The following is a 144,179-nucleotide window of genomic DNA, read 5'->3' as shown; positions in this document are numbered from 1 at the left end:
TCTTTTGAGCGTCGGCGTCTAGTCGGCGCTATGGAAAATGGCGTCGCTGTGCAGTTGCGCCAACGTTGCGTCGACCAGCAGCCATAGAGTTGACTAGAGTACCGCATGGCCGAAAAAGGTACCGTATGGCCGCAAAATTATTTATGGAGCGGCGTTAATAATAGCGTAAGCGCCAACCGCCATAGGGTACCCTTTGCCGTGGAACGTCACATATCGTTACTATTAAATAGTAACGATATAACGATATTCGGGAAATGAATTAGACATTCACTAGATATGAAATTTTCATATTTATTTATTTCTTTATTTCAAGGCGAGGTAACAAAATGTAAATTGGATACATGTCTGCCGTCCTAGTCTAAAAGGCAGTTTTTCGACAAAAGCTAGTTTCGAGATAATCGCAAAAAACCAACCCAAACATCTTTCTTGAATTTCTACGAAACGGTAAAACTTTTTCCATTTTTTCTTTTTGTATGTGGTAGGTATACATTATGTACTTATTTTAGGTATTTATAGTATGTTTCTAAACAGCTCAGTTTTTTTTTATTTTATAAAAAACACTTTAAATTAGTATTAAGCTTAAAAATGAGTAGGTCGTACTAGTCAAGAAGGCGGTAAACATGCGTTATGCGGCGTTCTAACTTAGTTCCGAAGTAGAAACTAGGTAAAAACGCCGTATATGTCACATGCTGTCTTTTTGCTTAGTACCAATGAATAATTTGCACTTGAGATCCTAAGTTAAAAGACCCTATAGCAGCTATTCGGCCTTTTTGGTTAGTATACTAGGAAAAATTATGAATTTGAACAGATTTTCGACTAGCGTGCTAGTGTAAAAAAACGTATACCAACAAAAACACCGAATATACGGTTTTATAGATTAGTATTTATGGAAGAAATGGGAATAAAAAACAGTCACGTAGTTTAATTGTTTATTTATATACGAACAAAAAACGCCATACTAGTAGGCCATTATTAAAAAAACGAGATCCAGCAATTACTTTTTGGATTATAATCTCAATTAACATACAAAATTAACATATAAATTGGGTTATTCCCACTAGTTACGATCAAGCTGTTACCAGTGGTAACTAATGGGAGTAGTTACCATTACAATCTTGTTAGGGTTCAATAAAGCCTCTATATTTATAGTATTCTACTTATACTGTTTTTATTACTATTGAACTGTAACAAAATGTTGGTGGTAACTACTAGGAATAAAATCCAACCTTTTACCAGTGGTAACTACTGGGAAACAAATCTCATTAGTTACCACTGGTAACAACTTGATGGTAATCAGTGGGAAAAACCCGATCTATGTGTTAATTTTGTATGGTAATTAAGATTATAATCCAAAAAGTAATCGCTGGATCTTGTTTTTTTAATAATAGCCTGTTAGTATAGTGTTTTGTGTTCATATGTATAATAAACAAACATTTAAACTGTACTGTAAAAAATTATTGGTGGTTGGTAACAACTAAGAAAAAATCCCACCTTTTATCAGTGGTAACTACTGGAAAAAGAAGTTCCCAGTAGTTACCACAAAACGGAGTTGGTGGTAGCTACTGGGAAGAAAAGTGGGATATAAATTCCCAGTAGTTACCACTGGTAACAACTTGGCGGTAGATACCTAACTAGTGGGAATAGCCCCATAATATGTAACAAATTTTTAGTGTACGGCCTTTCTGATTTTATTTGTATAATAGACTAGATTTACTCGACTCTACTAATGACATTACATATACTTCTAATGAGCATGAGCAACGAAACTTAACAGAGTCCGCAGTAACCTCAGCCGAATTTTTACTTCCCATAAAAACGGAGATTCGTACTCATTTTAAAACAACGTGTTGGATTGTACTAAATTGCACATACAATGACATGAGGTATATCTATGCCAGTACCTAATTAGTTTATATTCCAACAAAACTAATGAAATGGAGGAAAAATAAGTTTTGTATGAAAAACTTATTTTCGCTGTATTTTTTTCCATGGTATCTGAAGCTACACATTAATTACAGGAATAGATATACCTTATCCTTTACTGAGTACAAAGTTTTAGAGCAATCTAGCTAATCGTTTTAAAATGAGAGCGTAACTACAGTTGTATGGAGAACCCAGCTTGCTGCTGACTTAAATCTTAGCAAACATTTATGTTTGTAGGTGACCAGTTTTTGCATACACGTAACTCAAAAAATACATAATGTTTTACCGAATTCGTGGCATCTCTAATATTTATTTTAGTTTGTTATCAATAGGCATGGAATTTCATCGCACGGTAATACGTTAGCGAATTATGTAGTCTACATTAGCAATAAAATTAATACGAATGTATTAATTCCTGCACATACTCTGTCATTTATTTAATTCTAAAACGCCTTTCAGCGGTTGTAATGAAAAATTAGATTCACAATAAAATTATTATTTTATTAGATTACAAACTCATAGCTTTGACTATTTTAACATACAACTATTATCTAATACACAAACATACCAACCTATTTTAAGATACATATTGTTTTTTTATAAAACGTAATAGATAGTACTGTAATATATAAATACTATGATAAATAAAACATAATATAATTTGCAGTGATTAATTTACGATATTTCTTATCGAAATCTATTGGTGCGATATCAACTAGATAAAACCTACTTAAGTATTTCATTTAAGTAAAATATAATATTATATATATATATATATATATATATAATATTTTACTTAAATGAAATACTAATTCTTAGTTGGTTTTCGGATGGACCCAGGTTCCATACAAAGATGCCCATGGTCCTTTGTCCTGGTTATCTAAATACTTAGGCGGAAAATGTTATACTGCCCGTAAGAATTCTCATTAAATTTCCCTTTAAAACATTTTTCAATAAGATTTAAACTCTTCATAATGTCAAATACCTACTTGGCTTATAAGGAATTAAACCCGATACGATTAGCTGTAATATCAATTTGATTTTATTTAAATAAAAGCAGTCAAACCGTCCAATGAATAAATAAAACTTAAACAACGTTTGCTGTAGAAAAGTACGTATGAACAATTTTACCATCACAAACTACGCTAGAAAGACGTATTTGCTGTCGAGCGGAAGTATTTGCGAGGCATTTTTAAAGTATATACCTTGATAAAAATGATAATACTCGAAGGTACTAATTGTAAACACTACATATTATTGATAACATATGATGGTAATGCAATAATAAAGTATTTTTTTAACCTTGGCGTTCGGTCAATATTTCGCGCGCAAAAAGCCACCTCCGCTCTCTTTCCGGCAGCCACAAGCCTGCGCTTGCGGCTGACGGCTTTTACTTAGCGTAAAGGTGTCTTTCGGCGCGCGGGGAGCATGACGAAGGTTGGAGCATATACTGCGTTATAGACTAGTTAGACGCACTTTCAACCATTTTAAAAGTTTGTTTGCGTTTAATACGACGTCCATACAAAATAAGAAGAACGTATAATAGTTATACGTTTCTAAAGACTATTATGGTGACGTAAAAAAGTTAAATGATACTAGGCTAAAATGGCGTATGAGACATTTAAACAAAAAAAAATATTATACGATTTTTTAGACTAGTATCAGATCTAAAATTTTGCTAAAGATCCTAATCTTAAAGTGCGTATAGCGTCTTTTACGTATTTTTAGCCTAGTTTTTGGCTTATACGTTATTTTAGGCTAGATATGGTGGATAAGATTTTACGCAAACCAGAGCGTAAAAAAACGTATAGCTGCATATACGTTGTTTTAGCCTGGCTTTGTCAAATAGTCGCTTTTTAGACTAGGAACGAACGAAAATTAGTGCAAATACGGTCTTTTTGCGATATTTTTCTCGAAAACTAAGCCACTTATCGGAAAACGGGCCAAAGTGGTCGATGCGTCTCGATCTCTACATTACGAATATCACAAAAAGTCAATTTTGGCAAAATGTCGAAAAACTGCCTTTTAGCTTAGGGCGGCAGATGTGTCTTAAGGCCTGTGCACACCGGCTTGCGTGTGCGTGACGTGCACGTGTGCGTGCGCCAAAATATTGGAGCCGCACACGCAGACGTCACGCAAGCGGTGTGACGTCTCTCATAAGGATCTGTATACTACAACGCTACACGCGTACGTGCGCAACAATTAATTTATGAATCTTAAAATTAAGATGAGATCATGTACTTAACTAGGTATGTGATAATTTTATTACACTGTTTCTAAATCTATTACAACTTAAATGAAAAATATCTACATCATTACAAATCTTATATCTAGATTTAATTTATATCTAGTGAATGTCTAATTCATCTCCCGAATCGCGCCGCTAGCTAAAGTGCAAGTGCAGTGGGTTAGGACTGTTAGGAGTCTAAGTGAGTTTTAAAGAATATAATTATCTAAAAAATCTTAGCATTTTTTTATTTAAACTATCCGTTAGCCTAAGAAACTAAACCTTAAAGCTTACTGCCATGATAAACACGTTCACTGATGGTCAGTAGTAATACCATTACTTTGAGAAGCCAAATTATTGGATTTAGTTACACTATTATAATTCCCAAATCGTCCAGTCACTGTCTCACAACGCAATTACCGCTAGCTCCCTAAAAAACTAGCCAAAGGCATTGACCTATTATAGCCTGAACCGAAATGCTTCATAAACTATAAGACTCGTGTTAGATACGCTGTTTTTATCGTAGATCTGAGAGGTTTATTAGCCTGTGGTACCGGTTTGGATGTTATTGTGGCTTAGGCATTTAATTTAGTTACTTTTAAGTTTTGTAGTTTGAGTGCGAAGGCAATTCGGATTATCAAACGATTAGTTTCGCTGAGTAGAGAGCAAACATTTTTCTTCTTAGCTATTTTCATACAATGCGGTATTTGACTTTTGTAGCTCGCTTTACTACTTTACGTATTTATTTTTGTGCTTTTTAAAATGCAATTACGAGGACTTATTTACTACGGCAGTGAACCTGCCTGCGAAACTGACTGTCAATAAAAAAACCCACAACACACGTTAATTTTAGCTAAATGTGGAACTTTCTTAGTCGATTTCGGTAAGAGTCCTATATGATAAGACGAGAGTGGAAACCTTTTTAGCTATGTCTAATATTTGACTTAATATTAGTTTAAACGTTTCTTGAAAAAAGTTTCTTATATTCTATTAATTATTTTACACACACACGCGCACACAAGCGAAACTCTCACACCTTATCACCCCCTATTCTCACACATTAATTTTTAAGTTATCTAGATTTAATTTGATTCCAAATCTTTTTGTTGAGTCCCAAGATACAAGCTCAGCCTAGTTTGGAGCTTACCGGACACCTCTTGTGCATGTGCTGTATTCTTAATTATTATCAATAAATTTATTCTTATTCTTCTTATTCTTAATTAAATTTCCAGACGATGGCTTCTCCCTCTTCGCCTTCCACGGCAAGCTGAACGAGGAGATGGAGGGTCTGGAAGGCGGCCACTGGTCCAGAGACATCACCAAGGCCAAGGACGGGAGGTGGACGTTCAGGGACCGAGAGGCGCAGCTGAAGCTCGGAGACAAGATATACTTCTGGACGTATGTCATCAAGAACGGACTGGGGTACAGGCAGGATAATGGGGAGTGGACTGTCACAGGTGGGGTTTCTACTAAAACTGTTGTTTAGTCTGTAATATAAACACCACGAATCCTACGATGTATGTACAGTCAGCTGCAGAAAGGACGTCCACTGCTGGACATAGAAAGAGTGCCACAATGACCGGTCTTGCGCCACCCGCATCCTGCGTACTCCCGCGACCTTTACCAGGTCATCAGTCTACCTTATGGGGAGTCTACCTTATGGGGAGTCTACCCACGCTGCATCCTCCGGCATACACCCCCCCCCCACCCCCCTGCATAGAAATTTGTTTACAGGAAGTCACCTCTCTTTGCAAATTGCAGCAGCGGACTGTACATCTTTTTAAAAAATATACTGAGCTTCATATGCACCGATTAATATAAATTTGCCAAAACGGGCCTCTAAAATGCAATACAATATGATTTCCAAATCGAGCTGTCTTTCACGCATTTCTAAATCCCTGGAACTCAAAAGACTCCATCTAGCTTTAAGGATGACTTACGTTAGACAGGGCCGTGTCCGTGTAGCTTTCGGCGCATCGTTTTCTATGGAAGCATCACGTGATCGCCTGTCATGTCACAGAAAAGTAAGCCCCGGAAGCTCCGGCCCGGACACGGTCCGGTCTTACGAGAGTCATCCTTTAAACGGTATAACTATAATTACCTATGTATCTAATAGTCAGACGAGGAGCCTTCAAGGGTCTGTTCTAGTAAAATCGGAAATTGGGTTGGTTATTCGCGTGCTACGACTAATGACATTTGTTTTTAGTTGGGTATAAGTTTTATTGGAAAGTTTTTGTGCCGGAAATCAAGCATTCAATGCTCGATTATACAAACCACAAGTAAAATTGGACACAGTTTTTGTAGTTACCACTATTTATAACAGTGATCAAGTTATTTTATTTTTATTTCCACGAATAACGACGATTTGAACATATTGAAAACAATTCGAACTTATTTTAACTTCACTCGCCTGTGGATCTCATATTCTAATGGTACAGTCGACGTCAAAGATATGTTGACATTTTTCACCTTATTACAAAGGCATAAGGTGAAAAAGTGTAAACATAAATCTTTGACGTCGACTGTACCTAGGTACTTACCTAAGTATATAGGTATTGATGCGACCGGGTTAAATAATACGTTGCAAATTATAACAAACCAAAACAGATCTTTAAAGTTTAAATGTTAACGAACGAAATATACGTAGGTTACATTTTGGAAAAATAAGATAAAAAAAATAGATTTCACTTTTACACAAGTAATGAAATATATGTGTAGTTATTAAGTTCTCCTTTACCACTTGTGTATTGTCACTAATTACATTTATATTTACCCCATTTTCAGAATTCGTCTATGAAAACGGCACCAAAGCCGACCCGGGCAACAACCCCAACTACCAACCAGACAAACCACTACCAACCCCAACCTCCACCCCTACCCAGCCCACCCAGCCTCCTCCCACTTGTAAACCTACCCCTACGGTAGTGTTGGGGAAGACCGTGTGTCAGGGAGAGCTTATCTTTAGTGAAGAGTTTGATAAAAGTGCCGTGAAGGATTTGGCACTTTGGGACGGGGAGAACAAGTTTCCTGATGAGCCGGTAAGTTTTTTTTAGACTCTTAGTGCCACTTGCACCATTCGACTAACCCGGGGTTAACCGGTTAAATCTAAAGTTACCATAGTTACCAGTACAATTAGACACTTGGTTAACGGTTTAACCGGTTAACCCCCGTTTAGTGGGATGGTGCAAATGGCGCTTAGTAAACTTACAAGTTTTAACGTGACAGTTCAGGATGTGTTCCTGGTATTTTTGTTTAGCGGAGAAAGAGGGGAAGGAACCTGCCCACTAAACCTACACCGGCATTTTCCACAATGTGCCGTAGGCGTCCTGGGATCGCGAACATTTTACCACCACTAAACTATACTGAAACACACCCAACTTGTCAGAAGAAAATAGCGCGAAATTCAAATTTTATATACGAAGTCAGCTCTTATTCGCACCGATTAAATTTGCCGTCTTTTTCTACTGACAAGGTCGTTGTGCCGAGTATATAATCACTGGATTTTTTCAGGATTACCCATTCAACGTGTACATGACGCGAGGAACGATGGAGCTGGAGAATGGACAGCTGGTCATCAGCCCTAAGCTGTTAGACACTATGTATCATGACGGCTTCGTTCAAGAGTCCTTGGATTTGAGCGATATGTAAGTACAATACATAATAGCTATAGACCTCTAGACCCATGCATTTTTGACGTGATAACGTCTAATAAATCGATGAACACCGGTAGCATGCACGAAAGTGTCACGTTGTGGACAAATCTCCATGGTAACGTTACGTAATGTAATGGTAATGTTTTCTTACGACGTTATTACGCAAAATTATCGTCCGTAAACCAACTTTACAGACAACCATATATATATTTTTTGCAAAGAAAACTTTATTGAAAAAAAAAACACGTGTCTATTTCCACACATTACTTATTTATGTTTCCATTGGCGTTTTCTGTCAACGATTCATCTTGGCTAGCCCCCCTGTAAAAATTCGCTCTCGTTTGGTCAATTATCTTAGAATTATGAAGAATAAAACTACTTACATTTATCCATTTATCCACCTATTGTGTTTCGGACGCGACATTTTTTTTAAACTTGGACTTGTACAAATCGCAGTTTTTAGGGTTCCGTAACTCAAAAGGAAAAAACGGAACCCTTATAGGATCACTAGTGCTTCTGTCTGTCTGTTACAAATATTCTAAGAGACAATTGTTACACAGATGCACGGGCACCATAGACACCGCACAGTGCAAGCGTGTAGCGAACGGAGCGGACATTCTATCCCCTGTCACTACGGGGAAGATCACCACCAAACACAAGTTCAACTTCAAGTTCGGCAGAGTGGAGGTGATGGCCAAGATGCCCGCTGGGAGCTGGTTGATACCTGGTTGGTATTATCCTAATAGTGTGATAGTTATTGTTAAGGTCCTCACCAGTCCTCACCAAAAGAGTGCTGATCATGATAAGTAAGTGCTGAAGATCGTGAGAATGAAGGAAAATATCCATGTTATTTACGATACATGTGCAAAATTCACAACGAGTGGCAAATTTAATTAAATCTATACGAGGTGCGAATTACCTATTCGCACGTGTATCGTACTACGTTTAACAGTACATACGGATAAGGCCCTTTAAATTTTCGAAGTATTTACGTAATGTGCTTATTATAGCACAGGGTGTCGTAATGGAGCACCATGGATTGTAAATCGTAAATAACTATTACAATGGCAAGCGTTACGTGTTTCGTAGTGCAATTTTTTAACACCCCCTCCACACAGTGCTTTTTACCTTTTTATTCGTTTTTACTACTAGACAATTATCTAATATTATTACCTTATTTTTTTAGAAATCAATCTAGAGCCCCGTGAAAATTTCTACGGTTACCGCCGTTACGAATCCGGCCTAATCAGGGTAGCTTTCGTAAAAGGCAACGCAGAGTTCGCGAAGAAACTGTACGGAGGTCCGGTACTGTCCGACACTGATCCGTTCCGGTCGCAACTGATGAAGCAGAAGATTGGCATCGAGAACTGGTGCAGTGGATTCCATAATTATACCATGATTTGGAAACCAGGTGAGTCTCTTGACATATTTTAGTTAGATTTTCTTTATACATAAACTGTACGGAGGTCCGGTATCCGACACAGATCCATTCCGGTCGCAGCTGATGAAGCAGAAGATTGGCATCGAGAACTGGAGCAGTGGGTTCCATAATTACACCATGATTTGGAAACCAGGTGAGACTCTTGACATATTTTTGCTAGATTTTCTTTATACATAAACTGTACGGAGGTCCGGTATTGTCCGACACGGATCCGTTCCGGTCGCTGCTGATGAAGCAGAAGATTGGCATCGAGAACTGGAGCAGCGGGTTCCATAATTACACCATGATTTGGAAACCAGGTGAGTCTCTTGACATATTTTCCTTAGATTCTATTTGTTCCTAAACTGTATGGATGTGGATGGATTTTCCAGAAGATTGGCTTGGATTGAAACTGGACCAGAGGGCCTACCGCGAGCCACGTCCGACGTGTTGTCTCTCTGTCGGACTTGTAAATTCGTGCGTAAGTGTGACAGGGAGGCAACACTGGGTGGTTCACGGTAGGCCCTCGGTTGTGTGTGTGACCCGCAACACAAGCCTTATTTAGCTAATTATCTATATTTTTTTTGCAGACGGCATGGTGATGCTGGTGGACGGCGAGGAATACGGGAACATCGAGCCCGGCGAGGGATTCTACACAGCCGCGCGACAAGCCGCCGTGCCACACGCCGGCAACTGGCTCAGGGGGAGCAGTGTGATGGCTCCTTTAGATCAACTGGTAATTATGTCTAGAAATGTTATTATCTAACAGTCCATCTAAATTGCCCCTACAATATGGCAACGGCAGTTTTAATGTCACGTTTTTATAATTAATTTGATTGACGCTTTCATACTTGATAGCTCGCCAAGGCGGTTCACTAATTAGCTTTCTATATAGGAGGTATATAGAAGACTGGTCATTGTGGCACTCTTTGGGGTAGACCTATGTCCAGCAGTGGACGTCCTCTGGCTGATATGATGATGATGATGATGATGATGATGATGATGATAGGAGGTATGTTAAAGCCTAAAGAAGAATCCTAGTACTACTTATAAATCTTATCTATCAAAATGTTTAGTAATAGAAAAGTATTATACCGATAGTTCAATGTGTGAATAGGTATTCGAATAGCAGAATTGATAGGTATTTCAAACCATTAGGTTCGGGCATCACGATATTTTTTACGAAACTTATAGTTAAAATAATTAGACAAGCATAATGTTCATGCTACCTTCCATAGTTAAAGGTTGACTCACGCTAGACCGGGCCACGGCCGGGCTGGAGGTTCCGGCTTCGTTTTCTATGGAATCACGTGATCACCGATCAGCCGTCATACGAGTCCCGATGCAAATTATTTCGTCTAGTTCCACGCAACAATTTTGTTTATTTTAATTTATTTTACACATGAACATAAAATGACCCAGTAATGGGAACCATAATAGCAATGTTTAATGTAGTTTATTTTGATCGTATAATAAAATTGCATAAGACTTATTGCTGAAAAAAAGGACTTTTCAAAAAAGTTGTCCAAATCATATTGTCATCTCCTACAGCACTGCTGCATGCATGGGCTCGAAACAAAATTGTCAGTACATTGGCAGAGCCCGATTGCTTTCCCTAGTAATAGCCCTTTTCATTCACATATGTTGTAATCCTACCCGTCAATAAAAAAATAAAAAAAACATAATTTTTTCCTTTCAGTACAAACGGTATTTCTTGTGTTTGGATTTAGTTATTGCAGAGTATTATCATATAAAATTAAATTACATTAGTATAAGCATTAAATATTAGTAATTTTTAAACAAAAACATTATTTTTGAACAAACGCAAGAACCTCAAAAAATGGTCTCACTAGACGAAAACATATGCATCGGGGCTCGTAGAAAATGACATGTCGGACGCCTCGATACGGGCCGGCCCGATCTAGCGTGAGTCATCCTTACATATTAATTCGTCGTAAACAAATTCAAAACCGTATCCTCAATGTCTCATTGATAATTTCAGTTCTACATCTCCCTGGGCCTACGAGTGGGTGGTGTCCACGATTTTGCGGACACCGCGGACAAACCGTGGAAGAACAAGAATAACAAGGCTGTCCTCAAATTCTGGGAAGCCAAGGACACCTGGTTCCCGTCCTGGCATGACGCTAATCTGAAGATCGAGTCTGTTAAAGTTTACGCTTTATAAGAAAAACTAGAATTTTATAAACTTAATGTAAAGTGTAAACCCCTCTCCGGCCAACTACCTTACTACTACAGGCTATCGGATCGGATTATACCGGGTGTGGCCTGTAACACGAGCAAAGAATTAAAACATAGATTGTACTCCTCAAACGGTGACACTTTTTTTCATCAACTTTTAAAAATTATGAAGTATTTAGACTCCCTATTTTTCATACTAAATAAATATTATCTTCAATGGACACCATCGCCACGCCATATCATTGTGATTGACGTTGCTTGTCACGCATTAAACATAACAAAATTCGCAATACATTGCGCGTTAGAATAAACTCTAAAGTGTATTAGAAATCAAACCGAAGTTATTTTTTAAAAGTCGCTGAACAAATGTTGGTCAGTATGAGGAGTACAGCCTACTGTTTAATTTTTTGCTCATATTACAGGCCACACCCGGTATAAGGGAATACAAACTTGATTCTTTTAAAACTTAAACGTAATCGGATGGTATTTTTGACCGCGGGAAGTTGATGGGTTAATCTGAGTGCTGTGGACATATACAAATATTTGAAATTGGAATATCCTTAGTTCACCTAATTTTTACATGATTCTCAAATACTAGAGAGCTTAAAAACCGGAGTCGCCTTTTCTGTAAATTTCTGTACAAAACAGTCTACCGATTTTTGCAGGGGAGGGGCACGTCAAATGTATGACTATTTGTACGTAACGTACAAATAGAAGTGTCACGCCGTGTCAGATAAACGTCAGTAACGGTTAGTCCATACAATAAGCAGCCATTGGGCAAGGTTTTCGGCGGAGGAGTACTAATAAGCTCTTTAAGGCGACACCGATTGTTAAATTACCTATGCTCAAATAGGTCACTTGCTGATGGCCGTTGCTTAAAATACCGTTATTTTTTACTGTGATATAGATCTACCCAATTTGAATAATATGTATGCTGTAGTGGATGAGAAAATTGTACTATAATTAATTTAGCTGATTACTTGTGGCATTAAACCATGAGAATAAGGTACCTATTCTTGAATAGTTTCAAGCTAGGTTAAGTACCTATTTACTGGATTATGTATACCTATGTTAGCCGACATGACTGTAAGAATGAGTACAAGACTTCTTTATGAAATACTCCCTTTTTATAAGTACCTAAGCTAAGAGAATGTTCTGAAAGTGAGTAGGTTTATATACATGCCAATAAAAATACAAAATGAAACAACTGCATTTTATTTATGTACAACATTGTCATGTAGTATTCATTTTTGAATTAAACAATGAAAGACCTAACTATATTTTTATATCTTTCATTATTTACACGTCTTATGAAGACTACTAGCGACATCTACCGCAAGAGTAGGTACCGTCTAGATTTTCTACAGTACTAATATTTCAAATTGCTCGTCAAAGTAATAATATCACTTTATAACAAGTAGAACCTTTCTGCCCCATCAAAGTCACTCATAACAGCCGAAACGGCCATTGAAAAAACCACTTTAAATTTGGACTTCTTTGTCAGATAAATATTCAATTGAATTAGTTTTCCAACGGCTGTTTTACATGGCCAGATAGTTCAAGAGACAATTTTTGTTAAGCTGCTTTTACTACTATAATTTATATTTTTTTATTTACATTCTTCTATAAAGCATAAACCCGCACATAGTCCACTTGGAGTGCGCTGGTATCGTCGTACCACGTGGAGTACCACTGGTCTCGGCTGTTCCAGAAATTCAGCATAGCCTGGAAGTTTACAAAATAATTCATCATTTTGCCTTCGCTGAGATGATAAAGATAGTTTGAGATGAGATGGAGTTATTCATTTTCGTCATTTTGATCCGTCTAATTAGGTATGTAAAGAAGGAGATTTTTCATTTTCATATTTACTATACGAACCACTACAACAAAACTAATGCGCGATGTAAGTACAAAGCTAGCGCCATCTACCAATGGTGTATGGCATATCACGATTTGACATTGGAATCTGCTGCGGCGAGCGGTGACATGAAAATCCAACGTCGCCCCAATGTCCTTAAGAGTGTTGTGATAAGTATGTGGAAAAGACAGAGAGAGCGTAATAGAGAGTACTCTCTTCAGGCGGGTGTTGTGCCTGAGGACCAAAGTCCCATCGGACAATCGAAACTCCGCAAGCGTGATGTAAAACGTGCTAGCGCCATCTGTTACAACCTAGTAGCACTACGTTGTCAGTGACAGAGAAGACGCCACAGGTACATTATTCAGCTCTGGCCGCGTAGCCAAGATGTCGATCGCTTACGCTCCGTAGCGATCGAAACGCAACTGACACTGTCGCACCAATATGGAAGAGTGATAGAGAGACATAATGCTTTTCGTTGTCGAAGCGATAGCGATTGTAACCTTGGCTAGGCCGGCAGGGTATAAATCGCGTTAGGACGTTTCAAATGGTTCATACCTTGCTGGAAAGATTCTTCCACGGTTTATTTTCGCTGTCTGGGAACTCTCGTATTCCGCCCACGTTCAGACCGAGGGATATGTAGAACTATAAAAAATACAGTAAGTTTAAAGAGGCTTAACGAGGTTTAACGGAAGAACTTTAGGAAAATGAAGAAGCAAAGACTTGTCTTCATAAATTTAAAACAGACATGATACTAAAGAAAGCTGAAAAGGGATTTAATCAAGAGCAGATACCCGTCCACCCCTTCCCAGAAAAAATCCTTTAAATGGCTTAGTCGTTTATCGAATAGCCCCAAAGATTACCTTTCTCCTTCAATTGTTTACCCGTCCATTTGACTTAGCTCTAGGAAGAAAGAGGTTTCTCTTTCAGAGATACCGCTATAATAAAAGGGGGTCCTAATCCTAATCCAAAAAATGATGACACCCGTGCTCTCTCGCGACTCGCCTATTCGACTATGTTTACGAAGAGAAAGTTTAAAATGGCATAAGCGTTATAATTTATAATCCATATCCCTTCAAGAGGTTAGCGCTTAGGAACGGGTATTCAGCTTACCCGTATTATGAAGCGCTTAAAAAATCTAATGAAAGGGTTTTAGTAAGCAACTGCTTTGGTAAGCAAAGCCTTACGACCCCTTCCAAAACCCTCGAAGGGGATACCGGACCGGTCTCTGATCAAGAGTTTTCAGGCATTGCGGCAAATCATTTATTGATATAGTTCTGTGATTACATGAGTGTCCCCGCCAAGTCCCCCACTTTATATTTCCGTAATTACTTGACTTACCAGTTTATCGAAAGGAGCCATGACGGAACCTTTCAGCCAACTGGACGCAGCGGTAACGTTATTATCCTTCGCACTCTGGTAGAAGTTGGGCTCGACTGACCCGTACTCCTCTCCGTCCACGTAGAGAGATATGCCGGCTAAAAATATAATAACAGCTGAGAGAAAAAAAAGACTACTGACAGTTAATAAATTTGATGATTTAAGGACTTAGAGCATTTAATAACTGGAGTCACCTTTACCCCTCTGCATAATTGTACAAACTTTTGTATGGACTGACATGGCTATTTGTACGTTACGTACAAATCATGTAGAAATGGCAATACATTTGACGTCCCCTCCCACGCAAAAATCGGCAGACTACTTCGTAAAGAAAATGACAGCAATGACATCTCCAGTTAAGTTACTAAATGCTCTTAGTTTAAGGATGCCGGAAAGGTGGGCCGAAATGGTTACTGAGTGGGACCCACGGAACAACATAGACGTTGCAGGCCGGGGTTCAGGCAGACTGAAAAGGAGATGGCGGGACGATTTGGACGCATTTTACCCCAAATGGTGGGAAAATGCGGATGACAGGATAGGGTGGAGAAAACGAGGGGAGGCCTTTGGCCAGCAGTTGAACACAAAAGTAGGCTAATAAAAAAAAAGGATGGTTTCGATATAAGGATATGTTTAAAAGTGCATTTAAATTTTAGAAATTAAAATGGTCTAATTTTGTATCATTGCGTATTTGTACTTACTTGGTTCCCATAATAATGTGTAGTTATGGAAAGCTGAATTCCAATTGTCGAACCCAATTTTTTCCTTCAAATGCATTGATCTGAAAAATAATTGAGGTATATATGCATTATCAATGAACTTTGTTAAGGCGCCTAGTGACACCTACTTTAAGAGTACTAGAATCTCTTAATGGCAGCGGCACAGGGTGCGTAGCCAACGTGCCAATCGTTTACGCTGCGTAGCGAACGAAACACAACTGTCTCTGTTGCACTAATATAGAAGAGCTAAAAGAGAGATGACTACGCTACGCCACGGAGCGCAAAAGATTGGCACGTTGGCTAGGTACCCAGATATCTAAAACTCCTTGCGATAAATTGTGACAATCCGCCACAAAACATATGCTTGAACTATCCAATGAGCCCCTAAAATACTACTTTAGCTGTGCGTTTTGGTATTCATTAGTGTAAGGTTCTAAGGTCTAGGGTTCAATTTTGTTGACCGTACCTGTAAGGTTCCGTATCGCACATGATAGGTCCTCCATACAGCTGCTTAGAATACTGCTTGTTGCCCCTCAGACACGCGACGCGAAGAACACCCGAGGCATACTTCCATATGCCATATTCTTTGTCACGAGGTTCCAGCTGGATTTCTAGAAATTAGAAAAAAAGAGATGGTTGGATGATGAAAATATTTACTAGGCCAAAATTTGATGGGGAAATGGGAGGTCTAATAATTCGTATCGGTTTTTAATTCACGCGCACTCACTTGTTCAGTCAGCAGCAGAAGTTGCGCCTGAGGTGTTCAAAATTACCTTGACACGCTCTTACTCTCTTAAAAATAAAGTCGCGTCAAGATCATTTTGAACCCCTGGCCCGCGTAGCAACTTTTGCTGCTGACTGTTCGTTGTAGGCCATCTTATGGCCTAAAACTTAAACTTTACATAATTTTACATTCACATTTTGCGCTAATGAAATTATACTGCTTCGGTGTTTCCAGTAGAGGATCACAGGTTACAGTTCCTGCACAATCTCTATAGGGACCTAGTAGACCTTCTTCTTCGTCGGTATCACTCTTGACAGAGTGGTCGTGGTCATCACTTCAGGTGTTGGAGGCAAGCTTCACAACACGTCGCCACTCATCTCTGATAGCCGCCTTCCTCGTGCATTCATGTAGTGATGATGAGCCATTTACTGCCGCTAGTAGACCATTTAGTAGACCTAGAGACCTACAAGTTCTTACCTGGATACAACCAGTCCCCCAGAGGCATTTTGGCGCTGACTTCGACCCTGCCATATTTGAAGTTGAACTTGTTCTTGGTGGTGATCTTGGCTGTGATGATGGGCGGCAGGATTTGAGGTCCAGAGGCTATTTGCTCACATAGCGACGTGCCGAGCGGGCCTGTACATCTGAAATTAAACAATTTATTATAAAAGCTTAAAAATTTCGAAAGAGGGTTTTCTCAATTCGTCGGAAATTGTGTTTAGATATTTCCCCATTGTTATGTGAGTGTATTCCTCGATTTCTCGAAGACCGCTGATCAGATTTGGAAAAATTAGTTTTGTTTGAAATTAGAATTTGAGATTCCATTGTTATCAGATCATTATAGATAGATGACCCTATAACAATAGTAGTCGTGGTAGGTTAGATGGTCGAAATTAATGATAAATTGATTTATTTTTATTTTTATTTTTATTCCTTCCTCCAAGTTTCCTTCATCCGATGATGAAGGAATCTTGGAAAGTCTTTAAAAAATATATTATGATGTGGATTTGTACTGTACCTAACTCACGCATTTACTCCAAAAAAGTACCATTTCTTCCAATAGAACTGCTGATGAGGACCATGAAATATTTTTGTGAAGTAATTTTTTAGGTATGAATTTATGGTCAATCATAAAGGGCATATTGAGGGTGATATCTTTTTTATTAACACTAACTTAAATCAGCTTTTACGGGCCTTTGTCTGTTGGCAGTTTTATCTCCATCTTACCTAGTCGACAGGTCCAAAGACTGCCTCACGAAGTCGTCTCCATATTTGGTCTCCAGAAGTAAAGGTTGGATGATCAGCCGCCCATCTTGAACTCGGAGGTTGCGGTCGCTCAAATACACGTTGAATGGATAATCCTGTGAATAAGAATATATGGATAATCCTCTGAATAAGAAAAAACTAATGATTAGCCATTTTAAGGATGATTCACGTTAGAGCGAGCCGACCGGGCCGTGTCCGGGCCGGAGCTTCCGGCGCTTACTTTTCTATGACAGATGACAGGTGACCACGTGATGCTTTCCATAGAAAACGAAGCTCCGGAAGCTCCGGCCCGGACACGGCCCGGTCTAACGTGAGTCATCCTTTATTGGCAACGAAAAGAAGTTAAGATACTAACATCTTAAACTATTTTTATTAACCTTTATTTATGGTGTGTTTTCCCTCATTCCCTCATTGCGTGCACTGTTTTGGAGAAAGCGCCGAAAATAAGCCAGATTAAGTATACTGAGTCATAAGAACTTTAGTAGCTAGAACATGACATTTTAAGTCCAAATAAGACGCTGGATGCGGGTCGCTTCCAACCGGTACGAATGGAGGTCCAAGTGGGACGCCTATGTTCAGCAGTGGACGTCTTATGGCTGAGATGATGATGATGATAATGCATAAAAGCATTCATGGTTTACTCACTGGTTCTTGGGGGAACTTGATTTCCGGTGTCCAAATATTGCCCTTCGCGATCCCAGTGTTAAAGTTGTCCTCGAACAACAGCTGCCCCTTACAGACATAGCCAGGCATCGAGACTTCCGTGGTAGATATGGCGCAGGGGAAGCCGGTTGGTATGTATTCTTGCTCGTTGTTGACCGGGTTACCCGCTTCGTCCACGTATCCTGGATGGGAAGAGGAAAGCTTTTCAAAAACCATAGGGGATTGGGAACATTGTCCTATAAATGTTTATGTCGTGTGCTATAGTGTATAAGAAACGTCAATTTTGGTAGTTGGTTAAAAATGGACACCCGCTCTGGCGGCACCCCTCACAAATTCTCGGAGTATCTATTTGTAATCTTGAAAGGCCTTTGGCGCCTTTGGCTAACTCTAAGACTAGCATACAGTTAAAAATACACAGTAAATGAAATACAGTTAAAAAGCTAGATTAAAAAACCAGACAACCTTTCGATATCAGGGAACTATAAGGACTTGCAACATTGAACAATAAAGGACTTACAGATATAGACAGATACATTTTTATTCGTAAACACAAACGAAAGAAAACACAAAAGTTCCTTCCACTAACCTGTGACAGTCCACTCCCCATTATCCTGCCTATACCCCAGTCCGTTCTTGACCACATACGTCCAGAAGTATATCTTGTCCCCGATCTTCAGCTGCGCCTCTCGGTCCCTGAACGTCCATCTTCCGTTGATGGCTTTGGTGATGTCTCTGGACCATTGCCCTCCTTCGAGACCGTTCATTTCCACGTTCAGGTTGCCGTGGAAGGCGAAGAGAGAGAAGCCATCATCTAGAGGACAAATGAAATAAAAACAAATAAATATTACACCACAGAATACATAATAGTACTACCGTACAGAAACGACACTTCCTACAAAACCGAAGTTTGACAGTTATTCAGGGTCGAATCATACTAAGTATCCCATTTTAATGTAGGGCACTATCCTTTTCGGCTATTTAGGGTTCAAAATTCAAGTGATTATCTTATCTGTGGTCATGCACGAAAGAGGACGTTAAGTGGTGCCAACCCTAATAATTGCTCGGAGCTATGCTGAACCGAACGGAGCCGAGTTTACCCGAAGTCAAGAGTGTCTCTCCACTGATTATATACAGTAATCTCTAGTAAAGTACTTACCTAAGTCATTTATTGTATTCTGCCTGAAATGTATCTATATTTAAGGGTAACATTCCATTTCCAACGACAGCTGCACTACTGTCAATTTTACTATGGAAATTGACAATGACAGACGACGACGCGTTCAGTACCAGTAGTGCAGCTGCGGTTAGAAATGGAATGTTACCATAATAGTGTAAAAATTGTAGGCGCAAAGAGTTGATCAATCACCAAGAGATCACCCAGAAAATTTGAATTTCGCGCTTTGTTCTTCTGATAAAATGGGTTTGCAAACTTTTCTACAACTATAAGTTTTATTGCATAACTGGCTGTTTTATTCAACTACAGCTACTATAATAAATACTGACAATGGCTTGCCAAATTACATTAATAATAATTTAGATGTGAAGTTTGTGCCATTGCTAGTTAATTTTAATAGCTATTGAGCGGATTTTTTTATAAATCTTGAATACTGCTAACAGATTAATTGTTATCACATAATAAAACTATTCAACATATATCATTATGTTTATATACCAAGAAGTCGTGAATTAAATAATTTTATTGATGTAACAGAAAAAATATAAGTAAGGTGACCTCGTGAATACTATTGACGTCATACCCTACTTAGCACACCTATTGACCATCAGCGGGTACCGCAAGTTAACTGTTCAAACAATTGTCAAGTAATTTTTCCTGTTTTAAATAGTCTTTAAGAAATTGCCCATGCGTCATATCTCATACCATATCCCAAAATTGGCCACTGAAATTTAAACCTATAGTGTAGGGAATAGAGTTGATTTTTAATTGTATGAAGATTTAACGAAACAAAAGAAATGCAACTTTGTTCCAATTGAATGTGCTTTAAATTTCATCGAATTGAAGAAGTACTATAGGTAAGACCTTCGGCCTTAGGTGGATATTATTTTTGAACTATAGTAAATATTATATTGAACGATTCAATGATTTAGGTACAGCACTTCGTTGACCGTGTGCTGTCAAGATTATTTTCAAGCAACGAAGTAAAATGTATTACTTAAATTACATATTTAAATAAAAGAAGCCTATGATGAGACATGTCGGCTCCGTGGCCTCCGTTGGGCCTCTACATTATAGAGTTTATATAGAATGCCTAAGAAATAAATAAAAAGCATAAACTTACCAGGGACAGACACCCTCAACCCTTTAGGATAAATTGCCTCCAATTTAGCAGGAGGCACTTCATAACACACCACTACACTCACACAAGCACACAAATACAATATATACATTGTATTTATATTACAATCACTATTACAATCAAGTATTATGTCTAATTCCGCGAGAATATCACTTAAAGGTCATATTTATTAGAATAAAATAAATGTATAGGTTAATAAAAATGAACACTCGGAACTGATCAGAAATGGACCTTAAGTCGTTGGAATATGGTTAACGTATTATCAATTTACGATGGTACTATGAATGATGACCATACGCATCTACAGCTAATTACAAACTGACCACAAGCTAGACATAGTTCTTTGTAAACTATTCGTCATCAGCATAGCATTTTATACCTTATAGTGTAAAATTTAAAGTCTTATTTCCTTTGGCAGGTTCTGTCTTTGTATTGTACCGGATCTTCCCAAATGAGTGGCTATGTTAATAAAGATGGTTCACTTTTGGCAAAAAACTTGTTTTTCTGATGATTGGATTGAGTTGCCTTGATTACTATAAATATACGTACATAATAAATATGAGCCATATTTGAGATATGCTTAATTAAATACTTTAGCTCAACTGCAAAACTACTTTTTAGGGTTCCGCAGCCAAATGGCAAAAAACGGAACCCTTATGGATTCGTCATGTCTGTCTGTCTGTCCGTCCGTATGTCACAGCCACTTTTTTCCGAAACTATAAGAACTATGCTGTTGAAACTTGGTAAGTAGATGTATTCTGTGAACCGCATTTTGGAGGTCCGCAGGTGGAGGAGGTTGGAGGAGGAGGAGAGAGGAGGAGGGAGGAAGAAATTTTGGGGGTTCCCCATACTTAGAGCTGAAACTGAAAATTTTTTTTTCATCAAACCCATACGTGTTTGGTATCTATGGAAGGTCTTCATAAATGATATTAAGGTTTCTAATATAATTTTTTTCTAAACTGTATAGTTTGCGCGAGAGACACGTCCAAAGTGGTAAAATGTGTGTGATGTGTGCATATCAATATTACTTTTCTTTTGTATCTTTTTACTGAGGTGTGCCAATAAAGAGTATTCTATCTATCTATTCTATCTATGTGTGCCCCCCCTCCCCCCCACTTCTAAAATAAGAGAAAGATAAAACTGAATAAAATATATGATGTACATTACCATCCAAACTTCCACCGAAAATTGGTTTGAACGAGATCTAGTAAGTAGTTTTTTAGGGTTCCGTACCCAAAGGGTAAAACGGGACCCTATTACTAAGACTTCGCTGTCCGTCCGCCCGTCCGTCCGTCCATCCGTCCGTCTGTCACCAGGCTGTATCTCACGAACCGTGATAGCTAGACAGTTGAAATTTTCACAGATGATGTATTTCTGTTGCCGCTATAACAACAAATACTAAAAACAGAATAAAATAAAGACTTAAATGGGGCTCCCATACAACAAACGTGATTTTTGACCAAAGTTAAGCAACGTCGGGAGGGGTCAGTACTTGGATGGGTGACCGTTTTTTTTTTGCTTTTTTTTGTTTTTTTTTTTGCTTTATGGTACGGAACCCTTCGTGCGCGAGTCAGACTCGCACTTGCCCGGTTTTTTTTATTTTTAATACGTCATAAATCGTAAACCGCAATTTTATTATGTAAATTATGTTACTTGCTGCTACGGAACCCTTCATGGGCGAGTTTGCACTTGCCCGCTTTTTTTTCTTTTCGACGATGATCCCTCAGCACAGCTACCACTATACCTCGTTTTTATTAGCATTAGAAAAAAGGTAAACAATCTTGATGTGTCTTTTAATTGAAAAACACATTTTAAAAATAAGTTACGGCAAATATGTAACAATTACGGATCTAATACGATCATTTATATTCTTCTGCTTTCATAAGTAATAGTTTTTGGTTTTTAAAAAGCGATTTTCAATTAAAAGACATGTCAAGATCGCTTACCCTCTTGCAAGTTCTTTCTAATGCTAAAAAAAAAGAACTATAGTTGGTGTTTGACATAATTTACGTTAGCGTCTACATGACAGATTGACCTATATAATTTTATGTGGGTAAATTTTGTACAATTTGTAATAAAGATCATGCTTTTGTACAAATTATTTCATTGTGCGTCCTAGATTGACCAATCCAACTATAATATTAGTATCTTTGGGATATAAAAACAGATTTTAGATAGATTTAGGCAGTAAACTTACCTAACTTTGATCATTTCTCAGATCATTTTTCATCCAAATTAATATTTAGTGCACCTTCTTGATTAACAAATATTCTGTGAACTTCGCGCGGCAGTTTTATGAGAACTAGTTTCTATTTATTAGTTTTGTTAACCAATTCTATATGTTTGAGATTCGCGGAATACCGAATTAAGTATTTACAAGAGCAAAATCAATAGTCAATAGATTTTTGTCTGTATTGTTTTTTCATTACATTACATTCATCCTCATCGAACTCCACTTAATCAGAGAACATCTGTTTTTTTTAACCGACTTCCAAATCTCAAAGAAGGAGGTTATCAATTCGGTTGTATGTTTTTTTTTTTTTTTTTTTATGTTTGTTACTCCATATCTCCGTCATTACTAGATCGATTTTGAAAATTCTTTTTTTGATTGAATGTATATGCATACAGATTGGTCCCGTTTTTGTCAAAACCCAGTTCTGATGATGGGATCCATGAGGAATCGAGGGAACCCCTCAAATCTTAAAGGCATACATATAGGATTTTTGGGTTTTTATCAACAAATCAAGCATATACACCCAAAAAAGTGACATTTGATGAAGTGGAACTGCTGATGATGATCAGAACGGAACTCTTTAACGACGCATAGTTCACGGTTGGCGATTTGTCCTCTTCGTTATGTTTGTTAAGCAAGTTAAGTTTTTAAGCCACATTTTTGTCAAGCTCGAGTTCTGATGATGGGATCCATGAGGAATCAAGGGAACTCCTCAAATCTTAAAGGCATGCGTATAGAGATTTTTGTATTTACATCAGAAAATCAAGCATTTTCATTAAAAACTGTTGCATTTGATGAAGTGGAACTGCTGATGATGATCAGAACAGAACTCTTCAACGACGCATAGTTCACGGTTGGCGATTTGTCCTCGTCGTTATGTTTGTTAAGCAAGTTAAGTTTTTAAGCCACATTTTTGTCAAGCTCGAGTTCTGATGATGGGATCCATGAGGAATCAAGGGAACCCCTCAAATCTTAAAGGCATGCGTATAGAGATTTTTGTATTTACATAAAAAAATCAAGCATTTTCATTAAAAACTGTTGCATTTGATGAAGTGGAACTGCTGATGATGATCAGAACAGAACTCTTAAACGACGCATAGTTCACGTTTGGCGATTTTTCCTTTTCGTTATGTTCGTTAAGCAAGTTAAGTTTTTAAGCCACATTTTTGTCAAGCTCGAGTTCTGATGATGGGATCCATAAGGAATCGAAGGAACTCCTCAAATATTAAAGGCATACGTATATTTTTTTTTGTATCTTCATCATAAAATCAAGCATTTACATTAAAAACTGTCGCATTTGATGAAGTGGAACTGCTGATGATGACCAGAACAGAACTCTTCAATGACGCATGGTACACGTTTGGTGATTACGAATTTCGATTTTGACTTGGACTGGGACCCGGACTCGGACTCATACCCGGATCTGGTTCGGACCCGGACTCGGATCCGGATTCGGACCCGGACTCGGAACCGGACTCGGACCCGGACTCGGATCCGGACTCGGACCCGGTCTCGGACCCGGACACGGACCCGGACTCGGACCCGGACTCGGACCCGGACTCGGACCTGGACCTTGACCCAGAAAACCACTATGATACCTTAACTAAATAAACAACTATGATTACCTATCATAAAATTAATGTAGGTATAAAGTACGATGATGCCAATCTTACTAGCCCCTCCCGCTTAAACCCCCGTACACCGCACGGCATGCGCCATTAAGTGGGTTAGGTTAGGTTTGAACTGCGGTCCTCACAGAACCGAACAAGGATTAGGTTAGGTTAGAACTGCGAGCCTTACAGAAACGGAATGCTACTTGAAAAGTGGGTTTGATTAGGTTCGAACTGCGATCCGCACAGAACCGAGATATCAGTATCTGCACGTTATCCCACCGCTGTCACCATGTAGTAAAACACGCGAGCTAGTTCAACACTGATTTATTATCTATGAATGTAGGTAGATACAGTATTTTACAAGTACCCTTAACTAATTAATATACTACAAGGAGTGGGTTAGGTTAGGCCAGAACTACGACCCCCATGGCTCCTCTTCACGATGGGCCAACGCCGGCCACTCCAAGGGACGCATTTATGCGTTAGAGGGAGCAAGTGATATTGCTAACTCATTCTACCGCATGGCTGCGTCCCTTGGAGTGGCCGGCGTTGGCCCATCCTGTAGAGGAGCCATTATACAGAAGCGAAATGCTAGTAGAAAAGTGGGTGGTTTTACCTCCTTTTCTACATAGTGTACCATCTACAATAACCTTTCATCGGCCCCCATGGAAGTCGGTTTTTTTTCTTAAAAATTATTATCTATAAGGTAGTAATATTTTTATCATAATTTCAGGAATTTACACATTACAGAGATTATAAATATTAAAGCTTATTTATTTTGTTATAATTATACATCTTGCTATAAGATCGTTCGCACTTAGTTAGTTTGTACTAAGTACTATGAGTTGGTAAAATTAGTTTGTACCTATGTAAATAATCGAAAATACCATGACTCGGCATGCATGCATTTGGACCTAAACGTGTGTTAATGGTTTAATATTCAACTGTCCTAAATACGAATTAACATTATTGGTTAGCTGTGGAGTTAGTGGTTTATTAAAATAATTATTAAGTTAATTTTCCTGTTGACTAATCTTATTAAGAATTACGGCAGCAACAGTTATGTATGAGTTTGATGGTAAGACTATAAATACACCTGTTGGTACCTATTCTCATAATAATACTCGTCATAATACTCATAATTCTGAAATCGTTAACTTTCCAGAATTTCCGTAAGGTTATCCTGTAGGTAGTTAAGGTTAGGTTAGGTTTCTTAATTTTATGACAATCCTGAAAAGTTACGCGTTTCTGAGAAAAACTAAATTATGACTAACGATAATGCGGACAAACAATACATTATGACTTAAAACTTTATGGGAAACAAAAGAGACCCGATATTTTTATAGGGAACTCATATCTAAAGGGGATAAAATAGCCATACAGCGGGGAAATACGGCCAGCTTTCTAGGCACTTTGCACATTAACGGCGATCTAGGCAAAATTTTTCTATCTGTAGGTTTTTGAGTTTTATTATGTTTGTATATTTTTCTTTGTTTTTATGAAAAGGTAGTGAAATTTATTATTCATGTGAGGTATAAAAGTAATAATTCTACGAAGTGGCAGACAGAGAATAGTGAATAAACTCTGCTAGTATCAACATGGCGGTGCCCGCGCTCGGTTGTGCGCTTGCGCTGGTATTCCTGTTCTGCGTCGGTAAGGCCGATGACACCTACAGTGTCCCTGAAGTAACCATACAAGCGTTCAAGCCTAAGGGATTCCGGGCTTCTATACCAGGTACGCTAGAAATATTATAGATATGAAAATTATGTGAAACTCAGTTTATAGTAAACTAAACTTATCTCACATGGGAAAAATAATTAGAGTAATCTAGATTCTGCCTGCAACTTTGTCTGCGTGGTAGGTATGATTAACAAAATCTAGGTACCTACTCTATTTCCTTCTCTAGGTCTCAAACTATATCCCTACTTTCATCTAAATCGGTTCAGCGGTTACTGCGTGAAGAGGTAACAGACAGACAGTTAGTTTCGCATTAGGAAAGTAGGGATTGACAGGGATTGATGATATCAGTTTGAAAATACATACACGGTGGCTAAAAAATAACAGGTTTCCCGATGCTTGGGAGGTTTAGGGATTATACTGAGCAACTTTTACTATGGGACCAACCCCAAAATCGCGAAAAAAATTTACCCTCCCATAGAAAATGGACCAGCCAAAATATATGAAACTGCCAAATTTTTTTTTGCAGATAATTCTAAAAACAATAAATAGTACAGCAGGCGGACTTAATGCCGCTATATGCATTATCTACCAATCAACCATAGGGTAAAATAGACAAGCGCCAAGGTGGGTGCAGTGAGAAATAAACAGAAAGAACGTAAATTTTGAGCGAATTGAAATAATTATCTACATTTTAAATACTATATAGTTATTCTGGTTCTTCTCCTTATATTGAAATTAGTTTAATCCCAGTTAAATTTTAATTAGTAATGTAATTTCCTTAAACAACAAACACAGGTTATCTCTAACCAATTAACTCAGTGCTTCAAATTGCAATAACATAATTAAATTCATAAAGTTTAAACCGGTTTCCTCCTAACCGGACAACATAAAAAACACGCTTCTTAAATAATGTGTAGGGAATCCCTACTGTGTTTATTGATTCTTGGAAGTCTTGGAGCAGCAAAAACGTTCGAGTATTGAGAATCGGGTTTATATTGGGTCGCATAATAATTGATTGTCCTAATGTAATGTTACGCATAAAATTTCGCATGTGTTGAAACTAATAAGTTGGCATTTCTGAAAAATTATAAAACAAACCTAACCTAACCTACCCTATTCTATGCAACCTATGCAAAATATTTAAGATAAAAAAAAACATACAACCCAATTGATAACCTCCTTCTTTGAGATTTGGAAGTCGGTTAAAAATACTCCTTGTTTCAGCTGGAGAAAAATTATGAGAAAAGAATTTTATGCGTAACAACTAGAGTTAGACCGTAAAAAGTCTGCAGCGATTTTGATAGCCCGTGGGCTCTGCACTGCGTGCAGTGCAAGTGTCATTTCAAACGTCAAACTTCTATGAAATTATGACTTATAAATAACACTTACACTGCGTGGGCTATCAAATCCGCTGCAGATTTTTATTGGTGTGACTATAACATTACATAAGAACAATCAATTTATTATGCGACGAGATCGGCACCTTTGAGAATCACATAATACAAGATTATGATACAGTCCATAATTAGGTACGAGTAAATTTAACTGTGGGAACCGGGAAGTACCTGGAACTAAAATCCCCCGCAAATGTTATAGCGACTGATAACCTCAAACGTCCTTGACATTGAACTTGTCGCTCGCGCGCGAGAAACAGTGATATAATTAAGGAAATATATGTTATAAATGGCCTTGTTTAAATATTTATGTTACTTATATTATGTAATAATTACTTTATATAAAGTCTGGTTACCTTAAAATGGGGTGAGTAGGGACAAAATACATTCAAACCTCGATAAAAAATATTTTTACATGTCGCTGGCCCAATATTACAGGGTTCTATGTTACATTTTCAAAATAGTTGAAATTCGACTTAACCCTTTAACCGCCAGAGTCTGATATATAAGACATTTCATATCCAGCTCATTTCGCCACAGTCTGATAAATAAGACAAAGATCTGATTTGGTTTTTACAGCACATTTATAACTCCCGTAACTATGCCAACCTTACTCTGCGTGGTACAATTACTGTCGGTGGCGACACGAGCACGCTCGATCAAAAATTGCTGGCGGTTAAAAGGTAATGTCACTATGACAATTTTCAAATTTCAGTTCGACAAAAGTGAAACATATAGAACCCTGAAATATTTGGCCAGCGATGTGGCACGTTGATTACATAAAAAATATTCCGGCCGTATGACAGATAAAGATGCAATTGCAAACGAAAAGTCACGTGACCATTTCTATCTTTATTTAAGTTTCATATTCACTTGGCCAGGCGATGCCTATCTAGGCCCTTTCACGTACTGTATCCATGGTAGTTTATGAACAAAAACTTTTTTTCAGATGCCCCAAACCTAGCCCTCTTCGTCTTCCAAGGCAATATTAACAGAAAAATCGAGTCGACACAAGTGGGTGAACTCCATGGCGAGGTGGTGTCACCTAAAAATGGGAGGTCAGTAGAGGAAGCCTACCTACACAAATGGTATCATACAAAATCTACTATTATTTTCAATCGAATGATGCATTTTGTGTGAGACATACTTTTCTATAACATGACAGGCGATCACGTGATGCTTTCCATAGAAAACGATGCGCCGGAGGCTCCGGGTCGAACAAGGCTCGGTTTAACGCGAGTCATTCTTTAAATTAAAAGGATAACGTTTTATCCGTGAAAAAACCGACGAGTACATATTATCAAGTTGCCACCAGTAGACTTTTGGAACGGTCCGGATCTGGGCCGAGGCGTCCGACACTTTGTTTTTTATGCTGACAGGGCTAATCGATGATCATGTGCTTTCTATAGAAAAGGAAGTGTCGGACGCCTCGGCCCGGGCACGGACCCGGACCGTTGTAATGGTTTACGCAGGAAGTATTAAATTTGATGGTATTAACTTATTTTCCCTTAGGTGGGTGGTGGAGCTTCCAGACGTCGCGCTGGCGGTGGGCGATGTGATAAACTACCATGTCTTCGCGTCTGTCAGGAGTGCTGCCTATGTGAAGGATAAGCTGACGTTTACTGTCACCAGTAAGTACACATAAGCCCACTTTCACCAATCCACTATCCCGGGGTTAAGCGATTAAACCGTTAACCCAGTGTCAAATTGTACTGGTAACAATAGCAACTCAGGTTTACCCCAGGTTGGTGGAATGGTGCAAACAGATGCAGTGCATTAATTATTCTCCATCGTATTTTCACGGAAACGTACGAACGTGTCTTGCTATTTCAGGCAGTCTCGGTACAAAAAGTACTGACGTTGACTGAAGTAGCGTGACAAATACGAATGTTGCCGAGAAAATACGATGGAAAACAATTATGCACTACATCTGTACCGCCCGCTTTAATGTTCTAAAATTACGATTAGGTACAACATATTTAGTTTCTACCTTTTTTCTTTCCCTCTTTCGGCCCGTTACTCTTTTCTTCCTTCATTTTTGCATTTCTGTTTAAAACAGATTATCAATGAACTTATGTCGTAGCTTATGCGTTGAGTATGACCGGCGATAATGAAGGTTATCTATAAGGCACAATAATAATAATAATTAGGTACCGATTGTAGTTTTGCATTATACGAGGAAGAGATAAGATAGAGGCAGAAATTAAGAAAATCTATCTTCATCTTCATTAGCATATCACCCACTTTTTTATTTTCTTGGTTCGTATTCGTAGGTATGTTGCTCTGTTTATATTTAGACTGAGCAAGATGTGCAATTAAGGATACTAGATAGTAAGGTTCCTTATGCAAAGTTAGTCCATCGCGGTTCAACCTGGCAACGCGGCGAGCGTGATGGGCTCCTTTACATAAGGAGGGGCGCTAGCGAATTTTGTGAATAGTTTTTCGGCTCAATTCGAACTTTAAGATACGTCAGTTAATAGATCTAGAAAAGATATGGATTAGATATGTCAGTGTCAAACAAGTGTTTCCATGTTCGTTTCCATATCTATTATTTGACGTATCTTAAAGTTCGAATATGGCTGTTGTGTTGTTAGCTTAGGTTAAGATATTTTTAATTTTGGGAGTAAACATAATGATAGTAAGTATATCTACAATTTGTATTTAAGAACTGGAAGACTATGCGCCGCTTGAGGCCCCAACGACCTCCAGGAATCCGAACTGCGCGCCGACTCTTACTCGGGTGCGCGGGGGCGTCGCATGCGCAGGACAGACCATCTTTGAGGAGAACTTCGATACATTAAGAACAGATGTATGGCAGGTGCAGCAATATGTTCCTGTGGATCATTCTGTAAGTGTCACAATCTGTTTATCAGCTCTAAGAACCATGCATTCACTCTCGGAAAGCACCATCCCAAATAGCAAATCTTCATTTAAACGTCAACTTGAGTGACGTATGTCACCTTGCTACTGGAAGTTAGGAAAGCTGATCCACTTATGTACGTAAAGTCATCTGCAGAGAAAAGGAACCCCTCTGCATAGAAGGTGCTTAGCGAATTGCTGACTGTACCATATATATGTGTCGTGGCAGTGAATCAGTATTTATGTTTTTGAAATGAAAATGGCGCAACACAACTGGAGTCATATTGTTTATTTGTATATATCTCTCCAGGAGCATCCCTTCGTATCATATCAACGTGCTGCAGTCTCCGTACAGAATGGGAACCTGCGTATCGTCCCATCGCTGCAGCAGAACCAGCCAGGGTTCTCAGCTGAAAGCATGCTGGACTCCTTGGATTTGTACAAAGGGTAAGGCTGGAGAATTATTAATGTCCTATTGAAGACTGTTTTTCTTCAAAAACTGGTTTTCTTAATTTTATTTTTTAACAAGCAGAAACGTCTGCGAACGATGCTATTAAGGTTAAGGGTCCCCTTGACCTATAATATGGTGGAAAGATTTGCTGGCTATGGATGAGGTCTTGGTGGCTCAGATGGCAGAGCACTGGAGTATCGATCCAGGGGTCGTGAGTTCAAGTCTCACCCAAGACAGTAATTTTTCCACTTTTAAATTTACTAATTTTTCTTTTTGAACTAAAAGAACATAACCTGATCCTGATACAGATAACGGACGCAATTGTATATTTTATATTATTTTAGCTAAAAACTATCCTATCCTTTCCTGGGACACAAACTATTTCTGTTTAAGCATCAAGAGGTAGCAGAGAGATAGAAGACATAGTTACTTTATAATAAGTATGGATGTAAGCGCTAAGCATGCCTATAGATCTTACTCATTGTGATACCAAGCATTTCTTTCGCAACTTTAGCAGGGATTAAACATTTCAGATGCACATCAGAAACATCAGGCGCATGCTTCGTCCAAGCCAATGATGGCAGCGGCATCATACCGCCCGTGGTGAGCGGTCGCATCACCAGCAAGACCGGCTTCGCCTTCACGTACGGAACCGTCACTGTGAGGGCCAAACTGCCTCAGGGAGACTGGCTGTACCCAGGTTAGAGTATAAAGATGGTGGCATCATACCGCCAGTAGTGAGCGATCGCATCATCAGCAAGACCGGGTTCGCGTTCACGTACGGAACCGTCACTGTGAGGGCCAAACTGCCGCAGGGAGACTGGCTGTACCCAGGTTAGAGTATAAAGATGGTGACATAATAAGTACCTACCGCTCGTGGTGAGCGCTCGTATATGACCAGCAAGCCTGGCTTCGCATTCACATATGGAACGGTCGCTGTGAGGGCCAAACTGCCGCAGGGAGACTGGCTGTACCAGTGGCGGGGCGTCATACCGCCCGTAGTGAGCGATCGTAATTAAGTATACCAAGCGCATGGAACAATCACTGTAAGGGCCAAGCTACCGCAGGGGAACTGACTGTACCCAAGTTAGAGTTATGAGACATAGACAACTGTTAATTACCTTCTACGTTAGTTTATCAAAAAGTTAAACTTCAGTGAGTTAGTTATTAGTGTGCCGTCCATAGCACTCCATTCCCGAAGGCTTGCTTATTTCTGGCCAAATGCGGATCTTTTTCGTACAACTCTCAAAAATATAGATCAAGTTATCAATCCAGTGGAACGCCCCATATATACATGTATGATTAAGTACTTGATTAAGAAAATAATTACAACTTTTCAAATAAACAATATTTTTCTAGAGACAGGAAGAATAATAAATACAAGTTTGTTCAAAAAACCTTTTCACCTTTATCGACTGTTGGAATAACTTTTTCAACACGTTACGCGTCACTAAGTTTCGTGTTAAAGAAATAACTCATCGTAAAAAGGTATTTTTCCTCAAATATGAAATCGTGATCGGAAATGTTATGGACTTTTCGAACAAGTTAGGAACTTTATTCTACTCAACATCCATAATGTTACCAATTTCTTAAATTTTCTCTAAGGTACCCTTCCCCTGGCAGTGAATGCGTTAAATGACGACAAATTGGACATTATCTATGAAAAGGGACCTTAATGTCCATGGCGCTTACGCTGCACAGCGTCACGCGGCATTGTATTTATATCGGAGCATCGTTAATAATGGCGTAACCGCCATCGACAATAAGGTCCCTTTTTATAGATAACATCACAAAATGTTCTTTTTCAGAAATCTTGCTGGAACCGTTGATGAAGAAGTTTGTCTTCGGCAGCGTGAACTCGGGTGTTCTGAAGATAGCGTGTGCGAGAGGCAACAAAGAGCTAAATACCGGATCCACTAACTATGGAAATAAAGTAAGAAACATAAATTATTTACTAAAACCAAAATATTATTTTGCTAATGCGCGAAAGGGACATTCCACGGGCTGTCCCGTACAAATGCATTTTATTTTCTGTGTTGTGACTTTTTTTCGGCATAATTTAAAGCAGGCGATTATTTTTCTGTGGATATTTTTGACCATTTGTCATAGAAAAGGAGACTCTTCTTAATTTTCATAATATTCGCGTTTTTACGGGACAAACGGTAGACAATTTCATGGAATGCAACAAAAAAAAACGTTAAACATGTACGTAACATGTTTAACGTTTTTTTTACGGGGGTTACGTTTAATTATGGATTACCGCAAAGTAACGCCTGAATCTATTCACTATAAGTTATTAAGTACAGTCAGCAGCCGAAGTTGCTAAGCGGGCCAGGTGTTCAAAATGATCTTGACGCAACTTTATTGTTAAGAGAATAAGCGTGTCAAGATAATTTTGAACACTTCACCCGCTTAGCAACTTTTGGTGCTGACTTTACCTACATACATATAATAATAATTTTATAAAACTGTTCTCTTATAGGCAAACTGCATTCCAACTGCAACTATTATTAGGACTAGATCATCATCATCATCATCATTGGCCTGTCACATGAATAAGATGATGGTTTGAATAGCGTCTATATTAAGAGTGCGGCACTTCCGCAAATGACTATTAAGTCCAATGCGAGAGCGGCAGCCGCGACCGCAGCTGGAAGGAGAATGCCGCGCCCGGTGACGAAGGTGGAAGAGCGGTGCGCTGGTGTCTCAGTTCTCGCCTAGTGTGAAGAAGGCTAAACCACGCTTCATCGTGTGGAACTACCCCTTCACCCAGGACTAGATGCAGTGGCGTAGCTAGCATGGGTGGTACCCGGTGCGGAAATTGTGGGTGTCACTGTCACCCCAAAATTCAATCAAAATTGTAAAATATATTTAGAAAGAGTAATTGTAATTTCTGTTAAATAAATAGCTCAGGATTTACTCCATCGCTTTCATTTTACGAATTTTTATAGGTGGCACTAATGATGTTCACAGTCGGGTGTCACCCCTAAATGGGTGACACCCGACTGTGAACATCATTAGTGCCACCTATAAAAATTCGTCGGGTGTCACCCCTAAATGGGTGACACCCGGGGCGGACCGCCCCCGCCGCCAAAAAACGGGTCAAAATACTAAAGATAAGCTATGCTAATAATGCATGTGACCCTCATGCATGGGTTCAGTTTAGGTGTAACTGGCAAATCTAGGGCTGGTTCTGGAACCATGAGTATTTATTTTCCATTTTTTATGCCAAAAATGATTTTTTTTACAGGTGTTGTACAGCGGACCCGTCATTGATTCTTCGTGTCATGATACATTACTTGTTAAGAAGAATTCAAATACCTTCTGGGGTGACGGCACCCATGACTATTCTGTTAAGTGGACTCCAGGTGCGTTAACATAGTACCTAAGTTAATATTTTTAGTTGTGTCGTGCATGTGTCTGTGCCGTCTTTTCTTACCTTAAGAAGTAGTAGTAGATAGTAGTTTCAGTTATTTACTTAGATATCAGCCTCTAAGCTTGATGAAGACACTTTTATAAAGAATAGAATTTGATTGAGATACTTACGAGACGAGTAAAGACAAGATCTGAGTATCTACCGACGACTGCGTGCTTTAGGAAGAGACATTTATTTAGACCGGGCCGGGGTCAGGCTAGAGCTTACGGCGCTTCGTTTTCTATGAAAATCACCACGTGATCATCGATCAGCCGCCATAGAAAATAACATGGCGGACGCCTCGGCCCGGGCCGCGCCCAGTCAAGAGTGATTCTTTTTTTCTTTCCATCCTGTTACCCCGTGCCGGGGTGTAGGGCTCGAATCTTTTTCTTCCACTGACTCCGGTCCTGGGCAGCTTGGGTAGCCTCCCACCCCATCTCCAATACACCCAGCTCCACAGAATGGTGTCAAGTAGATTTACGGCGCCCATGTTTCCGTTTGCCGGGCATTTTCCAGGTCAGGGCCACTTTGGACAGACCTTTAAAAATAATAACTTTCATAGTTGTTACCTCTCTCCTATCAACTGACAACCATGAAGTCCATGAACCAAGAACAGGCCGTAAATTTGAAATTTTCCAGAGCGTCTGATACTGTCCGTGGATGGACTGGAGTATGGCCGGGTGGAACCAGCATCGAACGGGCTGCGGGGACTACTACCAGCCTCTTGCGCCGCTGTACAACAAACTGGGATGGCACCCTTTGATGATCACGTAAGTGCTTAAGTATACACAGTGGCTAAAAAATGTATGTAGAATTGTATTGTTTGTGCCATCCACAAAGAACCGCCCTCTCTTCTTCTTCAACCTAGCGTTTTCTCGGCCTAGCGCCAGGGTTCGCTTTCCTGCTCAGTCTTCTCCACTTTGCGCGGTCTTCGGCATCCTCAGGTGTGAGATCCACTCCACTCTTAATCCTTCTAAATTCACGCTTATTGTTCAAGAATGCAACCTTTTAGCTGTGTAGTAGTTCTGTCTAATAGGTAGACATTCATGGCTAATTAATGTGTAGGTATAGACAGAACTAATGAACTGTTGCACACTTAACCTTATAAACGATTAGGAAGAAGAATGGGACGCGTCTTCGTGTATGGCATAAACAAGAGCATTCCGACGGTATCGTCTTGGGTCGTCCCATTCGTTTTTCGTCAAGTTCTTAAATTAGTCTTATTCTACTTTCGTCACTCATTCTACATTGAAAGCCACCGATGATTGTGACGAATGTAGAATGGATAACGAAAGCAGAATACGACTAATTTAAGAACTTGGAATGGTATCCATTCCACGACCACATTAAAATTTGTTTCATTAGTTACTTACACCTTGAAACATTTGTTTCAGTACTACATAACCCTCGGCTTGGCTGCGGGCGGTCATACAGAATTCCCCGACGGTTCCTTATCACAGGGCAACCATGAAAAACCCTGGAAGAATCAGGCTTCGAAGGCGGCTCTCAGGTTTTGGAACGACGTCGACGCGTGGAAAGCGACCTGGCGGCAACCAGAGCTGCTAGTTGACTATGTCAAAGTGGTTGCCCTGTGATTGTGTGTTGAGGTGACAGGGATTGTAAGGTAACCTTTAAACATGTGATTTATTCACTAAATTGTCTAGAAAGTTCGAGATTGAATCTCACGTCCAATGTGTAAGTAGCGAAGTTTCCAGAAAGTTGTAAAAATCTCAGAAATGTCAGGAAAATATCAGAGGAAATAAAGAAAATTTTCATTTCGGAAATCGATTCTCAAAAAAAAAAGTTGCCGAATTCTGCCGAGTTTTTCCATTCCGACATTTCGCAACTTTCCAACGGCACATCAGGTGGTCTAGCATGAGTTGCGTTCTCGCGCGCGATTCCATACTAGAAGTCACTCTAGATGTAGGTATATGGAGTCGCGCGCGAGAACGCCACTCATGCTAGCAGGTCTGTAATCATAATAATTCCCTTACCTAGCTCGATCTCATCCTTACCTTTACGGTATTATCTTCGTGCCATGTATAATAGGTATCATGAATGTTATAATAATAAACAGTTTTACATATATTTGTTTTATTCATACCAATAATTTTGCAACTTTCTACATTACAAGAGCTTCAGATGCCTCTATAAGTATCTTATTATCTACAGAGAGTCAATCCCTATTTTTTTATAATTTACTAAACATTAAGAAAACGTCAACAAGCGAACAAAATAAGTAGATATAACTTGACTATTAGTGTGATTAAAATGTTTGTGTAAATGTCGGCGGCCGATCGTAAGATTAGGCATATCGTGAAATTCCTAAGCATATCGTGAAAAGTGAAAATCTTTAACTGGTTCCCTGAGTCGACGGAGCCCCGCTACGCGGGGCTCCTATTTTGGGCAGTTTGCCCTTCGGGCATCTGAAGCAACCTAACGAACCTATCCTACCTATTTATTGGTTTAATGTAACTATGGTCAAAACGTTACACAGGAATATTACGATCTGCCTGATCTTACGATCGGCCGCCGACATAAATATGTAGTTGATAATGATAGTTACTATAACACTTTTACTCTAGGGCCAACCCTATAATAAGTGATTTGATTTTTATACTCTGGCAAACACAGTCAGTAAGAACCAGGAAAATTATACGCATCCCTTTCTTTTGGGTGATGGTACTAGCTTAAGATAAAGACAGTAGGGTGTATTGGGGTAAATGCGAAGGCGGGGTAATTCCGAAACTGGCAAATATCTACTAAACTAGAAACAGTTTATACTTTAGCAACACTTAAGCCGCTGCAACGCTTACATGGCACCTTGCGTACTGTTGCTACAGTAGAAAGTGTTTCTAGTTTAGTAGATATTTGCCAGTTTCGGAATTACCCCGCCTTCGTATTTATCCCAATGCACCCTATGGTTCTTTCTGTCTGTGTTTGAAATGAGACAGTCTTAGGCAAACTATGTATATAGTTTAATATGGAATTGCAATTTTTTTTCAATGTCGGGATTGGTCCCAAAGTAAAAGTACCTGTGTCATGTTTATCAAAAGCTTGTAACTTGTAATACAAGTGGAAGTCTCTTTCTGACAAAAGATGAGAAAAGGGGACTTCAACTTGTAATACAAATGGAAGTCCCTTTTTGACAGCTTTTGTTAGAAAGGGACTTACACTTGTATTACAAGTTACAAGCTTTTGATAAACAGGGCGCAGTGCCATGTTTATCAAAAACTTGTAACTTGTAATACAAGTGGAAGTCCCCTTTTCTCATCTTTTGTCAGAAAGGGACTTCCACTTGTATTACAAGTTACAAACTTTTGATAAACATGGCACTGGTCTAACATCTCACATTTACTTGTAATATAGGCAAACCTTCCATCAAAAATATCGGAGCAAGTTAAGTGCTCAAAATTATCCGAACTTGAAGTCTAATGCAATTATAGACGTGTTCAGATATTTAAGAGCATGCTTCTGTGTAATTTAATTTGAAGTCTTGATAGTTCACTTGACTTTTACTAGCCAAAGTTTAAAAGCTAATTGCAATCATAATTACTGGAAAATAATTTAGCCAAGTGATATCATTACATAAATAATTATTATACCTATTTGGTACTACACACAGACAAAACATCCTCCGGACTGAGCATAGTCGCGCTACCCCCTCTGACACGTATACGGTAATTTTACTCCATGTTTGAGTCGAAAGTGTCTTTGTGTGACGCCCGTGTCTTTGAACGGACCAATCACGGCACGGGACTTCGCTCACCTCGTCCCGCTCACCCCCGCATTTTTGGCATCATCATGAAATAATTGCTCGAAACTCGGTCTAGAGGATTCCTAGTCTATGGTACTACATAACATTTTATTATTTGTATATTTTGTAGCATTTATTTGGTGTTTAACAGTTTAAGTGTAGATTTAAACAATTAGTAACTGGCCAGCGGTGTGATTTTTTTAACTTTTTTTTTAAATGATGTGATTATAAAATCCTAATATGGCAAATTATTGACAAGTAATGGTAACTTTTGGATGCCGACCAGTAAACACTAATACAGTACTAATCTAATCAGAAGGGTCAAGATGGCCGGCTTTTTATCATGTGTCACAATAATTGTCACGTTCTAACAAGTGCGAAAGTGACGTATAACATGACATGTGATAAAAACGCGACCATGAGACCGCTGCTGGGTTTTCTTCAAAGGTCACTTAAGAAAGTTTCTATAGGCCGATAGAAGTGATATAATTTACAGTGTCGCTATATTAGAAATTCTAAATATGAAATAACTATGATGTCGACGCGAGAAAATTACTGCGATTGTCTAATAATAACTGGCATATATTACCAGAACATACGCGAAATGATAAAACGCTTATATATTTGTATTGCAATGCAATGTAATTTAGAATGGAACTAACTTAAGGCTTTAAAAAGCGTATTACGGCTACTTTGAGTCCTTACCGCGTTACCGGACCATCATATGGGGTATTTTCTTCATGAAACTCAAAGTATTCAAAGCACAATATACGTACCTATATAAACACTAGATAAAATACGACGGTTAAATTGATTCAGAACTTGTTTAAAATATATGCGGTGCTTTTATTTTCTCACGTCCAGAATTGATCAAAGAGCGAAAGAATAAATGCCAAATTTATCTAATACATATACATACAGTAGATATGACTCATCACATTGATACATAGCTATTAAAAATGCCTACTTATAAATAATAGTTTGATACAAACAATCCGTGTTTGTCCTTTGATTGGTATTTATGCGCCATGTTATGTACTATACAGGTCGTCCCATAAGTTTATGGACATCCTGTATATGTACTATATATGTTTGTGAAAAGTGGGCAAAGTAAGTATTTACTCTTGCCCATTTCGCATATAGAAAGATTCACATCCCGCCACTTAAAAGCAAAAGCGTGGATATAATTAACTATTTATTTAAAGTACTTAAATTAAAACATACGCGAGCACCATATAAACAAGCGAGGAAATATGCCACCAAAGGTAATAGACGGAGAGCTATTGCTACTTTGCTGGCTTGCACTCATGCCTCAGCTGTCGCAGTTGCCAGATTCTCAGATCGAGCCATAGCCATCGAGTTTTCGTATTGTATATATATGTTAGTTTGTAGGGTATGTATCTGTGGGCCTTAGTAGCCTGAAAATAAATGCTTTGATTTGATTTGATTGATTTGATAAAAAGATTACTGGAGCGGTTTCGTTACTATTATCATATACCATTTTTCGGGACTAGCTCTTAGTCTATTTATCTATAAAGTAAGCTTTTGAGCTGATACAACATAGAAATAACATACTATTGTCGTTATAAGATAGCAATCATATTCATTGGTGGCATATTTACTCTTTAAAAATAACCTGTCAAAAGTAATTTTAAAAAAAACTCTCAGGGAAAGTTAACAATATCAAAATTAGTTCAAAGAAAATAAGATTTTGACAGGTCATTTTTATCGATTCTATAGATCATACATCTCTCAGAAAGTATGTATAGATATTATGAGAGCCAGTAATGAAAATCACATTATTTAATACTTAACACTTTTCACAGATTACAAGGCCCTATAAACACACTTCGCTCTATTTTCTGAAATGCTCCTCTATCTCTTTCTCTTATATCTCAACCGAAAGTGACGTAGCCACATTTGCATTTGCTACAGTAGGTAGTATGTTGCGAGCATATATGTAATACCAAAGCTTAATTTACGCAAAAGATGCGTCACTACGTAAGTCTAGTTCGAAAATAATCTGACTTGTGCTACCGTTTTACATTATTTTTACTCTAAAATATAACCGAGTGTATTTAGAATTTGGTGAAAAGCTCACGTTGATATGACTGATTGAATGATATTCACAGGATTTCATTCACTCAATGGTATTCATTCTCACTATATAAATTGTTGTTGGAAGTCAACTATGATCCACTTTTCTACAACCAAGTCAAAATGAGTAAATGGGCCTTTTTTGGGCGTTTATTGTTGCGACCGTGAACGGGTTCCAGCAGGCGTTCTATATGACATTAAAGCTCTTCGAAGGGCCTCTACGTGTTGATATATATCCCCGCGCAAGACTATCAAAACTCCGGGATTTATAGGCCCGTGAAATCCAAAATGGGCCTTATTTTTAAGCTTCTGTGACATGTTGGCTATCTGCAGGACATTGATATTGCCTAGAGACTAGGTAACATTTGCTATTTGACAGTTAACAGATGTCAAAATGTATTTTTTAGGCCTCGATATACACTCGGCGTCAAAAAAATCGCACCTCGCCAAAAATTCGTTTCAAGCAAATATAGCTCTTATCTAATGCATTGTACCCTATCAATGTTGGTATCATTTGAAAGCGCAATTAACGAACTTTAAAAAGATAAATCGGCATTGTCCGTAAAAACAACCATCGCCGAACATAGGCGTTTTGTTTAAAAAAGGGCCGAGAGCCAATTTTAATCGGTCCGTTGTTGTGCAATCCGGGAGGGGTATAAAATGGAGGGTAATGGTTAGTTATGGTTTATTCGCTCTTCAGTGGTCACTGAGGTTACTAATGAACCGTTACAGCAAGAAAAAACCCTTGGACATGAATACCAGTCCAGAAGAAGCAGCTCAAGAGGTGGCACTGCTGCAAACAAGACTATGGCAGTAAGAATTTGCTGAAAGATTTAACATAAGCGGTTTCCGAGTGCGTCGAGTCTTGCTGGGGTTTCAGGTGACTAGTGGTTACATCAGGAGGCCTGGACCTGGAAGACAACACTGCGCTTCCGCTAGAGACCATCGGTACAATGTATCGAACTCTTTGCAGAACCGTTTCTCCGAGGCTGTTGAGCTGCAGCAGCAGCTTCAAGCAGCTCAAAAAACAGCAGTAAGCATCTCTACGATCCGAAGAAAGCTGGAAGAGAAGAGGATGTTGCCCTGTAGAGCTGCTACAGGCCCCCAATTAAAGCAATAGCATCGAATAGCCAGGAGGCAATTTTGCCGACTGCACGAAGATTGGACGTTTGAACAATAGAGAAATGTCCTCTTTTCCGACGAGACGAGGGTTTGCCTTTACATCAACGACAGGTGCAGGGGGGTGTATAGGAGGCAGGAAGAGCAATTTACGCAAGCCTGCACTGAAAAAACCGTCTGCTTAGGGGTCGGATCTCGCATGTTCTGGGGCGGCATTTCGATCGACGAGTAAACTGATCTCTTGTGCATTTCCCGCACTGAAGGTGGTCACAGCCAGGGACTCCTGACTGCTCGGCGTTCCATAACGGTGTTCTTGGAGGAGCATGTGTTCCCATATGATGGTTTTGTTGGACCCAACTTCCAGTTTATGCATGACAACGCCCGCTGTCACACTGCGTTGTTTGTGTGAGATTAACTGTGGAAGGTTGGGGTCACCGTAATGGAGTGGCCAGCAAGGAGCCCTGACCTGAACCCAATCGAACATCACTAGGATCAGCTAAACCGGCGGGTTCGATCGCCTGATCCTGCTCCTGCCACTCTCGACAGGCTTCAAAACGCCATTATTGAGGAGTGGAACAACTTTCCTCAAAAACTCACCGTGGCACTCATGACAGTCATTACTGATCACATGGAAGCTACTCGGAGGGCAAGAGGAGGCAGCATTAGGTTTTAAGTTTAGTTTTAAGTTTGTTTTTTCCGTATCTGTTGATTTTGTAGTGTTTTTATTCTTTGCAATTTTAACCTGAATACACGTCGATTCGTTTTTCCTGAAAATTTTCTTTTTGTATGGAGTAGATCGTCCATTTTACGACATTTTCCAATAGAGGGTTTCATAACCTTTCAAATAAGGCCCCATAGTCTTATCTTGCCTTATATAATATAAGGTTTAAAACCGCTTGAAAGAAAAAAGTTAAGATGTGCGATTTTTTTGACGCTGAGTGTATTATTATTTTTATCATCACATAGTCTTCCGCCGCGTCTATCTGTGTGTATGTATGTTCGCGATAAACTCAAAAAACCACAAAACGGATTTTCATGCGGTTTTCACCTATCGATAGAGTTATTCTTGAGGAAGGTTTAAGTGTATAATTTGCTAACCCATGCGAAGCCGGGGCGGGTAGCCAGTTTTATGGCTCCTCTACACGATGGGCCAGCGCCGGCCACTCCAAGGGACGCAGCCATGCGGTAGAATGAGATAGCAATATCACTTGCTCCCTCTAACGCATAAAAGCGTCCCTTGGAGTGGCCGACGCTGGCCCATCGTATAAATGTTAACTTCCAACAAACAATAATGGTCCACAATTCGAATAAAAAAATGCAAATTTACATGCAACCGATGATGATATTTAACTAATACTATCCCTACCCCGCACTACAAAGATGAAAAGGACAGAAAAACGCATGGGACGACATACAAGTTTTTAAACATGTCTCTATGAGTTTTAACATGAAATCACAATAGTACTTTAAGCACTTTCTAGATAAGTATAACAATATTAACAATTACTAATTCATGTAGGAAAAGTTCGGGAGACTTGAACCTTAGGTATAACCTTAAAGCCTTAAGGCCGCAGCCTTGCTCGACGGTCGTCAGTAGGAAAAAACTGTAATAAGTGGTAAAAAAAAGAAAAATAAAACAACGTGTTACACTCCGGGAGTGCCGGCAGAAGTGAAAACTCAATGACATTGTAACAGTTTTTCGATCAGGTCACGTGTCCGTCTTACGTGTTACGAATCTTACGGTCACGTGACCTGTCGCGAGTTAAACATTTTTTCCCCATCACAAAAAGTGCACAGCGCCGCTAAAAAAGTTTTCACTTCAAAAATGTTTTTAGGGTACACGGCGTATTAGGGTAGATGGCGTTAATATTGATAACATTTAACAAGTTAACACATATCAGTGAAAGAATAAGGATCAAACTTCCCAATTCGAACTTTTAGATACGTCAAATTTTACGTCTAGAGTCTACATAAGATATGGATTAGATATGTCAGTGTCAAAAGTGATATTTATGTTTGAAGAAACGTCATATTTGACACTGACATATCTAATCCATATCGTATCTAGTCGTAATATTTGACATATCTTAAAGTTCGAAACAGGCCGAAAGTCAAATGGCGTTCTAACAGTTTTAATCTTCTGTCGAAATATGGCAGTAAATTTACAGTGGCTACATACTGTGACAACCCGCCTCTATACACTCTATTCTCTTTGCTAATAGCCCTCGTTCAAGGCAGCCTTATGTCGGACGGGTAACTACGGAACCCTATAATGCACACTGGTCCGTTTTTAGGGTTCCGTACCCAAAGGGTAAAACGGGACCCTACTACTAAGACTCTGCTGTCCGTCCGTCCGTCTGTCACCAGGCTGTATCTCACGAACCGTGATAGCTAGACAGTTGAAAATTTCACAGATGATGTATTTCTGTTGCCGCTATAAGAACAAATACTAAAAAGTACGGAACCCTCGGTGGACGAGTCCAACTCGCACTTGTCCGGTATTTTTTAATCATTGTGGTTCCAATCTCTAACCTGGTCAAGTCTCCCGGATTCTCTATACTATACACTGTATACAGTATGGGACCTAACTGGGTAGCAAACATTTAACTAAAATCTTAACTGACGTAATATTATAAGTATTATAACTATCAGATTTATATTTATAATATCTAAATGGTATAACTTGACTGTCATTCCTTTAACCATTAATATAAATTTTAATGCTGGTTTTTGAGGTCTATATAATTTTCAATAATGGGTCAAATGTAAAATAGATAACATACGTATGTAGGTTCCGTTACTTTAGTATTTTACATATACATATTTGCGTATACATATACGTATTTTACATATACATATTTGCGTAGGTTAATATCTGGGAGACCGAGCTTTGTTTCGAAAACATATAAAAACTCAAAAATGCGCGTTTTCCCAGAGATAAGAGCTAGCTAGCTCAATTTATCGCCCCCGAAAACCCCCATATAGCAAATTTCATTGAAATCGTTACAGCCGTTTCCGAGATCCCCAAAATATATAAATAAACAAGAATTGCTCGTTTAAAGGTATTATAGATAAGTTGTATGGAGGTGACAGCTGTCACCATACCTAAATCATATGAAAAATACTATTTTCGATACGAACCCGATATATTAGGGGCAAATAAAATTATTTTGATATAAAAAATAGAAATTTTACCACACATAAATAATAAAATTGTAGAAATAATATATTTCCATTTATTTGATGAATTATAACGAGACTGATACAATATTAATATTTTATTATATTTGTCAGTTATCTATTTTGCATTTCACCTAATATCGGAATGATACATTTATATTTAGATCATTAAAAAAAAGCTGAATTTCATATTCATCTATTACTGTAAACCTCGTCTCTGTTGCACTCTATTTGCCAGAAAGAGAGAAAAATTAATATTATAATAGTCGGACCAAGCTAACTGTGCATGGCATTTGCAATGAGAAACTATGGCAATGTCAAATTTCTATGAAAATATGACGTTAATAATGACACTCTTTGTTCAATTCAAGTCAATGCAAAGTTAACTCAAACTGACTATATGTGACGTTCCACGGGAAAGGGTACCTTATGGCGTTCAGCGCTTACGTCACGTAGCACCGCATTAGTAGTTATTGGAGCGTCGTTAATAATAGCGTAAGTGCAAACCGCCATAAGGGACCTTTACCTGTGGAACGTCACATTTTTTTTAATATTCGTCCAGCTTTTGTTAAATGATTTATAAATTCAGTTCCTACCTAAAGATTGAATAGAATAAATATTAATTTGAATACTTATATTATGAGACCCTATACGGCTATATAAATATTATTTATTCTAACTCTTCTTACTTGAGATGTTCACAAAATCTGATGAGGGGGCCTAGCCAAGGTGACAATCGTTTGCAGAAAAGCATACGAAAAGCTACCATTACTATACGTTATCAGAGAATAAATAATCATACTAGATACAGAAGGTGCACTGTCTAACAAAACGCGTCTATTACGACAGATGTGGCGCGAGTAGCGCGCAGGCGTACGTTCCATAGCGGTGCGCGGCAACGACTACTGCTAGACACCAATATTGGTGTGGGCCGCATGTACTTGTAGCGACGCGACGAAATCGCGGAGTGAGCCACGCCTGACGTTAATCGTTATTTACGTTTATCTTGCTGTTTCGTATCGTTTTCTGCATACAATTGTCATCTTGGCTTGGCCTTCAAATAAGCTAGCACTTGTACCCAACTCTCTGGTAATTTACTAAACAGAAAATGATGGATGATGTTCTTCACATAAGATTTTGTTATGTATAACAAAGATGTACATATCAGTTGATTAAATAAAATATGGAATACTAAAAAAAACTTACTATATTACGTAACGGGTAATTCCAAGTAACGCGAGTCACGATTTCATTTCATTACTCTTTCCGTAGAATCACCCTAATCACATTGAGTGCTGAGAATCCGCTCGGCGTGTTCTGTCGCTTTCCTCTACAAAGCGGGAAAACGCTGGGATCCGCTACGAGCGTAGCGTTAAGAAGTTGTTCTAAGCCAAAACTAGTGTTTACGCATCAAATCCCTAAGCGAATTTAACAAATACTACATATTTAAATATTAAAAAAAAAGATCGAACAAGCTAGGCCGTTCTATAATTAATTTTATTTACATTGAGTTTATTTTAAAGAAGGTAGAAATGCTACGTTAGTTGATTTGGTTCTAATATACCTTACAAATGTTAGATCCTACTAAAACTTAGAGCATTTTGTAAATGGAGACGTCATGGCTGTCATTTTCTGTACAAAACAGTCTGCCAAATTTGTGCAAGGTTTTCTACAGAGGGGTAAGCTCTTAAATGCGACTCCAGTTATGAAATGCTCTAAGTACTAAAAACATGCCACAGTAAAAAATAAGACGAATATAATCCAGCAATTAGTACAAAACTAAAAACTAAAATTCATTTACTTAAAAAAATCATAATCACAACATATTTATTAAATTACACTTACAAATAAATAATAGTTTAAAAATTCGACAAAATACTGAGGCATTCACAAAAACCGTAGAAAAATAAATTAAAATGAATAGGAAAATATTATGTTACTAATTTCTTCCACTAGATGTCACCTCTTATGCGATAGTATTTAATGTTGTGTTCTTTCATTTCAAAATGGACCTTAACTACATGCAACTAGGTCCTTTTTTAAATAAGTATCTCGTAAAAGTATTTCGACATGCAAACAGGCACAAATCAGCAGAAATGTCTAAGCGGGCTAGGTGTTCAAAATAAACTAAATACAAATTTATTGTTAAGAGAATAAGAACGTGCGTAGATCATTTTGGACATCTTGCCCAGTTAGCTACTTCTCTGGCCGTACGAAATAAAGTAATTAATTGCATTCGATTAGGTAATATAGTTCTTGTCCACGAGAGACGCATTATATGGTTGCGTCTCTGTTGTACAAAAAATATTAAATTTAAATAACTAAAGTCGGACCAAAAAAAGTCTGCAGCGGATTTGATAGCCCACTCAGTGCAAGTGTCAATTTTACGTCATAATTTTATAGAAGTTTGACGTTTAAAATAACACTTTCACTGCGTGGGCTATCAAATCCGCTGCAGACTATTCTTGGTCTGACTCTAGGTATTACTGTTCTGCATACTTGGTACAATGTGTTTTACAATTGTATATTGTAGTTTTATTTCATTTAAATAATTTTATCATTAGACTTGTAGAACCAAGAATCTCACATGTCGATGTTGCTATACTGCGAGATACCAAAAAATAGTATTACAGATGTAATTGCTTTCCATCGTATTTTCTCGGAAACGTTCGTATTTGTCATGCTACTTCAGGCAACTTCAGTACTTTTTGTACCTATACTGACTGAAATAGCAAGACACGTTCGTACGTTTCCGTGAAAAAACGATGGAAAATGATTATGCACTAAATCTGTAATATTATTTTAGACCCTTCAAATATGAGTTTTACAAACAGAAATTTTGACTACTTTTACAGCTTAATAATTTATTAGATATCTTGAAAACTAGACTTCAAATAAATATTTATGGATTCCAAAATAAGATGTCTTCGAACAATGCTAATTTATTATATTAAACATATTTTAAATTTAGACTTGAGATTTCAAACAAATAGTGATCTGAATTTCCATACAAAATTGAGTCAGTGCTGTGACGTTCCATACAAAATCTATGTGATAAGGCGTCACAAAACTGGCAGTCAATTCGGGAAGTAAACATACATTTCTTCATACATACAAGAACAAGAAAGACGTAAAAATCTTTGCACTGAAATTTACTCAATCAGAATCTTGTTCTCGCCATCCAAAGGTTCACCAAGCCAGTTACTAAAACATTCACTATCATCCCTATTGACCGCTCTATACAAATCTTTAGCGTACTCATTGTCACTACGAGATAAAAACACATCGGACACCCTAAGTTGGACCGGATCACTTGATGAAGAGTCGCGGAGGTGCACGAAATTATCATTATGAGATTGTATCACGTTTGAAACTGTATGCTTGGGGACTTTGCTTGATGAAGGGTCTCCGAGTCGCACAAAATTATCACTATGAGATAGAAACACATTTGAATCTCTAAGTAAGGGGTCCTCACTTGATGAAGAGTTGCTAAGGCGCACGAAATGATCATTATGGGATTGAAACACGTCTGAATCTATGTGTTGCGCGGGGTCGCTTGAAACGAGTTGCGCGCCTGATGAAGAGTCTCCAAGTTGCACAAAATTATCACTATCAGATAGAACCACGTTTGAAACTCTAAAGTCGTTTGATGAAGATTCTCCAAGGTGCACTGAGGATGTTGGTTGACATAAGTTATTCATATTGTCCGTGTCGCCACAAGTTTCTTTGAGTGCGTCGTGGCTTATTGCTCCTTCCGCTCCTCCTGGAAAAGAAAATTAGGGGTTTTATAAGATTGGGCAAAATTGCAAATGTGCGTGTAAAACGTGGCGTCGTGGTGGTGTGGTTGCATGTTAAAATCGGCGTTAAAATGGAGGAAGTTACAATATGGTAATAAAAAGAATAATGCCGAAATAATAATATCTCATCATCTTTGTTTTTACCAAACTATACTCTGTCAAGCCAGGACGAGTTTAGTTTTCCTGGTTATTACTGACTGACAAATTGGTTTGACCAACTATAAATTGACTTCGCACCTTTTTTAAGGTTCCGTACCCAAAGGGTAAAACGGGACCCTATTACTAAGACTCTGCTGTCCGTCCGTCCGTTCGTCCGTCCGTCCGTCCGTCTGTCACCAGGCTGTATCTCACGAACCGTGATAGCTAGACAGTTGAAATTTTCACAGATGATGTATTTCTGTGGCCGCTATAACAACAAATACTAAAAACAGAATAAAATAAAGATTTAAGTGGGGCTCCCATACAACAAACGTGATTTTTGACCGAAGTTAAGCAACGTCGGGCGGGGTCAGTAATTGGATGGGTGACCGTTTCTTTTTTTTTCCTTTTTTTGTTCTACTTTTCGGGTTCAAATCCCGGAAAAGGCATTAATTTGTGTCTAAATCACGAATATTATATTACCTGTCATACGAAGTCCAGCGCGTCGTGCGCCTTGGTCGGGAACTTGCCAAAAGAACGCTTCTTGAGCGAGCGCTCCACTAATTTCTTTATTTCGCTTACGATGAATACGCTCGACGTTAGGCATACTAGGAAGATTATATCTGAAAAAAGGGGTAAGTTTAATTAGTAAAATTATAATGTTATTAGTGAAATAACACATCAAACTTACTTTGCTAGAGTTAGACCAAGAAAAATCTGCAGCGATTTTGATAGCCCACGTAGTGAAAGTGTCATTTATACGTCATAATTTCATAGAAGTTTGACGTTTAAAGTAACACTTGCACTGCGTGGGCTATTAAAATCGTTGCAGACTTTTCTTGGTCTAACTCTAACGACGTGAAATGGATAGAGCGAAAGTATTTCGAACTTGTATTAGGGTGGCATTCCACCTATCCAATTTCTTTGTTTAATGTCCTTGCGTCTCAGTCTCTCATTAAGCAAAATGTGAGACGCAAAACACTAAGATATTAGACAAAGATATTGACAGATGGAGTACTACCCTTTGGCCTCGTAGAATAAAATGACATTCGAATATAAAGGTCATTTGAATGTTATTTTGTCAATTTTTAAGCAGCAAATAAACCTTGTTCGAGATGCTGATGTGAAAAATAAATGCTCTTACCATGTCCAGTAATAAATAAGAGACATTTCTCTGTCTTCCTAATATTGTTGTCTCTGTCTGTCTCTTTCTGACAAATATTCTTCTGACAAAAAGTCTTTTTGTAACGAATGTGGGCATTGTGGCGTTCCAAAGGTAAAAGTACCCTATAGTGGGCTTACTCTAAAATTCTATAGTATTTTTCAAACAGCTTCGGTAACGACATATGTCATTCCCATACAATTTATAACCTTGTAAAGCAAGATCTCGCAAAACTATATTACGATGACATCTGTCACCGTACCATATTTAAAAACTACAACTACTATACAGTGTGGAAAGATAAGTCGGGCCCTGGAGGGAAACTACCTTAAATCCTTAAGTTGGCTCATTTTACTTAAAGGAGACATTCCTTTATTTTTAAAAATAAACAAATATGCATTCAAGAATTTTTCTTTTTTCCTTCAATTTGGCTTGTCCAAAAAATTCTTGAGTACTAAATATTAGATTTTATGGATATTTTGTACGACAGACGAGTGTAAGACCTAATGTTTCTTGGAGAAATGTTATCATTAACATTAACTGTATCTACTACTAGAATAAAATTGCGAATTTTTAGTCGGTTCTAGTCCCGGGCGAGGCAAGCGAGTTTTAGAAAATCTTTGAATTCAGTTTTGTTTTTTTCAAAAATAAAGGAATGTCTCCTTTAAGTAAAATGAGCCAGCTTAAGGATTTAAGGTAGTTTCCCTCCAGGGACCGACTTATCTTTCCACACTGTATAATAATGCTGTGCAAAGCGACATTACCATTAGCGCCGACTATAAGGTACCGTTCTCCTTGGAACGACACTAGCGTACAAAATGCCACTTTACTCACCATGCCCAGTCAGTGACTCGGTGAGGAAAACCCTCTGTAGCGGCGGGAAGTACACGACCAGCATCTGGCCCACCAGACTCAAGGTCACGGCCGCCAAGAACATCTTATTTGAGAACAGCCCCACTTGGAACCCTTGGAACGACACATCTCGTGTATAAAATGACACTTTACTCACCATGACCAGTAAGTGACTCGGTGAGGAACACCCTCTGCAGCGGCGGGAAGTACACGACCAGCATCTGGCCCACCAGACTCAAGGTCACGGCCGCCAGGAACATCTTGTTTGAGAACAGCCCCACTTGGAATACCGACTTTGTTTGGGAGCGGCATGAGAGAGCGTTGAACATGTCGAACAGGACGAAACAGGTGAATGTCATGGTTGTGTCGCGGGGTGTGATCTTGTTGTCTGACATCTGGGGACCAGCAAAAAAAATATGTATTAGTTATTTTCAGGCATCTAGTCACTTGCACCATTCACTAGCCCGGGGTTAACCGGTTAAACCTGGAGTTACCAATACAATTTGACACTGGGTTAACTGTTTAACCGGTTAACCCTAGGTTAGTGGGATGTTCCAAGTGGCACTAAAGATCGGGTTTCCAAGGATAGCGGTGCCGTCATAATATAGCGGCCGTCTCCATACTAAATAATAGGTACGGCTAAATATGGATGTCGCAGTATTTGTATGGAGACGGCCGCTATCCTAGGAAACTAGAGCATAAGGGCCACTTACACCATTCACTAACGCGGGGTTAACCGGTTAAACCTGGAGTTACCATGGTTACCAGTACAATTTGACACAGGATCAACTGTTTAACCGGCTAACCCCAGGTTGGGATGTTCCAAGTGGCGCTAAGGGCCACTTGCACCATCCCAATAACCCGGGTTTAAGCGGTTAAACTGTTAACCCAGTGTCAAATTGTACTGGTAACCATGGTAACTCCAAGTTCAACCGGTGAACCCCAGGTTAGTAGGATATTCCAAGTGGCGCTAAGGCCCACTTGCACCATTCCACTAACCCAGGGTTAACCGGTTAAAACTGGAGTTGCCATGGTTACCCTTACAATTTGACACTAGGTTAACGGTTTAACCGCTTAAACCCGGGTTATTGGGATGGTGCAAGTGGCCCTAAGAGGCATAGATTGGACGTTATCACTTGAATCCCTCACTCTGCTTGGAATTCTATTTTATTTAGACCACATAGAAAGTAACGAATCCAGCCAGCTAAGGCTATATCGTTAGCAAAAATATTATTCGCGAAATCGCGGAGTGAGTTACGTCTGCCTATGTTTACGTTGAATACATGTATATACCGGAGAAAAATGTCATTAGCCAGTTTGCGTACGCTACAGCGACATCTACCGGCACATTGGGTAAACCTTGTTATTTAATGACAGACGAAACTTGTTTCTTTTTTAAAATTACCGAATGTCATAATCAAATAGAATAGATAGTATAGAGGGCTATTGCCAAAGTAAATTTTGTAGTCACGGTACATTTACTGCCATCTATCGACACACGACTAAAACTTAAAATGTATAAATTAATCAAAATATATTTACCGGTAAGTGATTTTTTTTAATTGTTCCATACTGACCCATGTTCTTTCACTGATATGTGTGAAAATTGTTAAATATCAAACGGTGTCGTCAACGCCATCTAGCCGAGAATAGGCCAAAGGTGTGTGCGCCATCTATTTGAGAATGACTTTTTCTTTTTATTTCCGAGGCACGTTTTTTTCTTAGACTTTATTTATCTTATACGGAGTTATATATATCTCTGATTATGAATAGGCATTATGACACCAGTTTTGACTTCTAGGAATTTTGGTTAATCGGTAAAAGGAAAATTAAGGTGCAATGATACCAAAGCCGAAGAGAATTTGAAATAGAGAGTTATTGTCATGGTAAATTATGTAGATACAGTACCTACATTTACTGCCATCTTTCGACAGACGATTAAACCCGTTAGAACGCCATTTGACTTTGATCATTATTCTTTCAATGATATGTGTTAACTTGTTAAATAATAATATTAACGCCATCTACTCGAGAGTAGGTTGAATGTTATGGCGCCATCGCTCGAAAAGATTGCACCATACCTTTGGCCTATAGTCGAGTAGATGTCGTTAATATTAATATTTAATAAGTTAACACATATCAGTGAAAGAATAATGATCAAAGTCAAATGGCGCTCTATCAGTTTTATGTTCTGTCGAAAGATGGCAGTAAATTTACAGCGGCTACTTAATTTACTTTGACAATCCGTTTCTATACACTATTCTCTTTGCCAAAGCGAATAACTGCCGTATTCGAACTTCAAGATATTCACAAGAGACGACACGTACTAGATCCATTCTAGATACGTTATAGTTTAGATATCAACTAGTTCTCTTTTGCAGCGCAATTCGGGCAACCAATGTCACTTTTACGTGAGACACAGTATGATATCTATTAGATGTGAATTGGATCTCTAAGTCATATCCTGTGATCGTCGATAATCGTTCAAGAGTATCTCCAGAATCGCGCAAATGTCAAATTTGGCAGGTTAGATCTTAAACATATCGTTATCGTATCTTGGTGATGTCTAAAAGATATCTTAGCGATGTTACGATTCGACTTCACAAATCGGTTCAAACCGATTTAGGTCTGAAGTCGACTAAATCGACCTGAGTGTTCCGTAAATCGACTTAAGATACTTACGCCCGCTCTAAACGCACCCTTTCGTTTGACATATTGAAGAATAAAATGTACGCGAATCGACTTCTAACCACGAAGAAAAATGTTGCAATGCACATTGCCGCCATTATTGAGTCAAGTCTCTCTCTCTCTTGAGTTTTCTCAATAAAAAAAAAATATAAAAACGTCGAAACTTGGTATCTACAGGTAAAGTAATTTTTCCACTTTTAAATATTCTAAGCTTAATAGCATCGTTCGCAGACGTTTCTGCTTGTTAAAAATTAAAATGAAACATATTGTTGAAATGGTAAGGTTCAATTTCGCATGGGCTTAAAGAGATTGATTTGGCGGTATACTTGGATCGGTTTGGCAGTTTTTCGCCGGTTTTGCTTTAGCAATTAATGAAATTGTGATCTACCGCGCAATGGAAACTAAAAAAATATTACAAAAGTTTTAAATCAAAGTTTTTGCTGTCGTGTTAGTCTAAGGATTCTAAGAATCGAACAAACCGTAAAAATGAATATTCGATTTCCTCAACTCAAAACCAAGTGACTACGGAGCGGTTTGAACTGATAGGTACTTAAAAACTTGAAGGCTTGGGTGGCTAATCTCGTTTCTTAGGGCCCGATTCGGATTTTGAAATAGATATCTATTTCATTCAAAATCCGAATCGGGCCCTAAGAAACGAGATTTAGCCACCCAAGGCTATATCGTTAGCAAAAATAGATTTATGATATAGGAGGCAAATCATACCTAACCTATAGTTATGTTGAAAACATGTATTTGCCGGTGAAAAATGTCGTTAGCTAGTTTACGTACGCTACAGCGACATCTACCAGGACATTGGGTAAACTTGTTCATGATGAAATCATAATGCTTACATTAAAATGTCAAATTGTTTTTAAATTAAATATTACATTAATTAAATACTATAGGACTATCTTACACAGATTAATCAAGTCCCACAGTAAGCCCAAGAAGGCTTGTGTTGTTGTTACTCAGACAACGATATATACATAATATACATAATTGGGAATGTTTATATTATTTCTACTCGGAATCACGAGCTTCTTCCATTTCTACTGAGAAAACAACGTGTCCACAAAATGTTTGGTCCGTTTGGTTACAGTTTTCAATACAACCTTCTATGACCGTAACGAAACGGACAACAAAAATTTGTTTGAAAGTTTGGGGACACTTTTTTCGTATTTGGATCGAAAGAGCTCGTGATTCAGAGTGGAAATAATCCAAAAATTCCAAAATATAAAATGCAAGTTACGCCCACTACTACTCTAAGGGGTCATCCATTAATTATGTCACACGAATTTCTAGGTTTTTTGACCCCTCCCCCCCTCCTTGTCACACTTGGTCACATTTGGCAAACCCCTCCCCCCTAGTGTGACGTCACATTTTTTCTACGAAATCGCCAAATCGAATTAAGTAAGTACCTACCTAAGTATTATTAATATTTTATCAAAATATTTTTGACGATATAAATATTAGTAATTTTATAACCCAAAACTGCTTAGGAAAGAAAATTAAACTAATAAAAACAATTATCGTTTTAAAAGCTTCTTATTTAAATGTACAGCGAATAAAATAATTCAAATAAATTTTCGGTTACTGATGAAGTGAAAGTGAGGTCACAAAGTTCGTGCCTCCCCCCTCCCCCATGTCACAATATGTCACATTTTCTTGACCCCCTCCCTTCCCCTAAACGTGTGATATAATTAATGGATGACCCCTAACCCGGGGTTAAGGGGTTAAACCGTTAACCTTGTGTCAAATTGTATGGGTAACCATGGCAACCCCAGGTTTATCCGGTTAACCCCGGGTTAGTGGAATGGTGCAAGTGGGCCTTAGGGGTACAAATTTAAATAGAAATGTTTACTCTTGATACTAGAATTCTCTAGTGTTGCGACTCACGAAAAATATATTGAATAACAATTTTCAACTAATATTAAAAACAGAAGGAGTTGAAAATAGAGTTCCGGTTATAATATTAGCTCATTCACCAATTTTTTTAAAAATGCATCAGTGTCAAAATGCCCAAATCTCGGAATGCCTAATCATTATTAGATTTGGGCATTTTGACACAGGCATTCTGAGATTTGGGCATTTTGACACTAATGCTTTTTTTTTGGTGAATGAGTAAAATGAAATCAAGGAGAATAAGAGTGGTATTCCACCTGTCCAATTTTTTGTCCGATGTGTATTTTGTCTCACATTTTGCTCAATGAGGGAGTGAGACGCAATACCAAGATATTGGACAGATATCCTAAGTAACGAATCCAGCCAACTAAGGCTATATCGTTAGCAAAAAAATATGTTGTTTAAAATAATAACCCAAATAGACGCAATTACTCCATGTGCAATTACCCAATTTACCTTAGATGTTATCCGCCCTACAGTTATGTATATGTCGGTGGAAAATATCGTTAGCTAATTTGCATACGCTACGGCGACACCTACCGGCATATTGGATAAACCTTGAAATGTCGTGATTCGTGATAGACGGAACTTTTTCGAGGTTAGCCGGATAGCGGCCGTCACCATACAAATACTACGACATCCATATTTAGCCGTATTATTTAGTATGTAGACGGCCGCTATATGACGGCTTATAGTTCCTTTTTTTTAGCATTAGAAATAAGGTAAACAATCTTGATGTGTCTTTTAATTGAAAAACACATTTTAAAAATAAGTTACGGCAAATATGTAACTATCATGAATCTAATACGATCATTTATATTCTTTTGCTTTCATAAGTAATAGTTTTTGATTAAAAAAAGCGTTTTTCAATTAAAAGACATGTCAAGACCGCTTACCTTCTTGTAAGTTCTTTCTAATGCTAAAAATATCGCTTACCTTCTTGCAAGTTCTTTCTAATGCTAAAAAAACGAACTATAAGTAGACTCACCTTTCTGTTAAACACCCACAGCGTCCCAGCAATAATGATGGCAGCCGACAGTAACACATTAGCAAGGAGAGCTCGGGAGATGATTCTTCGTGTCGTGTCTCTTGGCCGACGGCGGACTACCTCATGACAAGTAGACTCACCTCTCTGTTAAACACCCACAGAGTGCCAGCAATAATGATGGCGGCCGACAGTAACACATTAGCAAGGAGAGCTCGGGAGATGATTCTTCGCGTCGTGTCTCTTGGCCGGCGGCGGACTACCTCATGATAAGTAGACTCACCTCTCTGTTAAACACCCATAGAGTGCCAGCAATAATGATGGCAGCCGACAGTAACACATTAGCAAGGAGAGCTCGGGAGATGATTCTTCGTGTCGTGTCTCTTGGCCGACGGCGGACTACCTCATGACAAGTAGACTCACCTCTCTGTTAAACACCCATAGAGTGCCTGCAATAATGATGGCCGCCGACAGTAACACATTAGCAAGGAGAGCTCGGGAGATGATTCTTCGTGTCGTGTCTCTGGGCCGGCGGCGGACTACCTCATGATAAGTGGACTCACCTCTCTGTTAAACACCCACAGAGTGCCAGCAATAATGATGGCAGCCGACAGTAACACATTAGCAAGGAGAGCTCGGGAGATGATTCTTCGCGTCGTGTCTCTTGGCCGGCGGCGGACTACCTCATGATAAGTGGACTCACCTCTCTGTTAAACACCCACAGAGTGCCAGCAATAATGATGGCAGCCGACAGTAACACATTAGCAAGGAGAGCTCGGGAGATGATTCTTCGCGTCGTGTCTCTTGGCCGGCGGCGGACTACCTCATGATAAGTAGACTCACCTCTCTGTTAAACACCCACAGCGTCCCAGCAATAATGATGGCAGCCGACAGTAACACATTAGCAAGGAGAGCTCGGGAGATGATTCTTCGTGTCGTGTCTCTTGGCCGGCGGCGGACCACCTCGTGGTCGACCGGTTCGACGCCGAGGGACTGCGCTGGGGGACCTAGAAAAAGAAAAAGTAGCTTCTTATAGTTATCTGAAACCTTTATTTTTTGGGATAAAGTTTGCGAGCGGAACCACTTTTTATATGGGAGTTTCAGCTATCAAAATTAAGTTATGAAATATTTTTCAAAGTAGTGACGATATATGTGACGAGAAGTACATTGTGTATCCATAAGTACTAATTCGTAAGGCCAGTAACAAAATAAGATAAACTGATGTTTTCGGTCGGTTTACACGTTTTATGAATGGATGTGACTTTTATTTCATAAGTAACAAATTTTCGTAAATATATTTACGACAAAATGCAATCACAAAATAAAGAGTGTTGTGGCTAAAAAATAAGTGCATTCCCATTGCCAGGGAGGTTTTGGGAATATACTGAGCAACTTTTACTATGGGACCAGCCCCGAAATCGCGAAATAAAATCGCGAAAAAATTACGAAGTGAGCCACGCCTGCCTGTACTCACCATCCATAATAATATTTATCCACAATATCTGCATGGCGTTGAGCGGGTTGGGTATGCCCATGAGCGTAGCGAGAGCGATAAGCGATAACGCCGCGATTGAGGTGGACAGTTGGAAGCGGACGAAGTTGCGGATGTTGTAGAAGATGCATTTGCCTTCTTCTATCGCGGCGCTGAAAATATAAATAACGGTGTTAGTTGATTTCGTACGCATGTACGTGGCTTAATCTTTTCAGTAAGGAAATAAATCTACAAAAAAAATATGATTCCAGATTGTAATTCAAGACCTCTCAAAACCAGCTGAGAAAAACGACGGCCTCCTTATGTCGGCGCGTTATAAACATGTTTCAAACATTTACATGATGGTAACTAAACTTACATGATGGTAACTAAACTTACATGATGGTAACCACACTTACATGATGGTAACTACACTTACATGATGGTAGCGAAGTCATCGTCGACTAGTATCATATCGGCGGCCTCCTTACACACGTCCGTGCCGTTGCCCATAGCAATGCCGATGTCGGCGCGTTTTAAACATAACTTACACGATGGTAACTACACTTACATGATGGTAACTACACTTACATGATGGTAATTACACTTACATGATAGTAACCACACTTACATGATGGTAACTACACTTACATGATGGTAACTACACTTACATGATGGTAGCGAAGTCATCGTCGACTAGTATCATATTGGCGGCCTCCTTACACACGTCCGTGCCGTTGCCCATAGCAATGCCGATGTCGGCGCGTTTTAAACATAACTTACACGATGGTAACTACACTTACATGATGGTAACTACACTTACATGATGGTAAATACACTTACATGATGGTAATTACACTTACATGATGGTAACTACACTTACATGATGGTAACTACGCTTACATGATGGTAACTACACTTACATGATGGTAACTACACTTACATGATGGTAGCGAAGTCATCGTCCACTAGTATCATATAGGCGGCCTCCTTACACACATCCGTGCCGTTGCCCATAGCAATGCTGATGTCGGCGCATTTTAAACATAACTTACATGATGGTAACTACACTTACATGATGGTAGCGAAGTCATCGTCCACTAGTATCATATCGGCGGCCTCCTTACACACGTCCGTGCCGTTGCCCATAGCAATGCTGATGTCGGCGCATTTTAAACATAACTTACATGATGGTAACTACGCTTACAAGATGCTAACTACACTTACATGATGGTAACTACACTTACATGATGGTAGCGAAGTCATCGTCCACTAGTATCATATCGGCGGCCTCCTTACACACATCCGTGCCGTTGCCCATAGCAATGCCGATGTCAGCGCGTTTTAACGCCACGCCGTCGTTTACTCCGTCCCCTGAAAACATACGATAATTTCTAATTATTTAGGATTGAGTGAAGAGATTGAATGGCACCTTGACTTTCTTATTAATTATAACACAACAATAACCTAATAATGAGGAGATCCGTAGACGAACTACAGTCACCGACATAGCCCACCGGATTAGCAAGCTGAAGTGGCAATGGGCAGGCCACATTTCACGCAGAGAAGATGGCCGATGGGGTCGAAAAGTGCTCGAGTGGAGACCACGGACTAGCAAGTGCAACGTAGGACGTCCACCCACAAGATGGACAGAAGACCTTGTTAAGGTCGCCGGAAGACGCTGGATGCGGGTCGCTTCCAACCGGCACGTATGGAGGTCCAAGGGGGAGACCTATGTTCAGCACTGGACGTCTTATGGCTGAGATGATGATGATGATGATGAACCTAATAATGGTCACTATTTACTCTACACACGATCGTCTTTGTATAGTTTCCCTAGTAATTCCATATTTTTTGTATAAAACATCACTTACCAGTCATCCCGACAATATTTCCTAGCCGTTGAAGCGGCTTGACGATGGAAAGCTTGTGTTTCGGCGTGACTCGATAGAACATGCTGACAGAATGGGTGACTCGGTCCAACTCGTCGTCGGACATTGTGTCCAACTAATCACTTTACACTAATTGGTCATACTCGGAGTTTCTCTACGTGATCGAATCAGAAATGAGGAGATCCGTAGACGAACTAATGTCACCGACATAGCCCACCGGATTAGCAAGCTGAAGCGGCAATGGGCAGGCCACATTGCATGCAAAGAAGATGGCCGATGGGGTCGAAAAGTGCTCGAGTGGAGACCACGGACTAGGAAGCGCAGCGTAGGACGTCCACCCACAAGATGGACAGACGACCTTGTTAAGGTCGCCGGAAGACGCTGGATGCGGGTCGCTTCCAACCGGCACGTATGGAGGTCCAAGGGGGAGGCCTATGTTCAGCAGTGGACGTCTTATGGCTGAGATGATGATGAATTGGTCATACGAATACCAACAATGTTCATTGTAGTATACATAGAGCCATTATGGATCCCAGTATAGCTTATTGCTCAATTCTGAGCCCAAAACTGCAGGCGTTTTACTTTGATTATTCCAATCGCAATTGGGCTGTCTTACCTTTTTATCGTTTTTTTCTTGGCCTTCCCTTTTTTCTTTCTTTTTTTTTTGGTTTTTTCCTGGTTAAATCAGTCAGCACCTATATAAAGTATTTAGCATCACTTACCAGTCATCCCGACAATATTTCCTAGTCGTTGAAGTGACTTGACGATGGACAGCTTGTGTTTCGGCGTGACTCGGTAGAACACGCTGACAGAATCGATGACTCGGTCCAACTCGTCGTCCGGCATTGTATCCAACTGGTCGCCGGAGAGAGATTGGGAGTGGAGCACGTCTAGGCCCACCATTTGGGCTGAAAAAGAAGAAGTTTTTAGTTATAGTTCGTTTTTTTTAGCATTAGAAAGAACTTGCAAGAAGGTAAGCGATCTTGACATGTCTTTTAATTGAAAAACGCTTTTTAAAAATCCACAACTATTACGAAAGCAGAAGAATATAAATGATCGTAGATTCATAATTGTTACATATTTGCCGTAACTTATTTTTAAAATGTGTTTTTCAATTAAAAGACACATCAAGATTGTTTACCTTATTTCTAATGCTAAAAAACGAACTATAGTGTGGTATTCCACCTGTCCAATTACTTTGTCCAATGTCAACTCTCATTAAGCAAAATGTGAGCTGCAATACACATTGGACAAAGAAATTGGATAGGTGGAATACCATCCTTAGGGAAGCTGTTATAAACCACCCAGGATTCACCAAGGAGATTTGACCGAATGGAGTCGAGATAATATAAATAAAACTTGACTTTTCTCATTTTAATATTAGTTTTAACTCTTAAACAAATACATACATGAATGGACAGTAGATGGGCGTAACATAAAAAGTGTTGCATTTTGAGCGGCCCGGCGGGCCGCTACCCATTGCGCAAAAATAGAAAATAACCTAATTCCATTGAATTCGGGCTGTGAAAAGAAAACCGTCAACAGTTTGATGTTAAACTGTTATTTTAGAGCAGCGGTCGGCAACCTTTTAGCAGCCAAGGGCCACGTAGTAGTTAACGGAGGTGACGCGGGCCGTACTTTGTTAATATTTATGACTTTATGAGACATTGTCGTTTGTCACTATTACATACAAAATAGCCAAGGCGGCACTCGGGCCGCAAGTGACAGGTCCACGAGCCGCATCCCGCGGGCCGCAGGTTGCCGACCGTTGTTTTAGAGTAATTTTGAGTCTGTCTAGTAATGTACGTACCAACAGCGAGGGCAGTAGGCCTGGCGTCTCCCGTCAACATCTTGACATCAACGGCGGCTCTACGTAGAGTCGCTATGGCGTCGCACACGCCGGGCCGCGGGGATCACATACTCCGCACACTCCGGTGAATATTAGTGCTCTTGAACTTACTATGACTTATTGTATCGTAATATTTATATACGTACCAACAGCGAGGGCAGTAGGCCTGGCGTCTCCCGTCAACATCTTGACATCGACGGCGGCTCTACGTAGAGTCGCTATGGCGTCGCACACGCCGGGCCGCGGGGATCACATACTCCGCACACTCCGGTGAATATTAGTGCTCTTGAACTTACTATGACTTATTGTATCGTAATATTTATATACGTACCAACAGCGAGGGCAGTAGGCCTGGCGTCTCCCGTCAACATCTTGACATCGACGGCGGCTCTACGTAGAGTCGCTATGGCGTCGCACACGCCGGGCCGCGGGGATCACATACTCCGCACACTCCGGTGAATATTAGTGCTCTTGAACTTACTATGACTTATTGTATCGTAATATTTATATACGTACCAACAGCGAGGGCAGTAGGCCTGGCGTCTCCCGTCAACATCTTGACATCGACGGCGGCTCTACGTAGAGTCGCTATGGCGTCGCACACGCCGGGCCGCGGGGGGTCACACACTCCGCACACTCCGGTGTATGTGAGCGCGTCGAGCGATGCGCCGCGAGCTAAAGCTATGATTCTGAGACCTGTAAGAAAAAGACAGTTTTAACCTTTTGACCACCAAATACGTGAAATAACGCCCGCGGCTCCTGCCCAATAACAACCTTCGTGCATTGTGATAAGGTTTATTTGACGTTCATAAGCGCATTGTAATATGCCTACTTGAATAAACTATTTTTTTTATCTTTATCTTTATCTTTAAGGATCACGACGACGCGCCGTACACGATAGGGACTGAATCATCCAAAAATCATGCTTCAAATGACCCTGTTTCCTCCTAATACGTCATGCTATCATCATCCGATGTCCAGACCCCCCCCCCCCCTCTAATATGAAATGACGTAATTTATGAACAGCCCCTTAGGCGTGGCGTTCTAAAGACTAATGCCATTGTTCAGAATGTATAGGTACCGTGCGCATCTTGTGGCCTGAATCAGAAACATATGTGCACATGTACATTGCCAAAGCAAGTGCTACCGTCTACAGTTCTAGTCGGTAGGTTTCCTTGTGCATAGTAACCTACTGGTTCTGCCATCTTGTGGCCATCGGAAGCATTAACGACACATTTACGCCTCGCGCAAAAATCTGACGGCTTCTATGCTGCCCCCTATAATACATGCACGGGGCCTATAATGCTTTAAAAATTTGTCTGCTCTTATCCGAACAAATGCTGTGTCGAGAAAGTAACAACATTGACGGCGACATTTTATGTTTTATCTAACGTCGTATATTTCAATTTCAATAGGTACTTAACTTTAGTGGTGTTTTTTGTATTTAATCAGAATATTTGAAAAACTTAATATAGAATGTCAAGTAATTTCAAATTTTCGGGTTAAAACCCAAAAACTATACGACAGTTTTTAGTGTTCCGTACCCAAAGGGTAAAAACGGGGCCCTATTACTAAGACTCCACTGTCCGTCTGTCTGTCGCCAGGCTGTATCTCATGAACCGTGATAGTTAGACAGTTGAAATTTTCACTGTTGCCGCTATAACAACAAATGCTAAATAGTACCTACGGGACGCTCGGTGGGCGAGTCCGACTCGCACTTGTCCGGTTTTTCACGTAATGATTTTATAAAGTAATAGTTAGATTTTTTAATACACGATCCTAATTATACCGGGTGTTGCCTGTAATATGAGCAAAAATATTAACTGTAGGCTGTACTCCTCATACTGATCAACATTTGTTCAGCGACTTTTGAAAATAACTTGTACTTTGATTTTTAATATACTTTAAAGGTTATTCAAAGACGCAATGTATTGCGAATTTTGTTATGTTTAAGGCTTGACAAGCAACGTCAATCACAATGATATGGCGTGGCGATGGCGTCCATTGAAGATAATATTTATTTTGTATGAAAAAAAGGGAGTCTAAATACTTCATAATTTTTAAAAGTTGCTGAACAAAAGTGTCACCGTTTGAGGAGTACAATCTATGTTTTAATTATTTGCTCATGTTCCAGGCCACACCCGGTATAAAGAGCTCCAAAGTAGCCTTTAGGACACGCTATAAAAACTCTAAAAATTAAGGTCTCAAAACTCACCCATTCTCCCAATATTGTACGCCTCAGTCATAAAATCGTTCTGCTTTTCTTTAGTGACTGGCGAATAGTTGCCCGCGCTATCAATATACTGGGTGCACAGCGGTAATATCTTCTCGATAGCCCCCTTTACAAACACCTCTTCTTTCATCTTGCCATCGTTAAATTTTGGGGCGCATTTCACTACCATCATCTTCGTTTCTGAACTGTAACAAGATAGGTAAATTATGGGATAAAGCTACACAAATAGACAGGCGCTCTAGCATAAGTTGCGTTCTCGCGCGCGAGTCCACACTTGAATTCGCGCTTGATGTCCCTCTCTGTCTTCCTTCCTTGCCGTATCCGGCAATGGTGACTCCAACAACAATTCCTATCCGGATTATGAAATGCCCTAATGTGGCTCGCAAAACCAAACTTTGTCTTGAAGATGCGGTCACGACGCGCAATGGAGTTGTCCAGTCGAGTTGCGGATGTATGTGTAGGAGCGTTTTAGGTGATGTCCATACATCCATAGTCGCGCGCGAGAACACAACTCTTCCTAGACCGCCTGGGGGGCTAGTAAATATGACAATAGTACATCGACAAACACCAAACGTAACGTTACCTAAAGATACAGACTATAGGAAACCAGAGCTAGTCTCGTTTTCCTAGGATAGCGGTGCCGTCATATAGCCGCTATACTTACTCAACCTCGTATCTGCAACACTCATTTGATGACAAAAACACCCGTATTCCGAATGAAAGAAAAGCGACGTTTTTTTCAGAATAAATAATAGTACCAGGTACAGAAGACTCACTCTCTAACAAAACGCGTCTGTTACGATCAGGACAGGTATGGCCGCTAGGTGGCGACAGCGCCACGCGCGGCTTATGGCTTTCCCCAAAATTTGTGTGGAACGGATGTACTTTTAGCTACCTGTAGCAAAGCGACGAAATCGCGGAGTGAGCCACGCCTGCCCTAGGATCCTATTACCTTCTATGTTAAGCTGTAATTTTTTTTCTTAGAAAGAGAGGCTCGATTTCGTTCATTCAATGGTGGCACATTCATTCACTGAATGAATGAGCCACCTACAAAAATACTAAAACAAATTGATACAACACTCGGAAACTGAACAAAATATCTCAAGAGTACACTTGTACGTACTACGACGACACAGCGTTAGCCAGTTTACGCTCGGTACAGCGACATCTGCCGACACATTGAGAAAACACGCACTAGGCTATTGGAATTTGGGTCCACGGTATGTGATCCAAGTGAGAAAAAGTACACCCTGACGTTAGAGAAGATCCAAAGGAAATTTGCGAGATTTCTCTACAAGAGGCAGTATGGGCACAAAATAAATAATAGTACCAGGTACGGAAAACTCACTCTCTAACAAAACGCGTCTGTTACGATCAGGACAGGTATGGCCGCTAGGTGGCGACAGCGCGACTTATGGCTTTCCCCAAAATTTGTGTGGAACGGATGTACTTTTAGCTACCTGTAGCAAAGCGACGAAATCGCGGAGTGAGCCACGCCTGCCCTAGGATCCTATTACCTTCTATGTTAAGCTGTAATTTTTTTTCTTAGAAAGAGAGGCTCGATTTCGTTCATTCAATGGTGGCACATTCTAGCGATGTTACGATTCGACTTCACAAATCGGTTCAAACCGATTTAGGTCTGAAGTCGACTAAATCGACGTGAGTGTTCCGTAAATCGACTTAAGATACATTCACCTGCTCTAAACGCATCCTTTCATATTTGTTGATGCGTCACTTTCATTTGACATATTGAGCATTAAAATGTACGCAAATCGATTTCAAACCACGAAGAAAAATGTTGCCATGCACATTGCCGCCATTACTGAGTCGAGTCGAAACTTGGTATCTACAGGTAAAGTAAAATGAAACTTATTGTTTACGTCGTAAGGTTCAATTTCGCATGGGCTTAAAGCGATTGATTTGGCGGTATACTTGGATCGGTTTGGCAGTTTTGCGCCGCGTCGATTTGCTAACTCAACGATTCGCGGCAATGACCAATGACACGAAATCGCACGAGACCGCACGCTCTTTCCTGCTTGCTCGTATAGTGCTTTCCCGTTTTAGCTTTAGAAATTATAAAATTGTGATTTACCGCGCAACAAAACTAAAAAAATATTACAAAACTTTTAAGTCAAAATTTTTGCTGTCGATCGGATCGAACAAAGCGTAAAATTGACAATTCAATTTCCTCAACTCAAAGAGTACGGAGCTGTTTGAACTACTGATACTTAAAAAGTAGAAGTTAAATCGACTTGGCCAAATCGGTTTGCAAACCGATTTGGGTTTAAATCGGAGTCGACTTATTCGGTTTGAAAATTTTTCGATTTGGCCCATCACTAGCACATTCATTCACTGAATGAATGAGCCACCTGCAAAAATACTAAAACAAATTGATACAACACTCGGAAACTGAACAAAATATCTCAAGAGTACACTTGTACGTACTACGACGACACAGCGTTAGCCAGTTTACGCTCGGTACAGCGACATCTGCCGACACATTGAGAAAACACGCACTAGGCTATTGGAATTTGGGTCCACGGTATGTGATCCAAGTGAGAAAAAGTACACCCTGACGTTAGAGAAGATCCAAAGGAAATTTGCGAGATTTCTCTACAAGAGGCAGTATGGGCACAAAATAAATAATAGTACCAGGTACGGAAAACTCACTCTCTAACAAAACGCGTCTGTTACGATCAGGACAGGTATGGCCGCTAGGCGGCGACAGCGCGACTTATGGCTTTCCCCAAAATTTGTGTGGAACGGATGTACTTTTAGCTACCTGTAGCAAAGCGACGAAATCGCGGAGTGAGCCACGCCTGCCCTAGGATCCTATTACCTTCTTTGTTAAGCTGTAATTTTTTTTCTTAGAAAGAGAGGCTCGATTTCGTTCATTCAATGGTGGCACATTCATTCACTGAATGAATGAGCCACCTACAAAAATACTAAAACAAATTGATACAACACTCGGAAACTGAACAAAATATCTCAAGAGTACACTTGTACGTACTACGACGACACAGCGTTAGCCAGTTTACGCTCGGTACAGCGACATCTGCCGACACATTGAGAAAACACGCACTAGGCTATTGGAATTTGGGTCCACGGTATGTGATCCAAGTGAGAAAAAGTACACCCTGACGTTAGAGAAGATCCAAAGGAAATTTGCGAGATTTCTCTACAAGAGGCAGTATGGGCACAAAATAAATAATAGTACCAGGTACGGAAAACTCACTCTCTAACAAAACGCGTCTGTTACGATCAGGACAGGTATGGCCGCTAGGTGGCGACAGCGCGACTTATGGCTTTCCCCAAAATTTGTGTGGAACGGATGTACTTTTAGCTACCTGTAGCAAAGCGACGAAATCGCGGAGTGAGCCACGCCTGCCCTAGGATCCTATTACCTTTTATGTTAAGCTGTATTTTTTTTCTTAAAAAGAGAGGCTCGATTTCGTTCATTCAATGGTGGTACATTCATTCACTGAATGAATAAGCGCCACTTGCACCATTCCACTAACCCCGAGTTAACTGGTTAAACCTGGAGTTACCATGGTTACCAGTACAATATGAATGAATGAGCCACCTACTAAAATACTAAGACGAATTAATACAACACTCGGAAACTGAACAAAATATCTCAAGAGTACACTTGTACGTACTACGACGACACAGCGTTAGCCAGTTTACGCTCGGTACAGCGACATCTGCCGACACATTGAGAAAACACGCACTAGGCTATTGGAATTTGGGTCCACGGTATGTGATCCAAGTGAGAAAAAGTACACCCTGACGTTAGAGAAGATCCAAAGGAAATTTGCGAGATTTCTCTACAAGAGGCAGTATGGGCACAAAATAAATAATAGTACCAGGTACGGAAAACTCACTCTCTAACAAAACGCGTCTGTTACGATCAGGACAGGTATGGCCGCTAGGTGGCGACAGCGCGACTTATGGCTTTCCCCAAAATTTGTGTGGAACGGATGTACTTTTAGCTACCTGTAGCAAAGCGACGAAATCGCGGAGTGAGCCACGCCTGCCCTAGGATCCTATTACCTTTTATGTTAAGCTGTATTTTTTTTCTTAAAAAGAGAGGCTCGATTTCGTTCATTCAATGGTGGTACATTCATTCACTGAATGAATAAGCGCCACTTGCACCATTCCACTAACCCCGAGTTAACTGGTTAAACCTGGAGTTACCATGGTTACCAGTACAATATGAATGAATGAGCCACCTACTAAAATACTAAGACGAATTAATACAACACTCGGAAACTGAACAAAATATCTCAAGAGTACACTTGTACGTACTACGACGACACAGCGTTAGCCAGTTTACGCTCGGTACAGCGACATCTGCCGACACATTGAGAAAACACGCACTAGGCTATTGGCAAAAATAATAGATAGTATAGAGGGGTCCTGTCATTGTCAATTTTGTAGTCACGGTACATTTACTGCCATCTATCGACACACGATTAAAACGTAAAATAAAATTGAAAATGTATAAAATAATCAAAATGTGTTTACGGATAAATGATTATTAATATTTATTGTTCCATACTGACCCATGTTCTTTATCTGATATGTGTTGAAATTGTTAAAAACCAAACCATTATGACAAACAATATTAGGGAATGCAAAGATAGGAGAAAAGACTCTAGGGATTCAGATATAGATCCTTAGTTACCTGCCTCTTTATCGCTCGAATATGCAAGAGTGATAGAGAGGTTAGATAACGAAATTTCGATTTTCTTGTTTCGCGGTAGACCCAGATTGTCACGTATAGTGGTAATAGCGCCTCCTACGCAGTTTCGCGTAATATTCCCTATTCGGGTCCACGGTATGGGATCCAAGTAAGAAAAAGTACACCCAGATGTTAGAGAAGATCCAAAGGTTTGTGAGATTTCAATACAAGAGGCAGTGTGGGTACAATCCCTTTCTGTTTCCCTCTTCGTGACAGGGATGGTAGATACACTCGAGTGACGGCGCAAACTGCTACTGCTGCTACCAACTGCTCAAAAACTATCAACAGTTTATCCACGTATTAAAAAAAAACAACGGGTTACAATCCGGGAGTGCCGGCGGAAGTGAAAACTCAACGACATTGTAACTCGAAATATTAACAACAGCGCCATCTAGTGCAAATGTCTGCAGCACTATGTATAACTGAGGTTATCGCCATCTAGCGTTATTTCATCGCATTACTTGAAACCCCTAAGCACATCACTGTGAGTACTACAGTTATATTAATAACAGTTTGAGGGACTATACTTCGTTTTTTTTAGCATTAGAAATTAGGTAAACAATCTTGATGTGTCTTTTAATTGAAAAACACATTTTAAAAATAAGTTACGGCAAATACGTAACAATTATGAATCTAATACGATCATTTATATTCTCCTGCTTTCAGAAGTAATAGTCTTTGATTTTTAAAAAGCGTTTTTAAATTAAAAGACATGCCAAAATCGCTTACCTTCTTGCAAGTTCTTTCTAATGCTAAAAAAAACGAACTATAGATGGAATTTAAATCAAAAAGTAGCCGAAAACACCTCGCGTGATTTGTGCACAACCCCTTATGAGTATGACTTTATTTTCCGCACAAACTAATTATAGTGACGGTTCACTTATTTTCGTTCAATTTCAAAAGTGGTTTTAAACATTCATTCAATGAATCAGCCACCTACAAAAACTGAAAAACAGTTGATTATCTCTTTATTAAAAGATGCCTTCTAATCATATCACAGTATATTAATACATACTACGACGACACAGCGTTACCCAGTTTACGCTCGGTACAGCGACATCTGCCGACACATTGAGAAAACACGCACATAGGCTATCGGAATTTGGGTCCACGGTATGGGATCCAAGTGAGACAGACACCCTGATGTTAGAGAAGATCACAGACAAGACATCCTCCAGACTGAGCATAGTAGCGCTACCCCCTCTGTCGCAAATATACGGTAGTTTTACTCCATTTTCGAGTCAAAGTGTCTTTGTGTGACGTCCGTGTCACGGACCAATCACGACACGGGACCTCGCACACCTCGTCCCCCGCACCCCTGTATTTTAGCAGCATCGGTTTCATGAAATAATTGCTCTAAACTCCGTCTAGAGGATTCCTAGTCTATGGAGAAGATCCAAAGGGAAGTTGCGAGATTTCTCTACAAAAGGCTGTATGGGTACTATCCCTTTCTGTTTCCCTCTCTTTTCGTGACAGGGATGGTAGATACCATAGACCTAGTATGACATAGATGAGCTATACGCGTGCCTCCGTGAGGGACAAAACATACGCAAATCGACAATATTAAAAACACGTTTTAACATTCCTGACAACATACCGAAAACAATCTACGTAATTCGGTCGGGTTATTTCTGTTAAATATGTCTGTAATAGTACTAAAGCTTCTTTTAACAAAGTAAAATGGGGTGACAGGAGCGCTGATCAAATTATAAAATATAATGAATTATGTACAAGTAGACTAAGAAATATTGACTTCCCTATAGAATTAAGACATTGTGCTGATAATATATGTAATTGTATAGAACATAGAACAATTATTGACAATTTATATATTACAATAATTAATATTCTACGAGAGTCTGCCGCTTGTTGTCATGAAATAAATAATGATTATGCTAAAAAACGACGTATAATTGGATGGAACCGACATGTTAGGGAATTACACCAGGAGGCTAGGTTGTGTTTTAGAGTGTGGCTCTCACAGGGTAAACCGTCTAGCGGCGAGGCCTATTCTAGGATGTGTGATTCCAGGAGGCGCTTCAAGTCCAAGCTGAAATGGTGTCAAGATAACGAGGAACAAATAAAAATGGATATGTTAGCAGCTCGCCATAAAGCAAAGGACTTCAAGCGCTTCTGGAAGCACACTAAGAACCTAGAGGGACCGCCGCGGGTACCTGCGAGCGTGGACGGCGTGTGTGAACCGGAGCAGATTGCTAAACTGTTTGCTAAACAGTTTAAAGTTGAGTCGCCTCTAGGACCTTCCCGGCAGATGTTTGATGAGGAGGTGCGACTTGATGGTGAAATTGTACGTTTTACAGCGAAGAATGTGCATGAGCTAATCAAACATATGAAACGTGGTAAGTCACCGGGTCATGACGACCTCAGCATCGAACATCTGCAGCATGCGGGGGTCCACTTACCTAGGGTGCTTGCTTTGTTTTTTAATGTATGTATAGGGCACGGGTACCTTCCAAGAGATCTCCTAAAGACAGTGGTGGTGCCTATTGCTAAAAGTAAAACGGCGGATGCCTCCGACAGGAACAATTATAGACCAATATCCCTGGCAACTGTCATCTCAAAGGTGCTGGACGGTTTGCTTGATCGATGTATAAGTAAACATATTGCGCTAAATGAAGCTCAGTTTGGTTTTAGACCTGGGCTCTCAACTGAAACAGCAATACTTCGACTAAAGCATACCGTTCAGTATTATGTGACTAGAAACACTCCCATTTACGCCTGTTTTTTGGACCTGTCGAAGGCATTCGACCTCGTGTCGTATGATGTACTGTGGGCAAAGATGAATAGTAGAACCAGCATACCTAAAGAAATTATAAAATTATTTCGCTTTTGGTACACAAATCAAACGAATATGGTTAGGTGGGCTGGTTCTTTTTCTGAGGAGTATGGGCTGGAATGCGGGGTGAGACAGGGGGGGCTGTCCTCTCCTCGACTTTTCAACCTATATGTAAACGACCTTCTCGAGGAGCTCAGCAGTGCCGGCGTAGGCTGTTCTATAGATGGAAAGTTCGTTAATAATATCAGTTACGCCGACGATATGGTGCTGCTGTGTCCCTCGGTAAGGGCTCTTCAGATGTTAGTGGATATCTGTGAGGGGTACGCGGCGGCCCATGGGCTAAGGTACAATGTTAAGAAAAGTGAACTTCTCGTTTTCAAGGCTGGAACTAGAAAACTGAGAGCAGTGCCACCAGTAAAACTGCTTGGAGTCCCCTTGAAAAAGGTCACCGAGTTCATGTACCTTGGTCACTGGGTTACCGAGAGCCTCTCCGATGACGCGGACATCGAACGTGAACGAAGGGCTATGGCGATGAGAGCTAATATGTTGGTTCGTAGGTTTGCTAGGTGCTCACGTGACGTAAAAATCACATTGTTTAAAGCGTATTGCCAGACCTTTTACACCTGCAGCCTATGGACCAACTACACTCGAAAAACCATCAATAGTCTAAGAGTCCAGTACAATAACGCCCTCAGGATGCTGTTGGGGCTGCCTCGCTGGTGCAGTGCGTCGCGCATGTTTCTAGAGGCTAACACGGATGGCTTTAATACGATACTGCGGAAACGTGTTGCCTCCCTGATGCGCAGAGTGCGAGAGAGTACCAATAGCCTCCTGAGTGCTGTTATTGAAAAGTGTGAGTGCCCTGTTATGAGGCATTGGAACTATTTGCATACAGGCGACAGACCTCTCATTTTTAATGTAAAATAATTAGGAATTTAATTGTTTAATACTGATTTTAATTTTAATTTTGATATATTATTATTACATGTTAATTAGTTTTGTGTCGTGGATATTATAATAATTATTAATTATTTTAATGTATGTTTAGTATGTAGGCACTAACTCTTAAATGTAAGTACTTGTAATACTAACAATGTTATGAACCTATGCAGTCTGAAATAAATATATTGAATTGAATTGAATTTGTTGCCCACCATAAACCATACAAAATTTTTGGTGGGGAACAAACTGTGACAAGGACAAGCAATAATCCCGCTTTCTCTGCTACTCCCACTGACGTTTCCATAAGTGTATCTCGTTCGGTCGTTTAGCCCCTCCCCCGTGTCATCTCCATATTATTGTACCTCTATGGTAGATACACTCGAGTTACGGCGCAAACTGCTACTGCAAAAGTAGTCGAAAACGCCTCGCGTGATTTGTGCACAACCCCTTATGTGTATGACTTATTTTTCCGCAGACTAATTAGTAGCGGTTCATCTATTTTCGTTCAATTTCAATAGTGGTTTTTTAACATTCATCGACACAGCGTTACCCAGTTTACGCTCGGTACAGCGACATCTGCCGAGAGATTGGGGAAACACGCACTAGGCCTTCATACATCATCCTGCCCTAGCCGGTTTCGGCCACGGCGACTGGGGTTGTACTAGTTATTGAGAGCGACGATCGTGAGCTCTTAGGTGACTGACGTAGCCTATCTTTACAGTGAATGCAGTGAAACAAACAATACTTTAGTGAAAATGTTGATGTCATAACATACAACAATCGGATGTCAAGGCAAAAAAACCTATTGAATGCCCCTAAAACACGCCTCAAACAAACAACTCGCACACCTTATTTTATGTAAGTTAAAATATTTAATAAAATTCCTAGTGACGTAAAAAATCTTCCTTTAACGCAATTCAAGAAAAAATTGCATATAACCGTAACCGTAACCGAAATATTCGGTTATAACGGAATATTTTGTCAAAATTTCATAACCGAATATTGGAAACTCGAATAACTGGTTACGGTTATTTTCGGTTATTTATTTATTGACTTAAATTCTATGTTTTTATCATCTAATGACTACAAAATCCTGCCTTTTTGCCTGTGACGCCTGCGAGTATAATTTTTGTCATTCACACTTTAATAATAAAGTATTACTTCCCTTATTTATGAAATATATTTATTGAATATTGTATGACGTCCAAGGTCATATTTTACTTTTACTGTATTTTGTGTGTTTTATTAAAAAAACGAAGACTTATACTCACATTCCCTAATACTGTACCTTCGTTTTCGTAATGTTTTAATGACTTCATTGTTATTTTATAATTTTTTGCCGAAAATAACCGTAACCGATTATAACCGATATTCGGTTATTTTACGGGAATAACCGTAACCGAAACTGGTTATGAAGTTTGGCCGGTTATTGCATTCCCTGACTCTGAGTAAAAGATGCGCTTAGCAACTCTGTTATTAGACATACGGGAGACATGACCACACCATCGCAGCTGGCGCCGCATTAGATAGGCTTCAATGCCGCTGACATTAGCACGTTCATACATTCAGACATATGTAACTTCGTATAAGATGAATAAAGTCTAAGGAAAAAACGAGCCTCGGAAATCAAGAAAAAGTCTCGGATAGATGGCGCACACACCTTTAGCCTATTCTCGGCTAGATGGCGTGACGACACCGTTTCATATTTAACAATTTTAACACATAGATATCAGTGAATGAACATGGATCAAAATGATATAAAAATAATAAAATAATTTATCCCTATATATACATTTTCTTGATAATTTAATACGTTTTCATTTTGAGTTTTAGTCGTGTGTCGATAGATGGCAGTAAATTTACTGAGACAACAAAATTTACTATGACAGGACCCCTCTATATACTATCTATCCTTTTTTAGGGTTCCGTACCCAAAGGGTAAAACGGGACCCTATTACTAAGACCTCGCTGTCGGTCCGTCCGTCCGTCCGTCCGTCCGTCCGTCTGTCTGTCACTAGGCTGTATCTCACGAACCGTGATAGCTAGACAGTTGAAATTTTCCCAGATGATGTATTTCTGTTGCCGCTATAACAACAAATACTAAAAACAGAATAAAATAAAGATTTAAATGGGGCTCCCATACAACAAACGTGATTTTTGAACCAAAGTTAAGCAACGTCGGGCGTGGTCAGTACTTGGATGGGTGACCGTTTTTATTTGCATTTTTTTTGTTTTTTTTTTTGCATTATGGTACGGAACCCTTCGTGCGCGAGTCCGACTCGCACTTGCCCGGTTTTTGTTACAGTCTATGTCAAAGATAATATGTTATAGGTCGTCCATTACATCACAGATAATTACGATTTTTGATTTTGACAAGATCGTGACCCATTTATAATTGAAATCTAACGTAATCGTAATAAGGTTCAAATTTTCTTGGCTTCCAGAGAAGCTCTGCTCCATGTGAATTATATTTGAGAGTGGTATTCCATCTGTCCAATGTCAATTGCATCTCACTCTCTCATTAAGCAAAATGTGAGACAAAATACACATTGGAAAGGTGGAATACCCGAGTCGCTTCACTTCAAACTATCGATTTTGGTATTTTTTTTTCCAGGTAATTACAACACAATATCTAAGCTTAATTACAAAAGTATCGTTAAACCAGTAAGGTTTGTCTCGATACTCCATCCGCGGTAGATTTTATACAACAATAAAATATCTTTTAACAACAACTTAAGAAACTACTTACATATTCATATTCATATTATTAGATAACGTTAGGGTAGATATTTTCTAAGAGAGCTTGAAGTTAAGCGACATACTTGTAAATGTGTCGCTTAATTTCAAATTCGGATAAATCCATTCGACCCTCTCACTCTCAGCAAATATCTACCCTATTACCTTTTCTTGGTACTAAAATCGTATAATCTGCCATCATGGATTTGCCCGGATTTAAAGTTAAGCGACTCGGGGTGGTGTTCATTCACTGAATGACTTTGTCACCTCCAAAAAAAGAATAAGTAATAGTATTTCATACAAATAAATAAGTTATATCAGAGCGCTCTAGTATATCCTACGTTAACACAGCATTAGCCAGTATACGCTCGGTAGAGTGACATCTAACGATAAATTATGAAAACAGTCAAAACTAAATCCTATTTTCATAATATGATATGAAATTCTTTAAATGAGCATGGCTTATTGGAATTAGAAATTTCATTGTGCTGTGTTTCTTCCTTGCTTCTTTAGAATCTTCTTTAGTAATAGGAAATCAAAATGAGTTACTCTGCTTTTGGCGTTAAATGAATGTGTAGTGCATTAGTGCTAACCACCAATTGTCTTTCTTAATCTGTATTTACTGGTGAGAACCTGTAATTGGCTTTTTGTATCACATCTATAAAACCTATTAACATGTTAACAGCTGTTGGATCTCCGAATAGAAATAAATAAATAATGCATAATGTTAATGTCCATCGGAATCTCTAATATTAACGTTTATCCCGGTTACCATCGTTATCTGATTGTAATTAAATTCTCATGAGGATAAGGATAATACAACCCTAAGACAGGACAAGCCCGATTTAGACGATGCGAGAACTCGCATGCGAGTTTCATACCATTGCGGGTTTTGATTGGTCGGTTGAATTGGACGTAATCCACAGTCCGCAATGTAATTAAAATCGCATGCGAATAAAATGGTATGAAACTCGCATGCGAGTTCTCGTATCGTCTAAATCGGGCTTAAATCTGCCCTACTGTGAATTTAAAGTAATTTATTTAGGCCCACTTGCACTCCACTAGCCCGGGGTTAACCGGTTAAACCTGGAATTACCATGGTTACCAGTACAATTTGACACTGGGTTGACGGTTAAACCGCTTAACCCCGGGTTAGTGGGATGGTGCAAGTTGGCCTTAGTGTGAGCTGTACATTTACATATAACACCAATTTTGTTTAGAGTTCTAGTCTCCATTAGGGAATGCAAATCGGTTATAACCGTAACCGAAACCGTACCGACAAAATTTCTTAACCGAATATTGGAAACTCGAATAACCGGTTACGGTTATTTTCGGTTATTTATTTATGACTTAAAGTGTACGTTTTTATCATCTAATGACTACAAAATCCGGCCATTTTTGGCTGGGACGCCTGTGACTATGATTTTTGTCATTCGTGGACTTTAAAAATAGAAATATGCCATATTTACTTCCCTTATTTATGAAATATTTTTATTGAATATTGGATCACGTCCAAGGTCATATTTTACTTTGTTAATGTAAGACACAATACACATTGGACAAAGATATTGGACAGATGGAATACCACCCTTAGCGCCACTTGCACCATCCCACTAACTCGAGGTTAACCGGTTAAACCGTTAACCCAGTGTCATATTGTACTGGTAACCATGGTAACTCCAGGCTTAACCGGTTAACCCCGTGGCCCTTAAAGAGTGTCGCTATTGTTACCTGAATGGTATCTCATGAAGCCTGGTATATTGTTCTCTGACGTCATCCATCCCGTTCTTCATGGCCGCCGCGAGTAAAGCGCCCTCTGTCGGCTGCCCGTATAGAGTTTCGTCGCGGATGACCGCGTTGTTGCATAGGACGCCCACCTGAAATTCAACTTTATTGTTATGGAAGAGAGTGGGTTCTGGGTTGTTTTTATTTCACGTCTACATAGGTATCACCAAAGAGAATATATTGTAATAGAGAGGTAAAGTCTAAGAAAAAAACGTGCCCCTTAGTTTGACAACCAAAAAAGATGGCGCTGTACTCCGCCATATATTTTGCGGTGACTCAATTGTCAAACGTCAACTTTTGACTATCAGAGTTACCGCAAAATGTATGGAGCTGTACAGCGCCATCTCGTTTACCTGTCAAATTCGAAGCACGAAATTGTCTTAGATTTTACCCATCTTACTCAATCAATATATCTTTGGTATCACGAATGCAATTTTTGCCATTTGCACGGCGCGAGAATTTGCATACAATATTAAATACGTTACTAACTACAGAGTATCTTGGTTCATCTAAATTTTGAGTTTTCCCCAATTATGCAAGCTTTACGGGCCTGATTTAATTAAATTATGTTTTATCCCTTTTTTAGGGTTCCGTACCCAAAGGGTAAAACGGGACCCTATTACTAAGACTTCGCTGTCCGTCCGTCTGTCCGTCTGTCTGTCACCAGGCTGTATCTCACGAACCGTGATAACTAGACAGTTGAAATTTTCACAAATGATGTATTTATGTTGCCGCTATAACAACAAATACTAAAAACAGAATAAAATAAAGATTTAAGTGGGGCTGCCATACAGCAAACGTGATTTTTGACCAAAGTTAAGCAACGTCGGGCGTGGTCAGTACTTGGATGGGTGACCGTTTTCTTTTTGCATTTTTTTCCGTTTTTTTTTTTGCTTTATGGTACGGAACCCTTCGTGCGCGAGTCCGACTCGCACTTGCCCGGTTTTTATTTCACGCCTACATAGGTATCACGAATGCAATTTTTGCCATTTGCACGGCGCGAGAATTTGCATACAATATTAAATACGTTACTAACCACAGAGTATCTTGGTTCATCTAAATGTGGAGTTTTCCCCAATTATGCAAGCTTTACGGGCCTGATTTAATTAAATTATGTATTATCCCTTTTTTTAAAATACATAAGTCAAAATGACAGATAACTCGACGTTGGCGTTGCGCTGCACTGAGAGAAAAATCATCACCAGGAATCAAAAAACAGTTCTGTACTGGGGGAAAAAATGAAGTTTTAGTAATAATTATGGACGTTTCACTATTTCTGTAAAGTTTATTTATTTCTACAAACAGCTCAGTAATCCCAAATATAATTTCAACAAACAGATAATAGAAATTGCAAGAACTAATAGAAATTGCAAAAGTCAATTTGTTCCTATTAGTTAACTCTCCTTGTCCCAGGATTAAGTTTATTTTTGTAATTCTAAGTGTATTTTTGTTGTACTTTTCTCTCAGTGTGCGTGGGCTATCAAAATCGCTGCAGACTTTTCTTGGTCTAACTCTAACGCCATTTTACCTCGAGCATGGTCTGTAGAGCGGATCTTGCTACATCCAAGTCTCGTCCTTTGTAAGCACGAAGTTGGATGTCGCCGCGAGCGTTGTAGCCCGCGCCGCGAACTTCCGCGATATGGCCGCCGGAAGTCGACATGCAGGTCACTGCCATTTCGTTCTTTGTTAGCGTTCCTGTAAATAACACCAATAGTCCAATATACACACACATATTTAATTACACAAACGGGTCTACCGCGATATAATTTCATTGTTTTTACCTTTAATTCCGAAGTTTCAGCTGAGTTGCACCAGCTCAAGAGTGAGTGAGTGAGTGAGTGAGTGCTCAGGTCAAGAGTGAGTTGTTTGAGTTGAGTTGTGTAATTAAATATGTGTACAAAACGCGAGAGTTTAAAGTGTTATAACACCAAAGACATATGTAACTTCATATAAGATGAATAAAGTCTAAGAAAAAAACGTGCCTCGGAAATCAAGAAATACTTAGTTATTTACGATACAAGTGCGAAAAAGAGGAAATTCGAAACGAGTGGCGATAAATTAAAACACGACCGAAGGGAGTGTTTTAAATCGACACGAGTTGCGAATTACCTATTCGCACGTGTATCGTACAACGTTTTACAGTACATATGGCCCTTTAAACTTTTGACATCGCACGAAAAGTGCTATTTTACGCACTAGTGCGGGAAAATAGGACCATATGTACTGTAAAAGTCATTCTCGGATAGATGGCGCACACACCTTTAACCTATTCTCGGCTAGATGGCGTGACGACACCGTTTCATTTTTAACAATTTTAACACAGATATCTGTGAATGAACATGGGTCAAAATTATATAAAAATAATAAAATCATTTATCCTACATTCATTTTTTTGATAATTTTATACGTGTGTCGATAGATGGCAGTAAATTTACGGTGACTACAACATTTACTATGACAGGACCCCTCTATACTATCTATTATTTTTGATATCACATAGGTATGCTCAATAAACTGAACGCCTCTATACTCAAGGAGCTCGGAGGAACCGCCAGGCTCTCAACCACATGTCACTCGAGTACTTGAATTCTTCGGACACATAGCCAGGAAGACTGGAGACAACAGACTGGACTGGAGACTTATTTCTCAAAGGTTAGCTGGAAGAGATCCTTTTATGGACAAGTTCGCCTTTATACATAACCTTTTTATTTTTGTTTTGTTTTTGTCCGTTTTATATAAACCTGTTTATGTGCTTTAAAGTGACATATATACATACATACAACCTAGAAATGCTAATGGTCACAGGTTCGGTGGAAGGAAAGAGAAGGGGCCGCGGTCCAGCGCGATGTTCCGACCACGTTAGCAAATCGCTATCCATGAAGGTTCATGATGCCTTAGAAGTCGCAAGGGATCGGATAGGCTGGAAATCTGCAATCCGGAATTATGTGTACCACTAGGAGGTCACACGAAGCAAGGAGGAGGAAACTGAAAGGGATGTCATATACGAACGGAATGGAAATATGGCCAAGATCTTCAATGCTCAGAGCAGAAATCGAATCTGCGTTTACAAGATTCACGGCTACCGCCGTAACCTCGAACCCAGATATACGTTTCATTTTGTATTTAAGATAATTTGTGTTTGTTTGTTATACATACAAACTTTTATGCAGAGGTGGTACCTTTTCTCTGCAGCTGACTGTTCAAAATAGTGCAATACGAACCGGTCTTGTCACTGCAAATGACATTAACACAGCCGAGTGTCTCAACGGTGGGCAGTTTCTTCACGATCGCGTTGCGTTTCGCCATCCGCATCACACCCAACGCAAGAGTGACCGTCACCACGATGGGTAGCCCTGAAATGGAAAAAGAGAATTTAAGATTTGTGTAAATTTTAATCAATAACATTCTGATTATTGAGTAACACGTAACACCAGGCGTGGCTCACTCCGCGATTTCGTCGCTTTGCTACAGGTAGCTACAAGTACATCCGTTCCACCCCATGGCTAGCCATAAGCCGCGCGTGGCGCTGTCGCAACCTAATAGCGGCCATATCTGTCCTGATCGTAACAGACGCGTTTTGTTAGAGAGTGAGTCTTCTGTACCTAGTACTATTATTTATTCTGTAGTAACACGCACAGAGGTTGCACTCATAGAGTGTACAAAAATTTCATTAACCCTTTTCCAGGCCGCACCAATCTACAGTCGAAGTTAAAGATATATGTTTACACTTTTAGCCTTATTACAAAGGAGTAAGGTGCAAAGGTGTTAACATATTTTTGACGTCGACTGAACAAGATTTTCCCGTAAAACATATTCCACGCTTTGATGATGAATTTGTAGGCAGTCACATTTCCCGAAAGTGCAATCTAATTTGAATCTTAAATCGGAATGCTAAAGTTGAAAATACTAGCGCGTACATGGTCGATTAATCGTACTGTGTCTGGAAAATGGTTAGTGTCCATGGAGCGCGCCCTCAAGTACTGGGCGCCTTCAGACCAAACGGTGGGGCGAAGCTCTCACATACTGCAAAAAATGTCAACATTTGGAGCGCCCTTCGCGCGCATCACATTTGGGCGCCTGCGGCGGCTGTCGTACCAGAAGGGATAAGAGCGCGTTTCGCGCGCCCTTGCGTCTGAAAAGGCCCAACATCCGAAGCGGCCTTCGCGCACTGACTCAGCGCCCCTTGCACGGTAAAGTTGGGCAAAGCACGATCTGAGCAGCTGGGAGAAGCCGCTCAAGATCGTGACAAATGGAGGATTCTTCTGCGAGCCCTATGTCCCTAATGAGGGATAACAGGAATGCATCATCATCATCATCACCATTGAAATTATTGGACAACCGTGTTACAAGTGTAATAAAGTGCATTGTTACTTTAATTTTTTAATAGTACTTAGTGACTTTTGCTTGTGAAATATTGCTAAAGAATGGACGCTCGGGCGGAGCCCGACATTCGGAGCGCAGCACGCCCTCACATACTCTCAAATCGTGCCTCAAATCTCATGACTTACCCTCAGGAAAAAGCAGCGACAGCCAAACTGACACTAATGGTGAACATCTCCTGCAATGCTTTCCCTTGAAGCCAGCCCGCCACCATGATGAAGCCGATGATGCAGAAGGAGTACCTACAGAGACAGCTGGGCCCCGAGGGTGTCCATGGACTTCTGCAGCGGGGTCTTGGGGGCCTCTTTGGCTTGCATCATTCGGAATATGTCGCCGAACTTACCCTCAGGGATCGCAGCGACAGCCAAACTGACACTAATGGTGAACATCTCCTGCAGGGCTTTCCCTTGAAGCCAGCCCGCCACCATGATGAAGCCGATGATGCAGAAGGAGTACAGGGACAGCTGGGCCCCGAGGGTGTCCATGGACTTCCGCAGCGGGGTCTTAGGGGCCTCTTCGGCTTGCATCATTCGGAAGATGTCGCCGAACTTACCCTCAGGAATCGCAGCGACAGCCAAACTGACACTAATGGTGAACATCTCCTGCAGGGCTTTCCCTTGAAGCCAGCCCGCCACCATGATGAAGCCGATGATGCAGAAGGAGTACAGGGACAGCTGGGCCCCGAGGGTGTCCATGGACTTCTGCAGCGGGGTCTTAGGGGCCTCTTCGGCTTGCATCATTCGGAAGATGTCGCCGAACTTACCCTCAGGAATCGCAGCGACAGCCAAACTGACACTAATGGTGAACATCTCCTGCAGGGCTTTCCCTTGAAGCCAGCCCGCCACCATGATGAAGCCGATGATGCAGAAGGAGTACAGGGACAGCTGGGCCCCGAGGGTGTCCATGGACTTCTGCAGCGGGGTCTTAGGGGCCTCTTCGGCTTGCATCATTCGGAAGATGTCGCCGAACTTACCCTCAGGAATCGCAGCGACAGCCAAACTGACACTAATGGTGAACATCTCCTGCAGGGCTTTCCCTTGAAGCCAGCCCGCCACCATGATGAAGCCGATGATGCAGAAGGAGTACAGGGACAGCTGGGCCCCGAGGGTGTCCATGGACTTCTGCAGCGGGGTCTTAGGGGCCTCTTCGGCTTGCATCATTCGGAAGATGTCGCCGAACTTACCCTCAGGAATCGCAGCGACAGCCAAACTGACACTAATGGTGAACATCTCCTGCAGGGCTTTCCCTTGAAGCCAGCCCGCCACCATGATAAAGCCGATGATGCAGAAGGAGTACAGGGACAGCTGGGCCCCGAGGGTGTCCATGGACTTCTGCAGCGGGGTCTTAGGGGCCTCTTCGGCTTGCATCATTCGGAAGATGTCGCCGAATTCGGAGCGCTCGCCCGTGCTGACCACAATACCCTGGAGATTTCAATGTTAATTTGTAATACTGTTCTTTTAAATGTTTTTACTCGAACTTTGTATCAAACGTTTAATACTAATAAACCTAAGAAGATGAAATTTGACACGATAACTTATCTTCAAAATCAACTTTACTTGTATATGTTACAAAAGGTAGGGTAACATGTTATTCAGAAAGAACACGTCACCTCACCGACAAAAGTTTTCATTCTGGCGGAATGCCCCACTTAAAATCGTTAAAATAACATAAGCACTCAAGAATTATATCAATTTTATTTCACTTGTGACACAGAATGCATTTGTGATGATGGTTTAGTCTTATGTCGGTCTTCAGATTCCTACGTCCGTAAATAACAGGTGAATCAGTAAAAATTAACTAACCTTAGCATTACCACAGCGCACCAGCATCCCCATACGCTATATTATCCTTATTCACTCTCCCAGCCTCCGCTTTATTCGGTAGTATTTTCTAAACCACCGATTCCGTCTCCTCAGTAAGGAACTTTCGTCTATAGCCAAGTCTATAAATTAAACATGTACCTAAGCGATTTTTTTTTACTTACCTTGGCATTACCACATTGAACCAGCGTTCCTATAAATACTATATTATCCTTATCAACCCTCCCAGCCGCTGCTTCATTCGGTAGTATATTCTTCACTGCTGGCTCCGTCTCCACAGTAAAGGAACTTTCGTCTATAGCCAAATCCGTAGAATCTAAACTTAAGTCCGAAAACTAACCTTAGCATTACCGCACCGCGCCAGCGTTCCCATAAACGCTATATTATCCTTATTAACCCTCCCAGCCGCCGCTTTATTCGGTAATATATTCTTCACAGCCGGCTCAGTTTCTCCAGTAAAGGAACTTTCATCTCTAACCAAACCCGAAATAAACTAACCTTAGCATTACCGCACCGGACCAGCGTTCCCATAAACGCTATATTATCCTTATTAACCCTCCCAGCCGCCGCTTTATTCGGTAATATATTCTTCACAGCCGGCTCAGTTTCCCCAGTAAAGGAACTTTCGTCTATAGCCAAATCCGTTGAGTCGAATAGTCGTAAGTCGGCTGGAACTCGATCGCCAACGTTGAGATGGACTATGTCGCCGGGAACCAGGTTTCGGGCGAGGAAGTGCTCGATGCTGCCTTCGCGGAGGCTGGAAGGAAAGTGAGTTTTAAGTAGGTCAACTTAAAGTTGAAGTTTGTTTAACCATCTAATCGTGGACATCGAGATGCTGGAGACATGTTTACTTATGAAGTGAACTTTGTTGCATCGTAGTCAGAGTTCAAATTACCAAAACAAGCGGGAGGGACAAGCATTGCTCAGTTCTTTTATTGACTATATTAGCGACATTTTTGGACGCATGCCTTGTTTAGTGAAATAGACCTTAATGATGTCCAGTTAGAGTTTAATTTACAAGTTACAAGTAGGAAAAATGAGTTAATTAAGTTCTTCTAGTGATTTCTCGGAGCGATACTCTTGTCGACGTCACAGATACGTTTACATTTCTCGCCTTATTACGAAGGGCAAGGTGCAAAAGTGTAAAAATATTTTTGACGTCGACTCTACAAATGCCAGGACTTTATTATGAGTACCTCTGTTAAATGGACCCTATTTGTTTGTAATTAAAGTTCAAATTACCAGTTACAAGTAGGCGGGACGAGTTTATTAAGTTCTTCAAAGTCTTCAAACGACTTCACAGCGTTAATTTTTAACGAATAATATCTCGTAGTAAAATAGACCTTAATAGTGTATAAATAGAGTTCGAATTACCAGTTACAAGTAGGCGGGACGAGTTTATTAAGTTCTTCAAGCGACTTCTCTGAGCGATATTCTTGAACGAAGGCGACGGTGACCACGATCATGATGATGCTTACCGTGATGGAAATGGCGTCGTCGTATTGACGTAAAATAGACCTTAACAGTGTATTATGAGAGTTCAAATTACCAGTTACAAGTAGGCGGGACGAGTTTATTAAGTTCTTCGAGCGACTTCTCTGAGCGATATTCTTGAACGAAGGTGACGGTGACCACAATCATGATGGCGACTGTGATGGAAATGGCGTCGTCGTATAGACGTACAATGGACCTTAACGGTGTATTATTAGAGTTCAAATTACCAGTTACAAGTAGGCGGGACGAGTTTATTAAGTTCTTCGAGCGACTTCTCTGAGCGATATTCTTGAACGACGGCGACGGTGACCACAATCATGATGGCGACCGTGATAGAAATGGCGTCGTCGTATTGACGTAAAATGGACCTTAACAGTGTGTTATTAGAGTTCAAATTACCAGTTACAAGTAGGCGGGACGAGTTTATTAAGTTCTTCGAGCGACTTCTCTGAGCGATATTCTTGAACGAAGGCGACGGTGACCACGATCATGATGGCGACCGTGATGGAAATGGCGTCGTCGTATTGACGCATGATGATGCTTACTACGGCGGAACCTGCAAAAAAGAGAAGAGCATTAAAATTTAAAATAAGTATTCTCTACTAACGCCCAGCCCCGGCTTCGCCCGGTTTTAAACAAAACCCTAATAAGTTATACACCAAAATCTTCCTCAAAAATCACTATATTAAATAAATAAATAATAAATAAATAAATACTCTAGGACATTCTTACACAGATTGACTAAGTCCCACAGTAAGCTCAAGAAGGCTTGTGTTGTGGGTACTCAGACAACGATATATATAATATACAAATACTTAAATACATAGAAAACACCCATGACTCAGGAACAAATATCTGTATCATCATACAAATAAATGCACTTACTGGGATTCGAACCCAGGACCATCGGCTTCGCAGGCACTCTATTGATAGGTGAAAACCGCATGAGAATTCGTTCAGTAGTTTTTAAGTTTATCGCGATACAGAATCGCGCATTATTTACCTACTCATAACAGAACTCTTCATACAGCTCCGCTATGAGCTACCCCTTCTGTTTCCCCATACGCCCGCTGCACATATATGTTGTATATGTAAACAACGAAACATTTCACAGAGAATCGCGTGTATTTCGAGGCAACTGAAAGCAAACATTTCTTTACATAAGTCGGCTGTTTTCCTGCACCCTAAAACGTGTGCGAAACATACCGTGAAATTACTTTCGGCATGGAGTTTGCGAGGCAAATAAATGCGTGTCTTGAACCTTCTTGACATCTTTCGTGGCGGTGGATAATTGGATATATGTTACTAAATATAGGTATACTAGCAGATATACTTAGTACTTTTACACTGCCGAAATATCTGGGAAATCGTTACAACAAATCGATATGGTAACAGAAATCATGACGCGTTTGATAGGAACTGGTGGGAGACTGTTCAAAACCGGGATACGTGGAAAGGCCTCCCTCCTTTGCCAAGCAGTGGTAATAAATATAAAAACAGAAATCAAATTCCTTTTTGACATAAGGGCCAACACACATACCCACGATACGACGTCGTATCGTGAGACGACGCGACATCATCTCACGTTGCGACGTCGTGTAACGTTACGACTTCGTATCGTGGCGCGATACGACATCGTGTCGCGGCACAATACGACGTCGTGTCTGGACTTTTTACGACGTCGTGTCACGTTTCGGCGCCGTAACGTGGAAATCGACGATGTAAATTGATTGATTCACGACACGATATCGTATCGTAGTATTAGTCGATCACAATCAGACTACGATTCGAAAGTACCGTTAGCACAACAAATTAATAATTGTACTCATATGTCATATGCCTTCATACTACTAGTCCAGACACTTTTTTTCATAATGGCGTGACCATTGGGCTCGCAAGACAGCTCGCAAAGGCTCTAGTAGATAATGGCAATGACGGTAAACAGTAACTACATGCATTCATTTTAGCGCTTTTCTTAATACATATTATGTTTTTTCGGGTTTCGTACCAAAAATGTGGTTCCGTACAAAAAACCCATATGACTCTTTCCGTCCGTCTATCTGTCACGTCTTTCATAACATATCTGTCATAGAGTAACTTATATATATCAGTCTATAAAATATGTATCGTGGAAAATTATTGATTAAGAATTTTCCACAAATATTGAATTATTTGTATAAAACCGTTTAATACTAGTAATTCAATAGTTGTGCAATAGACAACTGTATTTTTTTGTTTTCTATTTTCATTTAACTGCACACTAAGGGCCACTTGCACCATCCCACTAACCCGAGGTTAAGCGGTTAAACCGTTAACCCATTGTCAAATTATACTGGTAACCATGGTAACATTTACGGGATGTTACTACCATGACGTTGAAAATGTAAAAAATCATCGCAGTTAATCAAGATATAAGGATTGCAACAGACATGTTCTTGTTTTGCTGCTATTACCTCTAAGAAGTCACAGAAAGTTTACTTACTGTTTACGCCGTAGGTTTTTACGACACAACGTCGCAACGTATACGGCATCGTATAGTACCCACGATACGACGTCGTAGATTTCTACGACACAACAACGCAACGTGACACGGCGTCGTATAGTGCCCACGATACAACGTCGTAGATTTCTACGACACGACGTCGCAACGTTACACGACGTCGCAACGTGTACGACGCCGCGTCGTCCCACGATACGACGTCGTATCGTGGGTATCTGTGCCGGCCCTAAGGGTCGCAGGAACAGCAAAGCAATGTTATCGTAATAAATTTAGACAGTAAATATCTTGTGATTATTTTTAGTTATAATCTATATAACTATGTAAGCTACGAATAGTAAACACATATTACGGTTTCAATTTTCAGATTCACTGAGCGTAAGCTATGATCTAAACAATACGTCATGATATTCTATTCTGTCTGTTCATTGTCATCGAAATGACACGTGAGGACTCAATAATAGCGTGTTATTATCATGATATATGTGTTGACAATCATAAATGTGAAACTGCCGTATTCGAACTTCAAGATATTCACAAGAGACGACACGTACTAGTTGCAGCGCAATTCGGGCAACCAATGTCACTTTTACGTTAGATAGAGTAAGATGGATATCTTACTCTATCTATCTTAATGGATATTAGATGTGAATTGGATCTCTTAGTCATATCCTGTGGAAATCGTTCAAGATTATCCCCAAAATCTAAAAGATATCTAATAGATGTCTATTTCAAAATCCGAATCTGGCCCAAACGCGGTACCGAAAGGTATTATTGGACGAGTATGATATTCCGCAACAATATTATATATAGAGTATTATATTCCAGATAACTTCAGAGCACGTCTATAACTTATAATTTCATCACCTGCCTCCATCATCAGGTAAGATCGATGGTACCACAATATTGCAATTGCAATTAATGGCACTCGACTAAAGCGGCACGAAATATTACCCCACTGATTAACAGTCCCCCGGACGGTATCGGCCTGTCAGTTGTTCGGAACTGTCCAAATTTTATTCTAGCTGACAGGCCTATACCGTTCGGCGGACTGTTAATCAGTGGGCCCCTTTACATATGTATGAAAATTTTCAGCTCAAACGGAAATCGGGTCAAAACCCTACAAGATTTGACCCACACTAACTAACAAACTTACTCGCCTACATTCTAACAGGGCAAGTTAAAGCTTATGAAAATGGGGCTAAAACTGTACTTTAAACGGATCAATTAGGTAGTCTACCGTACGTATACAAATGCGTCATCGACTCATCACTTTGCTGATTGCCCTAAATTAGTACAAACGTATTGGAGGGCTACGTTATTATTCATGAACATATGCTGAAAGCGCTGAAAGCAATATGAATTAATAAAACGTGAGACGCGAAGGCTGGCGTGGTTTAAAGTCTACAAATGAAATACGGCATGTAAGGTGGTGGTACTAGTGCTCGACATGCTAATGCCCAATAGGTAGCTGGCACCCTGCTGTCACCTCTATTGACAATTACTTAAGTTTCAAGATGACATGTACTGTGACCGCGTCGAGCACCAGTACCACCTTAATGTACGTGTGTAATATATGTATGTTTATCCTATAAATTTTGTATGTATTTATATCCTTTATCTTTCTGGTACCTTGTTGTACATTTTGCTGCATTTGTCACCCTCTTTTCACTCTCTCCTCTCATCTACTCAAAGGTTAACTGGAAGAGATCCCTCAAAGGGATAAGTTCGCCTTTGTACTTCTTGCTAATTGTATGTTATTTTTAATATGTCTTTTTGTACAATAAAGAGTTTACTACTACTACTACTACTAACCAAACATCCGTGAAACACAGATCGAAAAACTCGACATGTGAGTGTCATCAGGAGCTTGCGTTTACGGTGACGGACCGGCGCAGACACGCGGGTACGGAGTGAAACATGTCGAGCGTTTTTCGACTTAAAATACGTGAGTGACCCGTTCTTAAGATATTTAATAATATATCGTTGTAAAAATTGTAATACAAGGACTCTTTTATATCATTCCTAAAAAAGTGAAAATTAAACTGAAAATTTTAAACAACTTTCGAACGAAGTCGAAGAGGACAGATAGAAAACAAATAGGTATAACATAGACAACTAAAACAAGTATCAATAGATGTCTATTTCAAAATCCGAATCGGGCCCAAAGTCGCTATAGAGAAACCGGTAAAATTGCACAGCCGGTTATTGGATAAAAGTGCATTAACGTCCAGTGACAAAATGCCGTATGTAAAGTCACTTGCTGCACTCTAAACTTAGCATCACGTAGCCAAAGGATTGGTTTTAACTTGATTGTGAGATAATAGCCAAAACCAAAACCACCAAAAAAAGTTTAAACCAAATGCACGTCTGCTGAATGCGGCGCACGCTTACGTATTTTTTAAGCTACTTGATCATTCTCGTCGACATCTTGCCGGCGCGGACGTATCCGTCGCCATGGCTTGTTTTGTTTTTCTTATATGTCTTATAATTTATACGGCGATAGTCACAACATTTGTTAGCATTGGTAAGTAATTTACTTCCTAATTATTTTATAAACAAATTACGTGGCTACCATATTCCAACCGGTACACAATAGCATCACTTTCTTGAGTTAAATAGTCCCATAATTTATGATCTGTGCTGCTAAGAAATATCGCTGTAACATTAGTAGATACTCGTATGATTGGGTGTAATTATTAATGAAAAATTGAATAAAAGTATCTCGCAAGAAGTGTCCCGGCCAACTTTTGAACCATGGGTCCAAAATCGTGAAAATAGAGCATATGAAAGACGTTTAATGAAAACTATAACGAACATGTTGAACAACGAGTTATCGCAAAAAGTCTTCCTTTCTTAATAAAAAGACGTTGGTAAGTCCAAAGCGCTGCGAAGGTACCTACTCCCTTAACTCCCTTTTGCTTGTTATGTACATAATACTTGCTAATAACCCCCTTCCAACGCAGCCTATTGTGACGGACGGGTAACTACGGAACCCTACACTGAGCATGGCCCGATCATGATATTGTTCGGTTTTTAAAAAAGTGCTGTTAACTAAGTAAATTTGTTATATCATCAGCATACCCTTATTGCGCGCCATCTGAGCCCGGTCATACATTATATTTTATTATTTAATCGTTCTCTAGGTAAGACGTGCGAAGGACGACATGAAATATACATCGACTGTCCTGCCGGCCAATGTAACCCCAAAACTTGTAACGACTTAGTGCATCCACCTGGTTGTCCAGGAAAAATACCACCATGCCCAGGTGGCTGTGTTTGCGAAACCGGATATCTAAGAAATGAGAATGGAACATGCATACCGGAGGAACAGTGTTGTAAGTTGCACTTCTTACATAACTAAGTATAACTATCATAATTATGGTGGCACTTTATTTTATGAGTCGGTCTTATCAAATTGAGCACCAGAATAATAATCTGAATAAGGAAAAGCCTTATTGGTTTTTATGATGTACCTACGTAGATGCATTTGAATTTAAATTAGGTACAAAAAACTATTGTCTCAAGGTCTCACAATCAGTGACGTTCTATATTTAGTAACAAAAAACAAACAAGACCGAAGTGATCCCATAAGTGTTCCGTAAACAAGTTTTGTACGGAACACTAAAAATGCAATAATTTATGAGTAGCATGTTTAACCTTTTCGACGCTGTGTCAAACACAAAAGCTGTCACTCTGACGCCACGTCACCGGAGTGTCAAAACTGAATATGAACTTTATGCATATGCACGTAGGTCTATGTTGCTCTGTGGTCTGTGACCGATTAATCAGTCTTTGCCGTTGGACCTCTGGTTCGGAGATATCGGTAATTGGCGTCCAAAAAGTTAACTATAACCAGGTACAAGATGCTTCGAGGTAAACATGCAGGTCATGCAAAACTAGGTACGGACAGCCAAGAAAGTGGTCTACCACTTTCGACTCTATCAATCAGATGATAGAGTCGAAAAGTGGTAGACCACTTTCTTGGCTGACTGTACTTAGTTTTATTATGGGACCAAATAACTGCAATTAATACAAGAATTTATACCAAGAAGTGCCAAACCTTTACTACATTTTATTTTTATTACTTATCCTTTATTTCAGCTTACATTTGCACCAAGAAACACGAAAGATATATAAATTGTTACGCTGGTCAATGCATTCCCGAAACTTGTGAAGATTTGGATAGACCGATTATATGTCCTTTCATAATAGGACCATGCCCTGGTGGCTGCATGTGTGAAGAAGGATACTTAAGACAAGATGGAGAATGTATCAAGATCGAAGACTGTCGTACGTACAGCCAGCAGCAATAGTTGCTAAGCGGACGAGGTGTTCAAAATGATCTTGACGCGACTTTATAGTTAAGATAATAAGAGCGCGTCAATGTAATTCTGAACACCTCGCCCGCTTAGCAACTTCTGCTACTGACTGTTCACATTATCTTAATTGGTACTAATCACAACGCAGTCATTTGTGTCAGGGAGCTTATATTTATTCTGTCTTTATTCTTTTTGGGTTAGTAGATCACCTAAGAAGATCAATTTATCACATCACCAATTCGAAAAAGGGACTACTTCCCTGCTAGGAGGGATCAAAGTGGCACTTTTCTTCCCTGCTAGGAGGGATCAAAGTAACACTTATCTGTTCTGGCATACTATTTTAAAATTTTTTTGTACATTATTTTTTAATTTTAGCTTAAATAATCTGTGTAAGCATCAGATTGTGTCACCACTAAGATTTTCTTTATTTTCCTCAAAGTTGATGTGAAAAGCAGTATGTGTCACACGGTATCAAAATTAGTTCGTCTTGGGCGTTAACACTTGAATCCCTCATTACGCTCAGGATTCTACTTTAGACTTTAGATCCTTTGTAACACAAACTACTATATAATACTTACCTGAAATAAAACATCATTTTCAGCTCCAAAACCTTGCGGAGGAAATCAAACGTGGTTGTCCCCGTGCAACGCACCCTGTCCCTATCCTCAATGCCCAAGAGACGACAAGCCACCATGCGCTGAGCTAAAACCATGCTACCCAGGATGTCAATGCAAACCAGGTTATAACAGAAATTCAACTGGACTCTGTATCCTGGCTTCGGATTGTCGTAAGTAACTTACAGTTTCGGATAGCTAAGAAGTCAATGCTGATTGCTGATATTTTGTACTTGGATCCAAAAAGTAGCTTACAGATGTTCGAGTAGTGTGCTGTAGTCAAAGCATTACAATTTTATGTCTTTGTAGTTTTAAAGACCGTATCGTTAAGTATAGGGACAGATAAAAACCTGATCTAACTGTTGGCATGTGTATTATTTTGTATTTCTATGTTCTAAGAATTTGATCTGTGGGTATTTTTAAGCTATATCAGATTTAAGAAGGTTTGACATTTTTTAGGGTTCCGTACCCAAAGGGTAAAACGGGACCCTATTACTAAGACTCCGCTGTCCGTCCGTCCATCCGTCTGTCCGTCCGTCCGTCCGTCTGTCACCAGGCTGTATCTCACGAACCTTGATAGCTAGACAGTTGAAATTTTCACAGATGATGTATTTCTGTTGCCGCTATAACAACAAATGACACTGGTGCCTTGGAGCATGGGTCGGCCGCTAGTTTGGGACGCTACTTGCGTTGATACCCTGGCACCGTCTCATGTTCCAAGCACCAAAGATTCTGCTGGCGCTGCGGCTTCCTCAGCCGAAAACCTCAAGCGCCGCAAATATGCCGCTCTGGGAAGCAGCTACATATTTGCGGCGTTTGGTGTCGAAACTTTGGGGCCGTGGGGGCCGAGTGCGCGTCGACTGTCCAAAGACTTGTCGGCGCGCTTAATAGAGGCTTCTGGTGACCAGAGGGCTGGCCACAATTTCGCCCAGCGTATTAGCATCGCTATACAGCGGGGGAATACGGCCAGCCTTCTGGGCACTTTGCCCGTTGACGGCGATCTAGGGCAAATTTTTTATCTATAGTTTTGTAAGTTTTATTATATTTGTTTGTTTATTTCGTAGTTTTTATCAATAAATGCAATAACAACAAATACTAAGAACAGAATAAAATAAAGATTTAAGTGGGGCTCCCATACAAAAAACGTGATTTTTGACCGAAGTTAAGCAAAGTCGGGCGGGGTCAGTACTTGGATGGGTGACCGATTTTTTTTTGCCGTTTTTTGCATTAATATGGTACGGAACCCTTCATGCGCGAGTCCGACTCGCACTTGCCCGGTTTTTTTTTATTTTAGGGACTTTATGATGCTTTTAATACCGTATAGCAAATATAGTCCGCACAAGCTTATCGAGCTGAATTTGAGACTATTTCACCAACTCTTTGGTACGATTTAAAGTAACAACAGGTTAATAGGCTGCCAAAACATGTTATCTAAGTGTCCTCTTTATGATTGTTCAATTGAGCAGCTGCGGAATAAATGTGGTGAATTTTTATTTTTACATAATTTAAAAACGATTTTTCACCCCACGTTTTGGAATCCCTTCAATTTCTGATGCAAGCGAAATGACGGAGACAGCTAGAAGAATAAGCTAAAAACCAAAGCCTAACGGACATTCATGGCGTTGATCCATCGCTAGAGCGGGTCGAACGCTCCATGATAGTTATAGTAGGTGTCAAATGAAATGAAATGAAAATAATAAAAAAACTGTTAAAAAAGTCAAAATCAGAGTTGTCGTAAGTAGCATGCCATATTCTCTAAAAGGCGACCATGCACAGATCCTAAACATTTTTAACGAAAAGAAATGCTTAGACTATGTCCAGATGTTTCGCTATATAACGTAGTAAACGAAGCAAGTTGTTGTATGGAGACCCATGCATTAATTCCACAGTCGATGAAATTTTGCTTGGTTATTGTATAGTATGAGCCGAAACTAACATTATAAATATCCAAAAAAAACCGGCCAAGTGCGAGTCTGACTCGCGTTTCTAGGGTTCCGTACATAATTCCGACTCACGCTTGACTGCACATTTCTAACAGGTTTTCCTGTCATCTATAGGTAAAGAACTATTTTGTGTATTTTTTTCAAAATTTTAGACCCAGTAGTTTCGGAGATACAGGGGGAATGGTCATTTTTTGGCTATTTGTATTTTCTTAAATAACTTCGAACCTATGTATTTTTAAATTATACAAAAAATATGTCCATCTTTGGGTTACTAATTTACATATGTGTACCAAATTTCAACTTAATTGGTCCAGTAGTTTCCGAGAAAATAGGCTGTGACAAACAGACAGACAGACGCACGAGTGATCCTATAAGGGTTCTTTTTTTTCGTTTTGAGGTACGGAACCCTAAAAACACTCCTAAGTTGGGTATTTATACGTAAACATACAAATCTGTTTATTTATTTAACCGAGTAATTCCTCCATCCGAATTTTTTTTTTACCAAATAAATTATTGGTATTTCTGCTATGATTTTTTTTATTGTTATGTCATCTTCTTCCTCGCGTTATCCCGGCATTTCGCCACGGCTCATGAGAGTCTGGGGTCCGCTTGACAACTAATCCCATGATTTGACGTAGGCACTAGTTTTTACGAAAGCGACTGCCATCTGACCTTCCAACCCAGAGGGTAAACTAGGCCTTATTGGGATTAGTCCGGTTTCCTCACGATGTTTTCCTTCACCGAAAAGCGACTGGTAAATATCAAATGATATTTCGTACATAAGTTCAGAAAAACTCATTGGTACGAGCCGGGGTTTGAACCCGCGACCTCCAGATTGCAAGTCGCACGCTCTCACCGCTAGGCCACCAGCGCTCTGTTGGCCTAGCGTTATTGTTATGTCATATATTGTTGCAATACGTTACATGAATATTTCCGGTGGAGACGAAAGTTTGAACGGAGCATTTTTCCGTAAAAAATTATTAACGATTTATGACTTTAGGTATTTACTTAAATACTATTACTATTATTCTTTGGATATTTCTTTCTGCCTGCGAAGCGGATGGTCCTGGGTTCGAATCCCAGTAAGGGCATTTATTTGTATGATGATACAGATGTTTGTTCCTGAGTCATGGGTGTTTTCTATGTATTTAAGTATGTATTTGTATATTATATATATCGTTGTCTGAGTACCCACAACACAAGCCTTCTTGAGCTTACTGTGGGACTTAGTCAATCTGTGTAAAAATGTCCTATAATATTTATTTATTTATTTATTTATTTATATTTATACAATACTTTTTATTTATTGATACTTTATCATACTGTAAAGTTTTTTCTGGCTGAGGAATTACTGCGGGGTCCACTACCTTTATTTACTACACTAATACGAATCATGTGTAATTGCTGTTTACATAGTACGATTTTTTTAGTGTGATATTGTCTTGTTCGCAAACCGCAAAAAGCAGTCGTTATTGTTACTCGAGAGGATTGGGTAAATTTCATCCAAACCAGCTTTACGTCGAGCTCCCAGGACGAAATGTGTACCTTATTAAAGAACTAATTAAACACATGTGTAATTTTGAAATAAAAATATCCTCTAGCCGCCCAGAGACCTATAAAAAGGTCTCCTGTTCCATTCTAATTTGAACTTTGTGTTGATAAAATAAAATTTCATTTTGCTTGGCAAGGTTTGACGTATGGGCGGCTAGAGGATATAATACCACAAAAAAACGGCTTAGTAAAGTTGTCCCCATAATTAACGATACGGTATTTACATGTAAAATTTATAATTTATTGGTGCAATAAAGAATATTTACTTACATATGCAAAAATTCCAATTTAACATTATACAGGGCGTTTTTTGAACAACTAGCCATATTGTGCGAGGTGATTATACATACTGAACAACTTTTTCTATTGGACCAACTCTGAAATCACTAAAAATTTTTGGCCGTTTCATACATTTTGGTCGAGTGGATGTCGACGATTTCTATGGGAAGGCCAACATTTTTTTTGGGATTTCGGGGTTGGTCCCATAGAAAAAGTTGTTCATTATGGCCTATATAATCACCTTGCACCCACAATATGGATAGTTGTTCAAAAAACGCCCTGTATGTGTTTTTTATAATATTTATAGATAATTAACTATTAATTAATGTCATTTACTTTATTGTTTCAGCTTCGTACTCCACATCTGACTAAGTCGGTTCGAGTCTTTGCAGAAACAAACTTATTTGTATTTGATTTATGATATGATAGTACCCTTTCCCTTTTTATGTTATTCGGTCCAATAATTATACAGTATTTACACAATGAAAATACTTCGTATGAGTACAATTTAACTTAGTATTGTAATAAGTTAAAAATATATATCAGCATGTAGGCACAGGGTATTAAATATCGACACAGATAAAGTGCCAAAAACACGTAAGTCCATACACACTGCTTTAAAGCATGGGCAATAAGCTCGTGCATACTTACAATACCTACATATTTTTGACATTTTGTTCGTGGCAATATTAAATTGAATACCTTGACTGTACCTTACTATCGTAGCAACTATTATAATGGCTTCCTGTGACCTTGAATATGAGGAATATTTTTAAAGATTATATGTCAATGCAGGAAAATATTCTATAGCTAAGTGATGATGTTGTAGACAGGTATATTATAAAGAACAATCAAGTCTTATAAGTAAGAAGTAAGATCATTGCCGCTGACCTGTTGACCACGCCACGCGAGTAGCATCCGACGTCATGGCTCGTTTTGTTTTTCTTTTATGTCTTATGATTTCATAATCATAACCCTTCCTTTGGACTTTACCTTATCGGCTTCTGCCAACTTCGAAAATGAGCACACAATATTACAGACGCCATCAGAATCAATATCTGATTCTGATTTTCTCACAAAATATCTGAACAGGCACTCTGGCGCCTTGACGATAAAGCCGTGTTCATATTTGTGAGCGCCTCGGCCGCTCCGATATATCTGATGGCAACTGTATATTTCGTGCCTCACAGGCTCACCTATATGTAACCTTATACCTATTCCATTGCGTCTAATCTCAAAAGCCAGGCTTGACCCTTTCAGGGGTCAGCTGGGATGAGATAGGATCTGTATCTTTCAAGTCAGGATTACAATCATTTAAGGTTAGAAGTCTATCACGACAACAAAACTTTATGTGCCTTGCAGGTATGATTTAACCGCAAGATTTTCAAAATTTATTAGTGTTTGTATAACCTATGGTCATGAGTATTTGTCAACGTATACAATCTAGGTAGGTACGTGTTTTAAAAACCTATCAGATATATCAATAAACACGATACAGGTTTACCTTTTCTAAATATAGCCCTGTATTAAAAACTATTTTAGGAAGCTAATCAATACGACTGTAGGTAATATTAATAAAATAATATTCCATCCATTACATCAAATGCCAAAGATTCCTGAACCAATCGAACCATTTTTATTTTTGGCTAAAGTTTAGATTTCTCTTATTACAAGCTTTTATTTAGTTTCACCTTTCACCTGGCCCCTGTTTCACCAACGTGACAGGTGCGACGAATTGTAAAATCACTGTTGCTGACGTCACAGGCATCCATGGGCTACGGTTACCGCTTACCGTCGGGCGGGCCGTATTCCTGTTTGCCACCATCATTGTATTATTTAAAAAAACTTTATCATATCGGAAAAAACAGATATTTCTCTTGGTAAGTTTATGACAATTGTCACAAGAAACACTACAATTGTCACGAAATTCCGACATATAACTCATTACCTGTCAAGAATTATACCTACAATTCTTCTAAATCTTTAACAATTGTCAGAAACTTCGCAGGAGAAATATGTTTTATTCCGATATGATAAAGTTTTTTTTTAATAATACAATGATGGTGGCAAACAGGAATACGGCCCGCCCGATGGTAAGTGGTAATCGTAGCCCATGGATGCCTGTGACGTCAGCAACAGTGATTTTACAATTTACAATTCGTCGCACCTGTCACCGATGTGAAATTGGGGCCTGACCGTTGTCTGTAATCAATCAAATCTTGCAAGTTAAATTTGATCCACTTCCCGGTTTCCGATTGAGCTGAAATTTTGCATACATACGTAAGTTGGGTGACAATGCAATATTATGGTGTCATCGAGCTGATCTGATGATGGAGACCAGAGGTGGCCATAGGAATAGGAACTCTGTGATAAAACAACGAAACCTAATTGTGTTTGGGGTTCTTAGAATTGTCTCGATGAGTATTAGTTGCCTGTAGATAAAAAAGTACAGTCGGCGATAAAAGCTTGTACCAAAAATGAAATTTTTGCCAAAAACTTATTGGCTACGACAGTTTAAATTTCTTTTATTTAAAGTAGAAACTACAATGTAAATTACAAATTGTACCCTTAGTGTAAATTTCATTCGATAGCGTGACGAAACGTTCTCGTTTGCGTTATGCCTGTTTTTGTATGGAACTCTGAACAGCGCGCCAAGCGGGACGTTTTGGAAACTCAAAAATCCCATTAAAACTGGCCAATTGCGGGTCGGACTCGCGCACGAAGGGTTCTGTGCCATTACGCAAAGAACGGCAAAAAAAATCACGTTTGTTCAATGGGAGCCCCACTTAAATATTTATTTTTATGTTTGTGTTTTTAGCATTTGTTCTTATAGCGGCAACAGAAATACATCATCATCTGTGAAAATTTCAATCGCCTAGCTCATATCGGTTCATGAGAAACAGCCTGTTGACAGACTGACAGACAAGACTGTCAGATAGACGGACAGCGGAGTCTTAGTAATAGGGTCCCATTTTTACCCTTTGGGTAATACGGAACCCTAAAGAGGACACTGGCGAGTCCGAATCGCACTTGTCCGGTTTTTTGACCGTAGCTGCGGTGTTTTTGTGAACGGTGGTGGCTGTGTGTTGTCTTCATGTTATGAGATAATACAGTTAATCTCACTCGCATAACAATGACATAAAACAATGAGGCATGGATCAAAAACTGTTTTATGTTAATGTATCGTATCAATAACATGTGACATAACGGTGCCCCGACATAAGTATCTTCTCTGTACATGCTAGTATCGCCAGTATAGGTGCTTAAGTTGTGGCGTTTACTGCACACATTATAATCATCATCATCATCAACACCTACCCGCTTAGCAACTTGTGCTGCTGACTGTACGGTCGGTGGCACTTGAACGCCTTTTTTTTTTCAAGTTTTTTTCACTATTTATACTGACTCCTATAGCTCTACCATCAGTTGGCAGAGTATTTTTCACTTACTTTCAGTGAATAAACGTGCCGTGTGTCACGTTTTACGTTTCTTTACGGTCTTATGTACCTAACTTCACTCCACTCCAAACGATGCTGTCCCTTTCTAAGTATACTAAAAAACAGAGCAAGAGTTATATCGGAGTTTTATACAGCGCCTCTAGGATTCACCTAAAGAACTAAATAACAAAATTGACACATTTTCTCACGTCTACGTAATTTACTATCTATGCATCTCGCTCTCGCATATTAGTGCAAGTGAGATGCACAGAAAGTAATGTTACATATACTGATGGTAGCCGTGAATATGGAGGGTAGAGGTTAGGAGAATCCTTTATGACTTTATGAGAAAACTCCTTTATGGGAGAATATTTGCAAAAACTGGGCACGCTGTCAGCTATTATAATTTTTCTAAATCTTTCCAGAGTAGCGAAAAAAAGAAAACCCATAAACCTAGTTTTTCATTGTATCAATACCGTACTAAAAATCATGGAGAATGGAAGGTACTCGTATTTACAAGTGGAAAAACGTTTTCTCTTTTTGTATGGACGATTACGTAGTATACTTCCCTCTTAAGGTTTTTGACGGACACTTTTTCATTATTAATTACATGGAGATTGTATTCCTTACCTCTACCATCCACTAAGAGCATTTAGAAGGGAGATGTCATCGCTGTCATTTTCTTTACAAAACAGTCTGCCGATTTTTGCGGGGGAGGGGACGTCAAATGTATTGCTATTTCTACATGATTTGTACGTAACGTACAAATAGCCATGTCGGTCCATACAAAAGTTTGCACAATTGTGCAAGTTTTTCGGCAGAGGGGTAAGTAATAATGTCAACAAAAACATAAAGAGTATACCTACGAGACTACTACGACTATGATATTTGATTTATTCGGTTGTCAATATAAAACAAATGTAGGTGTTCTTTCTTCTCGTATGAGATGCCATTACTATGTAGTCTTGCTTGAGATTAATAAACATTACCTATGGTGTTAAAACAAGCTTTTCTTTCCTGCTTGGAACCCTAATCCTAAATCCTAACAGTAAGCACTCAATGGCCACTCCAGTTATTAAATGCTCTAAGACCAATTTTGTCACTTTGTTACTGACTCAACCTTCATTCTAGATTTTTTTAAAGATTTGACGTTGCCATAGTTACGAAAATAATAAACACATCAATGTTAGTAAACAATGTATACATTAAAATATATTGTATTCAAGACAAAAATTGCAAAATATGATAATTACGTAAACATCATTAATAATCGAGTTAAAATTATGACATTGCGTGTTAAAAAATAGGAAGCAAAGTATACGGCGCGATTATACAGGCTACTTTTGGCTACATATTTATTAACTATGATGAAAATAGTACACACATGAGAAGAAATCTTAAAATATTAATATAGGTATGTATTATAATGGTCCGCTTCAGTTCGCACCGCCTACTGCTAAGTAACATTATCTAATTAATAGAGTGTGCGGAAAGAGAAGAGTCGTGAAATTTAGGGGAGCCCATACATTATACCTACGACTCTTCTCTTTCCGCACAGACCCTACGTATGACCTTAATAGCGATCTTAATTTTATAGTACCTATATGATCTCGAGTATATTTCAGTGCCAAGCGCTCCATTTCCAATACAAAATGAACCCACGCAGCGGGTTTTTGGCAATAAATGTGTTTAAATCTTATCTAAATTTTCAGATTCTGAACCACCAGCAAAAGTTTTTGAAGAAAGTTTTATATTTCCTGTTACCAAGTTGACATGAAAAACGATTACCTAGGTACAAACACAATAATTTGAACAACGGAAAATAAAATAATACTTAGTAAAGAAATAGTAGTTTATGTGACTGCTACATAATGAAAGGCATTAAAATACGAGTGTGGGTTTAAGAAACGAACGAAGTGAGTTTCTTAAAAGGATCACACGAGTGTTTTAATGCCTAATTATGTACAGTTACATACACTACTTTATCTACACACATATTATTACCTTCTATTATATATTCACTAACCTCATATTTCAACCGACATCCATCGTTGCTGTCTGACTTAACTCGCAGATTTGAGAGGTGGCGGCTCCTAAATATCTTTTTATCACTCATTTTACACGATACTTTTGCTTAAAGTTTGTTTAAAGACAACTATCAAATCAATTTTATAACCTAAAACTAATTAAAAGATGAAACTTTAAGTCAAATGGCGGTAAATGAAAACTTTTTTCACAAATGTCACGCATCTGTAGTTTTTTTTAATTCATAGACAAAAGAATGAAGTCCCTATTCTCATGCTACTCGAGATCAAATGTCGTACGGTTTATATTAAAAAATATACCGAATTGACGTTTCGTATCGATAATTGTTTTAATATCTATGGATACTAGAATAGGCACCCACTTGAGTTTTGACAGCTGTTCCAAATTTAAAACTCATAACCTTACAAAAATCTGTAAAGTTATAACTTTAAAGTACAAATTTTACCTACTACCACAGATAAGAAAGTTCTCATAGTAAAATTGGTTGTGATAATGCTGGTCATTTCCTACGGTTTCTGAATGCATTTTAGAGCAGTAATGATATGTGCGTAGATAAAATAAATAAACTCACAGAACACTTGTATGTTTTATTTTATTTAAGATAATAATGCTTAATAAAATACGTCGCAATCCTTGTGTAAATATTATAATAGGTCTTGCGGTATGTTCTTACTATATGTTATGTGCACCCAGCAACAAAAACAGCAACATGTCTATGTACCACTCCTTGTATTGAGCCTTAATTCTTAATAAATATGTAACTTCTACATGCATACGCATGCATACATGATGCAATGCGGGTTTTCATGGAAATGTTGTTTTCAATCAGCTTCTTGCCTAAAACCAAAAACTGCTCGTAAGCAATGTGATTTTCGCAAATGTAGCAGTAGAAATAGGAAAATATGATGTCAAGTATAACTCATTACCTTTGTACTAAATCAGCCTTTTATCGAACTATTAATTGATTTATCCCTTAAAGTTTTGCTTGAAGTTCACATACTGTTATAAATTTATACATATTACGTTGAAAATTGCATTAATATTCGTGAAAAATCTGCGTATTTGTTGTGTTTACAAGTTGACAGAAATGTCACGTTGGAAACGCACGTATTTTTCCATAACATCTGTCACGTTTACTCGCGTAAAGTATTTACGCAGAATAATTCTGGCTCAGTTTTCATTATATAATTAGAAAGAGAGCGTTTTAGGTGTGAAGTTAGGCAAGTATGGAAAACTCGCGTAAAAACGTTTGTAACTCATGGTACAAATTGAAATTTTTAGTTCTTTACGTGACCGGTAGAGGCACTGTACAATTACTCCATACATTTTCCTTAACTTTCTCACTATCGACTGTCATTCACGGAACTCATAGTAGAGCTACTAATAATTCTATTGATAATGAGTAATGACATAGTTAAAGTCAGTGGAGGATATAATGATAATCAGTAATCACCTGGTCGCCGCGGGGTCATTGGCACGCGCATGCGTCTACACATTTAACAGACCAAATCTGAACCTTATTGAAAAGAAATAAAGTCCACAATATCAAGTTACTGGTGGTCGGCTAAATTCGCAAACTTCTTATGTTTTCCAAAGGTTTGCAACTTTATGTGAATTATGTGTTATTCGTTAAGGTATAAAATCCCTATAAGAAGCAATAAGAAGTTATAGAGGGAAATGCTAGGAACACAATTTTTGACTACGTAACTTTGTTTGGACTAGTTAGGAGGTGAACATATCAAAAGTCCCCGGCCGTAGCCCCGGTGCTGGGGGGTAGAGGGGGGAAAGAAAGTCTCATTTTTCGGTTTTTCACTTATATCTTGGAAATTTTCTTAGCGACATGACACTACTAAGACAAACCAAAAGCTGATAAAATTTGTTACAAGTTTTATTCAGTCAAGTTTTTCGATATCTTGAATAGTTTTTGAGATATCCGCTCTTGAAAGTTTATTTAGGGCTTTCAATTTTATCTTGATATCTACATTAGTGACGCTGCTAGACCGTGTTTGGTATCATTTTCGTATAAATCGTTGGTGCTGAATTCAGTTTTGGTATCACATTGACACCATTCCTAAGAAAAAACATATAAAGTTTAAACAAATACCTTTTTTTTTAATTCCTCTTCACGCTTAAACCGCTCAACCGATTTAATTGAAATTTGGTATACAGATATTTCGAGTCCCAAGACAGGACATAAGATACTTTTTATCTCAATAATCATCCTTTAAAGTTGTGAAATGGAGTATGGGGGGAATTCAACTTCGTCGACGAAACTGAATTCCTGAGGTTAATACTGCTCAAGGTAAGGTTTGAAGTCATGTTTGGTATCACTTTCATCTAAATCACAGATGTATTCCGTCCTAAATTTCATCTAAACCGGTTCTGCGGTTATTGACTCCCCATACAAACTTCCACCCCACTTTTCACACCCTCAAAAGATGCTTTTGGTTATAAAAACCATCCTATGTCGTGTGTCGAGATTTAAACTATTTCTATACCAAATTTCAACGAAATTGGTTCAGCGGTTTAAGCGTGAAGAGGGATTTAAAAAAATATTTATTTTTAAATTTTGGTTTTACTTCGGAATGGTGTCAATGTGATACCATAAATGAATTCAGCACCCCCGATTTATACGAAAATGATACCAAACAGGGCCTAACAGCTTCACTGACGTAGATATCAAGATAAAATTAAAATCCCTAAATAAACTTTCAAGAGCGGGTATCTCAAAAACTATTCATGATATCGAAAAACTTGACAGGATAAAACTTGTAACTAATTTTATCAGCTTTCGGTTTGTCTTAGTAGTCATGTCGCTAAGACGCAAAGTTTCCAAGATATCAATGAAAAACCGAAAACTTCGACCTTCTTACCCCCCTCTACCCCCCAGCAGCGGGGCTACAGCCGGGGACTTTTGATATGTTCACCTCCTAACTAGTCCAAACAAAGTTACGGAGTCAAAAATTGTGTTCCTAGCATTTCCCTCTACAACATTTTTTGAGCATTCATTTCCTGACCTACTAATCTCCTTTAAATGGAGTTACGAGGTTTGCGATTTTAGCCGACGTTGTCTAGCTGTGTCGTTAGTCGTAGCTCGTGCAAATAGCGATATTATTTAAAAAAATACGCATAGTAGGGGCCAGACGGACTGAACAGAAGTATAAACATCTAATAAAAGAAAGTTGATTGTTCTCAGTCGAGAATCGAACCGGACTAATGCCAAATGATCCAGACGAGCCGCAAGTTTCTAAAAATATAAATTATTTGTAATTTTGCAACGAGAGTAGCAAGATAATATCGTTAGGTAATTTCGTAGTAAGTGTTTTTCAAGAGCATTGTTAGTGTGACATATCCTTTCCCAGGCCAATTCATATGCCTAACCTAAAATATTTTATGCGCATAGATTATACATATTTTTATTTAAAGACCATTCTCAAAATACACAAAAATTGGGGTTTCATACAATAGTTAGTGAGAGTAAATTAAAATTTACAATTACAGAAATCACATCGACTAGGTACTTTAGAAAATAGGCAAAATTGCACGTTTTTAAATTATTTTGAATTATTTCTCTTTACTTAATTTCTATCTTGATAAATTGATAATACTTAGGGCATTCTGAAAATTCGTGGAACTGATGGCGACTTAGAAAAAATAAGTCGTCTCATATATTAGAATCCAGAAACTTTCAGGCCTATAACCGCGAACATCGAAGTTCGCAAATTGCGGGCATTTTTCTCTGTCACTCTAATTACGCCTTCATTGGAGTAAAAGAGAAAGATCCCCGCAATTTGCGAATTTCGGTTTTCGCGGTAGCCCCTCAGTATGGCCCACGTATGGCCCTGTACTGCAGTAACTTTCAAAAATCAACAATATCTCAGCAATAACCACCAACAGTTCAACACCTGTGATGACCTGTGTTGAAAGCAGATCCGGTAGTTACAGTACTTAGTGGCGGACTTCCAACTCTCAGGTGTTACATATCGAAATGTCACTATTATTTTGAGAATGCATGTGCACTCGTTTTAATTTCATTTATCATGTTTCATTTCGCCTTTATGGATTTGTGTAGGATGTCTGAAATAGATTAGATGGAAGTAGAATCCTCATCTGCCTCCACTCTCTCTGCCCAACGATATTTAGGATGACCAACAGGACGGCGTCCGGTTGGTCCCAAGCACGCCCTTTTGGCTGCCCAATCTCCACCCATCCTTCCGAGGTGGCCAAGCCAGCGGACACAATCTCTCCGATCTCATCGACCAAATTTAACTTGATGATTTGGTCGATGTGGTTTGGTGTTTTTGATTTGGTTTAAGCTCGGCGGACGTCAAGAGACAGATGGATAGAAAGAGATAGCACTCACCAAGTAGCAGCAGTATCAACGGGTTCTGGAACTGCTCGATATACTTCTTCCACAGCGGATCCTCTTCCTTGACCTGGAACTCGTTGGGACCCACGAAGTTCATTCGATCGTTCGCCTCCCGCCATGATAGACCGCGGCGGACGTCTACGTGGAGACGGTCGGCCACCTGGGGGTAAAAGATGTTTAATAAAGATGAAGAACTAAAATGGAATTGGGCAGGACATGTTGCTAGGCAGAGCCGGCCATCGCCATCGCAGGTGAATGAGAAATTTAACGACAGCATAAGGGTTCATCCATTAATTACATCACACGTTTAGGGGGAGGGAGGGGGTCAAGAAAATGTGACATATTGTGACATGGGGGAGGGGGGAGACACAAACTTTGTGACGTCACTTTAACTTCATCAGTAACCGAAAATTTATTTATTTTATTCGCCGAAAATTTATTTAAATAACAAGTTTCTAAAACGATAATCGTTTTTATTCGTTTAATTTTCTCTCCTAAAAAAATACTATAATTTATATCGTCAAAAATATATTGATAAAATATTAATAATACTTAGGTACTTACTTAATTCGATTTGGCGATTTCGTGGAAAAAATGTGACGTCACACTAGGGGGGGAGGGGTTTGCCAAATGTGACCAAGTGTGACAAGGAGGGAGGGGTCAAAAAACCTAGAAATTCGTGTGACGTAATTAATGGATGACCCCTAAGATTTACGTCACATGCACGTGGTACACTTTCATTGATAAAATCTCTCTTTTAAGATAAGACAATTCTACAAATCTACGATTCTACAAAGCTAATGTAATAAAAATCTATACCGGTATGATAAGGTTTTATCACTGAACCATCTGCGGGCGCAGCACGGTTCCATTTTTATCGACTATCACTATGCGCGTCCCTTTCGCACTTACATACTTGTTACAACGTGACAGGTATGGTGACAAGCGATAAAAACCCCACCGTGCTACGCCGCCTGGTTTCCCATGACACGTACAGATAGTACTTAAGTCTGTTTGTTTATAGCTTTATATGTATGCATTTTCACGGCTAGCCAGTTAAGAATAATTATGCCAATATGCGACTAAGACGCGTGGTTTTATACAGGGTGGCCAAAAAATAAGTGCATTCCCGTTGCCAGGGAGGTTTTGGGATTATACTGAGCAACTTTTACTAGGGAACCAAACCCGAAATGCAAAAAAAAATTCTGTTTCATACATTTTGGCTGGTCCATTTTCTGGATGGGTAAATTTTTTTTCGTGATTTCGGGGTTGGTCCCATAGTAAAAGTTGCTCAGTATAATCCCAAAACCTCCCTGGCAACGGGAATGCACTTATTTTTTGCTCACCGTGTAATATAAGCAAAAAACATAGGTAAAACCCCTTTTATAGTAGAGAGTTTCGTATTTGAATTTTGTAACATCAAATTTTCAAACATGAAATTTTGTAACATCAAACATGAAGTAGGGTCTGTAGTCTCAATATTTTTAGGGTCATCCATTGATTACATCATACAAAATTTCGGAGTTTTTAGACTATCTCTATCTACAACATCCTACTCGTAATACTGCAATGCAATATTAAGTTAAGTCACTAATAATCAACTTCTTTCCCCTGCCCTTATCCCACGTTATGTGGAGTCGGCTCTACATGTTTTTCTCTTCCAGTCTCCTCTGTCTTTCGTGTCCTCAGCACTCACTCCTCTTTCTTTCTCATATCCTCTTTCACACAATCCATCCATCGTTTTTTGAGTCTACCATACCCTCTCCGTCCATCAACATTCATCCCTAACATTCTTTTGCCTATATGGCATTCATCCCTCCTCAATAAAAGTCACTAATAATCAACAACATACCTAAACCCTTCCCTGTCTTTGTCCTCGGCAATTAAATCCCGCACGTCAGTTTGTCATTGACTGTCCTCCATAGACTGTGCATGAGACACACATACAGCTTATTTTAACCCTTAACTAATATTCTGAGAGGCCAATGTGTGCCGAATACCGCAATGTAACGAAAATCGCATGCAAGTTCTTGATCCGTCTAAATGGAGCTTAAGATCATAGTTAGTAGAAAATAAACTGCTTGATATACGACTAGGATGTGGTGCATAATTGTTTTCTATCGTATTTTCTCGGACACGTTCGTATTTGTTATGCTCCTTCAGTCATCATCTACATCATTATCTCAGCCATAAGACGTCCACTGCTGAACATAGGCCACCCCTTTTTTTGGGGGGTGAATGCCATAATCGCCACGCTTGGCCGGCGGGTTGGCGATCGCAGTCGAGTACACCGAATTTGAGGGACGCTGCTGCCCGTCCACCGGTGGTCTCCCAAGTAACACACAAGCAGGATAATAGAGTAAAATTATTATCTTATTCAAATTAAGATTGCATAAATTTTGTGTATATGCGGTGGAAATTACTAAATTCGGAATAAGAAAATATGTGGGCCTAGTGGGGCCTTTATACCAATAAATGCTGAATAAATTTTGCATAGTATCGGTTTTGCATATTAAAGCTGAATAAAACTTATTTCTTACACAGTTACTCAGACATTATTCAGCTTAAAGCATTTGTGGTTACTAAAAGCTGCATAATAGCAGCATTAGCAGCAATTAGCTGCATATATTCTGTGTTGTATGATTTTAAGCAAACAATATTAAGAAAAATGTGATAGTGGCTACTAAATGCTGAAAAGAAGCGTCGGTGAAGACTTTCAACTGTATAAAAGCGGTTGCAGTTTCTGTTTTAACGCTAGTTTTTGAATAAAGGTGGACGCTATTACTGGAAGCTGTAATAAAATCCACATATTATTTGTTATTCAGTAGCTGCATATATGGGTTAATTATGGCTTTTATTGACATAACGTCTGAATAATAAATACTAAAACAACACTTATACTTAAGTTATAGCGATTTTAGTACACATATACTATATTTTCTTGCTAAAAGCTGCAAAATGAACGCAATGAGAAGCGCTATTCAAACTACTGCTTAGTATCAACAAGTGCGCAGTGGAGAGGGTTCCGTAGCTTTATACACGGTCAACAGTGCTACTTGAGTCTGATTGCTTTGAGCTTGAGCGTGTTTTTATTTTATTTTGAACGCATCAAGAATAAATACGCATATTCTTTAATCCAACCATTATTTAAAAAATCGAGGTTTAGTTTTCTTAACAATTCTCTTCGATTGGTTATTTTACACAAGATGCATTGTCCTTTTAATTAGAGATGCACCGGATATTCGGTTACTATCCGGCCTATCCGGCCACTATTTTACTATCCGGCCGGATACCGGATAGTGACCTTCTATTCGGCCGGATACCGGATAGTAACATTGCATGATTTCGGAGTAAACAAATTGGATTTAAGAAACAGATTCAGTCATAATCGTACTTGTTTATTATTTTAAAACAATTTAATCATTCCACTGAATTGCACGCGCACTCGTTTCGAACCTAGAAATGAGTCCGCGCGAACGTTTACTAGGAAACAGGTCAAACCTGCAGAATGCGCACCTGAAAAACCGAAATGTAGGTATAGTTCCGCCGGCCGAATATCCGGCGGCCGGATACCGGATATTCGGCCAGTGTCCAGGCCGGATATCCGGTATCCGGCCAAACAACTATCCGTTGCATCTCTACTTTTAATGACGTAAAACAATTGCTAGTTACCATCGTAAACACTGTTAACTGACCATTTTCATACCTTACTGCAACGAGATAAAGTTTACCAATGGCCATTTAAGGTTGTTGTTAGTTGGCAAACAATGTTTCAAATGCTAGTTATTCATATTGTTGCATTAAAAAGTTGTAGACTGAACTGGGTATGAGAAAAATAAAATAATCACCCTCATAGCGAAATCGATTCTCCTGTCGATTTTGAACAGACTGTTTTTAGTTTTCAAGTGGGTCTACTCATACCCATCCCACACTATACTCGTACTCATACCTAAACAATACTGCCCATATCAAACTATACTTAATTGTACTCATACCCGTGATACCCGCTACTAATATGAATGAATGAATGATATACCCTCACCTTCGCACCTATACCATATTCATATTCATACCATACTCGTAACCATACCATACTCATACTATATACATCTTCGTACTCACGTCGTACATCTTTGCGTTACCTTTACCTACTACATATTTGTCGGAACTGATAACGGAAAAAATAACTGTGTAAAATGCCGTGCCCCCAGATTTATCATATAACTTATATATTATATCGCGTTTATAATATTAGTGGGAAGTAGGATTGAATATTGCCCGTATTACATACCTATAATGTTTTATCATCAAAGTAGTGAGGATCTATGTGGTTTTTACTATTTGTGTATAGAACCCTAATAGGCTTTAAAATTGAGAAAACAATTACTATTATACTGATGTTATTCAAAACTTGTTGTGTTAAGACCATTATTATCTAACATGTTGCTTAGTAACGCGAATAATGTGAATGCTTATTCAGAAATTAGCACAATAATAGCTGTGGCAGCAGCTTATATTCAGCACAGTCGGACGCCATTACGGTTGCTCACTTTCTAACCTCTACAATTATATAGGAATTGAAAATGAACTGAAAAACCCATTTTATTCATTTATAAAACTAGTTTTATCGTAGCATAACTTGTTAAAGTACATTTTCTATCACTTAAACATCTAAACACCGCAGAAAAATTACAAATTTAAATGTGGAGTAGTAAATTTTCTATATTTACTTTTGAAACGGTGCATTATTTACGCGGCGCTTTAAAATTTTTAATAAAATGCATATATATATTAACAGTAAAGTCGCATGCGCAATGAAATTGAAGTTATGTAAACATCAAATAAATATATGGGTGATGTCTTCCTTATTTTGTAAGTTTTCACTGCAGAAACTACACTTTGACACGAGTTCACAAATTAAAATGGAAGACAAATCATTGATTTAACACAAATATCTGAATATATTTTCTGTAAAAATGCACTTTGGAACCAAAAGCTTCATAACGTGCGAATAACTGATTCATTGGGTACAAAGCTGGATAACTTTGGTTTAAAAGCGGTATATAAGCTTTTGACAGCCTCTATACAAGTGTTATTCAGCGATTCAATGTGTGGGCACACACTTATATAGCTATTACATTACTGTTATTCAGAAATAAGCGGCGTGGGCACTGCCCACTTTGCGCCCAAACCTGCTGTATAACGTCTGTATTAGCGCTTATTCAGCTGTTATACAGCTACCTTATTCAGCATTAAGTACGGCATGCTCTATTATTCAAACAATATTCAGCTACGTTGTGTTACTTGGGCTTGGACATGGTTTAAGGACATACCCGGGTCCTGGACGTAGTTTAAGGACATACCCGGGTCCAATCAACATCAGTACTTTTTGTACCGACTGAAATAATATTATAGACTGATATAGCAAGATACGTTCGTACGTTTCCGTGAAAATACAATCATCATCATCTCAGCCTATATACGTCCCACTGCTGGGCACAGGCCTCCTCTCGAGCGCGAGAGGGCTTGGGCTATAGTCCCCACGCTAGAAAATACAATGCAATAGAAAATAATTATGCACTACATCTGTATTCTATCTAAAGGTTAAGTGGTCTGTGGTTTCATTAGAGCCACCAGTTCGTGATATTAATTGACAATTAGTGGTCCTTTGTCTAAGGGTAAAGGTCAGCTCTTGACCTAGACTAGAAGAGGGTTCGGAGGGGAAGTGCCTACCTATAGCTCAATATAGGATGCCTAGCAACGTTTCTCATTACCATACATCGCCCTCGAGGGTAAGGGTTATGTCAGAAATTTTGGCCGTTTGTCGGGAATGCGGCCGGAATACGAAAATCTCAGGTATTTTGGTGAATCAACAGACTTTTCTATTATGTATCACATTTACTTACATAAATCCAAAACAAATTAAATTTAAACAATGTATCAAGCATATATAGATATCGCTTACGGCTATCCTACCCGTCACCGATATGTGTCAGGAAAAATATTCGCATATTAGGAATTTAGTCAGGAAATTCCAAATTTGGATCTGGTAACCCTAAGCTGGAAGATACTCCACCGACAAGAGAATACCTCTTAAGTTAATGATGATGAACCCTACTCGAGGGGGCATTTCCGGGCAAACAATTGATAAAAGAACCTGTATCTTCTATCTAGGTGGTAGAGGATCTGCGGTTTCATTAGAGCCACCAGCTCGTGATATTAATTGACAATTTGTGGTCCTTTGTCTAAGGGTAAAGGTCAGCTCTTGACCTAGAAGGGAAGAGGGTTCGGAGCGGAAGTACCTAGCTGCTTAGATATATAGAATTCTATATAGGTACTTAAGGGGCTATACCGGGTGTGGCCTGTAACATGAGCAAAAAATTAAACTGTACTCATACTGACCAACATTTGTTCAGCGACTTTTAAAAATAACTTGTGGTTTGATTTTTAATACACTTTTATGTTTATTCTAAGACGCAATGTATTGCGAAATTTATGTTTAAGGCGTGACAAGCAACGTCAATCACAATTATATGGCGTGGCGATGGCGTCCATTGAAGATAATATTTATTTTGTATGAAAAATAAGGAGTATAAAAAATACTTCATAATTTTTAAAAGTTGTTGAACTAAAGTGTCACCGTTTGAGGAGTACAATCCATGTTTTAATTATTTGCTCGTTTTACAGGCCACACCCGGTATAACATTTTAAACTCCGTGTCTTTCCATGGTCTTTCCATGACATGAGCACAGCTTTTGCAACTCAGCTGAAACGTCGGAATTTAAGGTAAATAAGTTTTTTTTTGGTTAGCCTTAATTAATTGAATGTTTATATTTATCACACGCCGCTCCTCCGGGTTGGAGTGCTGCAAGGGGAAGGTGGAGTATAGCTTACCTCCTCCCAGGTGAGGATGGAGCCCTCTACGGCGCTGATCCACATGTCGCCGGCGCCGACTCCCACGTCGATCACACGCCGCTCCTCCGGGTTGAGTGCTGCAAGGGGAAGGTGGAGTATAGCTTACCTCCTCCCAGGTGAGGATGGAGCCCTCTACGGCGCTGATCCACATGTCGCCGGCGCCGACTCCCACTTCGATCACACGCCGCTCCTCCGGGTTGGAATGCTGTAAGGGGAAGGTATAGCTGACCTCCTCCCAGGTGAAGATGGAGCCCTCTACGGCGCTGATCCACATGTCGCCGGCGCCGACTCCCACGTCAATCACGCGCCGCTCCTCCGGGTTGGAGTGCTGCAAGGGGAAGGTGGAGTATAGCTTACCTCCTCCCAGGTGAGGATGGAGCCCTCTACGGCGCTGATCCACATGTCACCGGCGCCGACTGCCACGTCGATCACACGCCGCTCCTCCGGGTTGGAATGCTGTAAGGGGAAGGTGGAGTATAGCTTACCTCCTCCCAAGTGAGGATGGAGCCCTCTACGGCGCTGATCCACATGTCGCCGGCGCCGACTCCCACGTCGATCACACGCCGCTCCTCCGGGTTGGAGTGCTGCAACAATTACAAAATGTTACATACATACAAACTATAGAGTAACGACTTTGCACGACCGACGGCAACCATAGGTGGGAACGAAATCGCTGTGTCTCGCGACCGGCGACGGCGGCAACCATAGGTCCAATCGCTGTGTCTCGGTCCAACCTATGGTTATCGTCGCCGCCGTCGCCAATCGCGTAATGTCATGGACGAGCCGAAAGGGCGTTCGCTAACTGGCGCGGGTGCCATTGTAGGTAAAATCCGTCACACGCGTCCGCGCTAGTCAGCCTTGCTCATGCGTTCGTTCTCTAAACCTCTAGCACCTCTACCACCAACAATTTTTTATATCATACAGGTGACAATCGCTATTGTCACTATGACAAAGTACGAAATGGTACAGTCACCTGCAATAATATGTTAACTACTCTTCGAAGGCCGCAAAAATATGTGACACGCTCTTTATGACTGTACAAATAAGATCGTGTCAGATATTTTTGCGGCTCTGTAACATACTATTGCAGGTGACTGCACTGATACTACAATCCTTAACCGTGCGAATTACTAAACCAACTTCGCTCGCGCTGTCAATAAACCCAGGTCACCCAAGCACCCAACATATCAGCACAGAATAAATAATAGTACTAGGTACAGATGACTCACTCTCTAACAAAACGCGTCTGTTACGATCAGCACAGATATGGCGACAGCGCCACGCGCGGCTTACGGCTTTCCCCAAAATTGGTGTGGAACGGATGTACTTTTAGCTACCTGTAGCAAAGCGACGAAATCGCGGAGTGAGCCACGCCTAATAACAGCCAGGTAATAGCGTGCAACGATTTCCATTCAATCATTCATCCATTAGTTACGCTAATTCATTACCACAATGACTATGATATCTGAAGAAAAGGAAAGGTAATTGGCGCGATTGTTGTGCCCCAGTTATACGGGATTCATTGATAAATGGATATAATACACGCGGCATCGTGTCAAGCCAAGTTCAAGCAAAGGAACTGGCTAGCCAGCGCCGAGTGTAATATTACACGAGCCCTTAGTGCCACTTTTGACCCTTCTACAACTCAAAACCTCTTTAACGTATACACATAAAACTACGTGTGTTTAATGATATCCATAAGGACATCTAGAAGCTAGCCAAATTTCATGAAGCTAGCTTAAACGGTTATAAAGATAAGAAGGTCAAAAAGTCGTAAATTTTAGCACTGACTGACTGACATATAGTACCTAAATCTAACCTACTTCCAGCAGTGGCGGGACTTCCATACAAGCCCAAAAGCCGGGCTTGCCCTAAGGCAACTAATTGCCTTACCGAAATTACGTAGTGATAAGATCAATAAAGATTATTTTGAAAATCGCGCGCCAAACGAACCCGTATTATTAAATTCAAGCCACAGCGGCCTCGAACCGCGGCACGAGCGTGTTGCAAAATTATGCCGCGGCGTGGCGCCTCGTCCGCGCGAACTAAATCAGGCGGAGGATGTTCTAGCTATCCTGCTCGAACTCGCACTCGTTGGCTTGCAACCGTGCTTGCTTTTTCGTCCCGCTCTGGGCACTATCAGCCTACAAACCGTCAAAGAACGATGTAACTATTTGTTGGTATGTATAGCAATTTTATAAGACGATTTATGCTTGGATTTTGTGTGAAGTTAGCTGCATAAGTTCGCACAGCGCGCGTTCGCGTTTACTTCAAGTGTATTATTATTTAGTTGAGCCGAGTCAGTGGTCGAGTCGAAAGTAACGAAAGTTTGTTTAAGTGAATTTGATTAAATAGTGAATGTGAATTTGTTCATTGTTGTGGCGCTTAGTTTAATAAGTGTTAACAATGGATCAAGAAGTGGTTCCTTGTGACGGTTTGAAATGCGTCCACGTTTTAGTCAACCAAAACAAGGTAAAGTCTTTGACCTTTGTCGAAAAACGGGACCTAATTTCCCCGGCAAAACCAACACCCGACTTGTGTATTTCTCAGTCAAGTCAGTCGCGTAAGAGAAATTTCTGTAGGGCCGTCTACAAAACTCATTGGATTGTTGGTTGTTCCCATACAAATAAGATGTATTGCTGGTGTTGCATATTTTTTTCGAACGATATTAACGTTTGGAATACTTCTGGCTATAACGATTTAAATAATTTATCTGGAGCAATAAAGAGGCACATGAATTCCGGTAAACATGTGTGCAGTGATTTCTTTTAGCAATTTTGGGAAACAAAGGATCGAGGCCTCTTTGTCGCGACAATTATCAGAAGAAATATCAAAACATAACATGCGTGTTGACAACAATCGTAGTGTTTTTCAGAGGTTAGTCGATATTGTGTGCCATTTAGCACAGCAAGAACTTCCTTTTAGAGGACACGATGAGTCAAACACTTCATTAAATAGGGGCAATTTTTTGGAACTTGTATCGTTGCTATCAAAATATGATGGCGTTCTAGAAAAACATGTTCAAAGCGACAAACCAAGCTCGAGCTATTTGTCTAACAAAATACAAAATGACATTATTCATTCCGTAGCAGACGTGCGCTATGATTAGCTCGCCTCGTCACGCTAGCAGATGCATTTGACCCCGAAGAGTGAAGATTGGACAGTTATTACGAAAACATATCTTTCGGCTTGCCCTACTCCAAAACCCTAGGCACGCTACTGACTTCCAGATGACCTAGAAGAATGAAATTTGGAATCCAGCTCGGTAATTGTGTGTAAGCTAACACCTCACCCGCTTAGCTTCTGGTGCTGACTATACATATATCATTGTCTGGGTACTTGGGTAGTTGATGGGAACCCACAACACAAGCCTTCTTGAGCTTACCGTGGGACTTAGTCAATTTGTGTAAGAATGTCCTTATAATATTTATTTATTCTTTCTGGTGGTCTTGTCATAAGGTCAGCATCTGTACCACTTACCATGATTACTGCTGATGCTGAGGAGTCACCTACACCTACACGTAAAGCGATGTTACGCACTCGTATTCGAGCCAATCATGCAGTCTCCACAACGCGATTAGCTGATGAGTTCGTATAACGCGCGCGATTGGTCGCAACTCGCAACTAGTTGCGTTCATTGACGTATATATCTCAGAACTGGCCTTATGGCCAATAAGAATGTGGCATGAATGGGGCCAGTGCAGCGGTTTGACATCGCTACAACGCGACTGGTTGATGAGTTCGCATCATGCGCGCGATTAGCTGATGAGTTCGTATAACGCGCGCGATTGGACGCAACTAGTTGCGTTAGGCTGCACGATTGGCTCGAATTCGTGAGTGACACCGCTGGACTAGTACCATTTTTAGAGCCCGTAAGGCCAGTCCTTAGATATAATAAGTCTATGGTTGCGTTAGACTGCATGATTGGCTCGAATTCGTGATTGACACCGCTGATGCTGAACTATCACCATTCTTAGTGCCCGTAAGACCCGTCTTTAGATATGTCAATGACTAAACTATAATATAACACGCGCGAAATGCACTGTGATGCGAGTAACTTTACGGAATCGCTAGCGACAAAAGTTTCTTGAAATTCATGGTAAGGGTACCTGATAAAGAAAACGAAAGGAAATTGGCTCGATTATTGTGCCTTGTGCCACAATTAGAAGCTAATTGAAAGGAGTTATCTGATATAAAACAGGTATGTACCAGTTTAACTGTCACTGCACTTTATAAAACAAGTCCCCCGCCGCGTCTGTCTGTATGTGTGTATGTATGTTCGCTATAAACTCTAAAACTACTGAAAGGATTTTCATGCGGTTTTCACCTATCAATAGAGTGATTGTTGTGGAAGGTTTAGCTGTATAATAAAATTTTGTTGTAGTAACAAGATGCTTGTGATGGTAATTTGAGCTCTCTGTTACAGTAATATTACAAATTATAAGTATAAATTTACATATAACGATGAGATTGGACTCTAATTGAAATATGTTCTCGTAACAAGCAGACATTTCGCTGCCCCAATATTACAGGGTTCTATGTTTCACTTTTATCGAACTGAAATTTGAATGTCATAGTGACATTAAGTCGAATTTCAACTATCTTGAAAATGTAACATAGAACCCTGTAATATTGGGCCAGCGATTTGTCTATCGGGTTGATAACCACTGCTATAGTTCGTTTTTTTTAGCATTAGAAAGAACTTGCAAGAAGGTAAGCGATCTTGACATGTCTTTTATTCAAAACGCTTTTTAAAATTCAAAAACTATTACTTATGAAAGCAGAAGAATATAAATGATTGTATTAGATTCATAATTGTTACATATTTGCCGTAACTTATTTTTAAAATGTGTATTTCAATTAAAAGACACATCAAGATTGTTTACCTAATTTCTAATGCTAAAAAAAACGAACATTGTTCACTACACTGCTTAACTGCCGTATTCGAACAAGATATTCACAAGAGACGACACGTTCTAGAGGCCATTCTAGATACGTTATAGTTTAGATATCAACTAGTTCTCTTTTGCAGCGTAATTCGGGCAACTAATGTCACTTTTACCTTAGATAGAGTAAGATATCTATTAGATGTGAATTAGATCTCTAAGTCATATCCTGTGGAAATCGTTCAAGAGTATCCCCAGAATCGCGCAAATGTCAAATTTGACAGGTTAGATCTTAAACATATCGTTATCGCATCGTGGCGATCTTTAAAAGATGTCTAATAGATGTCTATTTCATAATCCGAATCGGGCCCTTAGAATAGAATAGATAAGAATAGTTTTTATTCGAAAACACAAAGACATTAGACATACATAGAAAAAATAGTGAAAAATCAAGTGTCACGAAATGGCCCCATCTAAGCATGTTGCTGGCGACTTTCAGCGCTGATCTTCCGATGGGACCATCAAGTGAGAAATAAGATTTAGAATTTAATATTGTCTCAGTCATCATCATTCTAGCCTTCGGTCACCCACTGCTGAGCATAGGCCTCTCTTCGTGTACGCCACTTATCCCGGTCCTGGGCTAGTCTCATCCAGTGCCCCGCGATTTTCCGAATGGCATCCACCCAACGAGCCAACAGACGCCAGGCGCTCCTTTCATCCGAAAGCGGCCACCGATCCGTCAACATTTTGGTCCACCTGCCATCACTCTGCCTGGCAGCATGTCCCGCCCAACTCCATTTAAACTTGGTGATGACGTCACCCACTGATATCAGTAATAATCGTAATATTTTTAGTGTTCCGTACAAAACTTTGTTCACGGAACACTTATGGGATCACTTCGGTCTTGCAAATCAGTTAAATGCGTTTTTCTCAGAGACCGTTTGACGTAGATACCTAAAATATGGAACAGTTAAATAGCAATTACCACCACTCATATTGTAAATATTTATATTGTACAACAAATTAAAACTAACTTACAAATGACACATTTTATATCGCCACGATTATAATAAAAATTATATATAATTCAGTTACCTCGTCACGACAATATCAATTAAAAATTTATAGTGATATCATGAAGTGACAGTAAAGAAAACGTTTCGTTGTCATGCGCACTTTTTAGGGTTCCGTGCCCAAAGGGTAAAAACGGGCCCCTATTACTAAGACTCCACTGAAGCGCGAGAATCCAACTCCCACTTGGCCGGTTTTTTTATTGAGATGTTACGACCGCTAACGCTTGCAGTAGGTAAGTGTATCCAGAGTAGATTTAAAATGAGTAGTCTATCTTCAAAAGTTCAAAGGGGTCATCCATTAATTACGTCACACGTTTAGGGGGAGGGAGGGGGTCAAGAAAATGTGACATATTGTGACATGGGGGAGGGGGGAGACACAAACTTTGTGACGTCACTTTAACTTCATCAGTAACCGAAAATTTATTTAAATTATTTAGTTCGCTGTACATTTAAATAACAAGTTTTAAAAACGAAAATAGTTTTTAATCGTTTAATTTTCTTTCCTAAGCAGTTTTGGGTTATAAAATTACTAATATTTAAATCGTCAAAAATATTTTGATAAAATATTAATAATACTTAGGTACTTACTTAATTCGATTTGGCGATTTCGTAGAAAAAATGTGACGTCACACTAGGGGGGGAGGGGTTTGCCAAATGTGACCAAGTGTGACAAGGAGGGGGGAGGGGTCAAAAAACCTAGAAATTGGTGTGACGTAATTAATGGATGACCCCAAATATTTTAGAGCTAAGCCACGAAAAGTCTGCAGCGATTTTGATAGCCCTCGCAGTGCCAATGTTATTTATAGGTACGTCATAATGTCATAAAAGTTTGACGTTTAAAATAATGCTTACACTGCGTGGGCTATCAAATCCGCTGCAGACTTTTCTTGGTCTGACTCTACCTTCGCATAGTGTTCTTCTTCTTCTTCTTCCTCGCGCTCTCCCGGCATTTTGCCACGGCTCATGGGAGCCTGGGGTACCTTCGCATAATGTGACGGGTACGCAACGCCAACGCAAACGATGTTACAAATACCGACATTATTGTCTGGCAAATCTTTGTCAGTAAATAAGAAGAAAACAAAACTATACCCATCCCTTTTTTGGGTGAGACAAGGACAGTATGATTCTCTACATCTATGTTTGAAACGAGACACGAGAGACGAGACAGCCCCTGACCAGACTATGATTACCGTTTCGTTGATTTCGTTCGCTACGGCGCAAACGATTATGTTATCTTGGCTGTTGTTCGCGTTGGTCTGAGGGTCTGCTGCGAACCACTTTGTTTTTCGTTCGTCTATTTGTCTCCGTCGCTCTTGCATATTAGAACGATAGAGACAAATAGACGGCCGACTCTGTTATTTAACAAGGACGAGCAGAGGGCCTACCGCGAACCACGTTCCACGTGTTGCCCCCCTGTCACACTTAAGTACGAATTTACAAGTGCGACAGAGAGGCAACACGTCGAACATAGGTTCGAGATTTGAACGCAGAACGTCGAACGTTACGATAATTTTGTACAGCTGCAGACAGATTACTGTTCTTGTCTCGACACTGACGTAGTCAAGGTCTCGATTAACGCAATTGCACTTGCCTCACTACGTAGACTGTTTGTATATAACAATCTGTACAAACTCAAACATACATATTGTATAGGATACACATATTATGTATTGATGACGATAACAAACAGCTAAACGCCCTTTGGGCCCGATTCGGATTATGAAATAGACATCTATTAGGAGCATTCCACGAAATTGTCTACCGTTGTCCCGTACAAACGCGAAGCTTCTGAAGATTTAAAGGTATAAGAGTTTTCTTTTCTATGACAAATGGTCAAAAATATGCACAGAAAAATAATCGCCTGCTTTAAATGCCGAGAAAAAAGTCGCAACACAGGAAATACAATGCGTTTGTACGGGACAGCCCGTGGAATGCTCCATTAGACATCACCAAGATACGATAACGATATGTTTAAGATCTAACCTGTCAAATTTGACATTTGCGCGATTCTAGAGACACTCTTGAACGATTTCCACAGGATATGACTGAGAGATCTAATTCATATCTAATAGATATCTTACTCTATCTAACGTAAAACTGACATTGGTTGCCCGAATTGCGCTGCAAAAGAGAACTAGTTGATATCTAAACTATAACGTATCTATAATGGATCTAGTACGTGTCGTCTCTTGTGAATATCTTGAAGTTCCAATACGGCAGAAACTGTGGAATGACCTGCGGTATTTCCGAACCTCAGGATCTTTTAATATCTTGTAGTACGCATACACGTATTATAACCAGAGCTCGGCAGGGGTGAGCCATTTTGACGTCACTTATGTCAAGTGTAGATATTAATATAGATACACCTTAGAAAGAAATATTAAAATAAAACTTTATTAATTATAATTAAACTAAAATGACAATGCCTTATGTACAAATAAACTTTAATAGTAGCATTTGGATGGATATACATATTATTTGAAGAGGTTTACTAAAAAAGCTTGCTATAAAATTCATTACTTTTAATGGCGATGTAAAGATCGTAGCGGAAAGGCAGCCTTAATGAAATAATTTATTTATAGTGCGTCAAGCAAATCTTGTCAGTAGCAATGTAAAGCAAACTAAAGTAAGGCAACACTCAAAGAGTAGTATTGCGCTAAGAAAAGCAGCAATGTACAATGTACATCGAACCTAAACTTTTTTTCCGCTGAGCGCGCCCGTCAATTCAAATTGTCACTCGCGGATTCTCTATTGAAAATGTTTGAAATTGTTATTAATAGGTATGGACGGACAATTTAAAAGCGGTGTGTGATGTTGATAAAAATGATTAACTAATTTGAAGATCTCAAAATAAAATTAGAAGTGGACTATGCCGTTAAACAAGAATGTATGAATAAAATCATTGCTTCAGCAGGTAGATGTCCTACTACTGGATTTTAATATTTTATTAGATTTCTCAGTTGCCACCGTAGGCATTGTAGGCATCTTAGCTTTGATTAAGCACAATCTTATTTAATATATTGGTATTTAATGGTGACACAGCAGAAATATCTCTTGAAATAGAATCGATTCAGAATGTAAACAAAGATGATGGCTGTCATTCGCGATCCACATTCCACAGATAAAACACAGATGACACGCGATTTTCGAATTATTCGAACACAGTGTTGCTAACCCGCGATTTTTCAAATTTGCCGCCGTTTGCTACTGACAAGATTTGCTTGACCCAGTATAGTTCTTAAATTAAACCACATATACCATCGAATGACAAGGCATGTCCATGTTGTGCAAACTCTGAAAACAGCTCACCCCCGCCGAGCTCTGATTATAACATTTGAAGAAGCCGATAGGGATTGATACCATTTCACAGGCATGTGTAAATAACCGATTTGCAAAACCGAAGTGATCCCATTAGAGCTCCGTGAACAAAGTTTTGTACGGATCTCTAAAAACCGTACAAGTGCGAGTCGGACTCGCGGAACCCTCGGTGGGTACTTTGTAGGTTTCCGTACCCAAAGGGTAAAACGGGACCCTATTACTAAGACTGTAATAGGGTCCCGTTTGTCCCGCTGTCCGTCCGTCCGTCCGTCCGTCTGTCACCAGGCTGTATATCTCAAGAACCGTGATAGCTAGACAGTTGAAATTTTCACAGATTATGTATTTCTGTTGCCGCTATAACAACAAATACTTAAAAGTACGGAACCCTCGGTGGGCGAGTCCGATTCGCACTTGTCCGGTTTTTTAGTATTTGTTACAGCAGCAACAGACTGGTGACAGACAGACAGACGCACAGACGGACAGTGGTATGGACAATCTTAGTAATAGGGTCCTTTTGGTGCGGAACCCTAAATAATATATATTATTATAATTGGTATTGTGATATTGTTGCCCACTTTTCTAAAACTTATGGATGTACACGTACAGTCGTACATGGGTCATTCTAAGTTAAGAGGTATTAACGGTGTCCATGATAAATATCCATACTTTTCTTAAACAATTTAAATAAGTTATGGTAATTTCCCTTAAAATATTGCATTTCCTCTATATACAGTCAATTTCAATTAATTAATTAATTCTATTTTGTCACAATTGCACCTCAAACATGCAAAAGTCCCCTCCCCTGGCCTGTCCCTTTGAAGGTTTTTCAATAAATCAGTAACTTTATCCAGATGTATTTCCCATAAATCCGTTAAATTTGATATACTTCTTAAATTAAAACAAATATTGATTGTAATGTTATTAATAAAATCCTTTAAACTTTTCTTTTTCATAAAAAATATTTATGCTAAATTTTGTCCCCCAGATTCTATGTCTCCTACCCTGGCCATTATGTAAATGTAAAAATATTGGGTTTATAGCTTTAATTATTGCCATTTTAATCCCAATAGCAATGCATTTCATTCAATACTAACGACCAACCCTGCGACAGTCATCTTTTGGTTCCGATTGTTAGTCATTTTGATCATTGACCTCTATACTTGACAATGTTGTTTTATGAAAGTGATATCTCCCCTGGTCAGTTTTATTTCAAAATTATTGATATAAATGCTTAATTGTATTTGTATATTTACTATAGTTTATGCATAGATTATATAAATACTTTAATTTTATCATTTACAATAAATACTTGCACAATTATATCTGATTTGACATGAAAAAGTCACTCCCCTGGCGTCTTTCCCCTGGCGCATAATTTTCCAAAATGTACAGTGGAGGTATGAATTCTTGTTTAAATGAATCATTACACTTTAATTTGCTCGAATTTCTAAGACGGCTGGTCAAAATTTCGATTTTGTTTATGTTTTTAAAAAGATCAGGGGAGAGACCCTTCTCTCTTTATTACATAGAAAAAGTACGGTCCTTCCCCTGGTGTCTTCTAAAATGGTAAAAAATTAAAAAAATGACTGATTAGCTTACACATATTTATAAAAGAGTTGTTTCAATAGAAATATTGTATAATTAGATCAAAATACTAACATTTATGTTGTGCCACTTCTTCATACAAGCGATTACCTCTTAACTTAGAATGACCCACATATCATACCTTATGAGTTTATGAGTATCGCCGCGATCAGATTATAATTTAAAAAAAAAACAGTAGTTTCTTTAAATGTAAGTATATTTATATTATTATTTATTCTGCAATGCAATTTCAGCACCAGCCAAAACCAACAGTAATATTTATTAGAAGATTAGAAGTGTCTGTTCAGTTTCACTGAAGTGAATGTACTAAAAATATAACTCTGACTGACTCGGCTTCAGAGAAAATATATTTTATAAACAATAAGAATGTGTGTGAACTGAGGAAAAGCTATTAAGAATATTTGTAATAGAATAGCACTATGATATTTTAACACTTTATTTTTAGGGTTCCGTACCCAAAGGGTAAAACGGGACCCTATTACTAAGACTTCGCTGTCCGTCCGTCCGTCCGTCTGTCACCAGGCTGTATCTCACGAACCGTCATAGCTAGACAGTTGAAATTTTCACAGATGATTTCTGTTGCCGCTATAACAACAAATACTAAAAAACCGGGCAAGTGCGAGTCGGACTCGCGCACGAAGGGTTCCGTACCATAATGCAAAAAAAAAACAAAAAAAAGCAAAAAGAAAACGGTCACCCATCCAAGTACTGACCCCTCCCGACGTTGCTTAACTTTGGTCAAAAATCACGTTTGTTGTATGGGAGCCCCATTTAAATCTTTATTTTATTCTGTTTTTAGTATTTGTTGTTATAGCGGCAACAGAAATACATCATCTGTGAAAATTTCAACTGTCTAGCTATCACGGTTCGTGAGATACAGCCTGGTGACAGACGGACGGACGGACGGACGGACGGACAGCGAAGTCTTAGTAATAGGGTCCCGTTTTACCCTTTGGGTACGGAACCCTAAAAACAGAATAAAATAAAGATTTAAGTGGGGCTCCCATACAACAAACGTGATTTTTGACCGAAGTTAAGCAACGTCGGGCGGGGTCAGTACTTGGATGGGTGACCTTTTTTTGCATTATGGTACGGAACCCTACGTGCGCGAGTCCGACTCGCACTTGCCCGGTTTGCAATTATAAGGGGATTCCGTTTACTTCAAATTGCAAGAATTGATTTAGCTTTTATAGTTGCAAACAGCAACACTCCAAACTGTACATCGGTACCTTATTACGTACACAAGGTCCACCGAGGTACAGTCAACAGAGTGGGCGATGGTACCTACCTAGCTTTCAATGGCATATACTAAAGAATTTAGGATGGGTACCGTACCGCCCGTGGCCTGGTGGCTTAGAGGTCCATGGTGGTAGCCGCATAAGCCCGGCTAGCCTAGCATGACTTAAAAACTAAAAAAAAACAGGCCAAGTGCGAGTCGGCCTCGCCACCAAGGGTTCCGTACTTCTTAGTATTTGTTGTTATAGCAGCAACAGAGATACATCATCTGTGAAAATTTCAACTGTCTATCACGATTCATGAGATACAGCCTGGTGACAGACAGATAGTGGAGTGTTAGTAGGGTCCCGTTTTTACCCTTACAAAGTAAAGAAAGTAAAGCCATCATCCCATCAATGTTTGGAACATACCTAAACAGGTTTCCTCTGGTTATTTGCATGTTTTGGATTCAAAGATAATAAAAGGAAATGGTATGACGCTTAAGCTGGTACCACCAATTGGTAAGTGGTTCTCAAATACAGTAACATTAAATATGATTACTGCTATTTGGAAAAAACCCAAGGCCCATTACCGGTATAGCTAAAAATCAAAATAACACATAGCATTCGCCACATAAGTATGAGTTACGTTCTCGCGCGCGAGTCCATACTTGAAGTCGCGCTAGATTTATGGAGTCGCGCGCGAGAACGCAACTCATGCTAGCAGGTCTGATATTCTAGAATGATATTTGGGTAAGGACAATGAGTTATCAGTTTCGCTAATTGAAATGCAAAAATATACACAAACAACCGATATACCCAAATTGGATACCTGATAATTTGAGAAATACTTATACCGGTATTTGGGCCCTGGAAAATGCTAAACCAGGGTCTCCCAAAAAAGCGGATACAATGAGGTAGCAAGTGGCATTGAAAGCTTGGGGTTTGGCGTTTATGGCATGGGGCGCTCCACATTATTTGAGTACTCGTAAGCGTAACTGTGTAGGCTAACTACCTAACAAACGGTGCCTATTGTGGATGGCATTGTAAAATTAATTAGTTTAAAATACTCACAGAATGTTTATATTTAATATTCAGTCAAAATTTAAGGTACAGTTGACTTAACTAGGATAATTCGGGGCTTAATTTTCATTTATCTGGGCTGACTTGAGAATTAATGTAACAATAATTTACCTTGTAAGCAGTTTATTACTTAATCAGTATGTACATATATATTTGTCTGAGGATGAATTTTTATTTACCTTTCTAGCCAAAATCACAGGAAAATTTTAATGTTAATAAAAATACTAAGCTATGAATCCATTTAAAAATACAATAGTGAATACCTAGCTATAAATTATCTTTCAGCCAGAAGTCAAGCTACATAATAAGTCTAATTAAACAATAGTTTCTTACGAATTGAAGCTAAGAAAAGTAATCTTAGAATTAGTGATGGTTATATAGTTATTAGTCAAGGAGTTTTATCAGTGTTATATGTGTTAATACATTCATTGCCGACGCATTACGATTAAATAGTTTCGTGACGCGAATTTGCGTCTTCGGCAATGAGAGGGTTAATCTCTAGCAGCCCACCACACAAGAAATATTGGAAGTCAAATTTGAATTAGTCTACTCGACAAACTGAAAACGGTGAAAAATAGAGATACTACCCGACAAACTGAAAACGGTGAAAAATATGTGTCATACCTCAATGGATTCTGAATTATGCATGGAAAAATGTATTCCAAGCAACACATTTCGCATCCACATCCGTAATGTATTTGGATGTGGATGTGAAAAATGTGGATGAACCCTTAGCATTATGTTGTTTGATGTTAATAAGTTGTGTTGCTTTTAAAATAATGAAATATATGAATATAACATTGCTGCTTATGTTAAAAAGAGAGTTGTATGAATTAGAAACTTCCTAATCCTAAGGGAGCGTACAAATTTTTTGTACACATTCCAAAATCTATTTTGAACTTTTATTGTGTATCTAAGGGTTCCAATTAAAAAAAAAACAATTGCTTCTGGGTCTTCGAATGTTCAATATTGCACATTTTTCATCTGAATTGATTAGTAGGGAAATCCCCAGTTACGTTTAACTGATAAACTATGACCCTATTGAATGTCTTGCAAACTTTGCACTTGCAAAGATAACAGTCAACAATTTGTATGACTATTATATTATACAAGACAAAGAAAGTAATTTTACTGCAAGGTCATTGTTAGTTTAAATTCCTTTTACTTGTTGAATTTAATTTGAAAAGTAAAAGTGATTCTCACGTCGCAGAGAAAGTGCAAACGTGAAATATAAACACGCAAGGTGATTCATTCGAAGTGACACTTATTCCACGATGATACACGTGTACCTAAGTTGTAAATGAAAAGTCAGTGCTTAAAATCAATAGTTAGTGCATTGCGTCCAAGTAGAAAGATCTAGGTCGTATAGAAATGACGACGTAAACTGTGCCTAATTTCTACCCGACCAGACCTCTACCGGATCCCGCCCCTTATAGCCTATCCGGCGTCCATAGCGCTTCTAGATATCTTTATAATTACTACGTACACATAGGTCACAGCTACAACTAACACTAAACACACTCACCTAAATCAATAACATCTCAAAAGGTACACAATACGAAATCAATAATTTCAACTAACCAGACTGGCGGTGTCTTGACTGTCTAGCGAGTATTTATCCGTTTCCTTCCCTTGCTGCTCGTTGGTGAAACTCTCATATTTACGACTGGGACTACTTTTCATTGTTAACACAATGTATTTGGGCTTAGGCCTCGAAATACATTTTTGAGCACCGAAAACCACAACACAGTCCACCGACGACAGACAAAAACTGACAGGTGGTGAGTGAATGGAATTCACAACAAGGAATGAAATGAATGTATTTACTGTTACCGAATGATACAGTTTGACAAATTAACTGATGTTGCCCGCTGTGAAGAATATACGAAATGCCGGGAATTTTAGATACGATTTTTCCTTGCATTTATTCCATTATTATCTTTTGATCATATTAACGTGTAACGTGGGTATCATTTTATTCAGTCGGAAATCATATAAATTTTGGTCTCTCACATAAACAAGTGCGAGTTAACTAAGATTAAGCACTTACTTTTCTAGTGGGAGATGTATCCAGTGTATCCTCCATAGAAATTTGGGTGTATTCCTTCTCAACATCGTTACTTTTATTACGGCGGAACATTTCGAAGCACAACTCATTTCATTAACACATTTTTTTCCTCAAATACTTTTAAAACTAATCACAATATACACACACGGTTTTCGTTCAGAAAATGAGTTAAATAGATACAACTGTTACTGTACATTATGACAACAATACTGAATCACATAATACGAAACATGATTATTTATCAGCGTCTTATCAGTACGTATGTGTAGGGCTTCGTGTAGCTATTAAATGAACACGCCAAAATCGTGCCTTATCTACTTGTCGTAAATAATCAGTAGAGATGAAATCTTTTTAATTAAATTACTTCGTTATTAATTACGCTAAGAGCGTATTATCAGTGAATATTCCTTAGGGCATTAATTGCTCTTTTTTATTTCAACATAGGCACTGACTTTTCAATAAATACTTCTTTTAGCGTTTGGTTTTTAACCGGCGAAAATTCCCATTTCGTCAGAGAGTGGGGTAAGTTCCCCAAGTCACAAACTTTGCTTTTTTTAAATGAATAAATCGTTTCAGTAAAGTAAATAAGTGTTAATAACTGTAACAGACGAAACGTCAAAGGCATGCTACGCTACTGCATTACATAATTCAGTGCTTAAATACAAATTTCAGAATAAATTACTTATACAATTTTGTTGCTTATCGTCCTTGTAACTAAGTATTATTTAAGATGATCCATGGTTAAGTCTGTTATGAATCCTTCTATTATATATTTCTTGCTTAGCAGGCAAAGTTGTTCAAATGCATACTACATACTTTAAATATCACTGAACTTTAAATAGAACTGTTAAATAAAAGAATGTGTAAGATTTTGAACAGAGAGCTGCTGGTGCTGACTCTGCTAACAACAAGCATTCTATGAGCTGTACAATGGTACAGAAGGCCTACCGCGAACATTCGACGTGTTGCCTCCCCGTCACACTTACGTACGAATTTACAAGTGGGACAGAGAGGTAACACGTTGAACGTGGTTCGCGGGACCTCAGGGTAATTTTTTTTCCACACATCGAACTAGAAGTCCAGTGTTGCCAGCCCAAAAATAAAACTCCCCCTGATTGCTAACATGATCTTTATTTCAATACCTATTAAATAAAATTTACAAAATCAACGCGTTACGACTTGAGGGCGGGCTGCACGCCGTAGCCCGGGCCCTTGGGCTCCTCTGTGAGGGAGGTTAGGCCTCCGAGAGGCTCGGAAGCGAAGCGGCCGTTTCTGAGGAAAAAAATGTCAAGTTAGGGGTGGTATTCCACGTATTTACGTCTCACATTTTACTTAATGAGGGAGTGAGAAACAATGACATTGGACTAAGAATTGGACAGGTGGAATACCTGCGGGAGTGAGACACAATGACATTGGACTAAGAATTGGACAGGTGGAATACCATCCTAAGGCCCACTTGCACCATCCCACTAACACGGGGTTAAGCGGTTTAACCGTCAACCCAGTGTCAAATTGTACTGGTAACCATGGTAACTCCAGGTTTAACCGGCTAACCCCGGGTTAATAGAATGGTGCAAGTGGGCCTTAGTCATATATTTAAATTGCGAAAGTAAAGTGTAATATGACTAAGGTGTAGAGTTTGTGAAGTTAGGGCTTGTAGAGTTAGAAGCTTGGCTCTACAAGAGATCTGTTAACTTTTTGACAGTGCGAGCCTTATGGTTTCGTCTTGGCAACATTTTAAAGCCTGACAACAGTTTATTTAACCCTGAGATAGTGTCGCTGCAAACAGCTTACGTATGGCAATAATGTGCGTACGTCATGTATAGTCGGGGTAGTGGGCATTGGCTTCATGTTGATACTCTTATAATGTCAAAATATTTCTTACAGAGAATTCGGTTCTTTCAATTTACCTATTCGTCAAAATCTGATTCTAAATATTCAATATTTATATATTCTTCGTTTTCCGACTCTGACAAAGTCTGATTTTCGTCAGATGTTGTGTCGCTTTCAGGACCACTAACCTCGATTATAAAACGCTCAGTCTCCAATTCGATTATAGGACCTTTATTCCTATAATCGTCTTCAATTTTTTTAACATGGTCACAGCAATTGCTCCAAATTTCTTGAGTTACTTCCTATACGATAATAATTTATTAAAAATTTAAATCATTAATGATATAGACTGAATGCAAAATAATTTACATAACTTAACTATATTCTAAACAATAAAATAAGTTTCATGAATTTTATGCCTTATAGCCTTATGGCACATTTATCGAAGTCTATTTGAATTATCTTTTTGCGTGGGGCTTTGTTTTGTATAGGGGGCAAAGCAAAGTCAAGACCGTCTCATTATTTTTAGAAATATTTTTTATCGTCGATCTACATAAACCTTAAATGAAATATTAAAGTTTAAACCAAACAACTAACTAACCAGTTCAATACAACCGCAGTATAAAATGTCAATACCGGACATGTCAACAACCAACTTCAAAACATTGTTTATCGGAATACTATGTAATCCTTCGTCCTTTTTAAGCTGTAAGTATTTGAATGCATTCACTACAATTTTCTTCGCATCTTTGGAAACTTTTTTTGGCATTTTTGTAATAAAACCGTTTATATTTGAATATATTCGTAGATATTTTCTATTTGTTTACATCGGTGACATTCGATGACAGCCAACGTTCGTTGTCAAAGAGTACTTGTTGCCAGTAAAATAAATTAGTACCATTGAAAATCCGCAAAATGGCGAGGGTCAAATAAACTGTTGTCAGGCTTTACATGAAAATGTTTTTGGTGGGATACCATTATCACAGAATAATTAATAGTACTACCGTACAGAAAGGACACTTCCTACAAAAACGAAGTTTGACAGCGGTTCAGGGTCGAATCATGCTGGCCCTTTCTAATATATGACGCTATCCCTTTAGGCTATTTAGGGTTGTCAAAAATCAAGTGATTATCTTATCTGTGGTCGTCCACGCAAAAGGAAGTCAATTGGTGCCAACCCTAATAATTGCTCGGAGCAATGCTGAGCCGAGCGGAGCCGAGTTTGACCGAAGTCAGGAGTTTCGCACCCCTGCCATTATTCAGAAATATCTGCTATTTTTCTGCTTTTGGGGGGTATGGGCAATTTTGACGATAGTATCCCTAATTATGTCAAGTTCTCATACATAAATATGAAGAGTCAATAACTTGTGTTTTGTGTTTTTATATTCCCTGAACGAAGAAAGTGTAATACCTTGGTCCTGGGAGGGGTTTCTCGTCTTTTTTCAACTTCTGGATGATTTCTTTGGTGTCTTCAACAGTAAGATCTTCCTGCAATAAAATAAAATAGCATAACGTTATAATACAGTAAAATTATACATTTTGCGTTTGCGTCAAATCCGGTAGTTCTGATTTTTTGCAGGCTTGTTTATGATGTTGGCCCAATGAATAATCCAAGTTTGTGACCTCGAGCGCCGAACGCAACTTTGTCAAAAATCGAATAAACTGCATTTTTTTTTAGATTTAGGCGATTATAGCCCTAAAGTACTAGTTTTTGATAGTAACTTCCTAGGGCGTTTTTAAAGTAGACTAAAATTGCTACAATAAGACACTAGAATTGTCTCTGTACACCTAATATTTTCCGAGATAAAGCCTTTCAAAATTTTATAATTTTACATCAGTTCTTAGCTATAATATAAGGGTTAGGTAGGTAATTTATATGGAATTCATCACCGGCACGTTCTACAAAATGTTTATTTTCCATAAAAAAATGTATGAGTGCCTATTTTGAAAAAATATTTAAAAATATAAAAATTTAAATATAAAATTTTGAAAGGCTTTATCTCGGAAAATATTAGATGTACAGAGACAATTCTAGTGTCTTATTGTAGCAAATTTAGTCTACTTTAAAAACGCCCCAGGAAATTACTACCAAAAACTAGTACTTTAAAAAAAATTGCGGTTTATTCGATTTTTGACAAAGTTGCGTTCGGCGCTCGAAGTCACAAACTTGGATTATTAATTGGGCCAACATCATAAACAAGTCTGCAAAAAATCAGAACTACAGGATTAGACGCAAAAGAGCCAGGTTACAAAATTCGACAAAGTTACTGGATTATTAGGCATTCAGTCATTATTACTTCATATGTGACGTTCCACGATAAAAGGTACCTTATGGCGGCTGGCGCTTACGTCACATAGCGCCGCAATTATATTGGAGCGGCGTTAATAATAGCGTAAGCGCCAATCGACATAAGGGACCTTTACCCGTGGGACGTCACATATAGAAAAATATAAAGAAGCCACACCAAACAATGAAATTGTGGCAATCGCAACGCGTACCAAGCGACCAAAACGTCGTAAGCGCAATTAAATTTATGGCGCTTAAGCGTTTAGGGCTACCATATCACGTTTAGCGACATCTACCGTGAGAGTACTAGGGTTTTGATAAATTCGTTTAAGGTCATTGGCCATCTGCACTAAGGTCTGCCATCTTGTGGCCTGAATCGGAATTATAAACATGTACATTGCCAGAGCAAGTGCTGCTTGCGTTCTCGTAGGTTTTCTTGTGCTTAGTAGGTTCTGCCATCTCGTGGCTACATCGGAAGCATAAACATCACATTTAACGCCTCGCGCCAAAAATCTAACGGCTCATGTGCTGCCCCCTATAATTCATGCAATACGCATACGCAACTTCTTGTCCTATGACGGTCATTCCGTCAATAAATTGTGACGTTATCTATGAAAAGGGACCTTATTTTCGATGGCGCTTACGCCATTACTAACGATGCTCCGATATAAATTCAATGTGCGACGTAAGCGCCATCGACAATAAGGTCCCTCTTCATAGATAATGCCCCAATTGTATTATTGGTCTATTCCACATAGACCTTACTCTATATACTTACATAATAATCGTCGTTTATTTGAACCATGGGGGCGTTCACGCAAGCTCCCAGGCACTCCACCTGTAAATACAAAAAGTAACTAAATTTGAGTTTTTAAGATACTTGTTTACAGTCTTCACGCTTACTATTTTATTTTTATTGTACCCATATGACAATTCAATTCATCACGCTGAACACTAATCCGGACAATACAATGCGTTAGTTTTTAAGTGTTTATAAATCTAATGTAATACTCTTTTAGTTTCGGCAATAAAGGCTATTATAATTGATTTGTGATCCATTACATAAATTCAGTTCCCAGTAGAAATCAGCGGCATCACATCAGTTGAAATGTATGAAACAGACAAACTGTTTTTCTTCTTCGGCATTGGTGCCATAATTAAAGTTGTTCAACTCACTACGCAGAATATGTAATTTTTTTACACAAGTCAAAAAAAGAGGAATAATTTTATTTAATTGTAAAACTAAAAACTATTTGAACATTTCTAACCACATTTGGAACTCACTACCTATTTTTAATCCAAAATTACCGTAGTATGGAACTCCTATACTAGTTACCAGCACACGTGTGACAGTAGGGCGCTCCACGGGTTAAAAAAAATAAAAAAATAATAGTACATTTCGATGCTAGTGCGGAAGGTATGTCATTACTTCACGAGTACCGAGATATCTTGCCACGAGCCGCAGGCGAGTGGCAAGACTCGGGACGAGTGAAGAATGACATTTCCGCACGTGTATCGAACGACGTTTTTTAATACAGTTGCGAAAAAATAAGAAAAACATTGTTAATCGTACACTAAACAAAAGTGGTAACAGTGACAGCTCGGTTAGACGTCGTCTTTAAGTATATTATATCTATGGGCGTTTGGCAGCTATTCCGTTCCATTCAGTCAACTTATTAAGAACGGAATTTTCGATATTGAATATTAAAAAATAAACGTGTTATAATGATGAAGAGGTAAGTAATTAAATATGAAATATGTAATATTTTTCGTATTCTTACATTAACGGTAGGTTTTTATGCTGATTACGACGTTTAAAGGAAACTAATATTAACACTCATCAATAAGTAGCCGTGAATTGGAACAAGTATAAATTTAAAAAAATTGGAAAAGTATAAAGCACTAGTTCGAGATAACCAACTTTCCGCACGCTAAACAGCTACGTAAAGTAGCACTTTTTGAGCAACTGTATTAAAAAAATCATTTATTGCAGATCAAAGATCCATATAGTGTTAGTAACAATTTTGACTTAATAACTAAGTTAGTAGGTACAGAAAATATACAAAACAAAACATGACAAATTGGCCCACGATTGGTCGCGGCCTCATCCTATTTGGCCCTGCCGATGGCCACTTCGACCCAGTATTTAGTTATAGGGCGTAAGGCTCTCCGACAATACTTTTGCCGCTGCCACGCACTCGCCTGAGTAGTGATCCCACACACTTGCGTCTGATTGCGTAAAAGTCATAAAATCATAGTTTGGTGACTATTTTACAATAAACCAATTTATATAAGTAGTTACAATTTTTACCTCAGACAGTGTGAACTTGCCGCAAGGGCTGTTGCCTCCAACCTCGCATCCGGTCTCCTCTTTCAGAGCCTTCATGATGGCGTCGGAGCCCCGCAGCCAGCAGGGCGTGGTCGTGCAGATTTGCAAGTGGTATTTGCCTACTGGTTTTCTGAAACGTTAAATGGAATATGTGTTTGATTTTTTTTATGACATAGGAGGCAAACAAGCAGACGGATCACCTGATGGTAAGCGATTACCGGCGCCCATGGACACCCGCAATACGAGACTTGTAAGTGCGTTGCCGGCCTTGAAAATGGGAGTATGCTCTTGTTAAATTTTGTCCATTTCTACGAATTTAATATTTTTAAATCTAATTTAGTCTATTGTACTCAGTGCTATATTTGTCTGACCATTCTTCATCAATTCTCATCTAGTCAAAGGTTAACTGGAAGAGATATCTTAAAGGAATGTTTGCCTTTGTACTGCCTATCCTGTGCCATATTTGTGTTTTTGTGTTCTGTACAATAAAGAGTTTATACATACATACATACAAATGTCAAAATCACGGATAAGGACTAACAATTATTCATCAACAACAACATTTAACATACACACATACATACATTTTCTTATAAAATGTTTCAAAGATGAGACGACCATGTGTGTTGAGACTTTTTGTTCGGCATTTAAAGCAGGCAATTATACACCGTGAAATTTTAGTGGTTGTTTTCCCGCAACGAAATGATTCTGCTATCGATATACAGTCGATGTGTAATCTTTTTTTTAAATAATGTTAAGAAATGCCAGATTTAAAATGTGTCGATCGAAACTCGAAAGTGACCTAACACCAGTAGTAGCACTGCAGTAGTACCTACCTAATTCTTTTGAGTGAATGAAACAAAATAACCTAAAAAGTAGTTCCATTTTATTTTCCTTCACACATTTTACGTGCAGTTAGTTTGCAGATCCTTAAAAGTAAACATAACAAGTTAATGATCAAAAGCTTTTAATGATCAAAAACTTAAACAAACACTTAAACTTCCCGATACCGCAATAATTGTTCGAACTGCAATCCGCCACGTTCAATACACAATCACCTCTGCCCTGTGCATGTGCTGGCGTTTGAAACTGCCCGTGGTTAAGCAGCCGCTGTGTTGCGGCGACAATTGGGTAGGTAAAGTTTTTTGAAGATAGGCAAATTATATTTTTTCCCGATAGTATTCATTATAGCGATCACGGAAATGCAGCTCTTTTATTTTTATATTATTTTATTGATTAAATATAATTTTTTAAATGATCGATATGACGTTTGTGAGGTGAAATGGCAGATTCGAGTAATTAATTCCTTTGCCGTAGTAAATGGGACGAGATAGAAAAAAAATCGATGTCAACTGTCAGTGTCATTCTTGGAAAATAACTTGCAAATAATTTGAAAATAATGGTCGGACGAAACATTTGTGTTTTCTTGTAATTGGATGTCGGTGTGATTTCTAGAATAAGTATTTTTAACGTCCCTAGCACGCTCAACACGGATATTTTGATAATGATAACGATTGCTTTCGACTACTTGGCACTGCTTCTTGGAGAACATTTTCATTAACGCCTTCACCACGACTCTTGGACTGCTACACGAGTCATTTTGGATCTCAGTATCAACACAATAGATGGAGACGATCCCGGAAACGTTCGAATGGAAATAGAATATTACAGAGATAACTCAAAGTGCGTCGTACCGTCTACAAGACAGTACAGACGTTACTTTCCAAATTCAGCGTATTTGAGCACACCAAAGTCTTTAACAGCGATTCGGTGCCAAGCTTTGAAGATATATTGGCCAAAATGGTAACTTATACGTTTGTGAGGACTATATAAACGTGATTGTTGTATTATACATACATAATGATTAAGATTGTAATAGTCTTATAACTAGGTCGTTATTGGCTATTATATATGGGCTCGGCAAGGTGTTCACAATATCTGAACACGCACGCCCTGATAATAGAGGCGTGTTCAGATATTTATGAGCATCCTAGCTGCACCAATATATCTGATGGCGACTGTACTTTAGAAAACTTATAATATAAATCCAAAATATTATAATATAAATCCAGTAAATTTCGTTTCGTTTTATTTTATAAATCCACAAATTATTATCCTTAAGCATTAACATTACAACAGTATATAGAATCACGCTGTGTGGCGTGCCCTTGAAGAGAGTTGAGAGGTTCAAATATGGTCAATATGGATAAGTATGTCTGTAGGGTAAATGTGCTTCACGTTGGGGCCTGTTTACATATTGATTAGTGTTGATTGCGGGTTTAATACATTTGCCACTATACACAAGTAGCAAGTGTATCAACTCGCAAAAATACTACATTTTTGCTTCCATTGAGGTATACATAGTAAGCACTATTCTCAAATTATGTGAGGAAATAAAACAAATTCAATTTAGTAAAGCGTATTTAATAGGGGTAAAGTGACGCGAATACAATTAAAAAAACAACGCATATTCTTAGTTTATATTAAATGTAGATGGCTTTTTAGTTTTCACTTGGTCACAGAAATACGCTAAAAACCACTTTCAGAGTAGGTGTTTCTTGCGTTTTGGCTGTCCTTCTTGTGTCCTTCCACAGCATGAGCATGTCGTAAGTCCTGTTGTATTTGTCCCTGTACTTAGCAGGAAGCTAGTTATTCATTATTAAGTTTGCTTCTGCTTTCAAATGAGGCGGTGTGCCGTCTATTCCAGGTCGTTTTCGTCACTTGAACTCATTTTGTTTATTACGAGTATTAAAATAACAAGCGGTAACTTATTGAGTATTGCACAACGAATAAACTTTGCCGCCTAACCTTTTATTTGCATATTTTTTAAAATTATATTACCATAGATACTAAGCATACGGTACGCGCATGCGTCAATCCGCGCGCACCGCGCAGCGCCCTTTCGCGGTGCTAAAGCGGTATCCAGACGGGACTGATAAAATCGGTCGATTTGATCAGAAATGAAATTGGCGTCAATCTCCAATTTTAGATTTATGGTGATATTAGAGACATTTAAATTGAAAAAATGCCCCATAACGAAAATACTAGCCTCACAAATTGGTGTTCTTGTGTCCGCACCTCATTTTATCGGTCATTATCGGCGGTTGAATTCGGCGAGCCAAATTGGCGTTTGCGTCCGTACGTTCCGATTCGATCGGGCAATTTAATCAGATTGGTCAAAAATTGACTAATCTGGATACGCCTTAAGCAACATCGAGTTCACGATAATTTGACATATAATAATAATAGATTTTTAGCATAAGTTGCATTTCATAAAACTTAACCCAAATCATTTGTACATTTTCAAGTCAAAGATAAAGACATGTTGGTTTTAAAATTTTAATAAGTATAGACCATAACATTGTCATGATCTTGTAACATTGTTAAAATAAGAGAGTCTCCCATTTTCATTTTATTGCATTTTTTATAAAATGTCTTTAGATTCTCGGGATATCTTGGTCCTAATTCGATTGCTCTTTTTTATGGAAATAATTATATCCTTCAGATTCACAGGATGCTCGAGGCTTAGCCGAATAACACTGCAAGGAAGTATGTCATGGCTCAATGGTTCTAATTAGCCATCAGTATAATACCGCCAATGAATGTTTACATCCACCTGAAAATAAGAACAACATTCATAAAATGAGGATAACCACACAAAACTAACAGATGGTTGAAATTGTTAGAAAAAATTAGACCGATTTCTTGTTTACGAACTTAACAGCTCATGGCAATTTAATAATAAAAATCAAAACACAAGTGAAGATAGTTTTATGTACCTATGTATTTCACGGATACGTACTCCTGTACGGCCATTGCTCCTCTAATTCAACGGCATTGTGCTTATCATTGTTATGATAATAATTTCAAATTTGTAGAATCTGCTCGCAATCTCGTATGAATTCGCTTATTTTTCTTGCAAAACTCTGTCCAAGGGTCAGCGCAGGGGCCGTCGTGTAGGGGTGGGGAAGAAAACGTTGTCCAATAATTATGCAGAGCCAAGTTATCGAAAGTAAATTCAATCTTTGTCCAAATACGCGCAGATGTCGTGGGGAATCAGAAGTCCGTGGGTCGTGCTGAGGTCGTCGAAAATCTCAATAATAACATTAATAGCAATTCGCAAGGTTGTTTGAGGCTTGTCCGTTATTTTTCGGGAATGAGAGCTAAGTGACACTGACAGTGGACATCGTTTTTTTTCTATCTCGTACCATTTACGACGCGCAAAGGAATTATTGGGATCTGCCATTCCACTTCACAAACGTCATATCGATCATTTAAAAAATTATATTTAATCAATAAAATGAAATAAAAATAAAAGAGCTGCATTTCCGTGATTGCTGTAATGAATACTATCGAAAAAAATATAATTTGTGTAGTGTATTGAAATATGAGGGTACTTCAGCAAAACCAGTCTGGATATGTCAGGTACGCAAGCACATGTGCTCTCCCGAATTTCGGCTATAATATCGCGATATAATAGTGGCGACGAGACAAATCGGTAGTAAAAGCGTGTATTAGGCTGTGTTAGTGAGTTTTTGTGAAGTTGTGAGTGCAAAGTGCGAAAAATGGGTATTAAATTTGGTGAATTTGATATGGGTCATGGGTGCTGGGAAAACTACATCACAAGGTTTGAATTCTGTTTAAGTGCAAATGATATTGTGGATGCAGATAAGAAAAAGGCGAATTTGTTGGCGGTATGTGGCTCTCAACTATTTGATTTAATAGTTTCTTTGTCATCTCCAACTAGTATAGAGAACATAACCTATAAACAAATTTTGGAATTTTTAAAGGCTCATTTCCACCCCACACCTAATGAGATTGTAGAATCTTTTAAATTTCACTCAAGAAATCAAGAAGAGGGGGAGAAGATCAGAGATTATGTGGCAAATTTAAGGAAAATGAGTATTCATTGCAATTTTACTGACTTGGACCGAACTTTACGTGATCGGCTGGTCTGTGGTATTAGGAGCAAAGAGGTTCAAAGGAAACTGTTACAGTGTGAGAAGCTGACATTTACTCAAGCAACTGAGATAGCATTTTCACATGAGAGTGCCACATTTGATTCCAGTATTATTGTAGTGCCAGGACCATCTAAACCAAATGTGGAGGTCGATGAACCCATGGAAGTAAACAAGATCACTAACAAAAAGATTGATAAACAGAATAAACCATGCTATAGGTGTGGTAGGCAGCATAGAGGGGAGTGCAGATTCCGTTGGAGTAAATGTAATGCATGTGGCAGAACGGGGCACATTGAGGCAGTGTGTCTTAGCAAGAATAAACAGGATGGTGGACATAAATCAAATTGTAATGGGTTGTATGCAAATGTGAACAACGTGAGAGAAAATAAAGTTGACCCTTATATGGTAAAGGTGTCAATTGATGATTCTATTATTGACATGGAAGTTGACACGGGATGTGCATTTACTCTAATTTCTGAAGTGACAGCCAGACTCATTTGGAAGGGAAAAGTACCTGTGTTACAGAAAGATGATATTGCATTAATTACATGGACAGAAAACCAATTGAAGATATTAGGAAAAACTAAAGTGCGAGCTTCGTTTAAGGGGTTACAAAATGACCTTATGATCTATATAGCCAGAGGTAATGGACCCAGCCTCTTAGGGCGAAATTGGTTTCAACCATTCGGAATACGGGTTCAAGGAGTAATGCATCTGAAAATAAACAGCGAGGAAATTAAAGGGCTCCTACAGAAATATAGTGATGTTTTCCAGGAAGGTTTGGGAAAGTATAAAGGCCCATTAGTCAAGATTACACCGAGAGAAGGAGCAGTGCCTAAGTTTTTGAAAAGTAGACCCATTCCATTTGCTTTGAGAGAAAGAGTAATAAAGGAAATAGATAGACTGGTAGAGGAAGGAGTTTTGGAGCCAATTGCACACTCTGAGTGGGCTACCCCGATAGTACCAGTTCTGAAACCGAATGGTAATGTAAGACTCTGTGGTGACTATAGGTCTACAGTAAATATGGTAACCGACACGGATACATACCCTCTGCCAACTCTAGATGAGGCTTTCACAGCCATACAAGGTGGCACAATTTTCAGTAAAATTGATTTAGAAAGGGCATATACTCAAGTTAGTGTAGACGAGGCAACAGCACAGCTATTAACAATAAATACACCAAAAGGCCTTTATAAAATGAAACGTTTAGCTTTTGGGGTCAAAGCGTGCCCAGGCATCTTCCAAAGACTAATGTCTTCCTTGCTTACAGGAATAAGAGGGATAGCTGTATTACTGGATGATATCGTTGTAAGTGGCACAAATGTTGCTGAGCATAACTCCAGGTTAGAAATGGTCTTAAAGAAATTACAAGAAGCTGGGCTAAGGGTAAACAAGGAAAAGTGTAATTTTGCAGTAAGAAGTGTGAAATTTTTAGGATTCCTCATTGATGAATGTGGTATACATCCTTGTGAAGATAAAATACATGCAATTGAGAGTACACCGGCCCCAAGTAATGTAAAAGAGCTCCAGGCATTCTTAGGATTGCTTAATTTTTATGATCGGTTTTTACCACACAAAGCTAATATTGCTGAAGTACCCTCATATTTCAATACACTACATGCCTTATAACAAATTGAAAGTTTGGTAAATAAATGCGAAACTTGTACTGAAAACAGAAATATGCCGGCACAAGTGAGCCATAAGTGGATAAGGCCGGAGAAGGCGTGGTCAAGATTGCATATTGATTATGCAGGGCCATTTCAAGGGAAAACGTTTCTCATCCTGATTGATGCTTATTCAAAATGGCCTGAAGTAAAGATCGTTCCAGATATGAGCTCAGGAACGCTAATAAATGTTTTAAGGGACATATTTGCAGAACAAGGTTTACCAGACACCTTGGTCAGTGATAATGGCAGAAGCTTTATTTCAGATCAGTTTAAAGAATTCTTATGTACAAATGGAATAAGACATGTCTTGACACCACCGTACCATCCAGCGTCGAATGGACAGGCCGAGAGAACGGTTCAGACGGTTAAGAATAAATTAAAGAAACAGTCCACACTTCCATGGAACATAAAATTACCTACAATATTGTATGGGTTGCGTACTACACCCAATAGTACTAATGACAAGTCACCGGCGGAACTTTTAAATTGTAGGCGTTTCAGGACAAAGTTTGACCACCTTAATCCTCTCATATTCAAGAACCAAGAGGAAACGCAAGTATGTGACGAGAATGAAAACACTGAAGTTCGTTCATTTCAAATGGGACAGACGGTGTATTTCCGGAATTACAGTTCAGGACCACGCTGGTTGAAAGGAGTCATAGAGAAGAGACAAGGCATTTGTAGGTATATAATAAGATGGAACGGGAAGCTGATGAAAAGACATATTAATCAGATACAAGGTCATGGGGGAGAGGCGAGAGATATCCGCCAGAATACATCAGAAAATACTGGTCCTGAAATTATACATGACACGGAGGCGAGTAAAACATGTGAAGATAGTGATGACGATGAGGATATTAATGTAAAACTAAATGCTACTCCACCGGCCTCACAGTGGGCTGATATCATAGGGATTTCTGGGCCTCAGGATTATACGTTTAATCAGAGCCAAGAACGCGTACCGCCAACCAACAAACGAGTAAGATCACCTTCATCACCACAAAACATGGAAGCCAAGAGATTAGCCATAGATTCCTATGAGAGTCTGTCAGAGTCTGATTATGAACAGACTGAAGATTCAAACTAAGACTTGTAGACGATAATACCCAGTTAGATTTAGTATAAATATATATGATAGAGTGTAAGGACCTTGTAACAGACAATTGAATAGTGTTAGTGAACTACCAATAAACAGTGAAACTTAGTGTTAGTGAACTATCAGTGATTAGTGAAACATAGTTTTAGTGAACTATCCCGAGGGAAAGGCATGTAGTGTATTGAAATATGAGGGTACTTCAGCAAAACCAGTCTGGATATGTCAGGTACGCAAGCACATGTGCTCTCCCGAATTTCGGCTATAATATCGCGATATAATAATTTGCCTATCTTCAAAAAACTTTACCTACCCAATTGTTAGTCCGTGTGGAACTTGGGGGTTTATAATCCCCCGAAGACGCAGCGACTGTAAATGGTCCGGTTCCGCGTAAAGTCGCCAGGCGGCGTGGGAGTCGTAGTTAGCCCTAGCGTACAGCTGCACCATCGCGGCGTACTCTAAATTAGAATATTCGTAATGTCGATCCATTTTACTAGAAATAGCAGTGATGACATTGACAGGATCTGTTATCACATTAGTTTAATAAGCGAAGAGGATGTAATTATTCGATTTACCAAAGTTGACACAACGTAATGGCAATCATCAAACTAATAAAAAGGTTTTATTTCAACTGTTAATCGTGAAGGAACAGTCTAAGCGCAACTTGCACCATCCCTCTAACCCGGAGTTAACCGGTTAAACCGTTAACCAAGTGTCAAATTGTACTGGTAACATGGTAACTCCAGGTTTAACCAGTTAACCCCGGGTTACTGTACGGTGCAAGAGGCCGTAAGTAAATTTTAATTTCAGTTGTCAAACAGTAAAGCACTCTAGCCTGTTACACAGTTTAAAAAAGTAACATGTGCTTGTTTATTTGTTTATCTATAGTTTATCTGTTTACAATATCGGGAACTGTCGTCGACTTGCAGTTTTAGTGTGTTACTATTGTTTTTCGCTTGTTCGAGTATAGGTTATTTTTTTGTATTTTTTTTTTTGGAAAACAGTTTATTTATAAGTTTGTCTATCATAATTTGAAAGTACTACCGATAGCAAATCGCCCTGCTGCGGGAAAACAACCACTAAAATTTCACGGTGTATTTTTAGTGTATATATTTGACCATTTGTCATAGTCGTCATAGAAAAGGAAACTCTTATACATGCAAATCTTCAGAAAATTCGCGTTTGTATGGGACATTGGACAACGGTAGGCAATTCATGGAATGCATAGCACATAGATACAATATATAACAGTAATAGTAATAATATTACTCACCTAATAAACATAGTGTAGAAAGTAGCAACCTCATAAACCCTCATTCTTGGCAGGTTCAGAACCTCGGCCACTTTGTGCATGGCGGAGATAGGCAGCCAGCCTCCATTCTGACGCTGCGCCAAGTCCAGGAGCGGCATCATGGCTCCCCGCTTGTGTCCTTCCGGGTAGATCGCTAGGATGGCTTCCATGCGCTGGAGGTAAGAAAATTACAGTACAGTTTTGAATATTATTTATACAACTTTATTGGCCTGATTTAGTTAAATTATGTTTTATCCCTTTCTTACAAATACATAAGTAAAAATGACAGATAAAGACCAACAATTCATAGGTAATTTAGGCCAGTATCGCGTTTATGAATAACGCCACAAGTATACAAACCTATACTACCCGAAAATGTACAAATTGTTCGTTTAATTTTATTTGAATACCTAAAAATACAGACTATAAGTGTTCAACTGTGTTTAATAAACACAAGTTACACAATAACTTTCTAGCACTTATACTCTTAAATAGGATAACTGTAATTAACCACTAATATGTATGCAGAAGTGCTAAGCCAAAAAATTTTGCTGACTGTACAAATACTGTAGGATATACTAATTATGGAACAAACAAACCAATAAAACAGACATAAAGAATTGGTTCTAGACCAAAGAAACGCATTTCTTCTGTCACTAAACCTAAGAACGCACCAGCAGAAGACGTTTTAATGAAAACAAATGAAGGTTACCTACCTTTTTATTTTCCGGCGTAAATTCGAAGGGGATACTCGGATTGTCTTCGGGAGTGTCGCGATGGACGAACAAGTTGTCGCTCTGCAGGGTCGAACTTGTCTGCAGGGCCCTGGACGAGGCACGCCACTGCAAAAGACATCTTTATCTGAACCATCGCGATGGTGACCCATGAAAGCAAGTGTCAAACCGATATTATATAATTGATTATTTATCACAAGAACAACTTTTACACATTAAAGATTTATGGAAATAACGTACTATTCCCTGAACTCCAGTTCTGAGGCTGGACAGCATGTTTGTTTTTGCTGGTTTACGTAATTTTGTGCAGAGTTGCGAAGCACTGTTCGCGAACAACTCGTTTTGACGATAACTTTAGGGCTGCCAGTACATAAATCTTGATTATACGATCCTGTGCCCGCAATTATACGAAATTCGATTGCATTATACGAGTACAAAAAAAACTATTATTTTAATCGATTTTTTAATAACTGGTGAATTTCGGTTTTCGCGGTAAGCCCCCAAATTGCGGGGATCTTTCTCTTTTAGTCCAATGACAGCGTAATAAGAGTGACAGAGAAAGATGCCCGCAATTTGCGAACTTGGATTTTCGCGGTTATAGCCCACGTTGACGTGTATTTAAGTAGTTGCCGTTCCATTCAATCGTATAACAGTATTGGCACCACAGAATAAATAATAGTACTAGGTACAGAAGACTCACTCTCTAACAAAACGCGTCTGTTACGATCAGCACAGATATGGCCGCTAGGTGGCGACAGCGCCACGCGCGGCTTATGGCTTTCCCCAAAATTGGGGTGGAACGGATGTACTTTAAGCTACCTGTAGCAAAGCGACGAAATCGCGAAGTGAGCCACGCCTGAGGGTCTACCGCGAACCACGTTCGACGTGTTGCCTCCCTGTCACACTTACGTACGTATTTACAAGTGCGACAGAGAGGCAAGACGTCGAACGTGCTTCGCGG

General features: G+C 39.1%; 6 protein-coding genes and 1 long non-coding RNA gene across 8 annotated transcripts in view; 3 read left to right on the top strand and 4 right to left on the bottom strand.

The window, feature by feature from the left end:
* The window catches only part of LOC134668751 (beta-1,3-glucan-binding protein-like), a 12,660-nt gene extending 1,246 nt beyond the window's left edge, over positions 1 to 11,414 (top strand). The window contains exons 2-9 of one of the 2 annotated variants that reach the window (XM_063526203.1): positions 5,383 to 5,607; positions 6,935 to 7,188; positions 7,661 to 7,794; positions 8,364 to 8,530; positions 8,990 to 9,103; positions 9,433 to 9,543; positions 9,814 to 9,959; positions 11,226 to 11,414. In XM_063526203.1, the coding sequence (XP_063382273.1) occupies positions 5,383 to 5,607; positions 6,935 to 7,188; positions 7,661 to 7,794; positions 8,364 to 8,530; positions 8,990 to 9,103; positions 9,433 to 9,543; positions 9,814 to 9,959; positions 11,226 to 11,408 (1,334 nt within the window). In that variant the 3' untranslated portion in view covers positions 11,409 to 11,414. Of the gene's footprint in view, positions 1 to 5,382; positions 5,608 to 6,934; positions 7,189 to 7,660; positions 7,795 to 8,363; positions 8,531 to 8,989; positions 9,215 to 9,432; positions 9,544 to 9,813; positions 9,960 to 11,225 lie in introns of both variants that reach the window. The other variant, XM_063526202.1, reaches the window with a different exon arrangement.
* Positions 11,415 to 12,651: 1,237 nt separating this feature from the next.
* On the bottom strand, positions 12,652 to 20,538 carry LOC134668754 (beta-1,3-glucan-binding protein 1-like). Its single transcript, XM_063526205.1, has 10 exons — positions 20,324 to 20,538; positions 18,613 to 18,837; positions 18,009 to 18,208; positions 17,325 to 17,458; positions 16,575 to 16,741; positions 15,840 to 15,984; positions 15,356 to 15,435; positions 14,619 to 14,755; positions 13,836 to 13,922; positions 12,652 to 13,147 (listed from the first exon to the last, which is right to left on the bottom strand). The coding sequence occupies exons 1-10, from the start codon at positions 20,430 to 20,432 to the stop codon at positions 13,046 to 13,048; spliced, it is 1,386 nt and encodes a 461-aa protein (XP_063382275.1). The 5' UTR covers positions 20,433 to 20,538; the 3' UTR covers positions 12,652 to 13,045.
* Positions 20,539 to 25,785: 5,247 nt separating this feature from the next.
* On the top strand, positions 25,786 to 35,992 carry LOC134668631 (beta-1,3-glucan-binding protein-like). Its single transcript, XM_063526072.1, has 10 exons — positions 25,786 to 25,921; positions 28,211 to 28,319; positions 28,774 to 28,892; positions 29,928 to 30,109; positions 30,431 to 30,567; positions 31,105 to 31,271; positions 32,380 to 32,504; positions 33,822 to 33,939; positions 34,626 to 34,756; positions 35,381 to 35,992. Exons 1-10 carry the CDS (start codon positions 25,786 to 25,788, stop codon positions 35,579 to 35,581), a joined length of 1,425 nt encoding a protein of 474 aa, XP_063382142.1. The 3' UTR covers positions 35,582 to 35,992.
* A 71-nt stretch (positions 35,993 to 36,063) lies between these two features.
* Positions 36,064 to 42,109, bottom strand: LOC134668725 (uncharacterized). Its single transcript, XR_010098819.1, has 2 exons — positions 41,893 to 42,109; positions 36,064 to 40,249 (listed from the first exon to the last, which is right to left on the bottom strand). It is a non-coding gene; the product is annotated as an uncharacterized LOC134668725 (long non-coding RNA).
* A 2,060-nt stretch (positions 42,110 to 44,169) lies between these two features.
* Positions 44,170 to 126,733, bottom strand: LOC134668772 (calcium-transporting ATPase type 2C member 1). Its single transcript, XM_063526231.1, has 18 exons — positions 126,537 to 126,733; positions 112,262 to 112,360; positions 104,856 to 105,021; positions 84,203 to 84,359; positions 82,808 to 83,066; positions 81,673 to 81,910; positions 79,331 to 79,462; positions 77,638 to 77,804; positions 76,056 to 76,201; positions 63,091 to 63,293; positions 61,392 to 61,571; positions 59,749 to 59,934; positions 58,382 to 58,508; positions 57,138 to 57,307; positions 56,507 to 56,670; positions 50,246 to 50,483; positions 48,558 to 48,697; positions 44,170 to 47,902 (listed from the first exon to the last, which is right to left on the bottom strand). The coding sequence occupies exons 1-17, from the start codon at positions 126,636 to 126,638 to the stop codon at positions 48,561 to 48,563; spliced, it is 2,871 nt and encodes a 956-aa protein (XP_063382301.1). The 5' UTR covers positions 126,639 to 126,733; the 3' UTR covers positions 44,170 to 47,902; positions 48,558 to 48,560.
* On the top strand, positions 88,705 to 95,498 carry LOC134668484 (inducible metalloproteinase inhibitor protein-like). The gene is made up of 5 exons (XM_063525933.1): positions 88,705 to 88,827; positions 89,447 to 89,638; positions 90,405 to 90,593; positions 91,224 to 91,409; positions 95,359 to 95,498. The coding sequence occupies exons 1-5, from the start codon at positions 88,758 to 88,760 to the stop codon at positions 95,379 to 95,381; spliced, it is 660 nt and encodes a 219-aa protein (XP_063382003.1). The 5' UTR covers positions 88,705 to 88,757; the 3' UTR covers positions 95,382 to 95,498.
* Positions 126,734 to 128,135: 1,402 nt separating the features above from the next.
* LOC134668760 (NADH dehydrogenase [ubiquinone] flavoprotein 2, mitochondrial) lies at positions 128,136 to 143,570 on the bottom strand. The gene is made up of 7 exons (XM_063526216.1): positions 143,459 to 143,570; positions 143,201 to 143,326; positions 142,467 to 142,657; positions 133,455 to 133,602; positions 131,922 to 131,981; positions 130,268 to 130,344; positions 128,136 to 128,295 (listed from the first exon to the last, which is right to left on the bottom strand). Exons 1-7 carry the CDS (start codon positions 143,492 to 143,494, stop codon positions 128,196 to 128,198), a joined length of 738 nt encoding a protein of 245 aa, XP_063382286.1. The 5' UTR covers positions 143,495 to 143,570; the 3' UTR covers positions 128,136 to 128,195.
* Between the last annotated feature and the right edge of the window lie 609 nt (positions 143,571 to 144,179).

Source organism: Cydia fagiglandana, chromosome 11, assembly GCF_963556715.1.
Source record: "Cydia fagiglandana chromosome 11, ilCydFagi1.1, whole genome shotgun sequence".
NCBI lineage: Eukaryota > Metazoa > Arthropoda > Insecta > Lepidoptera > Tortricidae > Cydia > Cydia fagiglandana.
The sequence above is the reverse complement of the archived record's forward strand: the minus strand, read 5'-3'. Positions and strand labels throughout refer to the sequence as shown.

Coding starts and splice junctions, on each gene's coding strand:
- LOC134668754 (XM_063526205.1), bottom strand. CDS start 20,432: ATGTATATATTGTATTTGTGTGCTTGTGTGAGTGTAGTGGTGTGTTAT. Junction 18,209..18,612: donor TGGGGAGTGGACTGTCACAG/GTTAGTGGAAGG, acceptor CTTCCCATCCAG/GATACGTGGACGAAGCGGGT. Junction 13,148..13,835: donor GGAAGAATCTTTCCAGCAAG/GTATGAACCATT, acceptor GTAAACTTCCAG/GCTATGCTGAATTTCTGGAA.
- LOC134668631 (XM_063526072.1), top strand. CDS start 25,786: ATGGCGGTGCCCGCGCTCGGTTGTGCGCTTGCGCTGGTATTCCTGTTC. Junction 31,272..32,379: donor GGGAGACTGGCTGTACCCAG/GTTAGAGTATAA, acceptor GTTCTTTTTCAG/AAATCTTGCTGGAACCGTTG. Junction 34,757..35,380: donor TGGCACCCTTTGATGATCAC/GTAAGTGCTTAA, acceptor CATTTGTTTCAG/TACTACATAACCCTCGGCTT.
- LOC134668484 (XM_063525933.1), top strand. CDS start 88,758: ATGGCTTGTTTTGTTTTTCTTATATGTCTTATAATTTATACGGCGATA. Junction 88,828..89,446: donor CACAACATTTGTTAGCATTG/GTAAGTAATTTA, acceptor ATCGTTCTCTAG/GTAAGACGTGCGAAGGACGA. Junction 91,410..95,358: donor TATCCTGGCTTCGGATTGTC/GTAAGTAACTTA, acceptor TTATTGTTTCAG/CTTCGTACTCCACATCTGAC.
- LOC134668772 (XM_063526231.1), bottom strand. CDS start 126,638: ATGAAAAGTAGTCCCAGTCGTAAATATGAGAGTTTCACCAACGAGCAG. Junction 58,509..59,748: donor AAATATTGTCGGGATGACTG/GTAAGTGATGCT, acceptor GTATGTTTTCAG/GGGACGGAGTAAACGACGGC. Junction 57,308..58,381: donor GATGACTTCGCTACCATCAT/GTAAGTGTAGTT, acceptor TTATATTTTCAG/CGCCGCGATAGAAGAAGGCA.
- LOC134668760 (XM_063526216.1), bottom strand. CDS start 143,494: ATGCTGTCCAGCCTCAGAACTGGAGTTCAGGGAATA. Junction 143,327..143,458: donor GAACTGGAGTTCAGGGAATA/GTACGTTATTTC, acceptor TGTCTTTTGCAG/TGGCGTGCCTCGTCCAGGGC. Junction 131,982..133,454: donor GCAAGTTCACACTGTCTGAG/GTAAAAATTGTA, acceptor TTGTATTTACAG/GTGGAGTGCCTGGGAGCTTG.